Raw genomic sequence first — 137,337 nt, 5'->3', positions numbered from 1 at the left:
AGCCCGCCCCGCTGCCCCACGCGGGACGGAGGGAGACGGGACCGGACAGCCGAGCCCGCCCCGCTGCCCCACGCGGGACGGAGGGAGACGGGACCGGACAGCCGAGCCCGCCCCGCTGCCCCACGCGGGACGGAGGGAGACGGGGACACACAGCCGAGCCCGCCCCGCTGCCCCACGCGGGACGGAGGGAGACGGGGACACACAGCCGAGCCCGCCCCACTGCCCCACGCGGGACGGAGGGAGACGGGACCGGACAGCCGTGCCCGCCCCGCTGCCCCACGCGGGACGGAGGGAGACGGGACCGGACAGCCGAGCCCGCCCCGCTGCCCCACGCGGGACGGAGGGAGACGGGACCGGACAGCCGAGCCCGCCCCGCTGCCCCACGCGGGACGGAGGGAGACGGGGACACACAGCCGAGCCCGCCCCGCTGCCCCACGCGGGACGGAGGGAGACGGGACCGGACAGCCGAGCCCGCCCCGCTGCCCCACGCGGGACGGAGGGAGACGGGACCGGACAGCCGAGCCCGCCCCGCTGCCCCACGCGGGACGGAGGGAGACGGGACCGGACAGCCGAGCCCGCCCCACTGCCCCACGCGGGACAGAAGGAGACGGGACCGGACAGCCGTGCCCGCCCCGCCGCCCCACGCGGGACGGAAGAAGACGGGACCGGACAGCCGTGCCCGCCCCGCCGCCCCACGCGGGACGGAGGGAGACGGGACCGGACAGCCGAGCCCGCCCCGCCGCCCCACGCGGGACGGAGGGAGACGGGACCGGACAGCCGAGCCCGCCCCACTGCCCCACGCGGGACGGAGGGAGACGGGACCGGACAGCCGAGCCCGCCCCACTGCCCCACGCGGGACGGAGGGAGACGGGACCGGACAGCCGAGCCCGCCCCGCTGCCCCACGCGGGACGGAGGGAGACGGGACCGGACAGCCGAGCCCGCCCCGCCGCCCCACGCGGGACGGAGGGAGACGGGACCGGACAGCCGTGCCCGCCCCGCCGCCCCACGCGGGACGGAGGGAGACGGGACCGGACAGCCGAGCCCGCCCCACTGCCCCACGCGGGACGGAGGGAGACGGGGACACACAGCCTGCTAACCAAAAGGTCAGCAGTTCACACCCGCCAGCTGCTCCTTGAAAACCCTGTGGGGCAGTTCTGTTCTGTCCTGTAGGGTCACCCTTAGTCGGAATGGACTGGACGGCAGTGGGTTTGGGTAACTGCGCGGAGGGCGACTGTGCTTGGACTAGAGCGTTGGCAGTGCAGAGGGGGAGCGCTGAAGAAACTCAATATATGTTACGGAGAGAGAATCTACAGAACTTGGTGTTCAAACTGGGGAGTGAGAGTGAAGAGCTGGGTTCCAAGCTAGAGCGAAAGACTCGACAGTGTGCTGTGTGCTTTTGTTCTGTTTTGTTTTGTTTACTGGAATGGGGCAGCTGCATGAGGAACCAGTTTGTGGGGGGAAATCCAGGTTTCATTTTCTGCTCCTATGATACAGGCAAGAGATGGGAAGTGTTACATAGTGATTGGACTCAGAAGAGGTGAGGGCAAGCGTCATCATTGCAGGAGGTACCAGTAAGAGATGGTGTTCATCTCTCTTAGAGACTTTAAAGAATGGATGTTAACAGAGAAGAGAGCCCAGGACCGAGACCTAAGGAACTCCAACGCGTGCAGAGACTGAAAGGTGGTGAAGAAACCGAGGGAGGTGTAGCCAGTGAGGTAGAGAGAAACGAGGGAGGGAGAGGAGGTGAAGGAGGGAACCGTCCGCTTAACAGAATGCTGCCGAGAAGGTGAGTGAGTGCAGAGTAGGAGGACAAAAGGCTCCGTGTAACTTGGCAGCGGGTGGTTCCTGGTTTCCTGATGAGCAGTGTGGTGAGTGGTGGGATGGAGGCTGCAGTGGAGTGGACTGAGGAGTCAATAGCAGCTTTTCCCCTTGAACTAGATGAGCCGATTGTAGAGTTCAAACGGAAAATGAACAAGCAGAAAGAGACACGAAAACTGCAAAACAAGAGGGATGGGAGCAGGCCAGCCCTCCCGGAGATGGGAACCTGCTGTAATGCCTCATGCAGTCCAGCTGTGTAGATGGCTGCAGGGGAGTGTGGACAGGGCGGTGGAAGGAAATGGTACACAAGCAGAGCTCCACACCTCCAGGGCTTAGTCTAGGAGAAGGAATCCCTCAGGTCAGGGAGGTAAAGACGGGTGTTTTAATAAGTGGTCTTCAGGCAACTGGTCAGCCACGTGAACACAGATCTGTACCTTGACCACATATCAGTTCAAACCAAAAGGGTCAAAGATAAAAAAAATTAAAATGCAAGGGAAAAAGCCATGGGTGAATTCCTTAACATTGGAGCAGAGAAGACCTTTCTAATTATGACTTGAAACTTACAACTATTTTTTCCTTAACCGGCAAATATGGGTACATAAATGTAATAAGTTCTGCAAGGCAAAATACAAAATGCTCAAGTTCAAAAGACAAAAAATGGGGAATATACGTGCGCCTCATGCCACAAATGATTGCCTGATACCTTAAATATATTCGTAGTTTCTAGAAATCAAGAAAAAAAGACCAACCCAATAGGAAAATGGGCAAAGAACATGAACAAAGAGTCGAGCCAAATAAAATGCAAATAACCACAGACAGGAAAGTGTACTTAACCTTATTGATAATAAGAGAAATGTAAGTTAAAATGATGCTGGGATACTAGTTTTTACCTGTCAGATTTTCAAAAATGCATAAGTTCGATAACATACTGTAGTAGAGAAGATTATGGGAAAATAGGTGCCAGGGGAGTGAGGATTGGTGCAAACACCATGCGGGCAGTTTGGCACTCTAGCGGAATTACAAGTCTGTTTATCCACTGAGCTGGCAACCTCACGTCTGGGAATTTATACCAGGGGACCTGCCAGTGTACCAAATGGTGCACGCTCATTGTTTGTATCGGGAAAAGATGAGACACAACCCAGATACCACTCTCTAGGAGACTAGTTAAATATATGATGGTACGACCACACTGAAACACTAGGCAGCTGTTTAAAAATAAAAGGTGGTTAATGGACTACAACTACCACGGCCTCCACAAGACTGAATCCAGCACAACTAGAAGGTGCCCGGCTACCACCAATGACTGCTCTGACAGGGATCACAACAGAGGGTCCCGGACAGAGCTAGAGAAAAATGTGGAACAAAATTCTAACTCACAAAAAAAGACCAGACTTACTGGCCCGACAGAGACTGGAGAAACCCCGAGAGTATGGCCCCCGGACACCCTTTCAGCTCAGTAATGAAGTCACTCCTGAGGTTGACCCTTCAGCCAAAGGTTAGACAGGCCCGTAAAACAAGACGAAAGGGGCACACCAGCCCAAGGCCAGAGACTAGAAGGCAGGAGGGACAGGAAAGCTGGTAATAGGGAACCCAGGTTCCAGAAGGGAGAGTGTTGACATGTCGTGAGTGGGTAACCAATGTCGCAAAACAATATGTGTACTAATTGTTTAATGAGAAGCTAGTTCTGTAAACCTTCATCTAAACTACAGTAAAAATAAAAGGTGATGAACGTGTTCTAAAATCGATTGTGATGAAGGCTGAGCATATATCTGTGAATATACTAAACAAACCCTGGAATTACACACTTTACATGAGTGAATCGTGTGGTATGTGAATTATATCTTGATAAAGGTGTTAAAAAATAAGAGTCGAGACAGTTTTTGTGTATCGACACGGGAAGATCTTTGTTGTTAGGTGCTGTCGAGTCGCTCCTGACTCAAAGAAACCATACGTACCACAGAATGAAAACACGGCCCAGTCCGGTGCCATGCTCACAGTCATTGCTATGCTTCAACCCATTTTTGCAGCCACTGTGTCAATCCATCTTGTTGAGGGTCTTTCTCTTTTCTGCTGACCCCATACTTTACCAAGAATGATGTCCTTCTCCAGGAACTGATCCCTCCTGACAACATGCCCAAAGTATGGACGCAGTCTCGCCATCCTTGCTTCTAAGGAGCATTCTGGTTGTACTTCTTCTAAGATAGATTTGTTCATTCTTTTGGCAGTCCATGGTATATTCAGTATTCTTCGCCAGAACCACAATTCAAAGGCATCAATTCCTCGGTCTTCCTTATTCATTGTCCAGCTTTCACATGCATATGATGCAATTGAAAATTCCACTGCTTGGGTCAGGTGCACCTTAGTCTTCAAGGTGACATCTTTGCTTTTCAACACTTTAAAGAAGTTGAAAGGTACAATGTGCCTTTTGATTTCTTGACTGCTACTTCAATGGGTGTTGACTGTGGATCCAAGTAAAATAGAATCCTTGAAAACTTCAATCTTTTCTCCGCTTATCATGATGTTGCTCATTGGTCCAGTTGTGAGGATTTTGGTTTTCTTTATGTTGAGGTGCAATCCATACTGAAGGCTGTGGTCTTTGATCTTCATTAGTAAGTGCTTCGAGTCCTCTTCACTTTCAGCAAGCAAGGTTGTGTCATCTGGATAACGCAGGTTGTTAATGAATCTTCCTCCAATCCTGATGCCCCGTTCTTCTTCATATAGTCCAGCTTCTCGGATTATTTCTTCAGCATACAGATTAAATAGGTATGGTGAAAGAATACAACCCTGATGCACACCCTTCCTGACTTTAAACCACTCAGTATCCCCTTGTTCTGTCCGAACAACTGCCTCTTGATCTATGTAAAGGTTCCTCATGAGCACAATTAAGTGTTCTGGAATTCCCATCCTTCGCAATGTTATCCATAATTTGTTATGATCCACACAGTCGAATGTCTTTGCATAGTCAATAAGACACAGGTAAACATCCTTCTGGTATTCTCTGCTTTCAGCCAGGATCCATCTGACATCAGCATTGATATCCCTGGTTCCACATCCTCTTCTGAAACCATCCTGAATTTCTGGCAGTTCCCTGTCGATATACTGCTGCAGCCATTTTTGAACGATCTTCAGCAAAATTTTGCTTGCATGTGATGTTAATGATATTGTTCGATAATTTCCGCTTTCTGGTGGATCACCCTTCTTGGGAATAGGCATAAATATGGATCTCTTCCAGTTGGTTGGCTGGGTAGCTGTCTTCCAAATTTCTTGGCATAGACGCGTGAGCACTTCCAGGGCTGCATCTGTTTGTTGAAACCTCTCAATTCATATCCATCGATTCCTGGAGCCTTGTTTTTCCCCAGTGCCTTCAGAGCAGCTTGGTCTTCCTTCACCACCATTGGTTCCTGATCATATGCCACCTGTTGAAATGGTTGAATGTCAACCAGTTCTTTTTGTTGTAATGACTCTGTGTACTCCTTCCATCTTCTTTTGATGCTTCCTGCGTCATTTAATATTTTCCCCATGGAATCCTTCACTATTGCAACTCGAGGCTTGAATTTTTTCTTCAGTTCTTTCAGCTTGAGAAATGCCAAGCGTGTCCTTCCCATTTGGTTTTCTATCTCCAGCTCTTTGCACATGTCATTATAATATGTTACTTTGTGTTCCTGGGCCCTCATTTGAAATCTAACATTCAGTTCTTTTACTTCCTAATTTCTTCCTTTTGCTTTAGCTGCTCAGTGTTCAAGAGCAAGTTTCAGAGTCTCTTCTGACATCCATTTTGGTCTTTTCTTTCTTTCCAGTCTTTTTAATGACCTCTTGCTTTCTTCATGTATGATGTCCTTGACGTCATTACACAATTCGTCTGGCCTTTGGTCGTTAGTGCTCAACATGTCAAATCTATTCTTCAGATGGTCTCTAAATCCAGGTGAGATACGCTTAAGGTCATACTTTGGCTCTGGTGGGCTTGTTCTAATTTTCTTCAGTTTCAACTTGAACTTGCAGGGGAGCAATTGATGATGTGTTCCACAGTTGGCCCCTGGCCTTGTTCTGACCGATGATATTGAGCTTTTCCATTGTCTCTTTCCACAGATGTAGTCAATTTGATTCCTGTGTATTCCATATGGTGAGGTCCATGTTTATAGTCACCGTTTATGTTGGTGAAAAAAGGTATTTGCAATGAAGAAGTCGTTGGTCTTGCAAAATTCTATAAGCCATCTCCAGTATCATTTCTATCACCAAGGCTGTATTTCAACTCCCGATCCTTTTTTCCAACTTTTTCATTCCAATCACCAGTAATTATCAATGCATCCTGATTGCATGTTCGATCAATTTCGGACTGCAGAAGCTGGTAAAAGTCTTCAGTTTCTTCATCTTTGGCCTTAGTGGTTGGTGCTTAAATTTGAATAATAGTCATATTAACTAGTCTTTCTTGTAGGCATATGGATATTACCCTATCACTGACAGTGTTGTACTTCAGGGTAGATCTTGAAATGTTCTTTTTGACATTGAATGCAAGCCATTCCTTTTCAAGTTTTCGTTCCCGTCATAGTAGACCATATGATTTTTTGATTCAGAATGGTCAATACCAGTTCATTTCAGCTCTCTGATGCCCAGGATATCGATGTTTACGCATTCCATTTCATTTTTGATGATTTCCGGTTTTCCTAGATTCGTACTTCGTACATTCCAATTATTAATGGATGTTTGCAGCTATTATTCTCATTTTGTGTCGTGCTACATCAGTGAATGAAGGTCCTGAAAGCTTTACTCCATCGACGTCATTAAGGTCGACTCTATTTTGAGGAGGCAGCTCTTCCCCAATCATCTCTTGAGTGCCTTCCAACCTGGGGGGCTCATCTTCCAGCAATATATCAGACGATGTTCTGCTGCTATTCATAAGGTTTTCACTGGCTAATGCTTTTCAGAAGTAGACTGCTGGTTCCTTCTTCCCAGTCTGTCTTAGTCTGGAAGCTCAGCTGAAACCTGTCCTCCATGGGTGATCCTGCTGGTATCTGAACACCGGTGGCATAGCTTCCAGCATCACAGCAACACACAAGCCCCCACAGTACGACAAACTGATAGGCACATGGGGAAGAAGTTAGTGATACTTTTTTTTTTTTTAATAATATTGTGTTTTTAGTGAAAAGTTACACAACAAATTAGGTTCTCATTTGACAAGTCCCACACAAATTTTTCGGTGACATTAGTTACATCTTTCACAATGTGTCCACATTCCCTTTAATTGCATTCTGGTTGTTCTGTTTCCAGTGCTCTGGTCTCCCTGACCCCTCACCTTCTCACCTTTGCTTTAGAGTAAATGCTGACCTTTGGTCTCAGTGACACATTTTTAAGTGAAAAAAGCAAGATGTGGAACAGCACATGTGGATGCCAGCTTTTGGGGTGATGATGGGGGAGGATACGAGCCCGTATCTGCAAAGAGAAGCACTGGAAGATGCCCGAGAAACTAAAAACAGGGGTTTTCTGAAGGCAGGGACCAGTAGGGGAGGGGACAGAGCAGCGGGAACGGGAGCAGGAGGGAGAATTTTCAGTGCGAGTCTTGATGACAAAGAAGAAACAAGAGAACTAAATTCTTAGGGGAAAAGGAAAGAAGTACAGAGTTAGAAGCATATAAGAGGTCTTGCTGGAAGGAGAGCAGAACAGTGGAGCTGTGAGGAACGAAGAGCGTTTTAACATTATTCTGAAATGACCATCACATAATTAAAAATTGAAAAAGAATATACAGTGAAAAGTTCACCTTGCTTCCCATCCTCCAGGCATCTAGTTCCCTCCCCACAAACCACTGAATCGATTCTCAACCATAGCGACCCTGTAGGACAGAGTAGAACTGTCCCATGGGGTTTCCAAGGTTGTAAATGCCTGAGAAGCAGACTGCCACGTCTTTCTCCCAAGGAGCGGCTGGTGGGTTTGAACAGCCAACCTTGTGTTTAGCAGCTAAGCTCTTAACCACTGCACTACCAGGGCTCCATTCCCTCCCCATACCCGTTGCCGTGGAGTCAATCGAGACTCATAATGACCCTATAGGACAGAGTAGAACTGTCCCATAAAGTTTCCAAGGAGTGTCTGGTGGATTCGAACTGTCGATCTTTTGGTTAGCAGCCATAGCACTCACCACTATGTCACCAGGGCTTCCTCCCTCTGCCTAGGTGCCCAAAATGCCAAACTTATGTATTTCTTTTATATCCTTCCAGAAATGTTTTATACGTATCCAGACGTATAGTTATATGTAAATAACTCTCCCTTTTATCACACAAAAAGCACCATACTACCATACTTTTCCATATTTACAATTTTCACTGAATTTATTTTGGAGCTCATTCCATGCCAACACGTACACGCTGGCTTCACATACACGCTGGCTTCCTGTGTATGCTGCAACATCACGCCGAGTGAAATAAGTCAGAAAAGGGCAAATGTTGTACAATCCCACTTATGTGAAATATCTAGGATACACAAGTGTTTAGAGACCAAAGTCTACTAGGAGTTACCAGGGGCGAGTGGGAGGGGGTGGGAATTGGGGCTTATTGCCTCGGGGGTGCTGAGTTTCTGTAAGGATGATGGACAGGTTTGAAAGTGAATCATGGTGAAGGCTGGCCAACATGATGAACATACCGTAATTAATGACACTGAAGTGTGAATTTGTTTTTATGACTACAGTGTCCCATTTGGTGGACATAATGTGGTTTGTGTAGCCAGCTTCCTGCTGGTGAGCATGCAAGCCTTGTCCAGTGTTGTGCTGCATTGAACAAGCCCTAAAAACACCCCCCGTGTAGGTCATTGTGCACATGTGTGAGTTGGCCTGTAGGACAGATTCCTAGAACTGCTGGGTCACAGAATTTGTGAAGTTGTAATATGGACGGCAGTTATCAAATTTCCCTCCAAACAGATACATATCAGTTTACACCCACTCAGTAACATCTCAGGGTGCTGTTGCCCCACAGCCTCACCAGCAGAGTATGTCACCTCAGGTTCTATCTATGGCTGATACAAAATGGTCTCTCTGTGTATTTTTCCCCCTAAACATTTTATTATGGAGAATTTCCAAAACATACAAAATATTTTAAAATTGTTACAACCGACTCGCTGTATCCACAACCAGTTTCAACCATTCTCCCCAGTCTGCTTTTCCTGTTGCATCGAGCTTCACCCACTCCTTGCTCTCCCACAACTAGATGATTTTTATATAGTTTTCCTTGTAAAATGTGAATACATTGAAAAGCACTAATATTAACTGAAAATTTTGACAAATGGTTTTTTCCATGAGACACACACCCCTGTCAAATCTAGAACATGTCTGTCACCCCAAAAATTTCCTCATGGATGTGGAGAGACGGGAACACTTATACACTGCTGGTGGGAATGTCAAATGGTACAACCACTTTGGAAATCAACTTGGCGCTTCCTTAGAAAGCTAGAAATAGAACTACCATATGATCCAGCAATCTCACTCCTTGGAATACATCCTAGAGAAATAAGAGCCTTTAAATGAACAGATATATGCACACCCATGTTTATTGCAGCACTGTTCACAATAGCAAAAAGTTGGAAGCAACCGAGGTGCTCATCAATGGATGAATGGATAAATAAATTATGGTATATTCACACAATGGAATACTACACATCAATAAAGAACAATGATGAATCCGAGAAACATTTCACAACATGCAGGAATCTGGAAGGCATTATGCTGAGTGAAATTAGTCAGTTGCAAAAGGACAAATATTGTATGAGGCCACTATTATAAGAACTCAAGAAATAGTTTTAACAGAGAAGAAAATATTCTTTGATGGTTACGAGAGTGGGGAGGGAGGGAGGGAGAGGGGTATTCACCAATTAGTTAGTAGACAAGAACTATTTTAGATGAAGGGAAAGACAACACACAATACAGGAGAGGTCAGCACAACCAAAATAACCAAAATCAAAGAAGTTTCCTGAACAAACTGAATGCTTTGAAGGCCAGCACAGCAGGGGCAGGGGTTTGGGGGCCATGGTTTCACGGGACATCTAGGTCAATTTGCATAATAAAATCTATCAAGAAAACATTCTGCATCCCACTTTGAAGAGTGGCGTCTGGGGTCTTAAACGCTAGCAAGTGGCCATCTGAGATGCATCAATTGGTCTCAACCCACCTGGAGCAAAGGAGAATGAAGAACACCAAAGACACAAGGTAATTATGAGCCCAAGAGACAGAAAGGGCCACATAAACCAGAGACTACATCATCCTGAGACCAGAAGAACTGGATGGTGCCTGGCTACAACTGATGGCTGCCCTGACAGGGAACACAACAGAGAACCACTGAGGGAGCAGGAGAGCAGTGGGATGCAGACCTCAAATTCTCGTAAAAAAAAACAGACTTAATGGTCTGACTGAGACTGGAAGGACCCTGGATGTCATGGTCCCCAGACCTTCTGTTAGCCCAAGACAGGGACCATTCCCAAAGCCAACTCTTCAGACAGGGATTGGACTGGACTATGGGATAGAATGGAAACTCTGGTGGCGTAGTGGTTAAGTGCTACATCTGCTAACCAAAAGGTCAGCAGTTCAAATCCGTCAGGCGCTCCTTGGAAGCTCTATGGGGCAGTTCTACTCTGTCCTATAGGGTTGCTATGAGTCGGAATCAACTCAACGGCAGTGGTTTTTTTCTTTTTTTGGTATGGGATAGAAAATGATACTGGTGAGGAGTGAGCTTCTTGGATCAAGTAGACACGTGAGACTATGTGGGCAGCTCCTGTCTGGAGGGGAGGTGAAGGGGTAGAAGGGGTCAGAAGCTGGTCGAATGGACACGAAAATAGAGAGTGGAAGGAAGGAGTGTGCTGTCTCATTATGGGGAGAGCAACCAGGTGTATATAGCAAAAAAAATTTTTTTAAGGTGTATATAAATTTTTGTGTGAGAGACTGACTTGATTTGTAAACTTTCACTTAAAGCACAAGAATTAAAAAAAATTTCTTTCCTCGTATCCTTCCCAGCTAATTGTCACCTTCCACCCAGAGGCAAACTGCTGTTCTGTTTTTTTTTTCACCATAGATTAGTTTGGCCTGTTCTGTTAACTTCATATACATGAAATCGTATAGTATGCACTCTCTGGGTGAGATTCACCCATGTTGTTGTATGTATCGCTAGCTCGGTCCTTTTCATTGTTGTGTGATACTCGATTGGATGAATATTCTGCAATTAATTTGTCCATTCTCTGGTTGACGGGCATTGATTTGGGTTGCTTCTAGTTTTTTGCCCCCACGTGTCTGTCAGTTTGTTGTACTGTGGGGGCTTGTGTGTTGCTGTGATGCTGGAAGCTATGCCGTTGGTATTCAGATACCAGCAGGGTCACCCATGGAGGACAGGTTTCAGCTGAGTTTCTAGACTAAGACAGACTAGGAAGAAGGACCTGCCAGTTTACTTCTGAAAAGCATTAGCCAGTGAAAACCTTATGAATAGCAGCAGGACATTGTCTGTTATAGTGCTGGAAGATGAGTCCCCAGGGTGCAAGGCACTCAAAAGATGATTGGGGAAGAGATGCCTCCTCAAAGTAGAGTCGACCTTAATGACGTGGTTGGAGTAAAGCTTTTGGGACTTTCATTTGCTAATGTGGCACGACTCAAAATGAGAAGAAACAGCTGCAAACATCCATTAATAATAGGAACCTGGAATGTATGAAGTGTGGATCTAGGAAAATTGGAAATTGTCAAAAACGAAATGGAACGGATAAACATCGATATCCTAGGCATTAGTGAGCTGAAATGGACTGGTATTGGCCATTCTGAATTGGACAATCATAGAATCTACTATGCGGGGGATGACAACTTGAAGAGGAATGGTGTTGCATTCCTTGTCAAAAAGAACATTTCAAGATCTATACTGAAGTACAACGCTGTCAGTGATAGGATAATATCCATACACCTACAAGGAAGACCAGTTAATACGACTATTATTCAAATATATGCACCAACCACTAGGGCCAAAGATGAAGAAATAGAAGATTTTTATCAGCTGTTGCGGTCTGAAATTGATCGAACATGCAATCAAGATGCATTGATAATTACTGGTGATTTTAATGCAAAAGTTGGAAACAAAGAAGAAGGATTGGTAGTTGGAAAATACGGCCTTGGTGAAACTGTGTCTTACATACTTTGGACATGTTGTCAGGAGGGATCAGTCTCTGGAGAAGCATATCATGCTTGGCAAAGTACAGGGTCAGCAGAAAAGAGGAAGACCCTGAAGGCGGTGGATTGACACAGTGGCTGCAACAATGGGCTCAAGCATCGCAACGATTGTAAGGACGGCGCAGGACCGGGCGGTGTTTCGTTCTGTTGTGCACGGGGTGGCTGTGAGTCGGAACTGACTCGACGGCACCTAACAACAGCAACAACTAGTTTTTTGGTAATATGGATAAAGCTACAGTAACCTTTGGGTGTAAATCCTTTTGTGGACACGTGCTTTTAATTCTCCTAGATAAATACCTACAAGTGGAATTGTTGGGTCAAAGAATAGGTGCATATTTAACTTCATAAGAAACTGTCAGTCTCTTTTAAATTCCCACTAGTAGGAAACTTGAATCATTTGCTTATGAAGATCAAAGACTACAGCCTTCAGTATTGATTGCACCTCAACATAAAGGTAACATGTATTCTCACAACTGGACCAATAAGTAACATCATGATAAAGGGAGAACTTATAGCAGTTGTGAAGGATTTCGTTTTACTTGGATCCGCAATTAATGCCCATGGAAGCAGCAGTCAAGACATCAAACAATGTATTGCCTTGGGCGAATCTGCTGCAAAAGGCCTCTTTAAAGATGTCACTTTGAGGACTAGGGTATGTGTCTTAATTATCTGCAGCTGCTATAACAGAAATGTCACAAGTAGATGGCTTTAACAAACAGCAACTTATTCTCTCACAGCTTAGGAGGAAGCTAGCAGTCCAAATTCAGGGTGCCAGCTCCAGGGGCAGCCTTTCTCTCTCTGTTGGCTTTGGGGGAGGTCCTTGTCATCAATCTTCCCGGAGTCTAACAGCTTCTCAGCGCAGGGACCCCAAGTGCAAAGGACATGCTCCACCCCTGGCTCTTCTTTCTTGGTGGTAGGAGGCCCCTCTCCTCTCTGCTCTCTTCTCTCTTTTATATCTCAAAAGAGATTGACTCAAGATACAACCTAATCCTATAGATTGCGTCCTGCCTTATTAACATAACTACCTTTTATCCTGCCTCATTAACATCCTAGAGGTTAGGATTTACAACACATAGGATAATTAGATCGCAAAATGGAGGACTAGCACACAATATTGGGAATCATGGCCTAGCCACATTGACACACATTTTTGAGGGACACAATTCAATCCATAATGTTGCATCTGACCCAAGCCTTGGTGTTTTCAAAGGACTCATATTCATGCGAAAGCTGGGCAATGAATAAGAAGAACCGATGCCTTTTAATTATGGTGTTGATGAAGAATATTGAATATGCCATGGACTGCCAGAAGAACGAACAAATCTATCTTGAGAGAAGTACAGACAGAAGGCTTCTTAGAAGCAAGGATGGCGAGACTTCATCTCACTTAACTTTGGACATGTCATCAGAGTGACCAGTCCTTGCAGAAGGACATCATGTATGGTAGAGGGTCATTGGAAAAAGAGGAAGACCCTCAACGAGATGGATTGACACAGTGGCTGCAACAATGAGCTCAGATATAGCAATGATTGTGAGGATGGCGCAGGACCAGGCAGTATTTTGTTCTGTTGTGCACGGGGTCGCTATGAGTGGGCACCAACTCTATGGTACCTACCAACAACAACAATGGATGTATGGAGCCCCAGTGGTGCAGTAGTTAAGAGCCTGGCTGCTCACCAAGAGGTTGGCAGTTCAAATCCACCAGCCACTCCTTGGAAGCCCTATGGGGCAGTCTGACTCTGTCCTATAGGCTCACTGTGAGTTGGAATCAACTCTACAGCAAGGGGTTTGGGTTTCTTGGAATGAACGTGTGGTGGTATCTTATTGTGGTTTTAACTTGCATTTCCCTGGCGACTACTGGATTTGAGAACTTTTCCATAAACTTTTTGGCCACGTATAACTTCCTTTGTGAGTGTCTATCTAATCTGTTGTCACAAACTCACAAATCTCATCAGGTGGAGTTTCTATTTTTCAAAGGTAAACTTCCCAGTTTCTGCTTGCTTTGACTTGCTCTCCTATGCCTTCAAATAGTTCTTGTTTGTTCGTTTGTTTTTTAATATACATTTTGTCCAGAATTCATCATTATTACCCATGGCGGGTTTAGTCTGACCAAGTTACTCCAGTTTAGCAGACTCTCCATTCAGTTGTGTTTTACATATATTTTATTACGAGTGAGGTTGAGCACATTTTTGTGTGTCTTGGAGACGATGCCCTTCCTTTCCTGTAAGCTGTCTGCACGCACAGTGTGTCCAGGGTTTTCGTTTTCCCAAGTAATTTGACAGAGAAAAAAGAAGGCAAAAGATTCAAGGCTTAGGAAAGAGGTCATTGTAGTGATAGCCTGGGGCAGCTGAGCTGAGTAAAAAGGGAAGGAAGGAAGGAGATGGGGAGATAGATGGCAAATAAATAAATAAATAAATAAATAAATAAATAAATAAATAATAATAAAATAAAGGTGAGGTCAATGGATTTAAAGTCAGAACGAGGCCAAGGAATGATTATAGAGAAGCTACTTGATCAGGTAAACAAGGAAAATAGGAGCTTGTGCTGTGAGTAGGGGCGTCAGAGGCTCAGAGTGCAGAAGTGGGATGTCACTGGTGATGTCCATGGGAGCAGGTGGCCCAGGTGGACTGGCAGAAAAGCCCACTGAGGAGGAGGTGGAGGAGTGGGGGGGTCAGCTGCTGCACACATTTCCTCCAGACAGTTACTGCGGAAGCCATGGGAACCAGCTGATGTTGGGCAGAAGAAGACCAGCTTGGAGCTAGAGCCTCAGCGAGTTCAGGAAGACATAGGAGCTGGAGAGCCCAGTCCTGAGGGGGAAGAGAAGGCTGGCAAATCAAGAGGAGTGAATTTAAGAGAGCTGAGACTTTGCGAAAGGGAGAAGCAACCGCCTGAGAGGCAATGAGGGGCAGCGATGTCCTCCATCTCCCTTCCTGACCCTGGCATGTGGGGCAAAGAGATGGGAAAACCTGAATATCTGTGAGGCCCTGCAGGGGAGCAGTGTCAGAGGGCCGGCGGGCGGGCAGGGGTGAAGAGGAGCAGTGGTGCCTGGGGGAGTGGGTCTGCCATCCACCAGAGGAGTATGTCTGCCATACACCAGGGGGCTGTGCCCGCCATACACAAGGGGAGTGTGTCTGCCATACACCAGGGAAATGTGTCCGCCATACACCCAGGGAAGTGTATCTGCCATCCACCAGGGGGAGTGTGTCTGCCATACACAAGGGGAGTGTGCCTGCCATACACAAGGGGAGTGTGTCTGCCATACACCAGGGGAGTATGTCTGCCATACACCCGGGGACTGTGTCCGCCATACACCAGGGGTCTGTGTCCACCATACACTCGGGGAGTGTGTCTGCCATACACCAGGGGGCTGTGCCCGCCATACACCAGGGGGACTGTGCCTGCCATACACCAGGGAAATGTGTCTGCCATACACCCGGGGACTGTGTCTGCCATACACCAGGGGACTGTGTCTGCCATACACCAGGGGGACTGTGCCTGCCATACACCAGGGAACTGTGTCTGCCATATACCCAGGGACTGTGTCTGCCACACACCAGGGGGAGTGCATCCACGGTACACCATGGGAGTGTGTCCGCCATACACCCAGGAAGCATACCCTGGACTTCATTCCTAGAATTAAGGCAAAGGACTCTGGAGGGCGTGGGCTTCTGGGAGGCCCTGAGCTAAAAGGGGGTGTGTGGGGGCCAAATGGGATCTTTTGAGGGGGGTAGTCACCCCATGGTGGGGGCTCTGGGCAGCCTGGCCATGTTCTGGAGCTGTACCATGAGTGCCCACGGGTGTGTTGGCCCATAGTGGGGCTGGACACAAGGAGGCCACTGCACCATCCCTGGTAGAAAACTGCAGCCCAAGAGCTACAGGGCCCAGGCCTGGGCAGAGCCAGGTCAGCAGCCAGCATCCAGCTCCAAGGCCAGGATCCACCCCTTTCTGGCCCCCCCCCGCTACTCCTCTGAAGTACTCAGCTATCTGCTGTATGTGTGGGTCTCCCATACACAGACTCCAGTTCAAATTAGTGAACACCAAACTCCAGGTAGTATGCCCCTGCTCCCCAAGTTTCCCTGATCCTCCAAGTCCACTGACCTCCCTGAGGTGCTGCATGTTACCAGAGCTGAGGCGGGGGTTGGGGGGTGGGGGGCAACACTGGCCTGCTTGCAGTCCCTGGTCTGGAAGTGCCTGCAGCCCTCCCGCCAGCTGTTCCTGACTTCCCTGCTGCTGCTGCAGTGCACACCCACCCTTGGTAACCCCTGGTGGGGGCTCTCGGCCAGAACAGCTGCAGGCCTGGGGCAGCGGGAACAGGGCCTCACATGCATCACTCTGCCCTGCATCCAGGCTCAGTGCTCCGCTCCGTAAGGACTGTTATCAGAGCTTCTCGCCAGGCCCCTTTGGATCTGCTGGTGGTCCCGGAGACAAGATGGGCAGGGCAGGCATTACACGCAGGGGAGGCAATATAGCTGCGCTGAGTCCCCTAGGGCTGCTGAAACACCACCAAGTGAGGTCTTTAATAACGGACCTTTATTCTTTCACAGCTCTGGAGGCTAGAAGCTTGAGTTCAGGGTGTCAGCAGGGCCATGCTCCCCTGAAGATCCTAGGGGAAGATTCTCTAGGCCTCCCTTGGCATGTAGATTCGTCTTCACATGGCATCCTTCCTCTGTCTCTGTGTCTGTTCTCGTCTCTTATAAGACACCACTTAGATGGTGTCAGGACCTGCCACTCCAGTGTGACCTCATGTGAACCCAACTGATAAAATCTTTCAAGACCTTACTTCCAAACAAGGTCATATCCACAGGTGCAGGGGTTAGGACTTCAGCATATCTTTTGAGGGGACACAATTCAACCCACAATGGCTGCCAACCCTTACGTGCTCATCGCTGGGCATCACCCCACTCAATCCTGCACCAGTTGTCTGTGATTATTCCTGTTTTATAACTGAGAACACTGAGGTGTTGAGAGAGAAAGTGACCTGGTTACACTGACGGAACTGATGCACGATGGGACAGGGACCAGGTGGTCCTGCAGGGCGTGGAAGTGACTAGGACTTGCAGAGAGGACTTGTTTCTGTAGGTGTGTGTTGGGGAGGTACAGTGGGCATAGGTGGGAAAAGTCATAGACCTCCTATCACGTAGATGTGGACTTCACTTCTGTGTGGGCAGGGGGTGGAGGTCGGTGGAAGGAAGTGCAGTGGGACTGAGAATGCAGGGGAAAGAAACATCGATACTGAAGTTCTACTAGGTGAAGAGGGTGGACGTCACCCATTTTCTTACCACTGCTCAGTTGAAAGGAGCCCTGGTGGTGTAATGGTTAAGCACTCAGCTGCTAACATAAAGGCCAGCAGTTGAAACCCACCAGCAACGCCACAGGAAAAAAGACGGAACAATCTGCTCCCGTAAAGATTATAGCCTAGAAAACCCTATGGGGCAGTTCTACCCTGTCACATAGGGTCACTACGAGTCAAAAATCAACTCGACGGCACCCAAAAACAACAACAGCTCAGCCTGACGATAATCAAGACGAGTTCCTCAACTTGGAAGCTGGTCAGTCTCTGTGGGCTCTTCCACAAAGACGGTGCAGATAGTGAAGATGGGGGTGATGCTAGTGGGGGTGGTGGTTATGATGGTTGTTGATGGTGGTAGTTATGGTGAGGATGGTGATAGTGGAGACAGGGAGGAGGTGGGATGGTGGTTATAGCTGATGGTAGTGGTGGTGAGGATGATGGTGATGGTGGAGGTGGCGGTTATGACAGTGGATGTGACGATGGCGGGGGTCCCAGCCCTGTGTCTAGGTCCTGGCTAGCTTGGCTGCCTCAGCCCCTCCAGGCAGCTCCTTGGTCCTCCAGCTTGGATCAAAGGCCCTTTACTTTGGGCCTATGCTCTCCCTAAGAAGCAGCTTGGTACCCGGGTGTAGAGAGCTGTGTGAAGGTGAGACCTGCTGGAGACCTCTCCTTTTAGCTCTCAGACAGTTTCAGCCCCTCCCCGGGTCATTTGCCCCGAGTTGGGGGGGCTTGGGCCCCTGTCTTCCCATCCTCCATGTGTCACTGCCCTAGTGAGGACCACTGCTCTCTTTCCCCGGGACGACCGTACCTGCTTTTCTAGGTTCGCTCCCCACCGCCACCTACCAGCAATCGTAGTGGACATCCTCAGCCAGAACTGACCAGGCTACTCCCTGCTTCAAGTGCTCCAGGGCTTCCCCAAGCCTGCATCTAACCCATCTGACCATGTCAGGTCACAGGCAGCATCCTGACATCTCGCCCCAGGGCTTCACCCAGAGCTGGCCCTCCACAGGGCTCTGCATTGTCCACCCCGCCTGGGGAACCTCCAGGGTCCCTCGTGTTCCAGAGTCTGACCTCCACACTCCCACCAGCCTTTCTGTTACTGCCCTGGAAGCCACTGTCCCAGCAGAGGCCCTGGCCCTCTTGGCAGGGGCCACAGTGCCCAGCCCTGACAGGCCTACTGTGAAGCCCCTGACTGTTGTGGAAGGAAGCAGCCCCAAATTTGCCACCATGTGACTCTGGGACTGCAGGCCAGTGCCAGGCCCTTCTGTGTGCCTCAATTTCCCACCCAGCCAAGGGGGTCAGGCTGGATGGCCTCCAGGGAGGGTGCCAGGAGGACCACTCTGCCCAGGAGCAGAGCTGACAGCTGCAGTGATGGTGCCAGTCATGAACTGGGTGTGAGCACAGCTGGGCAGGCAGCATGGCCCAGGACCCCCCTCCCTGGATGCCCTCTCCCCCAAGGGACCTCCAGACCACCTGCATGGTTGGCATGGCAACAGCCTCCCCCGGGGTTTGAGATGGCCGAGTCACAGGCCCAACCAGCTGTATGGCGGCATCTCCCTGTGGGGTGGTGCTCTGCTCCCACCAACACTCAACGGGAGGCAGGGGACCAGGGTCACCACCTCCTAGAGCAAAGACTTGTATTTGGGGCCAGGATTGGGAAGGACACCAAAGTTGGCCTGAGAACGGGCAGGCCCTTCTGGCACCACCTTGGCTTCACAAGACCCTGTGGCCAGCACGGCCCTGCCCCACCCTCAGCTTGGACCTTTCCAGGCCAGGCTGAGAGGGCGCTTCAGCCAGGACAGTGCTCAGGGCACCACAGAGGCTTTTCTGCCTCACCTGTTCATGGCCTTGCACGGAAGCAAAGCCCACGGGAGGGTCAGGGAGACACCCCCTAACGCCCCCTTGCAAGGGGGAGGGGGAGCTGGAACTGCCCACCCTGCTCCGTCAGCCCAGGGCTCAGCTGGCCTGCCTGGGGGATGTGGACAGCTCTGGACCCCACCCCACCTGGGGTGGTTGAGCAGGCAGGGTCCCCAGGGGCTGACAGAAAGGAGACACAATAACATCCAAGCCTGGCCCACTTCTTGCACAGGGGCCTCAAGCCTGAGCCTATGGGCTATCCCACTCTGAGAGGTGCGTGTAAATGGGGTACAGAGGTGGGAGCTAGGCTCCCCCCCACAACCAAGGGTGTGCATGCTGCGGCTGGGCAGCCAGAGGAGGGAGAGGCAGGGGGATTGGGGTTGTCTTTGGAAGGAGGTGGTGGGGGGGAGATGGGGTAGGAGGAGGATGCTCCCTCTGCGGCCACCAGGACCCCAGAACCAGGAGGCCCCAGACCCAAGACTCCGCTGAAGGCCAGGATCCCTCTGTGGGCCATCCTCCTGCCCCTGGGCAAGAAGCCACTGGGGCCTCCCTGTTCCACCCCAGCCTGCATCCAGCAGGGACAGGGACCCTTTCCTGACACAAACCTGCCTCCCTGGGGCTCCGCTTGGCTCACTCAGGGTTGCATGGGCACCAAGCCTGGGGAAAGATGATGCGCCACCTGTCCTCAGCCCTCCGCTGCCCAGCCCCACACACAGCACTGCCCACCTGGGCCCTCCACCCCTGGCCTGACTTCTTCTGCCCCCATGAGCTGGACCAGCAGGGCCCCCGCCCTAGCCCAGGAATAATCAAGCCACGTCCACCTGGGGTGGGCTTTATTACCATTGGCAGCATTAGTGAGGGCGTGAGATAAGACCTACCCCTTCCCAGGACGGTCACAAAACCTCCTGCCCAATGCCGGTGAGGGCAACTGTCCTCCAGGGTCACCCGTGGACCAGCACTAGCAGCAGTGGGACTGCCTGTAGGAGGCTGCCTGGCCCCAGAGGACTGGCACAGCAGACCCACCAGAAACAGGTCTGCACACACCTCCAGCACACGCTCCCCCACAGCACACGCCCCCCCCCACAACTGGTGCACCAAATACATACAGTTCCTCTGAACCGTCAGTTAGAGAAGGAAAACCGACCACTTCTCTCACGTTAACTTCACAGTGACTGTGCGCAGAAGACGGTGAATCCAGTGTTGTAACTGGGGGCGGTTTCCCCACCCCCGGAAAGTAAATTGCTTTCCCCACAGAAACAGCTGGGGCAAAGCCAGAGCCCAGCCCAGTCTCCCCGCTCGGAGGGTGGTGTGTCCCCCTGTCTGCAGGGCTGCCCTCGGACCCTGCCGTTTGCTGGATAAACATGCACATCCACGCACACGCATTCACACTCACACACATTCACACTCACACACACACACACACGCTTGGGAAGCCAGGTCCCGGAGCACATCACACCAGTGCAAAGCCCCGCAGACCCTTCCCAGGGGTGGGGGCTGGGGACCAGGACAGTCACAGCAGGCCCCTCCACCCAGCTGTCTGGTAGAGAGGAGGTGCTGCGCTCCCAGGCTGGCCGCCACAGCAGGAGAGCCGGGCTCACAGCAAGAGGAACCACCCATCTGTCCATCCCTGTGACGACCGAGATAATTTCCCTCCAGAACGGGCCGACTAATAAACACCTCAAGTATCGTCAGGAGAAGAGAAAAATAACTTAGCAGGACTTTGTCCTCAGTGCCATGTCCAATCAAGACAAAAATATCCTAGGCGGTCTATGGAAAACCATGAGCCCAGGAGGCTCAGCTGTGAGCAGGACCCCGGAGCTGGGGTCTCTCCTCGTCCCCTGCCACAACCACACAGGTCACAGCAGGCAGAGGTGTTCGTGAGTGGGCAGGAGAGGCAGGCCATCCAGATCAAATGCAAACACCAGCCATTCTCATCCAGGCTGCGGGGGAGGGGGGACTTGTGTCCCTTTGGAAGCATAGGGTTCTTCCACCTGAGTCCTCCATGGAGAAGGGAGCCCCATGCAAAGGGCACGCCTCATAAGGTGAATAGCCCTTGGCTCCCTCGCCCAGGGCTTTGTAAATAATCAGACCCAGAAGGTGAGTGAGCCGGGAGAGTGACAGTCAGGGTCAGGCCCACCCTCAGCTGTTCCCAGCCATGGCCCTACCCCTGAGGTGCTCGAGGCGTCCAGCAGGGAGGTGGCATGGCCCACTGCCCACCACAAACATCTGGCAACCTCAGGAGGTGCATTCTGGCACTAAAAAGAATCAATCCCCAAACCCCTGCTCTCTGCCCGGTCACTGTGTGGTCAGGGTGGCACGTTCGAGGACAGGGAGGCGCTTACCCCACCCTCTGCTTCCCTCGCCTAGGGTCCTCACCAAAATGAGCCCTAGAGCCACTCAGCTGCTAGACAACTCTGCTCTTGACAGCCTAGAGACCCTGCTGGGCCTGGGCCCCTTGCAACACCAGCTGTGCCGGAAGCCCCTGCTGGCATGTGCTGTGCCCCGGGCTGCCCCAGCAGGGGCTCCTGCTGTCATGGCCCCAGGAGTGGCCTGCTTCTTCCCTAGGGGCCGGCAGGCAACTCACTCCAACAACTTCTCTGACACACACATCCTTCACCTAGTGTGGTGCTCGGCTCCCAAGAGTAAACCTTGGTGTGCCAGCCAGGCGCTCCCTCAGAAAGACACATGCCACCTCTCACCGAGGCAGCTGGAGCTCAGTGCCCAGTGGACACACTCGGAGCAGCAGGAGAGGATGAAGAGAGGAAGACGGTGCCAGGGGCACTTCGCAGGAAGAACCAGCACCCAGTGGGTGCCATCTCCGCATGTGGGCTCAGGAGTGCGTGCGGGAGTGTGGGGTGGGGGAAGCACGGTGTGGAGGAAGGGTGCCCGAGTGCCCCCCAGCCCTGCATCCGAGTCCACGTTCCCGGAGGCAACATGAGGGAAGCTGTCCAGGTTTGGGGCTTCCACCCGGCCTGAGCCTCCGTCCCACAGGGGGACCCAGTTTGGGGGACCGGTCCCTTCCCTTCCACCCACGCCGGGGGGGCTCAGGGACCGTCACAGCAGCAGGGACTTGACGAGGCCGCAGTGGAACTTGCGCACGTGGCGGTAGAGGTCCCCGGACTGCGTGAAGCGGCGCTCGCACCAGCGGCAGCCGTGAGGCTTCTCGCGCGTGTGCACCACGGCGTGGCGGCTCAGGTTGTGCGAGTACTGGAAGCTCTTGCCGCACTGAACGCAGGTGTAGGGCTTTTCGCCCGAGTGCGTGCGCTCGTGCCGCTTCAGCGTGTACATGCAGGAGAAGGCCTTCCCGCACAGCGGGCACGTGGGCGCCGCGCCGTCGGGGGACAGCCGGACCCGGGCGCCGTCGCGCTCGCGGAAGTGGGCGCTGAGGTGCAGCTGCAGCACATGGGCGCTCGGGAAGAGCTTGCTGCACAGCGGGCAGACGCGGTGGGGCCCGCCCGGCACCCGCTCCGTGCCCCGCGCCCCGCTGACCCGCAGAGGCTCCAGGTCCGCCGCCAGGCGCTCGGTGGCAGACGCACAGGGGGGCGGCAGGGGGCTACCGGGGCTCTCGGGGCCGCTGCCCTCCTCCTGTCCCGACAGCGAGTCCTGCTCGGCCTTGACCAGTGGCTGGGACCCTCGCTGCGGGCGGCTGCAGGGGTCTGGTTGCGGGACGCGGGGTGGGCGCACCGGATCCGGCCTCGGCTTCAGCGACAGGTCCAGGGCCCGGTCGGCCTCTCCTGGGGCCTGCCAGGGAGGTGGCCGGGCTGCTCGTGGGGGGAGGGCGGCCTTGGCTTCCACCGCGGGGACCCTGGCCTTCCGGGCGGCTGGGCAGAGGTCAGGGGTCCAAGCGGGCTGGGGGCACGACGGCTCGGCGCCTGGGGCCTCCGCGCCCCGCTCCTGATCCCGGAGGCGGCCCTTGCACACCTTGACAATGTCGTACATGTGCAGGTAGCTGGCGGCGGCCAGGACGTCCTCGACCGGCAGCCCGCGCAGATCCAGGCGGCCTTCGTACATGAAGTCCAGCAGGCGCGCGAAGGCGGGCACCGTGACGATGTCGCCGTTAAGCCGCACCGCGTCGCGGCCGCCCCCCGGCCGGTCGCGGTAGAAGAGGTGGAAGTAGACGCTGCAGGCGGCCAGCACGGCGCGGTGGGCCGGGAAGCGCGCGTCGCCCACCAGCACGGTGCAGTCGCACAGGAAGCCCAGCTCGCGCTGCTGCCTCAGGCGGCCCAGGAGCCGCCCGCCGTGCCCGGGGAACTCCATGCCGTCGCCGCCGCCCGCATCCCCCGGCGCAAGGGCCGGCGGGGAGGACGCGCAGCCGCCGGGAGCGCCCTGGCACCTGCCCCCGAGCAGGAAAAACTCGGCCGAAAGTAAACAGAAGCCGCCGCGCGGCTGGGCGGTCCGGGGCGGGGCGCCCAGAACTCCGCTCCCGGCCGGGCCGCGCGAGGGGAGCGCGAGGCGCCGAGGCTCCGCCGAGCGCCGCGCCGCCTCCAGCTGGCCGCCCGGTCCGCCAGCTGCGCCGCCGCCCCATTTAAGGCAGCGCGGCCGGGAGCGGGCCGGCGGCGGGCGGAGCCGGCACCCGCCTCCCTCGCCCTCCCGCGGGGTCCCGCGGCGCCGAAGCCCGAGCCGAGCAGGGCGGGCGGGCGCGGGGCGCGGGGCGCGGGGCGCGGGGCGCGGGACGGGGGGCGCGGGGGGCGGGGCGGGGGTCGCGGGGCCCGGGGTGCAGGGCGCGTCCCCCCAGCCGCTCGCCCCGCCCCGGAGGGAGAGGACTCGAGGCCGGGGCTAGAGGGGGCGGACCCAGGCGACTTCCCGGAGCGGCGGAACCGCTGAGGTCACCTCGCCGCCCCTTCCCTGCCCGCCCCCCTGCCGCCCCGCCCGGATGGGGCCCGCGGGGCGGGGGCGGGGCGCGGCGGGGAGGGGACCCTCTCGCGATACTTGCCGCCTCGGCCTCGTGTCGCCCTGAGGTCCTGGCCGCGCCCGGCCGCAAAGGGTCCCCCTCCGAGGGCCATCCCCTCCCCCAGTCCGCTCTGGGACAGTCACCCGAGGGCGCAGCCCGGACCGCAGCCTCCTGGCAGCACGCGGGGAGCCAGGGCTGGGATCGGGGAGGGGGCGCGTGGGGGGCAGGGCTGTAAACTGAAACGACTTCATCCCTTCGTGGGAAGTCTTCTTGTGAATTTATGTCATCTCAGGTGGGACACTCGTCCGCACACTCACGTGGGATCTCGACCTTGGCGGCCCAGAGCATGGACACCCACCCCGCAGCAGGTCCTAGCGAGCCTCTACTGCTGCCAAGGCGGCATGGGGTACAGGACACGTCCCAGCAAAACGGGGTGGGGTGGAATCGGAGGGAGGCCCTAGCGCCTTGGAAGCCCAGGGCAGGCAGGAAAGTCTGGGGGGTGGGGAGTGGCAGCCGCGGGAGGGAGTCGGCACCCAGGGGGCTGGGCGTTCCAGGTGGGAGGAGCCGGCGTGAAGGTGTGAGAGACACCCGGGTCTGTGGGAGATGGAAACCCCCACAGAAAAGGGTGGGGGTTGAAGAGGTTGGGGTCCCACTGGGAGGTGCTGCTGGTCAAGGACCTGACCAGGAGTGCCCTCGACCGGACCCATTTGGAGGCACCGGCTAAGCTGTCTGTCCCCACCACTCATGTCATTCTCGAGATCACTCAATCCTGTGCTCGTCCAACTCCGGTTTTGGTGGGAGGTTAGGTGAGGGGCCCAGGGCCACACAGTGGAGGGGAAGCCCCAAACCATGGTTCTAATCTGGGCAGCCTGGTTCTGAGTCCCACTCTGCACTTCATGGAGCCCAGGAGGTGAAGAGGGTGGTGTGGTTATCCAGACCCGGGTAGGGGCTGCGCTGGAGGAGGGACCAGGTTAGAAGGATGGACCCCCGCCCAGTGGATCTGGGGAGAGGAAGTAGTGGGAGAAGTCAGGAGCCTGGGGGGATGAGGTGAACAGCTGTGATTTGTGGACCCGCCAGGAGGGACCAGAGCAAGGGGAGGGGTCTGGTTGGAAGCCAGTGGTTTGGGGGCCTGAGGGGCTCTGGGACTCAGCAATGTGATAGACCTGAGTGCGGTTTTTATCTCCTGTGTGTGGAAAGAAAGCACAAACTTGTACTAAAACTCTGAACTTAAAATCCGTCCCAGTGGCCTGTGTTTTTATGTGCTAAATCTGGCAGCTGTAGCTTCCAACCCTGGAGTCACTTGCCCGAAAGAGCAGAGGGGCAGCAGTGCCCTGGCCCCATCGCCCTCCAGTCTGGGGACACCTCCCTCAGTCCGTTGAAATAGCCCTGCCCCCTGCCTCAGCCTTCAGCAGGAAGAGCTGAATTCAAAGTCAAGTTCAGAGTGGGACAAGCCTACCTCTGCGCCACCGGGCCTGGGATAAGACCCTTGGAAGCTCTTTGAATCTGCCAAATGGGAATGAGTGCCCCTCAGGGGGTCTTTGTGCAGATTAAATGCCTTGCGAGGCAGGTAGCAGGCTCTTCCAGAAGGTTGTTCCCCAGTTAGTCCTTCCTGGCTCTTCAGTGGTCTGTATTCCCATGTCATCTCCTGCTGGTTGAGATCAACCTCCCCAGCGCCGGTCTGCACTGCCCATCCCTCTGCCTTGGTCTTCTTTGGGGACTTCATGTCATGGATCTGTACATCTGTGGTCTCCTGTTCCCCTGCCCGCTGAAAGGTACCATTTTGTTCACTGTCAAATCTCTCCCTGGTGTGGAGATTGTGGCTCCTGGCCACCTTGCCTGTGCTGCTTCCTTTGGCCCTCGCCCCTGTGCCCAAGGGGGAGGAGGGAGGCCCCTCTACGGGGCTCTGACAGCCCCTCTTCAGGCCTGGGAGTGAGGCCCTGGGGTGGGGTGGGGGCGAGCTGAGCAGGACAAGGAGCTCCTTTGGGACCTGACGGGTTGTGGGGTGCGGGGCGGGGAGGTCAAGGCAGGTGGGGACCTGCCTGCAGGAACCCTGGGCTGGGTTGGAGGAGGCAAGGACTTTACTGATTAGGGGAGAGTGGGAGAGAAGCCCGGCATGCTGAAAGTCTGAGTTCAAAGCCCCCGTAGTGGGGGAGGGACTGTCCAAGAAGTCCAGGTGTCAAGGCTACCACCATGTGCCCCATGGGCATCAGGTACCCGCTGGCCTTGGACCTCGGATCCTTTCCCAGGTGGGTGAGGTCCGGGCATGACAGGAGGCCGAGAACCCCAGTCAGTGGTCAGTGGGCGGCCCAGGCAGAGCCTCCTGAGACGCAACGCGCAGGCTGGGCCACCATCTGGCCTGGGGACTGCCCAGAGGCCCCGCCCTGCAGCTGCCACCAAGACTAGCAGCAGCCTGGCTGCCTGCCCCGCGAGGTGCCCCCTGACGGCCAGCAGCTGCAGGGGTGACAGGGCAGGAGGCCTGCTCTGGGAGGGGCAGGTGGAGTGTCCTCCAGAGGGGAGGGTGTGAGGCAGTTCTTGATGGAAACATCTGGCCAAGGAGCCCTAGGTGGCCTGGCAGTGGCCAGTGGAGTTAGACGGAGCTTTGCTCTCTTGTTGTAATTGGGGAGGGGGCCGTCCTTCCCTCGAGGAGGCCAGAGGAGGTGGGACTGGCCTGCCTGCTGGAGTGCCAAGTCATGGGGGAGACAGGCCCAGGCAGAGGTGCACATGAGCTGGGGCAGTGCTCAGGGCTGGAACAGGCGGGAGGCCTCTTGGGGCCCCACCAGCCGCTGGGATATTGTGGATCCCTGTGATGAAGCCATTTCCCAAATGGCCAGTGGATGAGTGGCCTGAGGAATCACACCTCTTCCGCGACAGGGCACCCTCCTGCCCTGGCAGTGCTTACCTGGCCTGCCCAGGCTCAGCGGGTTCCCCTCCTCCACCTCTGCTGAGCCCCGAGGGGGTGAGGGGACAGGTAGGACGTTCCTCCTGAGATGGGGAGCAGTGTCCAGGTGGGACAGAGGAACCTAGGGGACCACATGAGTGTTTGTTGGGTGAATGGTGAGTGATGGACAGACGTGGGACCCGCCGGCTCTGGGGGATCCTTGGTCAGCATCCAGCCCAGGCAACAGAGACCTATGACTTGGGCCCCTGGATGCAGGGCCCTGCCCGGAGTCTACATGGTCTGAGCTGGGACAGCTGTACTGGGGGGAAGGGGGAAGAGGGAGGGTCGGAGGTGCTAAGGGGAGAGGCTGGGAGCTGGGAGCCCCCTGCCCTTCTCTGAGGGGCGTCCTACCCTTGTCCAGCCCCGAGGGGCAGGGGTGGATCCATATCTCTGCTGTGGACAGAGCCTCGTCCCGGGCACACGGCTGGCTACACCTGGCTGCAGGTGAGCCTCTGGCCAGAGTGAGTGTCCACACCTCCCTCCAGCCCGGGCTGAACTCTGACCCTGGATGAAAAACAAAAATGACCCCCCCCCACCCAAATACTTACCACCCCTGATGGTGGCTCCTAAGAGTCTTCCTTTCACAAAAGGGTTGTTATCGACTGGAGGCCTCGGGGTGGGGAGTCAGTTGGAGAAACTGGCCCAGAGAACAAGTGTCTGCAGGTGAGTCATCCAGGTGTTCCCAGTCTGCGGGGAGGGGGCTTGGGCCCCAAGGCATAGGACACTACACGGGGCCCCCCTCTGGGCTGTGAGCCATCCCAACCATCACAGCCCTTCTCTTGAGTCTGTACCCCCTTCACCACAAGAGCCCCAGTTCCTCTGGGTGTCTGCCTCCAGCTCAGGACCGGGTGGCCAGACAGGTATGAGGAATGAAGCCCATGAGCTGGGAGGTGCTGGTTGGATGTCCTCTATCTGGGCCCTGAGACCCCTTTTCTCCCCTGTCACCACGCAGAACCCCCTCCTTCATTCCCTTTTGGAACTACCCGCTTCAGTCTCTTCCTCCTAGGGGGGCTGCTGGAAGCCCCTTGTAGGCACTGAGGGCCTGGCTCCGGTTAATGGAGGCCCAGATCATGGCCAGGGGCACGGTGGGCCTTCAACACACAGGAATGTCAGCCTCCCCCCAAAGCCTGTCCAAACTCCAGCCCGCATTCAAGGCCCGCCTCAAACAGGACTTCCTGGGGCCCCCATCCCGCTGGACAGGGCTGCTGGAACGGGGCCTCTCTGGACATTCTTGTCCCCCCTTCAGGGTGGGGCTGGGCCCGAGGGCACCGCTGACAGTCAAACCGACGCCCCCCACGGAGGCAGATCCCCAGGATTCGTCCCTGACCTTCCTCCCCCGCCCGTCCTAACAGGGTCATGGCAGTTCCGGGCCGGGAAGTGCGGGCGCACTTTGCAAACAGGGAAACTGAGGTCGGAAGGACGGTGCCGGAGAGGCTGGCCCCGCAGCGGGCGCCGGAGGGCTGCTTCCTCGGCCGGGCGCGCTGGGGCGGCCGGCGGGGGCGGCGGAGGCGGATGTGGGCGGGCGGCTCCGGGAGGCGCGGGGCGGGGAGAGGGCGGGTCGCGGCGCGGGCGGCGGTAGGACCGAGCGCGGCGGGCGGCCCGGCCCAGCGCACAGCCCGGAGCACCGAGCGGCCGGAGCACCGAGCCCGCGGCGGCTCCGCGAGGCCGCCAGCACAGCGCCGCCCGCCCGCGGCCGCGGCCCCAGCCCGGACCTGCCCCGCGCCGGGCCGCGGCGGGCGGGGATGCGGAGCGGCGGGCGCCGGAGGCCGCGGCCCGGCTAGGCCCCGCTCGCTGGCGCCCGACGCGCGGCCCGGTGAGTCCCGCCGCGGCCCGGATGCGCCCCGCGCGGGGCTTTGTTCGCGCCGGCGGGCGGGCGGGCGGGCCGGAACGGCGCGGAGCAGGAAGTGGCCGGGAGCGCGCGGCCTGGCGCGGAGGGCGCGGGGCGGCCGGGAGGGAGGCGCCCACGCCGGCCCGGGGCGCGGGCCGGGTCCCCGCATGACCTTGGGGCCGGGCCGGGCCGGGAGAGGGGGCCCGCCTGCGCGGCCGGGGGTCGGGGCGCGGGGCTCTGGGCGCGCGGCCAGCAGGCGCGACGCGCAGCGGGGGCGCAGGCGGCCTGGGGGAAGGTTCGGCCCGCCGCCGCGTCCGCGTCTGTGGGTGGGCCGCGGGAAGAAGGGCTCGTTTTCCCAGAGACAAAGTTGCCCGTGGTGGCCGGGTGCCCAGGCCAGCCCACAAAGGCTCCTAACCTCTCCCGGGCCCGACCTTCCCTCCAGGCCCCGGACCGGCTTCCTGTCCCGAGTGGGTGCGGGGGCACTGCCCACCCATCCCAGGGCCGGGCCTGGAGGGCAACTGGGGCTTGTCGCCTCACATTGGGGCTCCCTGAGGGAGCTGGGCATCTTCCTCCTGGCTCTGAGTGCTGCCCTCCTGGGCAGGGCGGGGGCTGTGCTCCGTGGCCTCAGGGCCCCCACATTTACTCCGCGCGGGGGGCCCCAGCCTTGCTCCAAGTGGCCGCTGTTGACTGATCTGAGCCCCTGGTCCACGTGTAGGGCGGGTGCTGCAGTGGGGGCTTGGTTCCCCGCCCCCCAGCTGAACACACAGTTCAAAACCTAGCATTCTCTGGCGGGGCAGGGGGAGCCTCTTCCTAGCCCAGGTTGTTTTTTTTTTAAAGTGTGACTTAAACAATAACAACAGCAGTAGCAATAACACGGCTTCCCTGAGACAGTCGCGGCAGCACATGTATGGTGGATCCCTCCGCCCGCTGGCCTGGCTCAGAGCTGTCCGGTGGCTGGTTTGGGGCGCACATTCTCAGTGTCGACACACCACCCTGTGAGTGCACAGATGTATTTTTACACACTGGAGCCCCGAGCTCTCAGCAGCTGTCTGACTTTGTCAGCACAGGCCCTGGGGCCGGCTCCCTTCGGGGCTCAGGCGCAAGGCGGGCACGGAGAGGTCTTTGAGTCCAGCCCCTGCCTCCAGGCCATGCCCCCTCCGGTCCGAGATCCCTAGCCGTGGGTTTCATAGAGCCGTTTGTGCCCCTCCTCTTTCCTGGTCATATCTTTATCAGCCTCTCTTCTGAGCACCGCAGGTGGACCTGCTGAGTCCCAGCAGCTACTGCTCAGATGGATGGAGGGCGGGGGGGTGGGGGTGGGGGTGGGGGTGGCTTCTCTGCCCTGATATCACATGGCATGAGGTTTTTTTTTGCTGTTTTCAATTTAGCTTAAGACAATCAGTGCAAAGCTACCAGGCCCTGCCGTGGGGTGAGCTGGTGCCCAAGTGGGGATCAGTTCCATAGAGGTCCTCTGCCCAGCCTGGTGGTCCCTGAGGAGTCTCCCAGGCCCACTTTGGGAGTGCCCATCTGGAAGGGTAGCAGAGGACTGCTCACAGGACGATCGTGTCAAGTGCCCTTTCCTGGGATGCCCAGAGTGGGTGACGTGGGAGCTGGGTTTTGAGGGATGCCTAGGAGTTCGTCCAACAGGGGTGAGGGGGGAGGGGGGAGAGCATGCAGGATCAATGGCTGAAGTGTCTACTCCAGTGAGGTCTGGCTGGTGGGCTGCTGTGGATGGGCGCCAGTGCCACTGCTGTTTGTGCAGTCCCCCCACCCCCCTATTTGTTGCCTCCTGAATGCTATAATTATGGGTCTGTAACCACCCTGGACTGGGTGCTCCTTGCCGACAGGGTCTGTCTGAACCTCTCTTTGTCCCAAGCCCCAGCACTGGGCCTGGCAAAACCAGAGATGCCTGGTACCTGGCGACAGGATGAATGAGCCAGATTCAGACGGACAGGAGCGTTGTGGTTTAGGAGGGGCCTGGGGGTTTTCAGGGGAGGTTTTCCATGTCTCCTGGGGCAGCTCTGGGCTCTCATTTTCACAAGTTGCCTGCACTCCTGGCCCTGCCTTTGTTACGTTTGACCTTTTCTCCTTTCCAGGTCTCAGGGACAGGGAGGAGGGGCCCTGTGCCCTGCCCCAGGGACCCCAGCCTGTGGGCAGAAACCCCATGGGCCAGGAGAACAGACAGGGTACCCGTGATCAGGGGCTTGGGGAGGCATGGGCTGAAGCAGTCCGAAGGGCTGCCTGGAGGAGGCGACCTCTCAGCTGGGTTGGCAGGTTAGGGAAGCTGGATAAGCCAGAGGGCCTTTGGGAGATGGGAGTGATTTGTACAAGGGCCAGGGGAGGTGGGGGCAACAGAGGGGACGGTGGTGGGGGGATGGCAGTGGGGTCTGATCTTCAAGAAGGGTGGGTCAGGCTGGCGGGCAAGAGATGAGCCAGCTGCTGAGATCACGGGGACAGAGGAGCCGGCCTCACGCAGGTCCCTTGTCTTGCAGTGGCTGTGGGCACCGCCAGGGCTTGGAGACCTGCCTAGGAGGAGCAGCTGAGTGTCGTGGGGTCCCCACCGGAGCCCAGCACCATGAACGACGTGGCCATTGTGAAGGAGGGGTGGCTGCACAAGAGAGGTCAGTACACCCCCTGTGGGGCTGGGGGCTATGCGTGCCCTGGGGGCTGGGGTTGGAAGGCACCATGGGTGGCACGTGATGCCTGGGGATTGAGGGGCTCCTCCCCAGGGATTGTCCTGGGCCCAGCTTAGCGTGTCGGCATGGAGGGCCCAGCCGGAGATGAGGGGCAGTGAGGCCCCACTTAGCGTGTAGCCGGAGAGGGCGGCCTCTGAGTGGCGTCCTGGCTGGGGCATGGGGTGGGAGAGCTGCTGCCAGCTTGCCTCCTGGCATTCCTGGAAGGCAGTGAGGACACTGGGGTGTTCCAAGGCCGGGCAGGCAGCCGTCCGGGGCACTGCCCGAGGGCTGCTGAGGGCAGAGCAGGGCAGGGCTGCTTGTCTTGGCCCAGCACTTGCCCCAGGACTAGGGTGGGGGGCGGTGGGCTCTGCAGCACCCAGGAGCCGGCACGGGGTGAGTGTATGCTGGAGCTGTCTGCTGGCTGAGCCTGGTGCCCATGCCCCCACCCCCGCCTTTTCTCTCCTCTCCTCTCCCATGTGAACCTGAGGCACAGGCTAGGGCTTAGCAGGGAGCTGGAGAGTGGGAGATGACCCCTGGACCCTCCCCTCCCAGCCTTGCTTACCAGCCCACCCGCCCCCTTCTGCTGCTCTCAGGTAGGGGTGCTGGCAGGATGGACTGGCTCATCTGACCCTCAGGGTTGGGGCCTAGTATCCAGGTGCCCTGGGTGAGTCGCTCACCCCCCATCTCCACTGTGCAGGGACTGCCACGCCCCATTCCTGACTTCCTTTTCCTCCAGACCTGCTCCCTCCTGGTGTGACCAAACACCAGGATGTCACCAAGTCTCTCACACTCTTAAGGAGACTCCCCCAAGGGTCCCATAAGTCTGGGAGCCTTAGACACAGATGGAGAAGTGGGTGTCATGAGACTCGGGGTTTGGCAGGACGCACAGCAGCTCCCCAGTAAAGCCAACCTGAGAAGCTGTAGGAGCTGAGGTAGCAGGCAAAGAAGTGGCCAAGATGAGACTTGAGGGGGGCTGCAGATGGCTTGAGCAGGGGATTAAGGATGTGGTCAGTCATGTTTAGAGCTCGCTTTGGCCACCACAGGGAGGACGGCTTATCAGGCTTTGAGACAGAGGTGAGGAGGCTGCAGGGCTGTGGTCTGGGGACGCCTCTGTGCCTGGCTTCCCCCAAGACCTCCTGCACCTGCCTGCCTTCTCGACCCCTTCCCCAGTGCTCAGTACCTCCTTGCTGCCCAGGAGCCCTCCCTCCTGTGCGTGGAGCCCCTCTGCTTCACCTCCCAGCCGCCTTTGGTGTGGAGGAGTCCCTGCCCACCCCTGCCCCTGTTGTTCTTCTCTGGAATAGTCTGCTGCCTGGGGCCTGCACCTCTTGAACCTTGGCAAATGTTTGTTGATTGACTGTTAGATCTAGGGCTGACCCAGGAGAAGCTGGGCCTCCGGGCTATCCAGGGCTCAGGCTGCAGCACGAGGACATCCAGCCGGTTCAGCAGGAGTGTCCGCTTTGGAGCTGGGTGACTTTCCACTGGGGCTTGCCCTGTGTGCAATGTCCAGAGATTTGAGTTTGAGCCCTAGTTCTGCAGCTCCATCTCTGGGTTCCTCTCCAGGGGCAGGTTGGTTGAACTCCTTGGGCCTCAGATTCCCTGGGAGAACAGCCTCGTGGAGTGGAGATATGGTTTGTGGGGGCCCTGAGTCAGCATGCACTGGGCTCAGCAGCCTCAGGTCAGGGGGTGAGTCCTGAGCCGGCCCCTCTGCCGCGCTGGTCCTTGGGAAGAGGGCAGCACTGAGCAAGGCCCAGGTGGGGTGTGGTGCCAGAGTGGGCCATGGCACTGACCACTTCAGCAGGGACACGCCTTGTGTCCTGCTGTGCTGCCCCTGCCTGCTGGACGAAGGCCCCTTATCCTCGAGGTGCCCCTCATGCCCGGTGCCTGTCACTGGTGAACCTGGGACCCTCTGGTGCCAGCCCGTTCGTCCGGTGGTCTGCTCTCCCCTCACATGCCTGCCACCGTGGTTCTTCACTGTTCTCGCATGTCTGTCTGTCCATCTGCTTGTTCTTCTGGCCCACAAATGCTCTTCTGAGTGCTAACTCTGGGGTGCCTGGTGGGGTGACAAGTATAGGCCCCCAAATGAATCAGAACACAGAGCTGTCCTGGCTGGGGGCATAGTGGGCAGGCAGCAAGCACTGCCTGTTTGGGGCTGGGGCAGCAGCTGGCCGGGGAGGGCCCGTGATGGCTGCGGTGGCCACTGTGGGCTGCCAGGTGAAAGGGCAACAGCAATGCTGGGAGGGGTGGGGGATGGGCAGGCTTGGATTAGACGCTGGGGGGGCGGGGATGAAGGGCGCCCCCTGATTTGGGGTAGAGGTACATGGTGGGGACATTTCCTGAGATGGGGGCCCGGGAAGGACCCTTGTTTTCTTCTGGGGGTGGGTGGAGGGAGCATCTGGGTTCTGTTGTGGCTTTGTTGAGAGGCCTGGCATCGGGTGCGTGGAGGGGTCCAGGCAGCAGGTCACTGTGCACCTGAGTGCACCTGTGCATACCTGAGATGGGTCTGAGCCACACCTGGGAGTCAGGACATGTCAACGGTGTTTACAGCCCTTCCTTGTTGTTGCTCCCGGCTTTTGTGCCTGGCAGCCGTGGTATGTAGGGCTGGGCTGAGTGGGGCAGCCTTGCTATGCCTTCCCCTGTCCCGTGCGGAAGGTTCTGCTTCAGTACCACCTCCTCCAAAAAGCCTCCCCTAAGGCCCTCCTGAAGCCTGGCCAAGCTCCACCCCAGCGGACCCTTTGGGGAAAGCAGAGGGAGTATGCAGGGAGCCCGTGGGGCGAGGCCTGGGGCTGGCAAGAGGTGGTCCTCAGACTTTGGATGACGGATGGATGGGTGGATGGCTGGGGCTGGAGGGACAGTGAGGTCTCCTGGGGGGAGGCTTCTGGGTGCAGAGGGGACCCACGGGCCTGGGCAGAGTGTGTTTGCCAGTCCCAGGCCCCAGTGGCCCGAGGCTCCAGCCCCCTCGCCTGTCCCGGCAGTGGGGGTAGGGAAGCAGGGACTTTGTGCAGGCCCAGCCCCACCCCTGGAGAGCCCTGAGGGTCCCGTATCACCACTCTTTCTTGCTGCTGTACGTTAAGATGTGGCTGGGGGAGGGGCTGGGCTGGCATCAAGATGATGTGGTGAGGGGCAGGGGCGGTGATCTGCAGGGCACAGGCCAGGCTTGAGTTGAAGGACGTGGTTACTGCGTGGTCTTCCCCACCTGTGTGCGTGGGCTGTTGGTCTGTGCCTCCATCTGACTTAACTGCAAGGTCCTGTCCTCAGTCCCCTCATGGTCCAGTGTCTGGCACAGCGAGACCCCCTCCCCTAGTTCTAGGCTCTGGGAGCCCCTCACACACCCCCCACTCCATGCAGAGTAGGCTCCTGGGCAATGATTCCCCCCTACCCTCTCCCTCCATCCAGAGGGCTCCCAACGTCCTGGATTCTCACTGCCTTCTGTCTCTGCCTGTTCAGACAGGGAGGTGGCATGCGTGCTGTGCCTGTACATGGTGGGGCACCATCCCCATGCTGCTTGGCTCTCCACCAGCCTCTGCTGTCTGGCGGGACCTGGGGTCCCCGTGTGGGATGGAAGGTGCAGCTGCCCCTCATAGTCCCCCTGACCTGGAGGAGGCGGTGGTCTGGCTGATAACACACAGGCAGGGCAAAGGAGCCTTGTCCAGCTTAATGAGAGAGCAAATGCTGGGGGCCTGCAGGACTGTGTGGAGGAGGGGGCAGCAGGACCTCCCCTCTTGGGCCTTAGTTTCTCTGGCTGGCAGATGAGGGAGGCCCCTAGGTCCAGGGGCTCTTGCGACTGTGGCTTCGGGCTCTTCTGTCCATAGGGGCTCCTGGGGAGTCTGTGCAGAGTTGCACCCGCGGGCAAGCTCGAGGGGGAAGAGGTGCTGGGAGGCTGCGGGGACCAGTGGGAGTCCTTCTGGGGGGAATAAGGTATGTAGGGGCCGCCTGCCTGGGAGGTGAGGGGGTGGGAAGGGGGCAGCGGGGCGTGGGCTGGGCCCGTCATTTCCTGTTTGGTGATGGTCTGAACTCTCCCTTCAAAAACAAACAACAAAAGAGGAACCTCCCGGCGCCCTGACCTGGGGGCTGGGGGTCACACTCGCTGTCCCGCGCTCCCCTACTCCAGGGGGGCCCAGCCCTTCGGCCCCCCTCCTTCCTGGCTGGGCTTCCCTGGGGCGAGGTGCCCTGTGGAGGGCTGGGCTCTGATGGGGGGTCAGGAGGAGGGTAGAGCTGGATGGCCTCAGGACACCCGACTTGCCATGGGGTGGCCCAGCACTCACTGTGCAGATAGGAAACTGAGTCCTGGGGAGAGACGGTGGGGTGTCAGGCACCAGACCCCCCCAGCTCTGAGAAGGGCCCACTGGTTGCATCAGACCAGTTCCTAGAAGGGCTGCAGGGGGTGGGGCAGACCCTGGCTTGGCTGTGGCTGGCATCCCTCTGGCTGGCATGCCCTGACCAGGCTGAGGGCCAGGCCTCCCCGTGGCCTCCCCTCACTGAGCCGGGCATCTGATGTTCTGTGCCCACTCCTGCCCCTAGGCATGCCTGCTCCGTGCCATCCCTGGTGGCCCCTGAGGGCTTGCCTGGCACTGGCATGGGCCCCAGGTGGTGGGGGCAGGGGAGGCACTGTGGCTCCAGCTTTGGATGGTGATGTTCAGCTGGGCTCTTGTGCCCCCTTTGGCTTTGCTCTCCAGCTGTGGGCACCCCTTCCAGCAGCTCTTTGGTGGCAGCTTCGTTGAGATAGAAATCAAGTAACAAACGACTCACCGTTCAGTGTGTGATTCTGCGGTTTTAGTGTGTTCACAGGCTGGTGCAGCCACCTCGGCAGTCTCTCCTGGGGCGTTTTCGTCCCTTGAAGAGAGACCGGACCCTCTAGCTATGGGCCGGTTCTGCCATCCCCGAGCCTCAGGCACCCACCTGTCCCCTTCCCTCTTGCAGTAGTGCCTATACTGGGCTCACAAATGGAGATTGAGCGATCCCAGACCCGTATTCCAGAAATCCTGGAATGGGGGTGGTCAGTGTTCACTGGTGAGTCTGCTGCCACCCCTGGGGCCTCTGGGGCAGGACCTTGGGGGCCCTGGGTCCAGGTTCTGCAGGCCCTTAGCAGCCCTAGGAGTCTACCCCCCGCCCCTCAGCCCAGAGACCTCTGCCAGCCATCCAGGTCAGGGCTGGGGGTTTCTGAGCATGTGAGGACCCTTCTGTGGGTTGGGGCTGGGGGCGAGAGACCCATGCTGTGTGGCTTCTTGGAGGAGGCAGCGCCTCCTTGGGCCTGACATGGTCAGAGGAGCCCCGAGCTGGTTGGGGACAGGTTGGTCTCCCACCCTGGGCTGGGGGTGTAGCAGGACCTGGGTGTGAGCTCCATGGACAGCTGAGTTCGGGGACCTGTGGGGGGCATGGGGAGGTGAGGGCATGGCCAGGGTGAGTCTGGATGTGGACGCGAGTGACAGAAGGGAATGGACTCACAGAGGGACCACGTCCCCAGTCAGGCAACTGCAGCCCTCACCAGCCCCCTCCCCCTGTGGGGTTCCCTGCAAGTTGTGGCAAAAATTAATCAGCAGTGGGGTGGGCTGTGAGGTTGATAGCCACTTTCTGGGGCTGGCTGCTTCCCACGGGCAGGCGTGGGGCATGGGATAGAGTCTCTCCCTGCTCCCGCCCATCCCAGCGCGGGGGGCTTCTCCTGGGGCTGCAGGCAGCCCTCAGAGCCCTTCATTGCACCAGGAAGGCTGGGCTCGGGGTGGAGTGAGCTGGGAGTCCGCATACCTGCCACAGGGTCTTGCTTAAGCCCCCTAGGGTTTGCAGGAGGGCAGAGGGGTGGGTCTCCTGTCGCCTCCTGGGCGTGCTCTGCCTTCCTGTCCTGGTGCTGCAGGGCCCCGATCGTGGCGGAGACCCCAGAAAGGCACTGTGGCTTTCTCCTCTCCTTTCCACACTCTCTGGGACCCTCACGTGACCTGCTAGTGCTGCAGGCCCTGCTTCCCCTCAGGAGCTCCCTGGACCACCTCCCAGCCAAGGCCATTCCCAGGGTCCCTTCGTTGGCCTGGAAGCTCCCTCCTCCTCTTGGCTTGGTTGTGTCTCCCTGTGGTGTTGGCTGAGGGTTTAGGTCAAGACGTATACCCCTAGAAATGTTCTGGAAACTCCCACCGGAGAGCCTGGGAGGATGGTAGTGGAGCTCTTTCCTCCTAGTGGGCCCGTCATGGGTTGGGGGAGCTGGTGACCGACAAGCTGGGGCCTCTTCCCATGCCCAGCACCCAACAGGGGCCTGCGGGCAAACACAGGCCCCCGAGCAACCCCTCCTCATGGTAGGGTGCAGCTGTAGCTGCCACCACCTGGTCTCTGGTTCCCAGACCCAGCTCCACAGAGCCCACCCACCTGCTGTCACCCTGCTCTAATAGGCCAGCTAAGTGAATGGCCCAGACACATGCCAGGTGGGGAGAACAGATGAGGCAGGTGTGAGGAGGCTGTCCTCCTTGAGGAAGTGACTGTGGGGACAGCGTCTACACAGGCCCCAGGATCCTGCTTCAGTGAGAGCAGGTGGTCAAGAGCTTAGCAGAGGCAGAGCCAGCTGTACACAAGCAGTGAGGGTAGCGGAGGTTGTGGCCTTATCTGAAGGGGGTCGCTGAGTCAGTGGGGAGGGGGGGCGGTGACATGGTTGAAGGTCCCCGGTCATTTCTGGAGAGATCCAAGGGGGACATGGAACAGAGCAATGATGGGTCAGGTGTATGGCCAAGTGGGGGTAAAGGGTGGTTAGAGTTGGTGGTGTTGGGGGGTTGGGGAGATGGTGTGGGCTGTCTTAGTTACCTACCCGTTGCCGTCGAGTCGATTCCGATTCGTAATGATCCTATAGGGCAGAGTAGAATCGCCCCATAGGATTTCCAAGGAGTGCCCGGTGGATTCAAACTGCCGGCCTTTTGGTTAGCAGTGGTAGCTCTTAACCACGGCACCACCAACGGTTTCCGTTAGTTATCTAGTGCTGCTTCTATAGCAGAAATACTGCAATCGGATGGCCTTAACGGAAATTAATCCTCTCATGGTTTAGGAGGCTAGAAGTCTGAATTCAAGGCTCCAGCTCCAGGGGAAAGCTGTCTCTTGGCTCTGGGGGAAGACCCATGTCATCAGTCTTCCCCTGGGTCTAGGAGTTTCTCAGTGCAAGGGACTCCGTGTCCAAAGGACGCCCCCTTCTCTGGGCTCTTCATGGTAGTATGAGGTCCCCACGTCTGTCTACTTGTTTCTTTCTTTCCTATTTTAAGAGATTAATTTAAGATATAGTCTAATCCTGTAAACTGTGTCCTACCTCATTAACATCGTGGCAGTTAGGACTTACAACGCTTAGGAAAACCACTTCAGATCACAAAAGGGTGGGCGTCCACGCGCTACTGGCAATCATAGCCTAGCCAAGTTGACGCACATTTTTGGGGGACACAATTCAATCCATAACAGCGGCATTGGAGTGAGCTGGGGGGGACAGCAGCAGGCAGCTGAGGACCTGATGTGGCCCCGGTAAATGGAGAGGGAGGAACAGGACATAGGTATGCATGCAGAGTTTGTGGCCTCAGGGCAGTGGGCACTTGGTGACCGAAGCAGAGACAGTACAAAGCCTGTCTAGGCAGTGGTCCTGGCTCTCTGGTCACCATCTGCCTGTGTAACTTTGAGTGTCCCCTTACCTGAGCCTCAGTTTCCCCAGAGAGCTAGAGGGCATACTGGTCCCTGCCCTCCATGCCTGCCAGGGAGGCCTTCTGGGAGGGGGGGCTAGGGTCTACAAACCTCCTATGCTGGGGGCCCAGTCAACTACTCATGACTCTGCCCGGTGAAGACCCAAGTGACGGTGCAGCCCTAGAGAGACCCACCCCGCCAAGGAGCAGATTGGGTCATCTGCCCAACAGAGACCTGGGAGCTGAGGGAGCAGCCTTGGGCAGGGCAGCCTGCTCCTTGCCCATCACCCACCCCCGTCTCAGCCCTTGTTCACAGGATTCGAGGGCTTCCTCGGGGCTGTGGTACAGGAAGATGGGTCTCGGCTGTCCTGGAGGTGACCACGGCCAGCGCATCCTGGCAGTGATGAGGGTGGCAGTCAGCAGGGCTGTTTGCTCAATGTGCCGGGGAAGGTAAATGCGGCCTGGCAGCTGTCGGCACGATGGATGTGCGGGCGGCGGGGGACTGTGCGGTGGCCGCTGTCAGCTGGCGCCTGCGCCCCGGGCCTGCTGGGGCTCACTTTGCTGTGGAGAAACAGCTCGGCGCTGCCTGGCACCCTGCCAGCCGCTGCTGCCACTACTGCGGCGAAGTGTTTATCCAGCCCTTTCCTCGAAAACCAGGACTTTTAGAGAACGTTCACGGAGCTTGGGACGAGAGGGCTGGGCAGTGGGGGCTGGACAGGGCATGGAGCCCCCGCACGGCATGCCCACCAGCCTGCCATGGGACATGCTGGGCCCCACGTCTTTGGTGACGCCCGGGGTAGGCTGGCTGCACGCGTCCTCTGGAATCCCAGCATCTACCTGGGAGGCAGCCTGGAGGAGGTCCCCTTCCTGGGCTGAGCTGGTGGGAGGTTCCACAGAGGGGCCCTGGGGGTGGTAGGGCAGGAGGAGATGGTGGAGGGGTCCCGAGTAACCTTGCTCATCCCACCCTCACCCAGGCAGGCCACTGCCCCTCGTGCCTGGGGCTTCAGTTGGGCACAGGTCCTGTCCACCGTCTTGGAGGTGCACATTGGGCCCCCTAGCCTCCCACTCCTTTGCTATTCTGCCCACCCGCCCCTGCTGCCCCAGCTATGGGCCAGCTGTGGGGCAGGAGGTTAGGAACTGCCCCCTGGGGCGGGGGGGTAGGCACCAAGCCCCAGCACCGCTGCAGAGCCCTGCCCCCTGTTGGCCACTGCACTGCCCCCTGGCAGCAGGCGGGGGACCTGCTGGGCCAGAGGTAGCTAGCGCGTGTTCACAGAACCCAGGTTAAATGACCACATGTAGGCTCCTGGTCCCTGGCCAGAGCAGGTGCACTGGGTGGGGTGGGTGCCTGGCTCTGTGGGCCTCTGGCCTGGGGGAGTGGCATACTGAGTACAGACGCTGGTTGCTCCTTTGCCCCCTGCCAGGGTTGTGCCCGAGCCCAGGCCGGGCAGGGGTTGCTGGGGCAGGGGCACCCCTGTGTCTGGTGATGGCTGCTGTACAGTGGGGAAGGCACTGCTGCCGCCCCCACACCCCCTTCCCTGTAGCCAGACTCTGTTCCTGTCCTTGTGCGGAGGGTCAGGGGACTAGAATGGGGTGGGGGTCCAGGATGAGAGCCCAGCACCTCTGGGGACACAGGATGGTCCCTCTGGTTTGGGCTGAGTGTGGGGTTTTCAGAGGGAGGCGGGTCAGGGGGGCCTGGGGCCGGCTGTGGACTTGCTCCCACTGCCCGTGGCCCAGAATTGGCAGCTGTGCGTGCCTGGTCCCCAGCTGGGGGCAGGGCTGGGGGGTTGCCATCCTGTTGCCTCAGCCACGTTCCCCCCTTGTGCCTGACTCCCGAGCGCCCTGCCCTCAGCTCGTCTGGTGGGATGCAGTGGGGTCGGTGTGGACCTGGCCTGCCCTCCTTTCTGTGTTTTGGGTGTGCAGAGCCCCGGGGCAGTTGGGAGAGGAGACCCTGTCCTTGGGACACCCCCAACCCACCCTGCTCCTAGCTCCAGAGCCTTCCCCGCCCCTGGGGGCTGAGCAGGGCCCCGGCACCCTGAGCTTGTAGGACCACGGCTGGTGGGGGTGGGCACTGGGCACGTGAGGGGGTCAGGGCCTGCCTGGGTGCTTGTCCCCAGCACCCCATCTGGGGATTATAGGCCCACTTTGGGTAGAGACACTGAGGCCATGGTGGTCCGCTCCCCAGCCACGTATGGCATACCGGGTGGGGCTGCGTGCCTGGTGCGTGAGGTGGCCCGTCGGGCTCCATGGGGCCCCAGCAGTTGGCAAATCAAGATGGATCTCGTGGGCGGCGTGGCGGCTCATCGCTCTCGAGTGCAGTTAGCGTCCTGGGGAGCAGCAGCTGGCGGCAGGGGGGGCACTCCATCAGGGCCGACAGCTCCAGACTGGTGCCAGGCGGGTGGGAGTGTGGGGCGCTGGGTGGCAGCGGGTGGGCACGCACCCCCAGGAGTGCTCTGCTCACTCCCACCCAGAACCGCGGCTGTGGGGTGGGGGGTGTGGGATCAAGTGGGAGGCCCAAGCCAGGAGCCAGTGTCTGAAGGTGGGGCCCATACCCACTAGCTGGCCAGAGGGGCTCTGAGGATCCAGCAGGGCCGGCTGGAGCTCCTGCATGGTAGGTTCTTCTCGACGTTGGTACAGCGTGTGATTGGTGACAAGTGAGAAGGGGATGGAAGCCCCCTGCTGCCTCATCTCTCCCCTGCAGGTCCACCCTGGGTTTAGGTCAACATTGCCGAAGGTGGGCACCCTCCGTTTCCGGCCTAGGTCCCTAATGTTGCCTGGCCATGCCCTGCACCTGTGGACCTGGTGGGGTCTTGGCCTGGCCAGTGGCCCCTGCCTGGGCTGGGGATAGCACTGAGGGTGGTCTGTGCCACTCCCCGCCAACCCCCCGCCCAGGGCCAACCTCCTAGGGCAGGGTGGGCTCCCTGAAGCAGGGGCAGGATGGCTCTACCAGCACCCCCAACTGCCGTGGGGCATGTGGAGCAAGGCTTGTGGGGCTATGCCCTCAAGTGCTCTGATAGAGGTCTGGGCAGTGGGGGCCGGTGGGGGATGAATGTCCCCAGACCAAGAGGCTTTAGTCATTTGTTGGGCTTGGTGATAGGCTACCTGCCTGTATCCTTGGGCCCCTGCCCCCTCATCTTGGCCCCTGAGGTTGGTGAGGTGGTGGAGCTGTGACGGGGAGGGAGGGATCAGACCTGTATCACTCCCAGCCCAGGTAGGGTATGGCTACGGAGGTCCTGAGGATGGAAAGGGCACAGGGTCTGCTGTCCTGGCCCTCGTGGCCCTTTGTTTTGGGGGAATGGGTTGGGGGGATGCCTTGCCCTAGGGTCAGGGGTCCCTAGGAAGTGAGTGGCCAGGCCATGCCAGGACCCTGTGAACCCAGCACGCTCTAAGCAGGTGGAGGTGCCTGCTGCCCCCCTTCACTGCCCCCCACTGTGACTTCTGTCTGCATTAAGGAGGGCTGGGGGGTGCCGGGGCTGCTGCTGCTCACTCCCGGCCCCATCCCCACATACTGGCTCCCCCACCCTCCACCCAGTGGCCTCTCTGATGAAGCTGCCCCCTAATTAGAAGTTCCATTGTTCAAACTCCTTGCTCGGCAAAATGTAAATGAAACATTTTTTTCTGGGTGTCAGTATGAAAAATGACAGTCGCTGGAACATCGCAGAGGACATCTGCTCCAATCCCTGGGTGTGAGCGCCTATTTACGGCTGATGTTGCACAACTTCGGGGAAAACTATCCTTTGTACCTGGGGGCCCTGGGTGGGGTGCTGTGTGGCCCCCAGGCCGGCCCTAGCGGGTGACTGTTTGCCCTTGGTGCCTCAGTGCTTCCGGGTATCTGGCGGGGTTCCTGCCCCCCTGAGGCCTGGCTTCCCAGGCATGGCCAGAACCAGGGCTCGGGGACTCTGGACAGGAGGTACTGCCACCTGAGAGGGGCTGCTGCCCTAAGCACCCGGCACAGTCAAGCTGCGGACGTGTCCTGTGTCTGACCCCAACTCTCACTGCAGTGTGGTACAGACCTACTGACAGTGGGTGCCTGGCTACCCCCCTTTTCGTCCCAGCCAGGAGCTGGCTGTGGGGGTTGTGGGAGTGTTCTTGGTCCCCCAGGGCTGGGTGGTAGCCAGCCCGTGCTAAGCTGCTGGCAGTGTTGCTGGGCACCAGCCACCCAGTGCTGCCTCTTCCAGGAAGCCGTCCAGATTGACCCAGCTCCTTCTTCTCGCCTCCCCCAGTCTTTACCCATTCCATGGGGACTCTGATGGTTCTGCAGGTCACTTGTGCCCAGGTGCCTACCTGACCCTTTCAGACATGGGGAGGGGGAGGGCTTGTCAGCAGAAGTAGGTGAAGCTCACTGTCCTGCTGGCCCCGTGCAGTGTCTTACTGGCCTTGGAGAGCACAACCCAGCCCTGCCACCGTTGGGGTTGTACTTGGGTACTGGGGTGCATCTGCCCACGGCCTGAGCTGGTGTGACTGGCTGCCGAATGCCACGTCCCACAGGTGAGTACATCAAGACCTGGCGGCCACGCTACTTCTTGCTCAAGAATGACGGCACCTTCATTGGCTACAAAGAGCGGCCTCAGGACGTGGACCAGCGCGAGTCCCCCCTCAACAACTTCTCTGTGGCACGTGAGTGGCCCTCGGTGCCCTGGGTCAGGACGGGGTGGTGGGCCTGGGTGGGCGCTAGGTGGGATTGGGATGGCTGGGTCCTCTGCACCAGCCAGTCCCCACACTGAGGCCCCTAAGCCTCCATATCCTGGTGGGCAGTGGCCATTCAGGCCACTCTGCCATGGGCAGGGTCTCCGTGCCAGGCCCAGGCTGGCTGCCCCAGTGCCAGTTGGTTCCTGGGCTCTTTGACAAGAGACTGGGGGTCTGGCTGGTGGTGGCGGAGCCTGGCCCTGGAGCTGATGGGCTGAACCAGGGGACCTTTCTCCAGGGATGCAGATGGAGCTGGCAGCCCCTCATCGGGAGACCCCCAGGGGGAGCAGGCGAGAAAGAAGGCGTGTAGGAAGGAGGGGGTGCCGCCCCTAGAAGGAGCCTGGGGGCCTCCCTCACAGCCCATGAGAGGCCACCCAGAGCTGTGGGTGGGGCAGGAGTGTGGTCCCTCGGGATGGTGAACCTGTGGCCCCCACAGAGCTGACCACACGGGCACTGTCTCTGTGTAGCCCCTTTTGTACCGGGGAGGGGTGGTGTGTGTGAGTCTGCCCTTGAGGCCGGGGTGGGAGGGTGGGGGGTGGGAGAGATGATGTGTGTGAGTCTGCCCTCACAGCTGGGGGCATGAGGGGTGGGCTTGCGGATGCAGCATAGGGTGTGGGGAGGCGGGCTTGGTGACATGGCCTGGGGGGTGGGGGGTAGCTTGGTGACCTGGTCTGGGGGGTGGGGCAGCCTCCTGATCCCCAGTCGCCAGCATCATCGCCTGGTGGCAGGCTTCATGTAGGCCGAGCACCAAGGTGGGACTAAGTGGCCAGTAGAGGCGTGTTGGCTGAGACCCCCCCATCCTGGACAGCTTGGGTGGGCTTGTCGGTGGGAGGACCTTGGCCCATCCCGCTGCCATCTGGGATGTAAGTGCTGTGCTCCCCACAGGGAGGTCCTGGGCTCCCCCTCACTCCTTGGCCCAGTCCTTCAGCCCCCTTGCCCTCCCTGCTGCCATGTGGCCTGGGGCCTGAGTCCTCCAGTCCCTCCCTCGTAGGCATCCCAGCTCTGGCCTCAGGCCAAGATCTCTGGAAGAGGCTCAGCAGATGGCTGGACCCCAGCTAGGGGAAGGACTTCCAGCCGTGGTGCCGTGCGTGGGTTCTGGCACCTTCAACCAGAAACACACTGTGCTTCCCCCTTTCCCCCTTGCCCCGCCCAGTGAGCCCGGCCCTGCTGGGGGGAGGCTGGCAGGAGGCAGAGCTTGTCAAGGCAAGGCGGCTGTGTGAGGCCCTGTGGAGGGGCTTTTCCAGGGGTGGGAGGTGGCTGGAGAACAGGGCCCCTGGGCACATACTCCTGGGGCAAGGGGGGGGAGCTGGGCCCTGTGGGCACCTCAGTCGTGGGCCTCGTGTGGCCCCATCCGAGCATGTGGACTGTGAGGCTTGTGTGGGAACCTCAGAGAACTGGTCTGCTGGGAGTCCCCTCCCTGGTGTTGACACAGGCCCCTCAGCCCTGGCAGGGGCTGGCTGGCCCCTTGGTGTTGCCAGGGCAGTATGCTGGAATGTGGGACAGACCCTGAGCCCCCCAGGTGCCCCGCCCCTCCCCCAGAACCCCACCGCCACGCAAACCACACTCAGCCCCACCCATGATCCTTCCTGCAAATGTGTATCCCCACACCTGTATGTGCCCTGAGTTCCTGGCCGGCACCACCCCAGGAGCCTCCAGGGGGAGGGTCACCATGCTCTCAAGCTGCCGGCCAGGGCCCTCTTCACTGCCCTTCACCTGGGACTGCCATGCACCCAAGAGGAACAGTAGTTAGTGCCTAGCCCCTGAGGGGCTGTGCGGCTTGGGAAGAAAGGCTGGGATGAACCGCTGCCCTGGAAACCCCCACCAGCCCTTCCATGGGATTCTATTTGCCCACCTTCAGCCTCTGACGTGGTGGGAGCTAGCTCAGAGAGAGCCTGCAGGCAGGAAAGGGGCGTGGGTGTGGGGTTGACCCAAGCCAACCCCAGACACGCCCATGGGGCCTCTTGGCTTCAGAGCAGTGTCTGAACTGGAATGGGGGTCCAGGCCCCATTTTACAAGGAGGGAAACTGAGGTTGTGAGAGGGGATGGAATGGGGCTTCTCAAGATGGGTTAAGTGGAGCCCAGGTGGGAAGGGGTGTGGCCAGGGTCCTGGGCATTTAGGCAGCCTCGAGAAGGGGCAGGTGGGTCCCAAGCCCCGGCCATGTGTGGGGTGAGCAGTCTCGCAGCATGACACAGGGACAGGTACTCAGGTGTGTGACACCCCCCCCTCAGAATGCCAGCTGATGAAGACGGAGCGGCCCAGGCCCAACACCTTCATCATTCGCTGCCTTCAGTGGACCACGGTCATCGAGCGCACCTTCCACGTAGAGACACCCGAGGAGCGGTAGGGGTGCCATGGGGGCCAGCTGTGAAGAGAGAAGTCTGTGAGGAGGGGGAGGAGGGGAGGAGGCTGTGAGGAGGATGAGGAGGCTGTGAGGAAGAGAAGGAGGCTGTGAGGAGGAGGAAGAGGGGGAGGCCGTGAGGAGGAAGAGGTGGTGAAGAGGGGAGGCTGTGAGAAGGAGGAGGAGGCTGTGAGGAAGAGGAGGAGGCTGTGGGGAAGAGGAGGAGGCTGCGGGGAAGAGGAGGAGGCTGCGGGGAAGAGGAAGAGGCTGTGAAGAGGGGAGGCTGTGAGGAGGAGGAGGAGGAGGAGGAGGCTGTGAGAAAGAGGAGGAGGCTGTGAGGAAAAGGAGGAGGCTGTGAAGAGGGGAAACTGAAGAGGGGAGGCTATGAGAAAGGGGAGGCTGTGAGGAAGAGGAGGAGGCTGTGAGAAGGAAGGGGAGGTTGTGAGGAAGAGGAGGCTGTGATGGGGAGGCTGTGAGGAGGGGAAACTGTGAGGAGGGGGCTGTGGTTGCCCCATGCCTAGGGCCAGCCAGCCAAGCAGGAGGGTGGGTGAGGGTCCAGGGGAGCTCCCTCTGCTGGACGCACCATCCTGGGGGGCTCACCTGGAGGCACCCGCAGGGAGGAGTGGACCACAGCTATCCAGACGGTGGCGGATGGGCTCAAGAAGCAGGAGGAGGAGATGATGGATTTCCGGTCAGGCTCACCCAGCGACAACTCTGGGGCTGAGGAGATGGAGGTGTCCCTGGCCAAGCCCAAGCACCGTGTGGTGAGCCCCCACCCTGACCTCTGCCCAGGCCAGACTATGGATCAGGGATCCCTGCGGCTAGCCCCAGGATCCCCTCAGGACTGCTGTGTGGGGCTTTGGTTTCCCTGAAGTCCCCTTTCCCATGGACGCACGGTCTGGTCATCCATGACCTAGAGCCCATTTCAGAAGTGAAGTGGGGATGCCTGTGTTCTGGAAGGCAGGGGGTGTCCGTCCCACCATTGTCCCAAAGCCCGAGGCCCGAGTTCTCCCACAAACCCTGGAGGCCTGATCTCACCTGCATCAGAACCTGCGTGGGGCCCTGGGGATGCCCTGTGTCACCCATACTTGGCTGTGAGCCAGAGGCTGTGGCTCTGAGTGGGGCCTGTTGGCTGTTGTATACACGCCTGGGGCAGGCAGGTGGGTGGGTGCTGGGCCTACCTCCTGACCCTGGGCACCTGCCCACTGTCCTGTAGACCATGAATGAGTTTGAGTACCTGAAGCTACTGGGCAAAGGCACCTTTGGGAAGGTGATCCTGGTGAAGGAGAAGGCCACGGGCCGCTACTACGCCATGAAGATCCTGAAGAAGGAAGTCATCGTGGCCAAGGTGGGAGGCGGGTGCTGTGGGGGTCTGTAGGGCAGTGGAGGGGCTGGGACATGCAGGAAGTCTGGGGGGCAAGGGGATTGCCGGGGAGGGGAGACTGGGGGGCAGGGGCGGGGGGAGGGCTGTGGGGCCAGGCCACTCTCACCGTCTGGCCTGTCTTGCAGGATGAGGTGGCACACACACTCACCGAGAACCGTGTCCTCCAGAATTCCAGGCACCCTTTCCTGACAGTAAGTGTCCCCTGAGTTCCTGGGCCCCCTTCTGGGCAGGGAGCGAGGGGCTGGGCCGGGGATCACGCACTCAGGCCATCCTCAGGGCTCCATGTGGGGCAGAGCTCGGGCCTGGGGGATCAGAGTGGGCAGGGTGGGATGGGGGGCCGCTGCCCCCTGTGTTCGGGAGTCAGATGGGTGGGCCTGGGTCTTCCTCCCCCATCTGAGGCCTGGGTGGCCCCACCCCTAGCCCCTGTAGGCCAGCCTCTGGGGCTGCGTCCTCCGTCGAGGCTAATGCTGGAGTCCCATCCCTGGTAGGCATCCACAGAAAACTCTTAGCATCTGGAAACAAAGGGACAATTGCCCCAAGTTCAGTCCTTCTGGAAGCTTGGTGAGCTGAGGGGCTGGGCCAGCGTGGCTGGTCCCCAACTTGCTGCCGCAACCCCCAGCTGTCTAGCATTTCATCGGTGGCTCCTTTCCTCTGGAGCCCGGTTCCTGGTGGTAGACTGCAGAGGCGGCCCCTGCTCGGTCCTGTCCAAGCAGGGCTGCCAGCCAGGGTCTCAGAGCCCACCCTGCTCTGGAGCCCCCCTACCCCGCTCCTGAGGCTCCCTTGCCTGGAGCCTGAACCCAGCCCCTGGCGGCTCCTTGTCTCCTGGGGCCTCTGTCTCGCATCCCTGAGCCAAGACTGCTGGGCTTTGCATGCCACGTGGGGCCTGGCCCACCCCCCCGAGTCTGCCTGGGCCTCGGTCCTAGCCCTGTTCCCCTTCCAGGCCCTGAAGTACTCCTTCCAGACCCACGACCGCCTCTGCTTCGTCATGGAGTATGCCAACGGGGGCGAGGTAGGGCTGCTGTGGCCACCAGAGGGGCTTGTCCCGCCTTGAGCTCAGACTCCCTTTCCCCCAGGTGTGTGTGGCACCCACAATTGGTGCCAGTGATGCTGGGGGGGTCCCTCCCCCTGGACTCTCACAGCTCTGCCCAGCTGGGCAGCCTCCCAGACAGACTCTGGTGGCCCTTGGGCACTGGCTGACCACGTCCACGTGACCCGGGGAGGTCCTACCCTGCCCATCCCTCTGCCCCCTGACCGTGAGCCAGAAGCCCCAGCCTTGCGGCCCCAGTGCTTAACCCCACCTGCCCCTGCAGCCGATGGGCTGCGCCTCAGCACCCCGTCCCTGCAGCTCTTCTTCCACCTGTCCCGGGAGCGCGTGTTCTCCGAGGAGCGGGCCCGTTTCTATGGCGCTGAGATCGTGTCGGCCCTGGACTACCTGCACTCGGAGAAGAACGTGGTCTACAGAGATCTCAAGGTCAGCGGGGGTGCGGCGGTGCTTGGACCCCGGGTTGCAGGGCTTGGCTGTGTACTCACCCACGGCCGCTCCCGCAGCTGGAGAACCTCATGCTGGACAAGGATGGTCACATCAAGATCACAGACTTCGGGCTATGCAAGGAGGGCATCAAGGATGGCGCTACCATGAAGACCTTTTGCGGCACGCCCGAGTACCTGGCCCCTGAGGTGTGTAGTGGGAGGGAGATGCCTGAGTTCCTAGCCTCTGAGGTACGTCTGTAGCAGGGGTGCACCTGGTGCCCTGTGACGCTCCCCTCCTCACCTGTCGGTGGGGGCACCCTGTGACACCTTGTCTCCCTCAGGTGCTGGAGGACAACGACTACGGGCGGGCCGTGGACTGGTGGGGGCTGGGCGTGGTTATGTACGAGATGATGTGTGGCCGCCTGCCCTTCTACAACCAGGACCACGAGAAGCTCTTTGAGCTCATCCTCATGGAAGAGATCCGGTTCCCACGCACGCTCAGCCCTGAGGCCAAGTCGCTGCTCTCCGGGCTGCTCAAGAAGGACCCCAAGCAGAGGTGGGTGCCATCCCCCCGCCTGCCCCCACTGCCTCTGCACTGGACTGTGTCTGGGCTGCCTGCCAGGCCATGCCAGTGGTCAGCACACGATGTCCTGGCCACCTCTTAGGCTGCTGGACAGGGGTGCTAGGGCTGGACAGGCCCGTCCCAGACCCTGCAGTTCCCCCACACCTGCCCAGAAGCCCAGACCCCATCTGCAGCTCCTGCCCACCCAGTGGCTCAGAGCAGCTGCACGGCTGTCTCCACTGCCCCTGGGACCCAGGATCCCGCAGCAGGGCGGGGGCGGCGCATGGGGCAGCAGCACCTGGCAGGCCACTGTCCCCATGACCTCGTTTCCCCCCAGGCTCGGCGGGGGTGCTGAGGATGCCAAGGAGATCATGCAGCACCGCTTCTTCGCCAGCATCGTGTGGCAGGATGTGTACGAGAAGAAGGTGCGTGCCACGTGGCTGCCACACCACCTGGCTGCCACACCACACCGCCACACCACACGGCCGCCACACCACACTATACCACACCACGTGGCCACCACACCACACCGCACCACACCATGCGACTGCCACACCCATGCGGCTGCCACACCACACTGCCACACCACACCACCACACCACACTGTACCACACCACACCGCATGGCCGCCACGCCACACCATACCACACCACATGGCCGCCACACCGCACCACGTGGCCGCCACACCACACGGCCGCCACACCACACCGTACCACACCATGTGGCCGCCACACCACGCGGCCGCCACACCACGCGTCCGCCACACCACGCAGCTGCCACACCACACCGCCACACCACATGGCTGCCACACCACACACCACGCCGCCGCCACACCACTCCGCCGCCACACCACGCCGCCGCCACATAACGCGGCCGCCACACCACACCGCACCACACTGTGCGGCCGCCACACCACACTGCACCACACCACGCGGCCGCTACACCATACTGCACACCACGCGGCCGCCACACCACAGTGCCACGCCACGCGGCCGCCATACCACACCACACACCGCTGCCACACCACGCAGCCACCACACCACGCCACCGCCACATACTGCGTCTGTCACACCACACCCCACCACACATTGCCTCTGTGCGCACAGCCAGCACCATCACTCGCCCTCACAACTAAACTCACTGCACTCCCGCTCATACACACAGCTATACACATTTGGACGCTCACTTGCACACACACCAGCACACAGAAAAACTCAGCCACGCACTAGCACAGGTGCATACTCGCACACAGACAGAACTCCATCTCAGGTGCCAGCAGCAGCCCCAAGTACAGAGGTTCCTCATCTGGAGGCCTTGCTCCTGAAAAGCAATCTGTCCTTTCTCTTTCCCTTCTCCTGGGGTTGTGGTACAGGGACAGACTGTCCCTGCCTCATGGCCTTCAGATGCCAGCGCCAAGTTCCCCCTCCACTGATGGCTGCTGGTGAAGGCTGGATGTGGAGCAGGGGTGCTAAGCCTTGCTTTCCACCAGTTCCTCCAGTTGTCTGAGCTCAATCTCTCCTGCTGCAAGGAGAGCCCAGCTCTGCTCTCTGGGTGTGAATGGGATGGGGACAGCCACCTGCTCTTCTAGCACATGTGGGTGCCTTTCAGTAGGGGGGCAGCTGCTTCCTATCTGTGGGACTGTCACACTGCCCTTCGCTTTGGGGACCCTGGTCCAGGCTGACGGGGTCTGGCCCCTGGGCTCAGGAGGGCTGTGACTGGTAAACTGAGCTTCCTTCACTGGGCACACGTCTACCCCAGTGCCAACCGCCCTCCCCAGAAGCCCCGTCTTGGCCACACACCACTGGCTAGGCTGGGCAGCACCAAGGCTGGCTGGACCTCTGTTCTCCGGTCCCATCGGGCCCTAACCCCGCCCTGCTGTAGTCCAGAGGGGCCTGCTTTGGAGGTGCTGCCTGCGGGGCCTGGGAGGCTGTCTTTGGGGGCTCCTTGCATGTACACAGCACTTCACAGTGAGCCTCACGTCCAAGGCCATGGCAAGTCCTCTCTACAGCCGTACCCAGATAGGTCACACCGTCAATAGGGCAGGACTGGGACAGACTCAGTCTCAGTTCCCTCCTCCACCCTCAGATAGGAGCCCTGGAGGCAGAGGCCCAGTGCCCCGGGGCTGAAGGGCTCTGGAGAGACAGTGGAGGGACAGTGGCTGGGGCATAGACTGGGGCTTGCAGCTGGCGGGTAGGGGACTTGTAGAGAGGAAGGGGCCTGGTTCCTGAACCTCCATTTCCTGGGTCAGCAGTTAAGCAGGGAAGGGTCCTCAGAGCCCCCTTTGTAGGTTTCCGGGTACCTCCAGGCTGAGCTTGAACAGAACAATCCCCTGGTATCCTGGCTGGGTTGGGGCCTGGGGAGCTGGTTGGGCTGAAGACACCATCGACACCACTGTGGCTGGGGCCATGCCAAGAGACCGGCTGCGTCTGGGTTCCCTCCATGGGCTGTGGCACCCCTGCCCTCATCCTGCCCCCCTGTTCTGGCATATACCTGGGCTCCCCACCTTGGGAGAGGTGTGGTCTCCCCTCGGTCCACTCACTGGCCTGTGTGGGTAGAGGGACGTGGAGACACGACTCTGCGCCTCCCTCCTGAATTGTTCCCCGTGGCCAGGCAGAGGCTCTGGTAGGAAGGGTGGGGGTGTTGGGAGCCCACCCTGTAGCACAGGTCTCCCTCCTGGTTCATAGGAGAGACAGGGGTCCATGCACTGGCTGGCCCCTTCTGGGGTGAGTGAGCAGGGTCTTGCAGAGCTGGGATATACTACTTCCTGCCACCTGCACGGGCTGCTGTGACCCAGCTCTGCCCTGCCCTGCCCTTGGCCGACAGGAATTAGCAGTGTCCAGACAGGCTCCGACCAGCCGCTGCCCACAGATGCGGCCGCAACCTCCCAGGGCCAGATCACGCCTACGCATCCCCTCCCACCTCCTTTCCAGAGCTCTGCCCTGCAGTGCTTAACGGCTTCCCTTTCCTTGGATGTCAGTAACATCGGTGCAGCCTGGACATCAGCACTGCCCAGTGGGGACACACGGCCTCTGATGCCCTGTCCTCCAGCTGAGGGTTCAGCTCTCTGGGTGGGGGGGGCACACTGCCTTTTGGAGCGTGACCTCAGCCATGCCCTCCTTCCTCCTACCTCCTGCAGCTCAGCCCGCCCTTCAAGCCCCAGGTCACGTCGGAGACGGACACCCGGTATTTTGATGAGGAGTTCACGGCCCAGATGATCACCATCACGCCACCTGACCAAGGTGAGTGGGGGTTGGGCCCAGAGTGGGCCCCTCTGCTGACGAGGGCTGCCTGGCAGGGAGGCTGGCTTCAGATGTTTGCAAATCCAAATTAAAAAAAAAAAAAAAAAGACTCCTTTTGGAGGGTGGTGGGATTAGCCAGAGGGTTACCCCTGGCTGTCCTACCCATAGTGTTCCAGGGCATCACTGCATCCAGGGGTAGAGTTTGGGAGTGGCACTCCTGCAGGCCCTAGGTGGGGGTGCAGAGCGCTTGGGAGAGCTGTGTGGGTCTGACGTGTGTCTGTCATCTGTTGCCCGCAGATGACAACATGGAGTGTGCGGACAGCGAGCGCAGGCCCCACTTCCCTCAGTTCTCCTACTCGGCCAGTGGCACAGCCTGAGTGAGGCTCCGGCAGACGTCCTGGGCAGCAGTGGAGGGCCTGGACGGTAGGCTCATAGGGGCCTTGCCGAGCACCATATTTAATTTTATTTCTCGGCGCATCTTCCTTTGAGCCGGTCAGGAAGACGTGGTCCTGCGGGTTTTCTTAATTTATTTCATCCAGGTTGTCCTCCAGATGCAGCGTTGGCACTCAGAACAGTTAGGTGAACCTAGGAAAACGTTCAGGATGTCTACAGCCACGGGCGGTGGGCTGTGGGTGGGTGGGCCTGCCTCCAACCTCACCCGGCCCCTCACTGGCCCTGGCTGTCCTGCCCCAGGGTCCATCGCCTCGGCCCAGCGGGCACCACAAGCTCGTCGCTCTGGGTCCCCTGGAGCCCTCTCCTGGCCCCTGCACTTAGGCCATGCCCCCTCGTGGCAGTGACCTCGAGGAGGCGGGGCTCCCCACCCCCATGACAGAGGAACAAGGTTTAAATTTGTCCCCGTGTATTATGCTGTTAAATGCATTTGGGGGCTGTTTTTAATCTTAGTAACAGGAAGGGCCCCAGCTCCCCCACCCCATGTTCCGTCTGATCGTCTGTCTCCCTCCTTGCCTAGCCCCCCACATAGCACTTGTCCTTCTTAGAGGCTTCCGTTTCCGCTGTTTGCCCCCAGGCCCCGCTGGGCACAGCACCCGCCGTGACCCCCGGCCTGACCCCCTTCTGAAGGGGCGGCCCCTGACCTTCCCGCACCCTCAGCTGGCCGCCGCGCTGCTCCCATGGCATTTTTTTTACAACATTCAACTTTAGTATTTTTATTATAATATGAAGCTCTCCCTCCAAATTCTTCAATAAAAACTGCTTTTCAAGTTTGGGTTGTCTGGTTGTGCCACGTGGGGTTACGGCGCATGCGCCCTGGGGGAGCTGGCCAGCTCCCGTCAGCACTGCCACCTGGCTGGATGGTTGGTGCTGTGTAGCGAGCGGTGCGGGCCGTCCAGCGGGCCTGTGCCTAGGGTTGGTCCTGTGTCCCGCAGCCCCTGGCCCTGCAGGGCTCCATGAAGGAGGGTGAGGCACCCTGGGCTGCCCCCACTGGCCCTTCCTAGGCATCTGGTCTCGGGAGGGGCCTGGGTTAGTGCAGCCCCTCCCCCATTCATCCTCACCCACCTCAGCAGTGAGGGGGGAGTGTGTGGGTGTGCCTCCCCATGGCCAGTTTTAGGGGCATTGGGCAGAGGAGCCCATCACAAGAGCCAAGCCCCCTGGAGTCTTGGGGGTTTGGGGAGGTGGCCAGGAAGAATGGTGCTCTAGACCCCCAGCCCTGATGGCCCAGGCCCCACTGGGATCTCAGGGTGCTATAGCCAGGTCACACGGGGAACCCTGTGGTCAGCACGGCCCCACCACCCTGTCCTGTTCCCACCTGCCCAATGGTCAAAGCCTAGCCCCAGGGTCACAGCAGCATCTGGAGCATCCACCTGCCTCACAGGGGAGCCGAGCCCACCAGGAACCCGATGCCCAAGGCCACCAGTTCCTGAGGAGGGGCGTGCAGGGCACAGGGACATGGGCTGGCCTTTTAGGGGGCTAACCTGAAGCCCGGCCTGGTCTCGGACACCTTCTAGGAGGTCTGTGTCCTGAGGGAGGAGTCTGGTTTGCGTGGTGCCTGAGTGCTGTGGTTGCCATAACAAAGTACCACACGCCGTGAGGCTCACAGCTACAGAGCTCTGTCGTGCTTCTGGGGGCCGCAGGCGCACTGGTCCAGGCCACTCTCCCAGCTTCTGGTGGTTTCTCGGCTTGGAGACGCATCATGCCACCAAAGGCCAGCCCTGTGCCTCGTAAGGACACCACTCAGGTGGTGTGAGGACCCACCCTACTCCTCTATGGCCTCGTGTTAACGGACCCTATTTCCACACAGGTCACATTCACAGGTACATCTGAGGGACACGACTCAGCCCACTGCACACAGCCATTGCTGATTCTCCAGCCCCAGCAGCAGCCCACTGGGCTGAGCTGGGAACGAGACCCCCGACCACCAGGAAGGACTGGAACCACACTGGGCTCAGAGGTGGGGCCAAGGTCACAATCCTGTCCACGGCCAGACCCTAAACCCCAGACTGGCAAAGCGCAGACCCTGGGAGGGTGGCCTGCTCAAGGTATACAGCAGGAGTGGGACACGGGACCAGAGGGGCCGCCCCCCTTCTGTGGCATCACCAGTCCCAGTCCTGCTGGGAACCAGCTCTGAACAGAGCGTGCTCCTGACGCCACCTGGTGGAAGCCCCTCAGCACTGCACCCCTGTGCACGCCCCATAGGGTCCCCCACTGCTGTCAGCTGGTCCTGCACAGAGAGCAGGAGGGCCACAGCCGAGCCCCCTCATCTCTCAGATGGGGCCCAACCCGCTGCAAGGAGGGTCGGAGGGCGATTGTCCTGCAGGGATGGGCTCAGCCACCATGCAGGAAGGGGTGTTGGTCCCTGGCCTGGAAACTGCTGGAGGTAGGAGCAGGCCTCTGGCCAGTGAGCCTGGACTCCAGGACATTCCCGGTGGTGAGAGGAGGGGCTGCCGGGTGAGGGACGCCAGCGTGGAGTGGGGGCATCCCTGGCTGTGGAGCCGTGAGCGACAGTCACACCAGTGATGACAGACTTCCTGGGAAAACACAAAGACACAGGTTTCATCGTAAACGGTGCCTTGGAGGCAGGATGCATCCGGAGTCCAGCCGTGGGAAGCCCGAAGACACAGTGCTGCACTCTTCCGTGCACAGCCACATGGCCTCTGGGGCTGCTGCTGAGGTGTGGGCCCTTAGGCCGCCTGCGTGTAAGCCCTTCCTGAGGGACCCCCGTGGGTGAGGGTGGGGTCCGGAGGGGCACTCCACAGTCCAGAGGCTCTGCCTTGTGGGCACTAACGCAAACATGACATGCTTTGTCCCACTTGGTGGGTGAGGTCATGAGGAAAGAACGACAGGAGACCCTCTTAGAACTTACTCCAGATGGGACCACTGCTGAAGCTTCAAGGGCAGAGAGCGCAGTGGGGCTGGGTGCACAGGGAGGCTGGCATCTGGAGTGGCAACTCCCAGCAAGGGCGGGTTCTGGCTTTGAGATTGTAAAGCCATAGAGGCCAGAGCGGGCCCGGGGGGGTGAGGGGGAGCCAGGTCCTCCAGCCAGGCAAGCCATGGGCAGGGCATCGAGGGCCAGGCCAGGGAGACTCTATGCGTTTGTGGTTTTCATCAAATTTGGAAAAATTTCAGCCATTTCTTCAAAACACTGTGTCCTCCCCCTCCCCATGGACTCCCGAATCACAATTGGCTGTTTGGTGTCTCCTCGCCCTGCTGTCACCTGGAGTCTCTGCTGCACCGTCTGGAATTCACTGGCCTTTCCCCCCCCCTCTGTAATCCCACCCTGGGTATTTCCCATCTCACTGTATTTTCATCTCTACAAGTTCAGTTTGGGTGTTCACGCCTTCCATCTCTCTCCTGAACGTGCCTGTCTCTGCTTTTCTGAACATGGGGTGTGTTTACAATAGCTATTTCAGTGCCTCTGCCTACTAACTTCACCATCTGTCATTTCTGCGTCCCTTTCTACGGGCTGATTTTTCTCCTTGTGGGCTGTATTTTCATGCTTCTTTGCACGTCTGGTATATATGTGTATTCTAATGGTAGACTCATCTTTTTCAATTGTAAAAATGTATGTAACGCCCATAAAAATCCACCGCCACTGAGTTGACCCCAACTCATAGGGACCCTGTAGGACAGAGCAGAACAGCCCCACAGGGCCTCCAAGGCTGTGATCGTTACGGGGGCAGGTCTTTCTCCCTCAGGAGGGGCTGGCGGGTTTGAACCACCAACCTTCTGGCTAGTAGCTGAGTGCTTAGATACTACACCACCATGGCTCGTTACATACATTTGCTAGTTCAGCGTTCATGTGTGCAATTAATCACGTTGTGCAACCATCAGCCATAATTTTTCACCACCATAAACTGAACTCACTGCTCCTTAAATGCCTCTTCTCCAGCCCTGGTAACCACTAATAAACTGTGGTCCCCGTACGTTTGCCTATTATTACCACACTCAGCGTGTTTCCAAAGCTCATCCATGTTGTAGCATGTGTCAGGCTTCGTTTCTCTTTATGGCCGAGCGATAGTCCGTTGCATGTACGTACCACGTTCTACCCGCTCATCTGGCGCTGGACACTTAGGTTGTTTCTACATTTTGGCTGTGACGACTAACGCTGCAGTGAACGTGGGTGTACGTGTCTGTCTGCATCACTACTTTCAAGTCCCCTGGGTACATACCTAGGAGTGGAATTGCTGGGTCATATGCTCGCAGCCCTGGTGGTGCAGTGGTTAAGTGCTCAGCTGCTAACCGAAAGGTCGGCAGTTCAAACCCACCAGCTGCTCTGCGGTAGAAATCTGTGGCAGTCTGCTTCCGTGAAGATTTATAGCCTTGGAAACCCTACGGGGCAGTTCTACTCTGTCCCACAGGGAGGCTATGAGTTGGCATCGGCTCGACGGCAGTGGGTCTGGTTTGGGTTTTGGATGATACTTCCATGTTTTAACTTTCTGAGAAACCGCCGGACTCTTTTTTGACAGCGTCTCACCATTTTGCATTCCCACCAGTAGTGGATGAAGGTTTCAAGCTCTCCACACCCTCACCAACATGTTCTCCATTGTTTTAATCTTAGTCATCCTTACGGGTGTGAAACGTGGTTCACTGTGACTTTGATTTATATTTCCCTGAATGGCTAATGGGAGTCCTGATGGCACAGTGGTGAAAAGCTCAGCTGCTAAACAAGAGGCCAGCAGTTCGAATCCACTAGCGAGCAGCTTCTTGGAAACCCTATGAGCAGCTCTACTCTGTCCTACAGGGTCGCTAGGAGTTGAAATCCACTCGATGGCAATGGGTTTAATGGCTAATGAGGTTGAGCATCTTTTCATGTGCTTGTTGGCCACTTGTATTATCTTCTTTAGTAAAACGTCTACCCAAGTCCTCTACCCATTTTCTTTTTTCAGTAATTAAAAAAAAAACAAATATTGTGCTTTAGGATAAAGTCTACAGCTCAATTTGTCATTCAAAAATTTATACACATATTGTTTTGTGACATTGGCTGCAATCCCCGCATGTGACAGCATGCTCCCCCTTTCCACCCCGGGTTCCCTGTGTCCATTCATCCAGCTTCTGCCTTCCTGCCTTCTCGTCTTGCTTTTCCGCAGGACCTGCCCATTTGGTCTCGTCTATTTGACTGAAGTAAGAAGCACCTTCCTCACATGTGTAGTTTGTTTTATGTCTATCTAATCTTTGTCTGAAAAGTGGGCTTCGGGAGTGGTTTTAGTTCTCAGTTAACGGAGCATCTGGGGGCCGTGGTCTCAGGGGTTCCTCCAGTCTGTCAGACCAGTAAGTCCGGTCTTTTTTAGCGAATTTGAATTGCCTACATTTTTTCTCCTGTTCTGATCAGGACTGTTGTGATCCCTGTCAGAGTGGTTGTTGGTGGTAGCCAGCCACCATCTAGTTCCGGGCTCAGGCCGGAGTCTCTGGTTCATAGGGTCCTTTAGGCTAGTATTTTGTATCTTTGGTTTTGTTCATTCTCCTTTGTTCCAAGTGGGATGGGACCAACAGATGTATCTTAGATGGCTACTTGCAAACTTTTAAGACCCTGGACGCTACACACCAAAGTGGGACACAGAAAACTTTCTTTATGAACTGTTAATGCCAATTGACCTAGATGTCCCCTGAGACTGTGGTCTCCAGCCCCAGCCACTCGGTCCCTCAAAGTGTCTGGATGTGTCTAGGAAACTTCCATGCATTTGCTTTGGTCCAGCTGTGCTGACTCCCCTATACTGTGTGCAGTCTTTCCCTTCAGCAAAGTTGACACTTGTCTACTATCTAGTTACTCCCCCTTTGTAACCATCAAAGAATTTTTTTTTCTGAGTCTAAACCTTTTCTTGAGTTTTTATACTACTACCCACTTCCTGATTGAGTTTTCTTATGTTTGGTAATTTTTTATTGGATGCAGGCACTGTAAATTTTCTCTTTAGCAGGTGCACTTCTTTTTTTTTTTATTCCATTAATTCTTTGTGAGCTTTGTTCTGGGATTCTATTAAAGTACTTGAAACGGCTTGTCTCTTTAAGGCTGGCTTCAAGTTGTTAGAAAGGAATGAGCTGTCTTCATCCAGGGTCTGTGTGACCTCACCACTCAATCAGCATGCTTGGTGCCCTGCCCTGTATGTTGGAGGTTTCTCCACTCTGGTTCTTGGGTATAGGGCTTGTTGCGGTTCCTTTCCGACGGGTCTCCCCACCTTGGGTAGTCCCCCCACATGCACGCGTGAGGCTGTGAGGACCCTTTGTCTCAATCTCCTCTCCAGTGTCTACTGTCCAAGTTCCAGCTGCCACAGCCTTCTCTGCTCAGCAAGCCCACGGAGCTCACCGTGGCCACACCCCGTGCCACAGCCTGCAAACCTGCTCTAGCCAGTGAGCAGGGGCACTGATGGAGGTGCATCTCATCCATTCCTTCTCCACGGACCACCGCCCGGCACTGCCTGCTGTCCAACTTCTTAACGTTTTGTGTGGTTCTCAGATGCTGATGGCGGAGGGCAAGCCCAGCCTGTTACTCCACCACGGCCAGAGGCCCGACAGGTATTTTTTACCAATGAACATGTCAGACATGGGTCGAGGTGAGACCCCAGCCCTTGTGGTGCCTAACTCATGGTAAGAAGAACAGGTAAGCAGACATGTCAGACGGTGACAATCAGGTGTGGCAGGAGGAAGAGGGTGGAGGAGCACTGTGTATCAGGGAACCCCGGGAACACTTCTCTAAGCAGATCCAGGGAGAAGTGAGGGAGTGGGCCCTCCTCCCCATCCACTAGCCAGGTCACTCCAGGCAAGGAGCACACTTCGGGCTTCTATCCTCTCAGCTGAGAAGTGGGGGTAAGAACAGCCCCACATGACACCCACGAGAGCTACACAACTTGATCATGCAAAGTGCTCTTAGCACGCCACCATCCACGTCAGCTCTCCTGGGTCTGTGGGGTCTTCCCGAGCTGGTGTGCCATCCACGTAAACCCTTCCGGGTCTGTGGGGTCTTCCCGAGCCAGCGCACCACCCATGTCAGCTCTCCTGGGTCTGTGGGGTCTTCCCGAGCTGGTGTGCCATCCACGTAAACCCTTCCGGGTCTGTGGGGTCTTCCTGAGCCAGCGCACCATCCATGTCAGCTCTCCTGGGTCTGTGGGGTCTTCCCAAGCTGGTGTGCCATCCACGTAAACTCTTCCGGGTCTGTGGGGTCTTCCCGAGCCGATGCACCACCCACGTCAGCTCTCCTGGGTCTGTGGGGTCTTCCCGAGCCGGTGCACCACCCACGTCAGCTCTCCTGGGTCTGTGGGGTCTTCCCAAGCTGGTGTGCCATCCATGTCCACTCTTCTGGGTCTATGGGGTCTTCCTGAGCTGGTGCACCACCCACGTCAGCTCTCCTGGGTCTGTGGGGTCTTCCCAAGCTGGTGTGCCATCCATGTCCACTCTTCCGGGTCTATGGGGTCTTCGTGAGCCGGCGCACCACCCACGTCTGCTCTCCTGGGTCTGTGGGGTCTTCCCAAGCTGGTGTGCCATCCATGTCCACTCTTCCGGGTCTATGGGGTCTTCGTGAGCCGGCGCACCACCCACGTCTGCTCTCCTGGGTCTGTGGGGTCTTCCCAAGCTGGTGTGCCATCCATGTCCACTCTTCCGGGTCTATGGGGTCTTCCTGAGCTGGTGCACCACCCACGTCAGCTCTCCTGGGTCTGTGGGGTCTTCCCAAGCTGGTGTGCCATCCATGTCCACTCTTCCGGGTCTATGGGGTCTTCGTGAGCCGGCGCACCACCCACGTCTGCTCTCCTGGGTCTGTGGGGTCTTCCCAAGCTGGTGTGCCATCCATGTCCACTCTTCCGGGTCTATGGGGTCTTCCTGAGCCGGCGCACCACCCACGTCAGCTCTCCTGGGTCTGTGGGGTCTTCCCAAGCTGGTGTGCCACCCACGTCCACTCTTCCGGGTCTGTGGGGTCTTCCTAGCACTCAGCAGATATGGCAACATCCTCAACACAACTCACGCAGACAAGAGCCCTCTTGTCCAAATATAAAGGGTTTATTCACTTGTGTTGTTTAGAGTACAAAATATAAAATATAAACCTCCCCACCCCCACAATTCTTTAGTCTTGGCACATGGGCTGGTCACCACAGAGCCAGCCACTCTGGAGCGGCCTCACGCTTCAAACATGGCGCAGCTGGTGCAGAGTGCCTTCTCATGAACGTCACCGTAGCTGCCAACAGTACCAGGGAGAAAGAGAAGCCGATAAGCCAATCTGCATCCACCCCAGAGTCCCCCTAGAAGTCCCATCAGATCCCACCATACCAGGATGGTTGGCACAAGTGTATCAGACGTGGCACCCTTCCGAGGTTTCAAGGCTCTAAGAGCAAAGGCTAGGAGAGCCATAAACGATGGGGAGAAAATCCCCAGGAGGCTAAGAGGACACGAAACTGGTAACGTGCTAAACACCCCAAGTGAGGGTTGTTCAGACTAGGCTACGGCAGCCCAGGAGTCAAAACCTCCAGCCCTTCCGGGTCAGGACGTTCACAGGGCCTGTGGGTTGAGCCACCCCTGCCAGCTGAGGCAACCTTGCTTCCTACACTCCAGGGTGCTCCTTCCTGCAGTCCGGAAGCTGAGGGGGAGAGGGCAGAAGAATGTGGGCAGCAAAGGCAGGCCCGGCCCCCACACCCGTGTGATCCAGAGCCAATCACCTGTGTGGAAAAGGGCAGCGGGATGCCCTTCCGGCTGTAACCATAGCTGGTGGGTGTGTGGGGCACCTCCCCCAACCTTTCTGAATGCTGTGAGATGGTGGGTGTGTGGCATGTGTGCCCCCGGCCTGTCAGTGTTAACACCATGAGACGGTGGGTGTGTGGGGCATGTGCCCCCAGGTCTCTCAGTGTGAGCTCCGTGAGACGGGGGTGTGTGGGGTGTATGCCCCCCAGCCTCTCAATGTGAGCGCCGTGAGATGGGGGCGTATGTGGGGTATGTGTCCCCTGGCCTCTCAGCGTGAGTGCTGTGAGATGGTGAGTGTGTGGGGTGTGTGCCCCCCAGCCTCTTAGTGTGAGCACTGTGAGATGGTGGGTGTGCAGGGTTTGTGCCCCCCGGCTTCTCAGCATGAGTGCCATGAGATGGGGGGCATGCGGGGTGTGTGCCCCCCGGCCTCTCAATGTAAGCGCCGTGAGATGGTGGGTGTATGGGGTGTGTACCCCTGGCCTCTCAGTGTGAGCGCCGTGAGATGGTGGGTGTGTGGGGTGCATACCCCCTGGCCTCTCAGTGTGAGCGCCGTGAGATGGGGGGTGTGTGGGGTGTGTACCCCCTGGCTTCTCAGTGTGAGTGCTGTGTCCTGGAAACGGGGAAGCAGTGAGAAAGCAGAACAGAGGGGATACCAGCAGCAGGAAGTCCTGCAAGGACTCAGTGCTCCACCCAGGGTGCCCAGCGCTGCAGGATGGGGGAGCGTGGGGTGACCCCAACATCTATGCTTCTGCCCAGTGCCAAATTCACCCTGGAGGGGAAGGCAACCAGGAGCTGGAGAAGTAGGAAAGAGCCCTCCGTGTTCAGTTTACACATAAACAAAAGGATAAGGAGAGCAGCCCTTTAAACGGTCTTGTCCATTAGCCCAGGCCAGCCTTGCCCTGCCCCACCCAACTACGAGCTGCCCGGGGAACAGACTTGACCTCCACCAGCATCTCTGCTTTTCAATCTTACACATTTGGTTTTAAAAAGACTGCTGCAACAAGGCTGGGTTAGGTCCCTAAAACCAGCCCCTTTTCTGTTTTGGTGAAACCCTTCTTTCTCACACTACAAAGCCCCCACCCACCACAGGAGATCTGTTGCTGAATGGGAGTGGCCTCAGCCTCTGAAGGTCCAATCAGCTACAGTGACCACACACACACACAATCCAGCTGGGTGATCTGACCCAGGAGGAGCTGTCTCCAGGTAAACATGCATCTGGTAGTAAAATCTGCAGCTCCACCTGCTACAGAGTAATGAGCACCTCACACAGGAGACAAAACGGTCCTCAGAGAAGTCTGCAACAACCCAACACGAGCTGCAAGAGGAACTGCAGCCAGAGAGTCTGCAATTTCCCTTAGGAGGGATCACAAAGTTTTCAGAAAAAAATAAACAGATGAAGTTGGGTAGATAACTGAAGCTGACACCATCCCTGGGCCCGCCAGGCAATGCCAATGGCAGAGGCCACACTGTGGTGCCCAGGGCCCAGCTGGGGTCCTGCCCCCATCCTCCCTGCACGATGTGCTCCTGAGGACGAGCTGTGGGGACACGGAGGTGAAGCACTTACTCAACGGCAGAGCACAGGGCACAGGCCACGGTGCCGCAGCCCCAGCAGGTGCGCAGACACCGACCACACAGGGGGCGCTCACACTGGCTGCAGACCGCCTTTCCGTCCACACTGCGAACGCACGAGGAGCAGGCCCTGGACACTGCCTCCAATGGGTCTGCAAGGAAAAAATACCATAACTCGTCGGCCATGAGGATGGCACCACCTCCACCCACAACTGGCCATGGACTCTCCGTGGGAGCCTTTCATGCTGCATCACCTCCCATGGTCAGAGACACATGGTGTGACCACCTGAAGCTGTGTCCTGTGGGGCATCCACTCCAAGCCTACCCTCACATCTCCACTGGACCCCCCATTGACACTCCTGGAGCTAATAAGCATGGCATCTCACAAGTAAGAACCACACCCGAGGTCCCAGCCAGCTGTACAGAGCAGGACAAAGTTTACGTGGCCCACAATCAGTGTTCTCTACCTCTGGGATGACGGAGCCAGGGAGAGCCAGAGTGGACAGCGGAGGGGCGCTCAGGGGTGTCTCTGCTCCTTCTGGCCCGACAGTTAGAAACTGTGTGACAACTTCCAAATCTGGGGATCTACTGAGAACTTATGGTAACAAGTATCCCCAGCACCGCCCAACCTGCAAGATCCTTGCTCATCTGGGCAGGAGAGACGCTGGTGGAGAGCCCTGGACACAGCATCATGGCTGGAGAAGAGCTCTGTCCTGCCGTGGCTGCACTCACCGGCCCCTGAGGCCTGGACATGGCTCCTCAGCAGGCGGCCACCCGGTCCGATCAGCATCTGCCCACTGGTGACCCCTGGGACACCTGTGGGGCTGGGCTTCGGGGACTCAGGCAGGTGGACAAGGGTGCAGCTCTCTGGCGAACCTTCATCCCACACATGGTCCATGTAGGCCTGGGCTCCACGGAACAGGAGCTGCCTGGTCCTTTCTGCAGAAGACACGAAATTTCCATGCTGACACCATCGGTCTACAAAGCCCGCAACAGCCACACTGTCCTTTGAGCCCCACAAGGGTCCCTCCAGTAGGCAGGGTGAGGCCCTTTGTGCCCTGTGTCATCTGTAACCCTGGCCTCCGCCATGCTTTGGTGAGCTGGGTCCTCCCCTCCCTTCGGTGCCTGGCCTTGGCCGCCATCTCCTGCAGGAAGGCTCCAGACGCTGCACCCGCACCCTCCCATCACTGCTCGTTTCCCACAGCGGCTCTCGGCACAGGGTCTCCCAGCTGGCCTCACCTATGGGGGCCTCACCTACGGCTGTGTGCCCCTGCCCCCTCCTTGCTCAAACAGCTCAGCATCTGGCACAGAGCACCCCCGCTGCGGAGAACAGGCCATGAGAACAAGTTCCCCACCAATAAGCAGCCCTCAGACTCTGGCCTGGGCCAACCCCCAGCCAGCCGCCCTGCACCTGCAGTAGAGTGGGGCCCAGGCACCCCAACAATGGGTCCCAACAAAAGCTGCCCACCCCCTTCTGCCCTTTGTGGGACCTAGAACCTACCTCCCTACATGGCCACAGAGTCCCCAGGGGAGCAGTCGCAGACCCAGTGCGGCTCTGGTTTCTCACCCTGCCCTAACAGCCGGGCGGGGGCCCGGTTACCGAGGAGCTGATGGACCAGAGGGAATGGGAGTAGCTCAAGTGCAGTGGCGATGACAACCCAGCCACCCAGTGCCCACCGTTTATAAAATAAACTGCCACGGTGGGAAAGAGTCTCGGGGTGAGGCCAATCCTGTCTTCAGGGGCTTGTGGCAAAGAGGTTGGGGTGAAGGCTCAGGCTCAGAGCTGGGTACATGTGAGCTCAAACCTTCGTCTTGTACTTAGTTATAAGCGCCCAGGGACAAGTCCCTGACAAGCCTCGATTCTCTGGAATCCTGTCTCTGCCTGCAGTCTGAAGTGTTTGAACATCTTTATATCTAAGGCACGTACATGTGGTTGTCTAGCGGCTCAGAGCCTTAGAACCCATTTGACTTTGCAACCTAGTGTACAAGGGGAGAAAAGGCAGAGCAGCTGCTGGTGCTGCGGAAGGACCAGCAAGAGAAGAGAACCAGCTGCTGGAGCCTCAAGGAGGGGGGCCTCTCCTAAGGCCAGGCGCCCTCCCAGATCCCTGAAACACACGCGGCCCCTCAATTACAAACACCCCGTGCCCCAGCCAAAAGGGTAAGTTCCACTTTGTACCTGCCCCATGGTATCAATCACCGCGAGTGGGAAGCGATGATCAGCACGGAGCACGCCCCAAATCCTGAGCGCTGACCGTCCCTACGACCCACCCTGACTGGGATGGTGCGGCCAGGGGGAGCCGTGGCTACCAGACACTGTTCGGCTCTCCTCTGCCCGGCCTCTGCCCTTCTCTCTGCCCTGACCTCTCCGTCTCTGCCAGGCTCTCTCCTGCTCGCCCTGCCGGACCCGGCTCCCTCTGCACCCCAGGAGCCCCTCTCCAGCGTCACCGAGGTCCTCAGCTGGCGGGCCCGCTCTGGTCCCTCCGGACAGTCCTCCCGCGTGCGCGCCCGCCGGGCCGCTGGCGGGGGCGGCGACCCACGAACACCGCCCGGGTAGGAGAGACGCTCCTGCCGCTCAGCCCGTCGGCCCCTCCGCACCGCCCAGAGCCGCAAGCAGGAGGCCCCGCTCGCTGCGCGGGTGGCCGGCTGCTACGACGAGAGCGGCCCGTTCCCCTGCCGGTGCTCACGGACCCCACGCCCGGAGACCGGCGGCCCCGGGGCAGCACTCGCCCGCGGGCTCCGGGTCCTGGGCCTCCGGGGGCCTCCCGCGCCGCGGCCGCCCAGCCCGGCCCTTCGCCCCAGCTCACCGAAGACCTCCCGGGAGTGGCGCTCGCCGCACACGCCGCGGCTCAGCTCCTTCGGGCCCACGCGGACCTTGAGCTGCAGCGGGGCGACGTCCCCGAAGGGGCAGCCCCGCTTGGGCATGGCCGCGGCCGGGGGTCGCTGCTCGGCCGGCGCGCGCCTCGTCGCTGACCCTTGATGTCACAGCCGCGCGCCAATCCCCGGCCGGGGCGGGGGCGGGGCTCGGGCACGCAGTGGCGCGGCGCGGGGTAGGATAGGCCGGAGCAAGGGCAGGGGGCGGGACTCGTCCGGCGGTGGGCGGGAAGCGGCGACGCGGGAAAGGCCGGGGCGAGGTCCAGGGTCGGGGCTAGTTAGCTGCGGGGCGGGATAGGCCGTAGTGAGGTCGGGAGGCGGGACTAGTGCGCGGCGCGGCGCGGGAGAGGCCGGGGGCCAGGTCAAGGGGCGGGTAGAATGCGTCGGGGGCGGGACTTGAGCAAACGCAGCGCGGGATAGGCCTGGGCCAGGTCGGCGACTGGACTGATTCACGGCGTGGCGAGGGACAGGCCGAGGGCGGGAGGGGGCGGGACTTGTGCACCTCGAGGCGCAGGATAGGCCGGGGGAGAGGTCAGGGGGCGGGACTCGGAAGCGCTGGAGAGGCCAGGCGTTCCAGCTTTTTTTTTTTTTTTAACACCTTGAATACGGGTTTTATTTCCGTGTTTAAATTATCGCAGTTTGAAGAGAATTCATCCTTTTCTAATTTTAGTTTTGAAAACCTCCAAGCACTCAGAAAAGTAGAGTCATGTAGGACCAGCGCCGCAGGGACTGGGTCCACGTGGCCGGCACCCCTTCCCCTCCTTTCCCGGCACTGACGTGGCGGAGGGCACGTGCCCCGAGGACGTCCACGCCTGGGTGTCGGCTGTGTCCTCCGTTATGGGGGAGACCCGGTCGGGCGCGGGGTCCTCCGTTATGGGGGAGACCCGGTTAGCTTCAGGGTCAGCGTTGGATGCTGATGGAAAGGTTGGAGGTGTGAGTCCACCCATACAGCCTCGGAAGAAAGGATTGGCGATCCACTTCCAAAAACCAGCCGCTTAAGACCCCGTGGAGCACAGTTGCGCTCTGACACGTTGGGTCACCATGAGTTGGAGTCAAGTCCACAGTAACTGGTTTTACTGTTTTTTTTTTTTTTTTAATAATATTGTGTTTAAGGTGAAAGTTTACACAGCAAATTAGGTGCCCTGGCATAGTGGTTAAGTGCTACAGCTGCTAACCAAAGGGTCAGCAGTTCGAATCTGCCAGGTGCTCCTCGGAAACTCTATGGGGCAGTTCTACTCTGACCTATAGAGTCGCTATGAGTAGGAATCGACTCGACGGCACTGGGGTTTGGTTTTTTAGGGTTTTTAACAATTTTCGTACGGGTTATTCTGTGTCCTTGGTTATAATTTTTACAATGCATCAGCATTCTCATTTCTATTCTGTTCTGTTTCCATTGATCTAGCTTCCTTGCCCCTCTGGGCTTCTCACCTTTGCTTTTGGGTAACTCTTCACTGTTTGGTCTCATACGGTTAATTGTTTAAGGGAGCACATTACTCAAAGGTGATAGTGTTAATTTTAAAAGCTAATCTATTATTTGGGTAAGTGTGACGTTGAGCATATCCCACCCGAATTTAGAGACCATCTCAAGAATAGATTTGACACATTGAACTCTAATAACCAAAGACCAAATTGTGGAATGATATCAAGGACATCATACATGAAGAAAGCAAGAGGTCATTAAAAAGACTGGAAAGAAAGAAAAGACCCAAATGGTTGTCAGAAGAGACTCTGAAACTTGTTTTTGAATGTTGAGTAGATAAGCAAATAGAAGAAATGATGAAGTAAAAGAGCTGAGCAGAAGATTTTAAAGGGCGGCTCGAGAAGACAAAGTAAAATATAATGACATGGCAAAGACCTGGAGATGGAAAACCAAAAGGGAGGAACACACTTAGTATTTCTTAGGCTGAAAGAACTGAAGAAAAACTTCAAGCCTCAAGTTGCAATATTGAAGGATTCTACAGGGAAAATATTAAACAATGCAGGAAGCATCAGAAGAAGATGGAAGGAATACAGAGTCACTGTACCAAAAAGAATCGGTCGACATTCAGCCATTTCAGGAGGTAGTATATGATCAGGAACCGATGGTACTGAAGGAAGAAGTCCAAGTTGCACTGAAGGCATTGGCGAAAAACAAGGCTCCAGGAACTGACAGAATACAAACTGAGGTGTTTCAACAAACAGATGCAGCCCTGGAAGTGCTCACTCGTCTATGCCAGGAAATTTGGAAGAAGGCTACCTAGTCAGTCAACTGGAAGAGATCCATATTTATGCCTATTCTAAAGAAAGGTCATCCAATTGCATGTGGAAATTATTGAACAATATCATTAATATAACGCACAAGTAAAATTTTGCTGAAGATCATTCAAAAGCAGCTGCAGCAGTATATCGACGGGGAACTGTCAGAAATTCAAAGTGGATTCAAAAGAGGACCTGGAAACAGGGATATCGTTGCTGATGTCAGATGGATCCTGGCTGAAAGCAGAGAATACCAGAAGGATGTTTACCTGGGTTTTATTGACTATGCAAAGGCATTCGACTGTGTGGAGCATAACAAATTATGGATAACATTGTGAAGAATGGGAATTTCAGAACACTTAATTGTGCTCACGAGGAACCTGTACATAGACCAAGAGGCAATCGTTGGAACTGAACAAGGAGATACCACGTGGTTTAAAGTCAGGAATGGTGTGCATCAGGGTTGTATCCTTTCACCATACCTATTCAATCTGCATGCTGAGCAAATAATCTGAGAAGCTGGACTATATGAAGAATATGGCATCAGGATTGGAGGAAGACTTATTAACAACCTGTGATATGCAGATGATACAGCCTTGCTTGCTGAAAGTGAAGAGGATTTGAAGCACTTACTGATGAAGATCAAAGACCAAAGCCTTCAGTATGGATTACACCTCAACATAAAACAAAAATCCTCACAACTGGACCAATAAGCAACATCATGATAAACGGAGAGAACACTGAAGTTGTCAAGGATTTCATTTTAGTCGAATCCATAATCAACACCCAGGGAAGTAGCAGTCAAGAAATCGAACAGTGCATTGCATTGGGCAAATCTGATGCAAAAGACGTCTTTAAAGTGTTAAAAAGCAGGATTCTGATTTATTTTAAAAGTGAATTAAAGCTAATTCATGGCTTTTCCAATAATAATGGCTGCTGCGCTCACTTGGGCTCTAAAATGCTCTTTTGAACGGGAGGATGGGGATGTAGTCAGAGCCAGCTCCCTGAACTGCACGCAGCCCACAGCCCACCTTCTGTTCCTGTAGCCCCAACCCAAGGAAGGTGTGGGAGAGGAGGGGGCTAGGACAGCTGCTCTCTGGTTTGCAGTTCTGTGTATTCACTAAAGCTTCAGCTTGTTTTCTATTTTTTTGGCTCATCTTACCTAATTACCTTCCCTGTTCATTTTGTAAAGCATTAAAAAAATACATTTTAAGCCGATGCACCTTGAAAAGCAGTGGTATATAAATAAATTAGTAATTTTGCTGTTTAAAATGGCCCCCAGGGCATCTCAGTCAATTGGCATAATAAAATCTATTAAGAAAACATTCTGCCTCCCACTTTGGAGAGTGGCATCTGGGGTCTTAAATGCTAGCAAGTGGCCATCTAAGATGCATCAATTGGTTTCAACCCACCAGGAGTAAAGGAGAATGAAGAACACCAGAGACAGAAGGTAATTATGAGCCCAAGAGACAGAAAGGACCATGTAAACCAGAGACTCCATCAGCCTGAGCACAGAAGAAATAGATGGTGCCTGGCTACAACCGATGACTGCCCTGACAGGGAACACGACAGAGAATCCCTGCAGGAGCAGGAGAGCAGTGGGATGCAGACCCCAAATTCTTGTAAAAAGACTTAATGGTCTGACTGAGACTAGAAGGACCCCAGTGATCGTGGTCCCCAGACCTTCTGTCAGCCCAAGACGGGGACCATTCCCACAGCCAACTCTTCAGACAGGGATTGGACTGGACAATGGGATAGAAAGTGATACTGATGAAGAATGAGCTTCTTGGATCAAGTAGACACATGAGACTTATGTTGGCAGCTCCTGTCTGGAGCGGAGATGAGAGGGCAGAGGGGGTCAGAAGCTGGCCGAATGGACATGAAAAGAGAGAGTGGAGGGAAGGTGAGTGCTATCCCATTAGGGGGAGAGCAATTAGGAGTATATAGCAAGGCATTTATAAGTTTTTGTGTGGGAGTCCAACTTGATTTGTAAACTTAAAGCACAATAAAATTTTGTTTTTAAAAATGGCCCCCAGGCGTTGTGCTGAAGTGCTGTTGAGTGTTCCTAAGCACAGGAAGGCTGTGATGTGTCTCGTGAAGAAAACACACGTGTTAGATAAAGCCTCGTGAAGAAAACACACGTGTTAGATAAAGCCTCATGAAGAAAACACACGTGTTAGATAAAGCTTCATTCAGGTGTGAGTTACAGTGCTGCTGGCCCTGAGTTCAGTGTTAATGAGTCAACAATATATATTAAATAGGATGTCTTTAAATAGAAACGTACATAAAATAAGGTTATGTATTGATGAAAATGTGACCAGAGGCTCACAGGAACCTAACCCTGTATTTCCCCTGGAGCAGTGGTCTAGATAGATGGGTAGCTGCCAGCAAGTCGGCTCCCAGCTCATGGTGGCCACAGGAACAACAGAAGAAAATGCTGCCTGGTCCTGCATGTTCGAGTCCATCATTGCAGCTATCACGCCCATCCCTCTCACTGAGGGTCTCCCTCGCCCTCACTGACCCTCTACGTCACCAAACATGATGTCCTCCTCCAGTGACTGATCCTTCCTGATGACGTGTCCAAAGCAAGAGAGTCGGACAGTGTTCTTTTGTGACCCATAGGGTTTTCATTGGCTGATTTTCAGAAGCAGACTGCCAGGTCTTTCTTCCTAGTCTTAGTCTGGAAGCTCTGCTGAAACCTGTCCATCGTGGAGATCCTATTGGTGTTTGAAATACTGGTGTCATAGCCTCCAGCACCATAACACACGCACCAGGAGGCGATGAGGATCACTAAGGGGGTGGTGGTGGGAGGGTGGAGGCCCTCTTCTCCGCGGCTCACCCCTGCCTTGGGGCTGATCAAGACGGCCTTCACATCCTCCTGAGCTGGACTGCACTTTGGACAGTCTCGTTCATGACCCAGGCTCCTGGCCGTCCTCTCGCTCCCAGCCCTAACCTTATCCAGGTGCCTAACCACAGAATCCCTTAAACCTCTGTCTCCTTAGCCCTTACAGGCCAGGTGGCCTAATCACATGCTGGGGGTTAAGGGGGTCCCCCCAAAATATGTCTTGGAACCCTAACCCCTAAACCTGTGGATGTAATCCTGTTTGGAAATAGTGTTTTCTTTGTTTTACTAATTATTCCTGAGTAGGGTGAGTTCTAAGGAGCCCTGGTGGCACAGCGATTAAGCACTTGGCTGCTAACCAAAAGGTCGGCAGTTTGAACCCACCCAGGAGCTCTGTGGAAGAAAGACCTTGCAATCTGCCACCATGAAGATTACAGCCAATAAAATCCTTGGGGGCAGCCCTACTCTGTCACATGGTGTCGCTGTGAGTCGGGATCAACTCAAAAGCACAGACAAGGTGGGTTCTAAACCTAAATGCTTCTGAGTTATCAAAAGAGCAGATAGACTCACCCACACAGGGGAAGGCAGAGGCCGCTGAGGGTCGTCTTCAATCCAGGAGCCAAGGAACGCCCAGGGCTCCCGACAAGGAAGTAATCGACAGGGCCAGTCACTGAGGCAGACTGCCAGGGCAACCGCTCTAGAGTGTAATTTGTTTGGGAGTTTAGTTTCTAAAAATATTTTTTATGCACTTGGTCTCTCCTGCACTCGTTTGTTCCACTTTGGCTTTACCCAACCAGACGTGTGGTGTGGTCAGCCTGGGCACCTGTATCACCCAGACTGCTACCACGGGGAAGCGCCGCCTTTTAATGTCGCAAAGCAGCAAAGACAAACTCAAAACAAAGCACGGATGGCCGCCACGTTTCTGTGACTGTTGGATGTGTTTATTAGTAACTTGTCCCAACGGGACATAAAATTGCCCGACAACGAATGTGTCATAAGAGGCCTCCGTGTGAGCGCTCGGGCTCATTTCAGTGTTTTTTAAAAATTCACACAACGTGGGCTTTCAGATGTTCAAAATCATCGCAGAAAAAGATACGCTGAGCCGAGGGTTTCAACAGAAATACAGAAGTTCAGAAAATGTTTGCGTTATCTATCTGTTTACTGCTTTGGTTTCGGTGGCCCATAACCCGGTGGAGCTGGTCTTCGTGGGGACAGGGCTGCGGCCTCTTGGGATGGGCTCGGTCTTTGTCTAAAACAGCTGGATCATTGACTCTCTCGATTTGCCGACACCAACCCACTTCACTGCGAAGACAGACAAACGTTAGGACGCACGGGACAGAACGTCCAGTGACTAACTTCTTATTAAATTCTACGATTATTAACAGAAGTATGAAAAGTCACATTTTAAAAGACTATTTTTAGAAAAGTTTTAAGTGTACAAAAAATTGTGTAGGAAGTATAGAGTTCCCATGTCCTGCCCTCCCCCGCCCACAGTCTCCTATTATCAGCATCGGCAATGGTGAGGAGTCTGGGTAGTGCAAATGGTTAACACACTTGGCTGCTAACTGGAAGGTTAGAGGTTCAAGTTCACCCAGTGGCACTTGAGAAGAAAGATCTGGCAATCTACTTCTAAAGAATCAGCCACTGAAAACCCTTTGGAGCCCAGTTCTACTCTGACCTACATGGGGTGACCACGAGTCGGAGTCAACTCAGCAGAAAATAGGCTACTGGTTTTAAAGCACCTGGGCTATTTCTTCTTCTTTTTATGATTGTACTTTAGATGAAGGTTTACAGAACAAACTAGCTTCTCATTAAACAATTAGTACACATATTGTTTTGTGACATTGGTTACCAGCCCCACAACATGTCGACACTCTCCCTTCTCAACCAGCTCTCCTGTCCCTCCTGCCTTCTAGTCTTTGCCCCCGGACTGGTGTACCCATTTAGTCTCGTTTTGTTTTATGGGCCTGTCTAATCTTTGGCTGAAGAGTAAACCTCAGGAGTGACTTTATTACTGGGCTAAAAGGGTGCCCGAAGGCCATACTCTTGGGGTTTCTCCAGTCTCTGTCAGGCCAATAAGCCTGTTCTTTTTTCGTGAGTTAGAATTTTGTTCTACATTTTTCTCCAGCTCTGTCCGGACCCTCTGTTGTGATCCCTGTCAGAGCAGTTAGAGGTGGTAGCCGGGCACCATCTAGCTGTGCTGGACTCAACTTTAGTGGAGGCTTTTTTATGGTAGTTGTGGTCCATTAGTCGTTTGGATTAATCTTTCCCTTGTGTCTCTGGTTTTCTTCATTCTGCCTTGTTCCCTGGGCTATTTTCTTATTATTTGGCCAAGGCTGGCACCCAATGGGACCACTGGCCGCAGTGCCGGGAGGGCGACACCCACCTGCCACCCCGACATGGTTCTCCACAAACCGGATGTAGTTCTGGGCCTGCGCTGGGAGGTCCTCCCACTTCCTGGCTGCTGTGGTATCTGCCTTCCACCCGGGCAGGGTTTCGTATTCCACCTCCACCTTCTGAAGGATCTCCTGGTTGGCTGGGAGGGAACGCACACAGGGTGGGGTGAGGGGGCCCCGAACGACCTCTCACGGAGAACTCAGAGCCAGAGCCAGGCTGCCCAGCACTCACATGGAGGAGCATGCACTCTTCTGGGTCTTCTCAGTGCTGGGTCGAGTGGGCAGGGATGGCAGGTCCCTTTGGGGCTGTCCCTCTTCCAGACTTGGAGGGACACGACCACCCTGACACCTACCTGGTAAACACTCTGCTGGAGCTTCCACTGGTGACACCAGCCAAGGACCCAAGGGCCCCACTCAGAAATCCTAAAGTCTCAATCCAGACGCAAGGGTCTAGGGGTCCCAGCCCCTCAACCCGTCCTGAGAGCACTGGCTCCCCAACACAGGGACACCACCTGTGCAGCGACTCCACGGCTCATAGCAAGGTCACCAGCAGATGATGCTGGAGCAGCTGGCTGCGAGGTCCACGCGGGCCTCAGGGCCGCCCTCCACCTTTGCAGACTCCCCCGAGGGCCCTGAACAGGGCTTTGGGCTCTTCAGAGCCCCGGTGAGCAGTGGTTAAGAGCTCGGCTCTTAACCAAAAGGTTGGCAGTTTGAATCCACCAGCCGCTCCTTGGAAGCTCTATGGGGGCAGTTCTGCTCTGTCCTACAAGGTCGCTCCTTGGAAGCTCTGTGGGGCAGTTCTGCTCTGTCCTACAGGGTCGCTCCTTGGAAGCTCTGTGGGGCAGTTCTGCTCTGTCCTAGAGGGTCGCTCCTTGGAAGCTCTGTGGGGCAGTTCTGCTCTGTCCTAGAGGGTCGCTCCTTGGAAGCTCTGTGGGGCAGTTCTGCTCTGTCCTAGAGGGTCGCTCCTTGGAAGCTCTGTGGGGCAGTTCTGCTCTGTCCTAGAGGGTCGCTCCTTGGAAGCTCTGTGGGGCAGTTCTGCTCTGTCCTAGAGGGTCGCTCCTGGGAAGCTCTGTGGGGCAGTTCTGCTCTGTCCTAGAGGGTCGCTCCTGGGAAGCTCTGTGGGGCAGTTCTGCTCTGTCCTAGAGGGTCGCTCCTTGGAAGCTCTGTGGGGCAGTTCTGCTCTGTCCTATAGGGTCGCTGTGAGTCAGGATCGACTCAACTGCAATGGATTTGGTTTTGGTTTTATTAGGCTGTTCAGGAGTCCCACGTGGTGCAAGTGGTGAAAATCAGCTGTTGAAAACCCTGTGGAACACAGTTCTACTCTGACCCACGGGCACAAGTATTTTTTTTTGGCTTTCCAAAGCCATTCCATGTCTGCTAACTCAGGTGAGCTTGCCGGACTCTCAGGAGGCGGCCTTCTACCCGAGGAGGCCGAGCATCCCCCAGGGTCCCGGGCCGGTGGCTCAGGATGACCCCTCTGAGCCTGTCCCACCCAACGGTCAGTGCGTGCAGCCACCCTGACCCCCAGCCAGGCCCTGTCCAATGCCTGTGGTCCACAGCAGACCTGGTGTGGCCCCTGATGGACAAAAGCACTGACAGGGGCAGGACTTTTAATCAGCTCAGTTCGCACGCTGCCTGTTTAACACACAAGGCTTCCCCCTGGTCTCTGAGAAGCCACACTTCCTCCGATGTCCAGCAAGACTGCCCAGCTGACTGACAACAGCCTGGTGCTGCATACCTGGGAAGTACGGGATCCGTTTCCCATTCAGCTTGTAGGAGACGCCAACCTTGATCTCGTCCAGTGTGTCCAGGATGTCCAGCTTGGTCAGCGCCAGCCTGTCCAGCAACCAGAGACTGATAAGAGACCAGCAACGATAGGCTCCCTCTGTGCGACTCCCACCCTCCTGTGTCCTCTCCTGCTTGCTGGGAGTGAGACGCAGGGCAGGAAGGGGAACCAGCAACAGTCCCAGCTGTCACCCCGGCCCCACCCTGCGTACAAATGCCCGTCTGCCCAGGACGCCTGATCGGGGACCCCCTGCTCCTGGTCCGCCGACCTTGCTATGCGGGAGCCAGTCTGGTGTGGACACCGGCCAGCACCGGCCCTGGCCTTGTCGGTGCCGTGGTATGCTTACGCAGTGAAGCCATTGATCATGTGGGCGTATCTAAGGATCGTCAGGTCCAGCCAGCCGCAGCGCCGCTTCCTGCCTGTGGTCACACCCCACTCGTGGCCACGGTTCTGCAGCAGGTCTCCGATCTCCTGCGTGGAGGTCAGGGCAGCGGTCAGTGTGGGAGGTGAAAGGCTGCGTGGCCAGCCTGCTGCCCCTCCTCCCCAGGCACAGCCTCGCCCCATGGAGCCACCCTCACCCGCGGCTTCTTCAGGCTCCTGTGTCCACCAGCGCCAGGTCGCTCCACACAAGCCCTGTCTGACCGGCTGTGGGGACTGTGATTCATGGGGCGGGGGGCACAGGGCAGAATCCCCCAGGCCCCAAATGCTCACGCCCCGGTGGGGCAGAATCAGCACACGGGGTGCGGGTTGGTGTTCTCTGCAGGCCATTGCACCTGTTCCTGCCTCCCCGCTTAGAGCCGGCTGCAGACATCTCCGGATGTCACGTCCTCCCTTTCCCACTCTGCCCCTGTGCACGCCTTCACAGGGACAAGAGCCTCCGCCACCCGTCACAGGGTTACAGGTGAGGGTGGGAAGGAAGGCTGGCTGCCTGAGGGCTGGAGAGCGTCCTTGCCAGCAGGTGGGATTACCTGACTTTAGTCCTGACTTTAGCTCGGTGGTTAGGGAAACCCGGGCTGAGGAGACACCCCAAAGGACAGGGAGGGCCTGTCTCTGAGGCTCCCGAGTCCTTTCTGACCTCCAGGGGCTTCATGAGTTGCACTAAGTGGGGAGCACTGGGCTCTGTGAGGCTGCACTCAGTTCCTAGCCATGGAGTCAAATGAGCATGTGTGTATACATACACGTATACACCACACACAAGCATACACTTGCACAATGGACATGAGCGCACACACACTGCATGCACACATTGTCAACACACGTGTTTGAGCATACACATGTACAGGTGTGCACACATCACTCACACGTGCACACACACTCATCACACACGTGTGCACACTCATCACACACACGTGCACACACACTCATCACACACACGTGCACACACACTCACATGGTGTTACTACTGTTGAAACATGTCAGCCTTCTCTCCCCTCTGTGCCCCAGGAAGAGCCCTTTGAGAGACGGAAATGGCCTCCCAGATGGTGAAGTTATGGCCACAAGTCCGGTTCACAGTCAATTTTGTCACTGTGTGCCCCTGACTGCACCCTGCCCCCCCCAGAGACGGACACTCACATTGATCTGCTCGGTGGGGAAGGCGCCGATGCCCACGCGTGTGGTGTATGCCTTCACCACGCCATAGACCTCGCCAATGTTCTGGGGGGGCACCCCCAGGCCTGTGCACACGCCCCCCACGGTGCAGTTGGAAGATGTCACAAACGGGTAGGTCCCTGCAAGACAGCCCGGCCGCAGGAGCCCCCTCAGCAAAGGGCCGTGGCCAGCCACATCTCCACTCCCTGCGTGTCTCTGCGGCAGGGGGTTCCTGCAGTCTGTACTGGGAGAGTGCCCCTCATGGGGCACTGTGGGCCAGGCCGCTGCAGCTTACATAGGAGTCTGGGATGGCGGGGAAGTAGAAGGCTGCGCCCATCTGGATGGTGGGTACCTGCCCTGCCAGCTCCCAGAGTCCTTGGTGATGGCAGGAGGGGTAAGCAGGCACACCTATAGGGTCGGTGCCTGGGACACACAGAAATCCTGCCTGGTACATCTGAGACCTGTTTGAACCACCGTGGTCTTCTCCCAGACCCCTTGTGGCCCTCACCCATCCCCTTCTCTTTTTCCATCATGCCCCCTTTCCCCATCCCCTTCTCCCCCCCATACTCCCACCCCTCACCCATCCCCTTCTCTCTCCCCATCCTGCCCCCTTTCCCCCATCCCCTTCTCCCCCTCATACTCCCACCCCTCACCCATCCCCTTCTCTCTCTCCATCCTGCCCCCTTTCCCCATCCCCTTCTCCCCCCATACTCCCACCCCTCACCCATCCCCTTCTCTCTCCCCATCCTGCCCCCTTTCCCCCATCCCCTTCTCCCCCCCATACTCCCACCCCTCACCCATCTCCTTCTCTCTCCCCATCCTGCACCCTTTCCCCCATCCCCTTCTCCCCCCCATACTCCCACCCCTCACCCATCCCCTTCTCCCTCCCCTCCTGTGGAGTCAAAACAACGAGGGACACTCATTTTTGTAGCCACAACTGCACCATGAGCTGGGACACCAGCCCCGCCACCTCCCCACGTAACCTGGTCCTGGCTCTCGGTGACCAGCCTGCCTTCCCTGGCAGATAACGGGGTCAGACCCCTGGAAGAAACGGTCCCAGACGCACCAAAGTCAATGTCCAGGAGGGCTGCATTGGCGCCTTCCACCAGGATCTTCTTCTGGGGTCCATGGAGCGCCTCATACATGAAATATACCCCGTCGCGCACCATGGGCCGGATCCGCTCAGCATAGCCCTGGGGAAGAGGTGGAGTGTGAGGCCTCAGTGACAGCCCCACCCAGCCAGCCTTCCAGAACCTTCCTTCCATTGTCTTCTGCCCAGACACAGGCACCTGCGACCTTGGGCGAACTGCTACCCTCCCTGGGTCTTCCTGAGTAGCGCTGACCTCTTGGGGTGCTGATCTGATTGAACGGGGGTGATGGAATGTTCTGGAAACATTCACATGATAGTCACTTTCTGCGTGTCTTTGCTGTTGGGTCTGGGATAGATGCCTAAGGAGGTCCTCATGTCCTCTTGCAGCAGAGGCCCCATGGGCACCGGGTCCAAACCCTGCTTTTTGGGGACGGGGACATTTGCGTGTTTTGGATGTGTTTCACACACGGCTCGCCTCGCCCCGCCCAGCAGGTGTGTCCTGCTTCTGTGGGTAGGCTAGGTCCATCCTACTATCAGGGATGTAGACCCAGAGGAGGGGGAACTCCAAGCCTCTGTACTTTCCGGAGGTCTTCGCACCGTCATCACCCTGTCGCGCACGCCACGGGGCTCCCCTGAAAGTCAGCATTGACACCTGCACTTCCCGTCACAGGTAGGAAAGGTGGGCCGCTGGGGCAATTGTCCCCGGTGAGGGAGTAAAGGGGCACACAGCGGATCCAGTAAGTGAGCCCACCTGTCTCCCGGCCTCCTGAGAAGACCGCCCTGCCCACTGCTGCCTCTCAAGGTAGGCCTTGTCCCCAAGAAAGCTAAAAAAGACCCAACCATGCCCAGTGGCCCCTGAGTTGATTCCAACTCCTGGAGACGCCATGTGCACCACCGTAGAACCGGGCTCCACAGAGTCTTCAATGGCCGAATTTTCGGAAGTAGATCACAGGCCTTTCTTCTGAGATGTCCCTGGGTGGATTTGAACTGCCAGCCTTTAGGTTAGCAGCCAGATGCAAGAACTGTTTGCACCACCCAGAGGCTCCCCAAGAAGGCCGGCCACCCCATAATAGTGACTTTTACAATGGGCATCCAGTGTTCCACGGTTCTCTGATACCACCACGCCATCTCACCTTGAGCTTTTTGAGCTGACCCTCGATGTCTACTTCCAGTGTGGGGAACATGGACTGGTGCTGGTGGGCCAGGTTCTTGAATCTGTGGACACAGTGGTCATTGTCTTCCCTGTGGTCCGTGTCAGAACCCCGTCCCCACCGGTCCCTGAGGGTCTCCCTCCCTGGGTCCCCGAGTGTCTCCCCCCCGGGCCCCCTACAGTCCCACTCCCTGGGTCCCCGAGGGTCTCCCTCCTGGGGTCCCCCAGAGTCCCACTCCCTGGGTCCCCGAGGGTCTCCCCCCGGGCCCCCTAGAGTCCCACTCCCCGGGCCCCCTAGAGTCCCACTCCCTGGGTCCCCCAGAGTCCCACTCCCTGGGTCCCCCAGAGTCCCACTCCCTGGGTCCCCCAGAGTCCTACTCCCTGGGTCCCCGAGCATCTCCCCCCCTGGGTCCCCTAGAGTCCCACTCCCTGGGTCCCTGAGGGTCTCCCTCCCTGGGTCCCCCAGAGTCCCACTCCCTGAGTCCCCAAGCATCTCCACCCCGGGCCCCCTAGAGTCCCACTCCCTGGGTCCCCAAGGGTCTTCCCTCCCTGGGTCCCCGAGTGTCTCCCCCCCGGGTCCCCCAGAGTCCCACTCCCTGGGTCCCCCAGAGTCCCACTCCCTGGGTCCCCCAGAGTCGCACTCCCTGGGTCCCCGAGGGTCTCCCTCCCTGGGTCCCCCAGAGTCCCACTCCCTGGGTCCCCAAGCATCTCCCCCTCTGGGTCCCCTAGAGTCCCACTCCCTGGGTCCCCGAGTGTCTCCCCCCCTGGGTCCCCCAGAGTCCCACTCCCTGGGTCCCCGAGGGTCTCCCTCCCTGGGTCCCCCAGAGTCCCACTCCCTGGGTCCCCCAGAGTCCCACTCCCTGGGTCCCCCAGAGTCCCACTCCCTGGGTCCCCCAGAGTCGCACTCCCTGGGTCCCCGAGGGTCTCCCTCCCTGGGTCCCCCAGAGTCCCACTCCCTGGGTCCTCAAGCATCCCCCTCCCTGGCCTCCTCCCGCTTCCCCCCTCCCCCTGGCACCTGGCAGAGAACTCATCGAAATCCGAGAGGAGGTCGCAGATGCGCAGGCCGGTCCGGGCGGCTTTGGAGGAGTAGGTTGGCCCGATCCCCTTCTTGGTGGTGCCGATGCTGAAACCACGGCGTGGGGCCAGTGAGGACCAAGGGCACCTCCCACCCACCCGACTGCTCAGTGTCATGAGATGGCACGGAGACCTGGCCCGGGCTCCTTTCCCCTCAGGCCTCGGTTTCCACACCCACAAATCAGGCTTCTTCTCAGCAGTGTGTCCAGGGCTCAGGAAGACCCAGGCCTCCAACAACAAACGGGACTCCACGAAGAGGCCCACTTTGAGCTGAGTGAGTCTCAGCCATCCAGGGCTGGTGCTGGGGTGGGCTGTTCCGAGACCAAGCCTGACCCTTCCCCTCAACCCCCAGCCTGAGGCCCTGCGCCCGGTGCCCTCTGTCTCCTACAGGCCAGTCTGTGCTCCTGCCTTGGCCTCCCTCTGAAGGCACTGCTCTCCCTGTCCACCCTGGGAGTGCTGCCAGGCCACCTCTGTGCCCACTGTCCCCACAAGGCCTGTCCCCGAGAGCATGGAACTGAGATGCCCCCCAGGGCCACCAGCCTGTGGCTAAGCTGTGAGTGTGTGCATTTGTGTGTGAGTGTCTGCATGTGAGTGTTGGTGTGCATACTGAGTATGTACCTGGCACGTGCGTGCCTGCCTGAGTGTTGCGGCATGTGTGTGTGTGTGTGTGTATGAGCGTGTGTGTGCTGGTTCACGTGTGCATGTGTGTGATGGTTCGGTGGGGGGTGGGGCGGGCGCAGGCCAGGCCTGGGCATCTCCAGGTAAACTGCCCAGTGCTGCCTCCCCCGATCCCGTTCCAGTGGGGGCCCTGGTCGGCAGGGCTGCTCTGTGGCCTACTGGGGTCCCCGGGGCCCACCCACCATGCCTCCAAGAGGTGGGGCTCAGGGGCTGCGGGCGGGAGTTTTCAGGGCATCTTGTCTCTTTCTGGTCCTAAAAGGATGGTGTGCCGTGTGCTGCTGTGGCGTGTCACCTTCAGTAACACCCTCTTGGCCACCCGGTATGGAGTGCTCCCCGGACATGCCCCCATTCCTGACCCACCCCGTCTGTGGTCTGCCCCTTCCTGCCTGTGTGCTCCTCGGGACAGGATGCTGCTGGTTTCCTGCCTGCCAAATTCTGGCTCAAGGACAGCAGCCCGGCACAGCAGGGGTCTAGCCAGTAAGTTTTGAGTGACTGAACGAATGTGGCGGCAGGGGCAGGATTAGGGCGCCGTGTGGGGAGCTGTGGGCAGAGGCAGCTGTGCCACATCTGTGCTTCTAGAATTTTCCTTACAGCCTATGCGTGTGCATACGTGTGTGTGTAGGAGGGACCCAGGTTTGCCTGGAGTTCTGGCAGTGTGGCTGGTGCAGGTGCAGCCAGGAGGCAGTGTGAGGCCCAGCAAGGCTGAAAAGGCACCGCTGCCCACACACACACAGCCTTGCAGGGCCGGATTGGGCAGTGCCCCCCACGCCCAGGACCAGACCCACGCCCTCGGTGCCCCACATGCAGGCCTTGGAAATTGCTGGGGAAGAGGGTGTCACGTGTGATTACTTCTTTCCCTCCTGTGCCTGGCGCTGCACCTCCTGAAGTCCATCAACCGCCTGGTGGAAGTCAAACACTGTTGGTCCAGGTGAGCGCCGCGGGCAGGGCCAGGAGAGAAACGGGACAGCAGTTCACGGGGGGCCGCGCTCAGGCTTCCGGGGGTTGGGGAGGTGGGTAGCCGGGAGGGCAGACTGGGCTCTGGCTCCACTTAGCACCGTCATGTGTGCTGGGAGACCCTGGGCCTCAGTTTCCCCATCTGGCCTCTTTGGAAAGGGCAAGGGACAAGATAAAAGAGCTTGTGATACAGCCTGTGCTGTCGCTCAAGGGAAGGTGTGGATCACAGGAGCCGGCATGTGAGTGTGTCGGGGGAGGCACGTGGGCGTCCCCTCTCCCAGCCCCTCTGAGCAGACCTACCCAGGTGGGCTCGGTCCGAGATGATGAGCCTCTTCTCCCAGTCCTTCAGACCTGCGGGAACACAGGCGAGGGACCTCAACTGTCCCCACCTCACTCAGGCCAGGTGGACAGTGGAGCCAAGAAAGGCTCCTTCACCTGCAGCACGCAGTCGTCTTCTTGTTGCCCTGTCCCCCTGTGGAGGAGGCCACTGGGCCCGCCTGGCCAGGCTGGGATGGTCCCTCCCATGTCCCAGCTGAGCTCCCGCCCCCGAAGGCTGGCCTCTGCTGTAGGCCCTGGAGCTGGAGCTGGTCTGAGGCCTGGCCGTTGTTTCACCTTCAGCCGCTCTGAAGGTGACCTATCTCCTCCACAGGGCCCCAGTCTGGTCCCTCCCGATGCTCACTGTCCTCAGGATCAAATGGTGACCTGCCCTTCTTCCAGTGACCTGAGTCCTGCCTGCTCTGGCCCTCCCAGGTCCCCTGCACTTCCAGCATCCTAGGTCTGCCTCGTCCACACCTACACCCAGACAGCTGGGTGATAGCATCACGCACCCCAGCACCCCCCACCCTCTGTGTGCCTGGCCAGCCGTCACTCCTCCCTACCCAGACATGCTCCCAGTGGGCCCTGGGACCCCAAACCAGGCTGGCATACAGGTTTGTGGAGTTTCATCTAAATTCTGGCCCCTGAGCCCCTTCCTGAATTGAACCCCCGGGATCTGTAGCAGTGACCGGTCTAGGACCTCTGCCCACCCACCTCACTGCGTCCCGAGCTTGGCACTGAGCTTTTTGCACCAGCAGAAGGAGGCAGGTGATGGCCGGAGGCCCTGCTGAGGGAGGGGACTGGCACCCGCGGAGCAATGACAAGGGGCCCACAGCTCCTCAGGCCCTCAGCGAACACGGGCCAGGGGACCATGTTGGGGCAGCACCAGTCTGCAGCGCTAGACTCACCTTTCTTCTCATTTTTTTCTGCTTCTTCAAACAAGCCAGGTAAGTGGATGACAACCCCATTGCCTGCAACACACGGGCACAAGAGACGGGAATGTCACGAGGCACATTTGAAAACATCAGCCGAGGTGGGAGTGGTGGATCAGAACACACTGGGCATTTTTAGGGCAGTGAAACTATTCTGCATGAGGGTGTAATGACATTAAGCATTTGCCAAAACCCATAGAACTTTACAGCACAAAGAGTGAACCCCAACGTGACAAGTAGCACAGTAAGAGCACTGCAGTAGCAGCGCCACGGTAACAGTACTACGGTAACAGCACCGCAGTAACAGTACCACGGTAACAGCACTGCAGTAACAGCACCGCAGTAACAGCACCGCAGTAACAGCGCTACAACAACAGTACCACGGTAACAGCACTGCAGTAACAGTACCACGGTAACAGTACTATGGTAACAGTACCACAGTAACAGCACCGCAGTAACAGTACCACGGTAACAGCACCGCAGTAACAGCGCTACAGCAACAGTACCAATGGCCGCGGAGTTGACCCCGACTCACGGCAGCCCCACGTGTGTCAGAGCAGAGCTGTGCTCCACAGGGTTTTCAATGGCTGATTTTTCAGAAGCAGATTGCCAGGCCTTTCTTCTGAGGTACCTCTGGGTGGGCTCCAACTTCCAACCTTTCAGTTAGTAGCCAAGCACCTCAACCATTGGCACCAACGTAAACTACGGACATGGGAGCTCCCCAGTACTTTTTTGCACAATTTTTCTGTAAACCTAAAACTGGCCTAAAAAAATAAAGTCTATTTAAATACAAGGAAACAAAAATGCAGAGACAGAGAGCAGTCAGGGTGGCTGGGTTGGAGGAGGGGTGGGGATAAATGGCAAACTGGCACGAGGGAGTTCTACGGCAATGAGAATGTTCTAGAACTGCATTGTGGTGACAGTGCCACAACGGGTGGATTGTGTGGTATGTTAGTGATTCCGCAACGAAGCTGTTCCATTGTATTGAAGCAGTTCCTCGTGGTGCAAACAGTTAACCTGCTCAGCCACTAAATGAAAGGTTGGAGTCCACTCAGAGGTGCCTTAGAAGAAAGGCCTGGCAATCTACTTCCAGAATATCAGTCACTGAAAACCCTATGGAGCACAGTTCTCTAACACATGCGGGGTCCCTGTGAGTCGGAGTCGACTTGACAGCAGCTGTTTATTTGTATTGCACTTGCCTGACAATGGAAAGGAGGCACGGAGCAATACCATTCACACCATTCCCCCTGCCTGCACGAGCCCTGCTTCCTTCTCTGCCCTGTCCGCAAACGACTGAAGCAGGCCCCATGTAGACATCCTGCGAGAAGGGAGACCGAGACCAGAGCGGGTTGCTCGCCCAAAGCCCACAGCCAGTGGGTCTAGGGGCTCACAACAGGTGAGCCTGGCATGTGTGGTGCTGAGGGACACAGGGCATCACTAGAGGTGAGGTGACTCAGAGACTGTGCAAACCATGATGAGCACAAAAGGTCACTAAATGCCACGAGTCCTGAAATAACTGGTGTGGCTCGGGGAGGTTTCGTAAGCCTGGGGCAGCTGCGTGGGCTCGAGTACATTGCCTCCTGCCAAATGAGCTGTTTCGGGGGTGCCTCTGGCTTTGATGACTACTGGGCCAACCCTCTGCCCGTGTTCCCTGGTGACCGCCCTGGCCTGTCCCCCAGCTCCTCAGATACTGGCAAAGCATCCTCCGGCCAGGCTGGGCGGCTGGAGGAGGCAGGAGGCCACAGTCAAGGCCACGCGGCACCTGCCTGCGTAGCAGCCCGAGGGCCAGGGACAGCGGCTCAGGGCACAACTCCATCTGTAATGCTGCCTGCACCCCGCTGCTGGGCTGGCGGGGATGCAGCCAGAGTCTGTGCTGAGGTGGGAGGGACCTCTGCCTGTGGACCCACCTTAGCTCGTCCCTCCCTGCGTTTGCTCATGTTTAAGGGGCCAGTGCCGTCAGCGGGGTGCAAACCAGGGGCAGGCAAGCCAGACGGCGCTGGCAGCCTCCGCTTCTCGGCCAGTGGGGAGGCTTTGCTGTAGGTGTGGAAGGAGCCAAAGGGCAGTCCAGGCGGTCTTTGGGTTACGAACTAAAAATTCGAGGTACACACACAATGGTTCATAGTAACAAACGGGTGCTAGTTCACAACGTGTGTGAAAACGTTGTTGTTACCGTATTATCACGTCAGAGGTGTCTCAGTGTTACCTGGAAGTGTTTTTTTAAACCTTTCCATGCATAGAAAGGTACACTATATACTATATATGTAGGGTTCCCAATTACATACAAATTCAACTTAAAGACAGGTTTAAGAAGGAAGCTCGTTTGTAACCTGGGTAACCGACTATACCAGGAGCTCCCAGAGTGTCTGGGGGCTGGGAAAAGTGTCTCTGAGCATCTCTGAGCAAGGAGGTCTGGGCTAAGCACGCAGCCCTGGATGGGAAGGGGAGCCAAGGCCGAGGCTGGAGGGTGTTGGGTCCTGGGGTGCTGGAATGGGGCTAGAGACGAGAGGCCTGCTGGGAAGCTGGCAGGTGACCGAGGTGAGTGGGATGATGGAGTGGCCTGGCAGGGGCCAGAGGGTACAGCCTTCCTCCACAGAGGTTCCGCCTCCACACTGCAGGAGAGAGGCCTGCTGTGCCCCTCACACACCCTGACACGCACACACTTGCACGTATGAACACACGCCCCACACTCACACACACCCGCACATGTACATATGCATACCCACTCACACACATGCATTCACATAGGCACTAGGCACGTGTGCACATATTCACACATGCTCACTCACACACGTGCATACCTACATGCACGCACAACCACACACGCACACATCTACACTCATACGCTTGCATATGTGCACTCACCCCAACATGCCTGCTCACACACACATATGCCTGCCTTCATGCACACACACTCACCCACATACATGCCTGCAAGTACATGCAGACTCACACTGCACACATGCCTCATCTCCTGACGTCCGTCCCTCTGGTCTGTTCCCCAGCGCAGGGCAGACATGAGATGGTGCAGGTAATTCCGTACAGCTCCTGGTGGGGCACAGTGCTGCATTCCACCCGGCTCCTCAAGGAGCCTGCATCTGCGGTCAGTGGTGCCCCTACACCCAGCATACTGGTCTCCTGGGTCTGCTGGAGTTTTGGGCCTTTCCTGCCGCTATGGGGGACTCACCAATGAAGGACACAGCCTTGCTGTTTATGATGCCACTGGGAAGCAGGTGGAAGTCATACTCCTTGCCGTCCACCACCACGGTGTGGCCCGCGTTGTTGCCACCCTAAGGAGAGAGACCACTGAGACCTGGGATGTGGTGCTACCCCCAGAGGGCCACCCAGGGCCCAGATGCCCCCGAGAGCCACTCCAAATGCAGAGGCTGAGGAGCCTGGAGCAGGGCCTTTCCCCACAGGAGGGCGAGATTCTACCGGCACATGGTCTGGCTGTCTGACATCTGGGTTAGGTGACGGGGTTGGAGAGGGTGTGGCCCAGGCTGGCCCCTATCCCTCTGCTGGGGAGGATGGTGAGAGTGGGGCTGGCTCAGCACAAGGCATCCTGCAGCTGGGTACCCAACTCAGAACTTGTCTGCCTGCGGCGGCTGCCTTCTCTGATGCAGAAAGGGGGCCCAGCTCCTCCAAGCAGCCCATCTCTGCTCGGCTCCACCAACAGCCCAGTGCTCTGCATGGCGGCCAGAGCCCAGTCATGGGTAAAGGCAGCCCTGCCCTTCTCCAGGGCATGGGGTGCCCAGCAGGACCAGTGCCCCCACCCCCTTTGGCAGGGACCCCTCCCACTGGACCTGCACCATCCATCTCAGAACAGCAGTTCCAAAGCAGCCCTGCTCTGGGGTCACCTGCCTTTTCTTTACTCACACTGACCACAGCTGACCTCTGGGCTGGGGTGGGCTAGAGCCACTGGGCCCATTAAACCCAGTGCTGCTGCTCAGGGTGGGCGGGAGCCCGAGGGCAGGAGGGGCAGGTTCCAGCCCTTGTTCTGCCAATGACCAGCACATGCGTGACCCACATCCGCTCCCCCACCCTGGACTCTGCTTCCTCAGGTATCACCGGGGGTCATAACACAGCCCCGTCCTGGCAGCAGGTCCTAGGGTGAAGCAGCAGGGAGGCCCATCTGCCCTTGTCACACCACCAGAAGTCCACTCAGCAGGGGCTCATGGGTGCGCTCCCTGCCGCCCTCTGCTCTTGGTGCAGGCAGGCAGGGGGCGGAAGCTCATGAAAAAGTGCCAGATGGGGCCACGATCGTGAACACCTGATCGTCCAGTGGGCAGCAGCAGAAAGGTGAGAAAAGTGTCTGTCCTCCCCATCGCTGGCTGCTGCCCCCGAGGCTGGTCTGGCTGCAGTGGGAGCCCAGATGGAAGAGGCAAACACACGGGGTCTTCAGGGTGGCCAGGTGTGGGACACCAGGAAGGTCCAGGCTGCAGGGGGGTGATCCAGTCGCCATCCCACTGCCCATCACCAGATGGTGCAGTGGGCTACCAGGGGTCCAGAGCCACAGACCACCCCCCACAGCCTCCCTGTCCTGTCCAGCGAGGGTGATGGGGCCACCCTGCCTGAGGCCGAGAGAGGGACACGCCCACACCCGCGTTGTGGACTTAGCACGCCTGCTGCATCCCCAGGGTCCTTGGATATAAGAGCCTGGAGCCCAGCTCTAGCCAGCCTCCACCCTGACCTCCTGCCCTAATCTCCACGCCCAGATGTAGAGGTGGGCCCTGCCCCAAGGCCCTGGCTTCTAATCAGGGGGCCTCCTCCCAGTCCAACCTGATGTTCTAAGAAGCCCAGCTGTGGCTGCAGGGCCGTGGACTGATGGCTTTCGGGCCAGCCTTCTGACCTCTCCTGGACCTGCCTGGCAGGCCCTAGGCCTCACATCTCCCCTCCCTGCCCCTCAGCCTTGGCAGGTCCCGAGAGACCCATTGACCAACCCCTCCCCCGCAGCAGGAGCACCTGTCCCTCTTGCTGCATCTAGGCAAGATTTACAGTCTCTTGGCTCCTCCACCGAAATAGACCAGTGGGTGGAGGGGGGCATGGGGTGGGGAAAGGAGGGGAGCAGATGCTGGGGGAACCTGGCAAGGGCACCCCCTCCCTGGACCCACCTCACACATCAGTGAAATAAGAAGTGTGTGTTCAGACCCCCCGCCCCACTCCTCCTATGCACCCCTTTGGCCCTAGCTTGGCCTCTGCTGCTTTCCCCAGTGGCTGAGGGGGCCTTGGGGGAAACGCACTGCACAGCATGCTCGTGGCACCTGGGAGCTGCACCTTTAAAATGCAGTTTGAGGGTCTGTTCTGGGGTGCTACTGAGGCCTCTGAGCACGATGGTGGGACTCCCAGGCAGCCAGTCAAAGCTGCAAAAGGATGAGATTGTAACAGGACCCCCCCCCCTTCTGTTTCAGACCAACCCCGACCCAGCAGGTCCACCTGTGTCTGGCACAGACTCCTGGGAGCCATGGAGATCCAGGTGCAGACCCAGAGCAGCTCAGCTGGCAAGTCTGTGCCCGCCCCCCCCGCCCAGGACTGGGTTTCCACACTCACAGGTAAAGGTCCAGCTGGGTGACCACTAAGTCACCTTCCCCCGGTGTGTTCAGGGCTGGGTGACACCCGGGCCACTGGACAGCCAGCAGGACACAGTGAGATGCTGTCCCAAGGGTGGCCCCACCTCCCCTGGGCTGGGAGGTGAACTGTGGGCTGCGGAGGGGGAGCTGGAGAAACGACCCCAGAGGGGGCTGCCACAGGAGGGAGGAGATAAGGGGGCCTGTCTGGGCTGTTGGGACAAGGCAGGAGGGCAGTTTGCCAGGCACGGGGAAGGGTTATGAGTGGGGGCGAACTGTGGCAACAGCAGGGCTGCAGCCTGAGACATGGGGCTCAGGCTCCTATTGGAATGGCTGAGGGCTTCTAGCAGGTTCCACTGGGGCCTGGGTTGGGCGTCTGGGACTCCAGGGCACTGCCATGCATGGCTCTGCTGGGACCAAGTTCTGAGGGTCACTCGGGCGCCATGGACCCGCTGTCCTTGCTGACCCTCTGCGTGGCGCCCGCCCAGTGATGACCTGGAGGTCACATCCCCTCACTCTTGGTTCATGTAGCATATCCAGGCCCTAAGTCCCCCTTGCTTCTCAGGCCCCTGGGGGCGGGGAGACACCTGGGGCTCATGGTCTCCATTTACAGATGGGAAAACTGCAGTCCCGAGAGCAGTGGAATTTGCTGCAGAGCCGGGACTAGAACTTGGGTCGTCTGCCTCCAAGGGTCTCCCTCACAGCTGCTCAGTCTCAGACTTAAGACCTCCAGGGGCCCCTCATGCCACAGTTCTCCCACCTGGGACCATGGGCCTCCAGGGCTGAGAGAGTGTTGAGTCTTGCCTGCAGCAGCTAGGGGCCAGACAGAGCAGGGACGCAGCCCAGACTCCAGATGAAGTCCAGATGGAGCCCAGACGGAGCCTAGACAGAGCCAAAACATGCCCAGATGGATCCCAGAGCCCAGACAGACTCCAGAGGAAGTCCACACAGAGCCCAGACAGAGCCCCGATGACCCCATCAGGGCCCAGTGCCTCCTTTCCTCCAAGGACTGGTGCCCAGAGGACACAGAGCCAAACTGGCGGCAAAACACAGAGCCCAACACACCGCCTTTGTTGGGGTAAATACCAGCTCCTAGGAACAGGCGGAGGCTGGAGTGGCCGCGGGGTCTGGTGACTCAATGCTAGCACTGGTGGCAGCCCCAGGAGTCTGGCCAGGGCCACTCCCAGCCAGGCACACACCCAGCCCAAACGCTGAACCCAGGCCCTGCCTCAAGGGGCTGCCCATCCTGCCATCCACCCTGCAGAGGTCGACTGATGTCCTGGGGAGATCTGGCCACGGGGGTCAACGAGGAGGTCAGGGGCAAAAGAATGCCCCATTTCTTAGGCTTCCCATGGGCGAGGCCCACCTGCTGACCTCTGAGCCCACAGAGGGAGCTGGACAAGGAGGCTATCTCAGTCAGCAGATGGTAGTCCCTGACCCAGAGAGGGGGTGCTATCTGCTCGGGCTGTGGCCTGGTTTGGAGATGGGAGCCCGGGAGCAATCCAGGAGTCAGAAGCCCCCCCGCAGGAGTTGGCCAGGCTCTAACACCCAGGACGCTTTGCCCTCTCTGGCCTCCACCCTATAGCCAGAGAGCCTGTCACCTGCCTGCTGGGCTGACCTCCACCCCAGCTGCCCATGGTCTGGCCGCCCTATCTGTATCCCAAGGGCCGTATGGCACTGACTGGCACCCTGAAGTCCAGGACATTTCCTTCCTGTGGCTGCCCCTGCCGCTGGACTGTCTAAATGGGACTTCCTGTCTGCCGGCCTCTGTCCTTGGCTGTCTGCTGGCCCTCAGCACCCCTGAGTTCAGCCAGACCCTGAGTTACAGCAGAGACTCCTGAGAACCTCTGGGCCCAGCCTGTGATGCTGCCCCTCAGGACAGACCCCGGCTCCCAGGAGCCGAGCCCGGATGGGCCCCAGAGCCCAGGGACCATGCCCCCACATCCATTGCCTCACAAACCAGGCTCCTTCTCACCTTTCTGGTGCTGGCCTTCTCCCAAGCCCTGCCAGCCTGCCCTGTCCTGCACACGGACCCTCTGGCAGCCTGCCCACCCCCGTGCTGCCCGCAGCCCACTCCTCATTCTTCCCACTACCTCTGCTCTGCTCCCCAGGCCTTAAGGACCCTGCTGTCCACCTGGGCAGGCAGGTGTGGCCTTCTGCCTCTGAGCCAGCGAGTCCTCTAGGCTGTCCCCCTCCGTGCGCAGGCAGGGTGGTACCACAGGTACTGGGAGTGGTGATGAGTGAGCTGGGCGAGCTCAAAGTGGCCACTCAGGGGCCAGGGTCTCTGTCTCCTTGGAGCAGCCAGGGCAGGCTGTGTGTTTGTGTGCACATGTGTATATGTATACGTGTGCATGTGTGTATATACATGTGTGCATGTATCTGGGCACAGGTGTATGTCTGTGCGTGTGTGTGCATGCATGCGTGTACGCTGGTGTGATGCTAAGGGGTGGGGGCTGTCACTTTGGGCTGGGCCCCTCCTTGGTTCTGGGCAATGGCCTCCTACCAGCCCCTCTGGCCTCTGTCTCCTCCACCCCCACCTGCATGCTGCCATTGACCACAGGGTTGTCTTCATCACAGGCAGTATCCCAGGCCCACCACACCGCCACGTCCAAATCGTTGCTCACCTCATGGGCTCGTCCTACCTGCAGACACTGAGCTTTGTCACCACGTCTGTCCCCTCCTGGTCACTGAGCCCTTGGCACATGGCCCCCTGCCCTGGACACCTTCCCTTAACCTCCCTACCTGCCAGAGTCGCTCCCTCATGACTCCGTTCAGCCCCCCTCCTCTTGTGACTCCTTCTCAGACCCTCACCCCAAGGGGTGCCCACACTGTTCTAGACAGCTCCCTGGCCAGAGTGCCCACGTGCTCCCTGGGGAGCCTATGTAGTCCCACTCCGGGACCAACACTATCGACTACGTCAGGAGGTCCCCAGCCAACCGGAGCATGCAGTGAAGGGTGTCCCACACTCGCCTTGCAGAGGGGCCCCCCAGGCAAGACACGTCCCCTCAGTACACAGCCTGACCCGGCCTCTGTGTTCTCACCTACATCAGCCGAGGTTCTGGCCGCAGCCCCAGGCAGGTGTCGCTGCCCACAGGGGCACCCAGCAGATGGGGATGGCACTGGAGCTCACGGCAGGAGGCCCGACAAGGCCAGCCAAAGCACCCCCATCACCGAGCACTCTCGTGGCCCCCTGTCTGCACTGCCCTTGGAGGAAGCTGTCTCCACCCTCTCCGGGCCAGAGCCCAAAACAGCAAATGACAGTGGACTCTGACGTGGGAGGAGGGGCAGGGAGGAAGAGACAGGCTACCGTCGGGGGGGCTCCGGGGTCTCCAGATACCACAGCGTCCTGGGTGGTACAAACCGCGAACATGCTCCCTGCTAACCGAAAAGTTGGAGGTTCAAGTCCACCCAGAGCTACCTCAGAAGGCCCAGTGATCTACTTCCGAAGACTCAGCCACTGAAAACCCTGTGGACCAAGCTCTCCTCTGACACCCACGGGATTGCCGTGAATCGGGGTCGACTTGACGACAGCTGGTTGTTAGATGTGACAGCAGAGGGGTGACTTGGACCCGGAACAGACCACAATGGGCCAGTGGAGTGAGCTCTTCCACACCTGTTTGAGGGGCTGGGGCCGGTCCGCAGACAAGGCAGGGAAGGGCAAGCCGGCCACAGAAGAGGACCCCCGGGAGAAGGTGCTGGACTCCAAGGAGGTGGGGCGGGATAGCACATGGCCTGATGTCTTTGTGACTGTGGGCAGCAGAGAGGATGAGCCCTGGGGACCCGGGGCTTCCGCGATGGGGGGGAAGGGCAGGTGGACACACTTGGCTCAGCAGAGGCCACAGCAGACCTGAAAGAGGACAGGTGATGCTGGCCAGGCCATGGCCACAATGTCGGATCTGTGAGGAGAGGGGAGGCTGGCCCCAGGACACTGACCCTGGAGGACAAGAAAGGTGCAGGCCCAGAGCTCTGGCAGGCCAGGGAGGCCTGGGCCCTTGGGTGCATTCTGACCGAAACAATCAGGTGGGGAAGAGATAAGGCAGCTGTGTAGGGACAAAGATTTCCTCTGGGCAGGGCCCGGCCCCAGACGCCTCTGGGCAGGAGCTGAGAGCCAGAGTCCAGGGCATGACAAAGGTCACCAAAGGGCTGTACAAAGGGCTGAACCAAAGAGAGCCAGGAGGGGACAGGCCAGCTGGGGGCAGAGAGTTAGGGGTGCAGAGCAGAGGTGGCTGCCTATATTCCTCTCCGTCCCAGGAGGCAGAGCAGCCACAGTGGGGGACGGGGACACACTCAGGATGGCTCCAAGCTCAGGAGGCCCTCTGGGGCCGAGGGAACTGGCAGGTGGGGTCCCTGAGACCTGCCTGGATGCAGCCCCAACAGCCCCAACCACCGGTGCCCCAAGTCCCCTGCACGCCTGCTCCACCCCCTGCATTCTCCCCCATGCCCCCCTCCATTCACCCTTGGTCCGCAATCCACAGCCCAGGCTTGGCCTCTGTGCAACCAGAACCGGTACTGGCTTGTTCTTCTGGCTCCAGGTGCACACAGCCTTACTAAGAAACCTCTGCCAGGCCCCGACCGTGGGGGGTGGTCAGGCAGTGGAGGGGCACCAGAAAAAGGCAGCGCCAGGTGGTCAGTGGTGGGCAAAGTCCCCAGCTAAGGGGAGACATATGGGGGTGGAGTGGGGTCATTGCCGGGTACGGGGGACACTAGAGAGGAAGGCTCAAGTCTGCACCCTTGTTGGGGGGGGCTGGAATTGGGGCTACTGTGATGGGTGCATGTCAGTTATCCTCATGCCTCAGCTCTCTGAGCCTCAGTTTTCTCTCCTGAACAGGGGCTGGATGGACCACCCCACATCCTCTTTCAGGAGTTGGAGAGGAGAGTCTGGTGATGGGGCTCCACCCAGCTCTGCACTGCCTGGTGGTGGGGGAGTGAGGGGGGCTGGCAGCGGGGTAAGCTCATGGCTAGCAGGACCTTTTCTGGAACCAACTCCTGGTGTTTCAAGATGGAAACTGAAGTCCCCAGGCCACCTGGAGGAAGGCCCTGTGGGAGGGTGTGAGGGCTGACCAGACAGCAGTGTCCTGATGAAGGGGCTGGGGGTACTCCTGGGGCAGACGCCTGCAGAAGGCGGTGATGGGTGATGTGCAGAGCTCTCTCCTGAGGCAGGGCGCCTGGATGGAGGGGGACGGCAGCCAACTGAACCCTGGCTTGGACGCCCTGTGGAGGGGCAGGGATCCCCGAGGCTCTCAGAGAAGAGGGGGGCGTGTTTGGCGTGACAGAGCAGACGGGGGAGGTCCCCTGGACCTCTGGAAGCAACCCACAGGAATTCTCACCAGGTGGCATGGCCACCTCACATCAAGCTCTTTCCTGAGTGAGTCTCTTCTTGGGTGGGGGGCTTGCTCTGAGCCCTGGACCTCCCCCCGGGGAGTACGGCGTTGAGGCCAAGAACCAGGGAGAAGAGCCAAGCACCCGCCACCTGCCTGCCACCTGGTACCCATTCTTGGCAACAGCCTCCAATGTGGCTCCAACCCAGCCGTGCCCACGCGTGCACCCCGTAGCCAGCCCCTCATGCCCTGAGTTGTAACTCAGCCCACAGGCAGCAGGGTTTGGGGCCACCAGGCATGGGGATGGGGCTCACAGTGGCCCTGGGGACTGGGCCAGAGATGCTGGAGAGGAGCCAGCCTTGTGCCCTCAGGGGACAAAGCTGTGCCGGGCTCCTGGCTGGCACTACCCGCAGCAGGTCACCCTGCCAGGAACTGTGGTTCCTCCTCCCCCACATCCCCCGCCCCCACCTCCGACTGGCCTTCCTGAGCACCAGGGTCCCTGCCTTGCCCTCCTTCAGGTCCCTGCCCAGGCGGCTGGCTAGCCTGGAGCCCCACCCACCGCAGCCTGGCCTGCTACCCTCTTGCCTTGCTCTGCTCCTTCCCCTCCCCTAGGCCCACCCTGAGGTGCCCTCCTGCCAAGCCAGACCTCTGATCTCCTCGAAGCACCCTGAGCCCTGGGCCTTGTCAAGGGTCCCAGACCCATGCTGGTCGCAGGGGTCCTTGCAGAATGAGGGGTGGTGGTGGCCTTCAGCCAGGCAGTGGCTAGGAGGCCCTGTGTCTCACCCCATGACACTCCCCACCCCGGATCGAGTATCCCCGCCTCAGCGACTTGTATTTATAGCTCAACCCTTGGCCCACTGCCCTGGGGGGGGCGAATTCCTGGGAGTAGGGAGTGGGGGAGGGGCGGGGCGGCAGTGTGGGGGTGGGGGGCTCAGAGGAGGGGAGGAGCCTCTCTCTGGAACTTAGAGAGCCGGGCCTCAGGTGGTGGGAGGCTGTGTGTGTAAGTGGTATGTGTGTGTGGGGTGTGTATGTGTGGGTGTGGGTGGGTGGGGGGTGGCCACTCCGAGAGGTGTCCCCAGGAGGGAAGGAACCCAGGGGGTGTGTCCTTAGGGCCCGGGAAGGAGGGAGTTCTGCCCAGTGGGAGGGGAGGGGAAGGGGCCTTGCTGGCAGGGTGGGGAGCCCGGCACCCGGCCCCACCTGGCAGCGGCTGATGATGTCGGCGTCCGTGGCCAGCAGGTCCACCACCTTGCCTTTCCCCTCGTCCCCCCACTGCGCGCCGAGCACCACGGTCACGCGGGAGCCGGTCGCCGCCACCTCCTGCTGCAGCCGCCCCCGCTTGACGCCGCCCGTGCCGGGGGGCCGGTCATTGGAGGCGCGCGTCCCCGACATGCTCGCTTGCTCTGCGCCGGGCCGCCCCGAGAGCCCGCCGCGCCCGTGGCCACCCGCGCCATTAAATGCAGCCGGCTGGGCGGGGGGCGGGCCGGGGGCGGGCCCGTGACGCCCGCCCCGGTGACCTCGCCGCCGCCGAGGTCCCGCCCCTCTCGCCACCAGCCGAGCGCGCGGGCCGACAGACGGCGGGGCAGGGAGCGGCCCACGGGCGGCCTGGCCCCGGCTCGGGGGCGCCCACAGTGCCACCGGGGCCCACACGCGCTCGCTCGCTGGGAAGCAGGGCGGTTTGCACCACAGCCCCCGCAGGTGGCCCGGGCCGTGCCCCGATTTCGGGGTCCGGAGGCTGTAGGAGTGGGGCCTCCCCTAGGGCAAGGAGCTGCGTCTTCCCGCCCACCGGCCAAGCTTGCACGCTCCTGGTGCACACCTGCAGCAGGTGAATCCAGGTACCACGATGGGCGTGGGGGCGCCCCCTGGTGGCCACAGAGAACACTCGCCGCGCGCCCTCGCGGAGGACAGCGTGACCCCATCGTGCGCGCAGGGTCCGGCGTCCAGGCTGGGCGCGCCGTGGGCAGCACGTGGCTGTGCGATTGGGCTGCCCTCAGGCCCGCAGCGCAGGGAGTCTAGGGAAAGGGGGCCTGGGGAAAGGGGGTAGGGGGTGTGGGGAAAAGGGGCCAGTGCCATCAGGTCAGGGCCAGAGTCTCCTAGAACTTCCACGTCAGACCTCGTTCCTGCCCCAGCCTGTGGACGGATTGGGTGCCCAATAACGCAGGTGAGACCGCTGGGCTCTAGTGCACTGCCCTCCCTCCCCCAAAGGAGACGCATGTTTGCCACTCCTCGGGCTGCAACACGAGGTCCTGATGGCCCCTAGGGGCAGGAATACCATATCAGGCCCTTGCCCCAGGACTGGGAGGCAGTGCCCCTCGGTCTGTCCTGGGTGGGGGGGAGGTCACAGTCCAGAGATGCTTGGAGTCTCCATCTGACCTCTGGACAGAGCTCCTAGGGCTCCCGGGCAACAAGAGACCAGGGAGCTTCAACACCCACTGGGAGCACAGGTAGATGACCCTGGACTTGTTACAGCAGGGTCACTGTGGGGGTTAATGATTCACCCCCCAGGGAAGGACCCACCTGCCCCCTCCTCCTGGGTCTCCCTCCTCCTGAGTCCCCCTCCTTCTGGGTCACCCTCCTCCTGGGGCCTCCTCCTCCTGGGGCCCCCTCCTCCTAGGGCCCCTTCCTCCTGGGTTCCCTCTCCTGGGTCCCCCTCCTCCTGTGACCCCCTGTCTCCCCTCCCACCTCTTTCTCCCTCTCCTGGCCTTCTCCTTCCTCCCCCCCATCCACCCCCCCAGGGTTCCTGGTGCTGCCTCCACCCTGCCAGTTCTCCTGGTTCACCCCTGCACCCTCTGGTGTGTTGGCTCAGAGTGGCCTTCCACGCTGTGTCCTGGTTCTGACCTGGGCAGGTTACATAGTCTGTCTCTACCCCAGCCCCCTCTGTCACTTGGGGATCCCAGCAGTCCCCTGCTCAGCATCTTGATGGAGTAGTGACATGTGCAGTGACAAGCCTCAGGGCAGGCCAGGTACACAGCACCTGCGTGGCCAGCGGTCCTGCAGCTGGTCACCATCCCAGGAGATGCACGGGCTTGCCTGTGCACTGAACGGTGTATGGTGGGCAGACTGGCCCACCGCCCTGAGCAGCCCAACACAGAGGACTGAGGGGGCCGGCTCCGGGCAGGGGCTCCGAGTGCACCTTGGGCGGGAGGCTGTGACGAGGGGGGATGGGCTCAGGGAATCGGGAAGGAACGTGGGTGCAGCAGCTGGCCATGCAGGTGCTGTGTACCTGGTTTGTGGTAGAGAGACCATGATGGTTGTGGGAAGCTTGTGGGGTTTTCCCCCCAGATGGAGGATTTGAGCATTTCTAAAAAACCAGGAGCCAGCAGGGAGGACGAAGCTGATGTTACATCAGACATCCACCTGGGGCCCTGCTGAAGGCCAGAGAGGGAGACCCTTGCCCCACCTGCCATGGGGGTTGAGGCTGGCACTGCACTGCCACCCCACCCCCACTATAAACAGTGGGTACCAGTGGGGAGTCGGGAGCTTTGCTAAAAACAGCCTTGCCCAGACCCAGCAGCTGCGCCTGGCTGGTCACACGGTCCAGCCCGAATTAGAATGCCCCACCCCGGCTGGTGGGCAGCACAGGAGGTGCCAAGCTCACCGTCTCTGCTCTGGAGCTGCCAAGTGTGACCCAGGGCAAGTGGCCACGACAAAGCTGTGCAGACCTGACAGCCCCTGGGGACCATCTGGCTGGGCCACGGCGGTTCTCACTCTGGGGCCACACTTCGCTGTGGGATGTTGTCTCAGTCGCCCGGACGCCCAGACGCACAATGGAACTATGAATGGAAACAAGCTTGCCAGACTGTGCTCGCCCTCCCTGGGCAGACCCTCTGCTCATTTCCGTTCCTCTCCAGTAACTCCCACCAGGCGGGCAGCAGAACAAGGCCATACAGAAAGCACCTTATCCCACAGGCCTTCCCATGGCCTCCTCTGAAGCAGACAGGGTGATGGCCTGCCTGCTGCCTGGTCTCCAGGGACCTGGCCAAACTCTAGCCTTCACCGTGGTCAGGATGGCCCCTGGGGAGGCTTGCCGATCTCAATGAACGGGCAAGGGGCAGAACTGGGTCAGCTGGTCTGAGAGGGCGGGTGCCTGGCTGCTTTGAGGGCATCTTGGGCGAGATGGCTCAGCTGGGGACAAGTGTGGCACTGGGTGTGCTTGGGGGTTGGACCCTGGCCTCTGGTGCAGGAAATAGTCTTCTGTTTGAGGTCCCCACCTTCTAAGGGACCACCCACTGTGGGAATTCCCTCCACATCCTTCTGAGGCCACAGGCAGCCAGCTAGGTGAGCCCTCCCCAAAATCACTCTCCTCCCTTCCCCGGGAGGCAGCTCCAGGAGTCTGCATGCTCACGGCCACTCCCTTCCCCACCTGTCACCTGGCTTCTGGCCATGAGGTCACAGGCTGGGGAAGGGAGGCTGAAGGAGGCCAGTAGGCCCGTCTCTAGGGCCCCAACCATCTGTCTGACGGGGGTGTGCAAGGCGGAGGTGGCTGCTGACTGCAGGGTCCAGGGAAGTCAAGCCTAAATATGGGGAGCCCCTCCTCCTGTTCCCCCTGCTCCCACCTCATCACAGCTGCTGCAGGGGCGGACGAGGGGCCAGAACCCTCGAGGCATGCCCCCCGTGTTCACAATGACCAGCCCACATTCCCTCCACAGCTGCAGAACACAACTTGGACAGACGGAAAGCTAGACATCTTCTTTATTGGGGAAAGTGCCTGCGGGACCCCAGTCCTGGCAGTGCTGAGGCAGCACACACCCCTGAACGGGGCAGCGGACAGGGCTTGGGCAGGCACCCCTCACTGGGGGCAGGGGGCAGAGAGAATGAGTGCCACCCACAGACCCTCCGGCTGGGCCCTTCCTGTCCCCAGGTCAGCAGGCCAGGCCAGGCCCTGAGAGGGACCGGCTCTCTGTGATGAGGGCGGTCCTGGCTATGGCAGGAAAGATGGACCTCCATGGGGCTGGGTGTACTGGAATGGGGTCCCCCAGCCTGCCCACGCCACTGCCAGCCAGCCATCAGGCCCTGGGGTCCCCACCAACCCGCCTACCCCCACTCAGCTACTTTGGGCAGCAAGACTCAAAACGAGCCATGGTTTAGTGAGATCTCCTGTGCTCCAGCCCAACTGAGTCGAAGGAGGTGGGCTGTTGGGGGCTGGGGTCCTTAAGGAGTGCAGTGGGGGTCTGTTCTCCATGGCTCCCAGGGCTGCGGGGGCCCTGTGCCTGAAAGCTCAGTGCCTAAGAGCCCAGTTGCAAAAGCAGAGTGCTGAGCCTCGGGGGCCGTGGGGAAGCATGGCCAGGGTGGGGTACCCAGGTGAGAGGCCCCACAGCTGGGGACAGTGTACATGCAGGGTGCGGACGGGTTCCAGGGGCCCGGGGAGGGTGTGGTGCTGGCCAGCCCCTGGCTGTGATGCTCCCAGAAGGCTGTGGCAGGCGTTGCTGGGTAAGGCACTGAGTTCTGGTGCCCAGTGGCCCCCAGGCAGCAAGTCCTGTCCTCGGCTGGTTGAAGCGGCCCCCCCGGGCCTCTCACTTGGCTTTGGGCTTGGGAGGGGCTCTCTGCCTGGGGCCTGTAGGGGGAAAGGACACTGTCAAGAACAGTGGCCTGCCCCATTGTCCTGCCGCGGGTTCCCGGGGCCACTTGGGCAGGGCTGGCAGCATTTGGCTGGGGGAGGGTGCCCGACGACCCTGGCAGGCCGTTCCTGTTCAGGCTGACCTTGTAGGACCTGGCAAGGAATGCCTGTTGCTCCCTCGGGGAGGGGGACGCCCATGGCTCCCCTCCCTCTGTCTCGGGCCTGCTCAGTCTCTAAGCTCATAGCCCCCACGTCACCCTCACTCTGGTGTTTGCCAGGGCTCTGCTCTACCCGGCTCCTGTGGATTTGGGGAGGGGTCTGTTGCCCCCACTGCCCCCTTGGGTTCTTCCTACGCCTCAGCACTGAGTGTCCCCACAGCTGTCCAGATGGCCCCAGACCCTCCCCACAGGCCCTGCAGCCCTGGCTGGCCTGCTGTCCACCCCTCTGCCCACTTAGCCCCCTGTGCTCTGGCCTAGGCGCCCTTGCTCGGCCAGTCCCCTGGAAATGCCCCACCTTCATGCCACCCCAGTGTGTCCCAGGCAGATGGACAAAAAAGCACAATGACCCAAAATCACTCAGAAGTGGGACTTAAACACCATCCCCATGAAGTGGCGGGATGGGGGGTATAAGTAGCAAGTTCCTGGTGAGCTGGGAACAACAGGCCCTGCTGTGTCAAGGAAGGGATGTGCTCAAAGGATGGCGCAGACAGGAAGCCAGCCCAGAGGGTGCCCTGCTGGTCCTGCCTGGGACCATGTGAGCCTGCGATAAGTATCGATGGATTACATACACTGCCAGGATCGGATAACCCAACAAGCAAGGTAGACACGGGCTAACTTGTGCTTACTGACAAAATTGTAGTGAAAAATTTCACGTGGGTTTCACCACATCAAAAATGTGAAATTGGTCCCTACAGATTAGTCAGTAAGCACAAATGAGGCTGTGCTTACCTTGCTAACTGGGTCATCAGCTCCTGTTAAAGAAGTAATTAGGAACTGTAAATTTGAAAAGTGACTTTGATTCTGTAGGAAGGAGCTGTGGGGTTGGGAGAGAGACAGATCCCAGCCATACCTAGAAGCAGAACCTTTGATTTGGTGAAAAAATTGTTCACTACAGACGACCGGTAAGCAGCGTGCTTACCTTGCCTATCGGGCAATCCGCCCCGCACACTGGAAGTGAATACAGAACTGCTGCTAAGAACAGCTGAGGGGGGAGCAGGGGACACCTGCAGAGGGAGGAGGGCGCGGAAGACCACCGTTCCGAACCCACCTTGCTGGCGGGCGGGAGCACCCACCCACCACTTCTGAACCGTGAAGCGGGAAAAATGCTGGCTCAGAGAGGATCCTACAAACACCCCCAACCCTGTGACTGCCAACTACAAAGGCACCCAGGCCCCTGCGTGGGCTCGAGGGGGACACGTCATCCCCACACACAACTCCTGCCCAGATACTCAACCCGGACCCTGTCCGGAGGAAGCAACCAGGTAACCCAAATGAAGGTGTTTTCAAAGTGTCCACGTCTGCCTTGAACATTGTGCTGTTTTAAAGAACTATCTGTGTGTGATCAAATCGACAACAGCAACTTGAAGAGTGAGGTGAGAAGCCAGGTGCAGTTTGTGTGGATAAAAACAGAGAGGATGGGTGTGATTGGTGCCACTGAGTGGACATGTTCACCCGGTGTCTGTGCTACCCTGCATGTTTTCACCAAAAATTAAAAAAAAAAAAGATCTCTCCAGAAAAAAAAGTCCATGCCGTAAAGACAAAAAAACGCTGGGCACTATTCTAGAACAGGGGAGACCAACGACCCTCGACGGACGACTGCCGTGTGTGATCCTGGGCTTGGGAGTGTCCTTTCCCCCCACAGGCCCCAGGCTTATTAAAGACAGGACTGGGGCAGCGGGGCTGTAAGCAAGGGACCTGGACTGGAAGGTGTGTTATCAGCGCAGAATTTCCTGGGTCTGCTCACTGCACCGCCTAAGGTTAACAGGACAATGGCCTGGATCCCAGGAGATAAAACCAAGCCAGCTGTCCTGGGGTCAGTTTAGATCACGGTGACCCCATCGGTGCCAGAGTAGATCTGCGCTCCACAGGGTTTGCAACGGCTGCTTTTTGGAAGCCGGTTGCCAGGCCTTTCTGACCTCCAACCTTTTGGTTAGCAGCCGAGCACGTTAATCGTTTGCACCACCCAGTGGCGTGTGTTCTTAGGAAATACCTGCTGACAGATTTAGGGGTAACACGTGGCGTTGTCTAAGCCAAATGTTTCAGTGAGCGGGAGGGAGGGGGAGAGACGGATGGACAGACGGGGTGAAAAGTTAACAACTGGTGAGTCAGGGTGGGGGGTAGGTGGGGGTCATTGTGATCCTGCAAATTCCCAGTTGGTTTGAAATGTTTCCAAATAAAAAGTGATGGAAAAGTGGGGGCTAGGATTCCTTCCTCCTGCCCTCAGCCACCTGGGATGGTGCGGCAGAAAGAGGGGTGGGAGGAGAGGGGCGGGGGCAGAGGGCTGAGGCCAAGCTGGCCACCCTGGGAGCAGAGCACAGGACAGCACTGGGCAGGTCTATCTCCCCACAGCAATGACCGATGTGGCCCCAGCCCCCCTACCCCCAGACTGCAGGCCCACCCTGATGAGCCTCAGGGGAGCAGGGCTGCAAGGTCAAACCAAGCCCCTAAAGAAAATGCTGGCACTTTCTACAAAGCAGTGGTGGAGTTTCATAACACAGAGCCCGGCTCTAAACAAATCTAGAAGCAAGCCTGCAGCTAGGGTGAGGCTGGACTGCACAGTGGGCATGGAACCACCCACAGACGCTCACTCGCGCCACTTACACATGGCTCATGGTGGGGGGGCCTCTGGTACTGGGGGGCAGCAGACAACCCTCCCACACAGGCCAGGCAGGTGCCGGGTTCATCTGAGCTTCTCTAGCCCATGTCAATGACCCCCCACTGCCCTGCCCATAAGCAGGGGTCCCAGCTGCCTGGCGCTGTCCCCAGGAGCCTTACCTAAACAGACCCCTCCATCCCAGGCCCTGCCTTGCGGATGAGAAGGCTAGTCCCAGCCCTCAAAGGGGCTTCGACCTGCTTGTGCCTAGTAGTGTCTGCCCTTGGGACCTCCCTCACAGGGCCCTGGGGACAGCATGACCAGCATCAGGGCGAAGAAGGGTGGGGTGGAACTCTGGAAGTGTCCACCCCTGGAAGCAGAGATCAGTAAAGCTGAAGAGTTAGCCAGACCACAGTTAGGGCTGCGGAAGCCACACACAACAGGAGCAACCTCAGCCTGTCCCACCAGCCCGAAGGCAAGTTGCCCCGAAGCCCCCCACCCCACCGTGCCCCTGGAACACCTGTAGCCTGGTGCCCAGGGAGCCCCAGCCCCAACCCTGCCAACCCTCTCCCAGGTCCATCAGCCTGGCCCACCAGCTCTGAGGTTGCATCTTGCCACAATGGAGGAGACACTGGGTAAGGGAGGCTGGACTACCCAGGACTATCTGGAAATGGAGAGGGATGAGGCAGGTCCCACCACCAGCCACTGCGGGAGAGGCAGGGATGTCTGTGGACTCCCCCAGGCAGGCCGGACAGAAGCTGAGGTTAGTGTCCAGGAAGGGCTGGCTGCCACTGCTCTGTCGCCGTTAGCACACCCAGAGCCCAGGCTGCATACGCACCTTATTGCAGCACACAGAATCTTTCTGTTTTATCATCGTCAGAATCAGGGGCAATCTCTGCTTTCAAACGAGAGAAACACACTCAATGGCTGGCCGCACACAAGCAGCCCTGGACTTGGAAGGGAGTGGGCTGGCCGTGGCGGGGGCCACGGGGCATGCTGAGCAGAAACGCAGCTGTGTGGCCTGAGGACCTGGTGCCCAGAGGCCCACTTGCCGCTCCCTGGCGTGAGGGCAGGAATTAGGGGGTTAAGGACCAGCAGGTCAACTGGTGCCCTCCCCCGCCCCAGGCTGCCTTCTCTCCTGCAGGACAAGGGGATGCACCCGAGTCACCCATCACTTGCCTGGTGCCAGTCAGGTCTGCAGTGCCCATTGTTGGGGGGCAGGAGCTGACAGTTGGCGCAGGGAGGCAGGCGCCCTGGTGGCCCATGCCCCCAGCCCTCGTGACATGCCCACATAGCGCCTTCTGTTCTGGGAGGGAAAAGTGGGGGAAGAAGCCCCATTACCTTCCTGATTCCTTGAGGGGCGCTTCTTCCTTCTCCTGCCTGTTCCCTTGGCACTCCGGGCCTTCGGTAAGCTGCCGGACCCCGAGGAGTCAGTCACTGCCTCCTCGGAGAAGGACCTGTCCAGCGATGTGTCCAGCGCAGACTCTGGGGCCACGTCCTCCTCGTCCCCTCCCCCAATGGAGCCTGCAGGCAGGAGGCTGGTGCTGGGTGTGAAGGCGTTGGCGTCAGCCTGGCACGCACCCTGCAGGGTTGTGGGCTCTCTGGTCCCTTGGCCTGAATCTGCGGTGCTGAGGAGCTTGTCACTGGAGAACTTGAGGGGCTTCGGGGCCTGAGCATCTCCCAGTGCCACCGGCCAGGGCCCCGCTGAGGGCTGGGGGTTCTGGGGGTCCTCAGTGGCCAGGGAATCGCTGGCATCCATGTACCAGGAAGAACGCCGCTCCAGGGGCCCAGGACTGCCTGTCTCTGCACTGGGCTGTGGGTGGGGTAGGGTGGCATCCATGAGGTCCCAGGCCCGGGGCTCGCTGGCCACTGCAGAGGCAAGGTCCAGTTCTGAGGCGGGGTGGGTGGGGCCTTCTCTGGGGCTGCTGGTGGCTGCTGTGGATGGAGGGACAAGTCAGTGGAGGGCAAGGTCCCAGGGCCCCACCCCTCGGAGCCATTCTTGGCTGGGGATGTCCCAGAGTCAGAAAGGAGACTCTCTGGCTTCTGCCTGATTCCACCAGCCCCGCAGAGCCCCTCCTCCCTCTGAGAGCCCTCCTGCTGGCTCAGCCTGGTCTGACTGCTTGGAGTTCCCTGCCTGGCCTGACTTCTCTGAGATCCCTGTCTCAGGCCCTCATGGCCTTGAGCGTGCGTTCCCAAAGGGCAGGATGGGCCCTCAGTCAGGGTCTGCACACAGCATAGGACAGCAGGAGGCGCTGAAGCTGAGGACGGGGCGGTGCCCACTCTACCCCAAGCCTGCAGCACCTCTGAGCTGCTGCATGGACCTAAAACAGCCCCTCTCCCAGCCACCCCAGCGACTGGGTGACCATTCCTCCTCAGCACACCACCCTCTGTTAACACACACACACACACACACGTGGTAACGTGTTGCTCTCTGCTGGAGCCTGCATCTCAGGGCCAAGGGTAGTAGATGGTGTGATCAGGGAGGACTCCCTGGAGGAAGGGGAGGTGCTAGGCCAGCAAGGATGGCGGTAACAGAGGGTCTCACCAGGCTTCCGGTCCCTTGCGGAGTCTGCCACAGCCTTGCTGCCCCCTTCCATGTCTGCCCGGCTGCGAGCCGTCTTCCGTAGCTGGAAACCTTTCCTGATGTCGGCCAGCAGGGCATCGATAACACACACCTCCTCCTGCTGCCCGGCGCCCCTCCTGACTGAGAAGGCCCAAGATTCTCAGGGACACTCCTCACGTGGTCCCCAGAGCCTGCCTGATCACCCCAAGAAGAAGGACCCCTTGACAGGACACAGCTGACCCGGGGGTGGAACCAGGAGACAGGCCAGCGGGGGTGGTATGAGACCTGTAGAAAGGGACTGACCGGGAAGACAGCAGGGCAGCCTGTCCGTGGGCCTGTTTCTGTCACTCCCACCCCATGTTTGCCTCTGCCCCGCAAGGTGTGCCGTACTCACCGGGCTTCCCATCCTCGCCCCGTGGCCTCTGAGCCTCCTCCTCTGCAAGCTGCTTCTTCCTCCTTTCAGCCTTGGCCGCCTGCTCCTTCCGGTCTTTGTTCTCCTGCGAGGAGTGGGGGAAGTAGGCGGTCGAGGCAGACAGGGAGCTTGCAGCCACCCAGCCTGGTGCCCTCAGTGCTGCAGCTGGGGGCATGCTGGGCAGGAGGGTGGGGGCCGAGGGACTGCCTCTCCTGGCCCTGGGTACCAAGGGCGACTTCCGACTTCCACCTGAGCACGGGTACGGGCCCTAGGACCTGCCCCGGCCTCTGCAGCCCAGGCCTCTGCAGCCCTGCCCCCCGGCCTGGCGTGCCCACCTTCAGGGCGCGGAGGAAGAGGTCCCGGAAGGTCTTCATGGTGCAGAAGGTGTCCTCCAGGGACAGCTGCTGCGTGTCCTCACACAGGTAGCTGGCCAGCTCTAGCTTCTTCTGCTCAATGGCTGCAAATACCTCATCGAGCAGCCGGCAAGCCTCGATGCTAGTCTGGGGGCACGGGACAGTCACAGCCCTGCATGGACCCTGCAGCGGGCACCCCCAGCTACCCAGGAGACACCAAGGCTGGATCCCCGGGGTGAGGCTCACACAGCCCTTCCCTGGCTTGCAGGAGCAAGAGCCATAGGCGTTGGCTCTGTGCCCCATCTTGCACCCCTGGGGCGCCACAGCCCCCTAGAATCAGGCAGAAGCCCTGAGCCACAGGAATCACCTTCAGGGGTCCCCCTGAGCGCTCTGTCATTCGCCCTGGCTCTGGCTAACTTGGGCTGAGGAAAGACTGAACACTGGAGGGCTCTTCCCTGGCTCCCCGCTTCCCCACACCAGGCCCTGCCCCTCTGCTTGCCTGCAGGCGCTCAGCGTACTGCTCCTGAACCTCAGGAATGGAGGCCAACACCTTCCGCTCCGTCTCCAGAAGCTTCTTCAGGTTGGCACTGGCCTCTGAGCGGATGACCTCAAGGTTGATCCTGAAAGGCAGCAGCCGGCAGATGGGATCAGGCAGCAGGAGCATCCAGGGTTGCAGTGCCGGCCAGGGACCCCTTGCTTCTCACACCCATGGAAGGCCTGGGGACCCTCGGAGCACATGACCACAGGCTTCCAGAAAGTACATCAGAGACCCGGTGGTGCGAATGGGCTTTAAGTGCCTCAGAAAGGGTGCTGTCAATCAGTGATAGGATGGTGACCCCAAAGGCCTACACTCAATCCTGCTTGGTCCTCCTGAGGCTCTGTAGCCCCTCCCTACCCCCCATGCATGGCGCCCGAGCAGTGCTTGTGCTGGGGTTCAGATGGGCCTGGGCCCCCCTGGAGCTGCCCCTTCAGAGCCATGGGACCCTAGGAACATGACCCCCTTCTTCTGGCCCTGAGTTTCCTGTCTATAAAATGAGTGGCCTGGCTTCCTCACAGGGTTGCGGTGAGGACTGATGTTTGTCAAGAGGGTGGTCAGCCTGGCTCCCATTGTGCCCACCTGCCTCCCCATGTGCTAGGTCTCCCCTCAGTCAATCCCACAGGGAAGGTGTGCATGTCACTGGGGAGGGGCTCCATGGGCCTGGGCTGAGCTGCAGCCCTGAGACCCAGCCTGACCGCCCCTCACTGGCCTGGGGGGGTGAGGAAGCAGGGCTGTAGGGGCTGGTCCAGCACCTACCCCGCCGCCTGGGAGGCCTGCTCTAGGTCCTGGGGCAGCTGCAGGAGGTCCGGGTGGTTCTGCTCCACCTCCTAGAACAACATTTCCAGTGAGGCTACACCAGCCCTGGGGTGCCCGAGCGACCTCCACCTAGTCTCAAAGTCCTTCCCTGGGGCCTGGCCGTGCCGTCGTGACTTTTCTTAGTCACTGCCCCCACCCGCCTGGAGCTGAGGGCAGGATCAGCAGGACCAAGTGTCCTGGGAGAGCCGGCAGAGCGGGACGGGGTGCTGCGGAAGGACGACAGAAGCAAGGGGGGCAGATTCCTGGGGGAGAGACGGGGTGGGGCCGGGGTGGAGGGAGCCCACGAAGGGAGGTAGGCACAAGCACAAGAGGGCTTATCAGGAAGGACTCGGAGCACCGGAGGGTCCTTCAGGGGTGCACTCCATGGTGGAGTCCTGCGGCGCGGGCCTCCCAGCCCCGCCCACGGCGCCCGGCCCCACCCACGGCGCCCGGCCCCCTCCCACCTCCAGCTCTGGATGCAGAACCCCTCCCAGCCCCGCCCACCGAGCCCGGCCCCGCCCACCTCCTGCTCTGAATGCAGAACCCTCCCAGCCCCGCCCACCTCCAGCTCTGGGTGCAGCAGCCTACCCCTGCCCCGCCCACCCAGCACGTGGTGCAGCAGCCTACCCCGGCCCCGCCCACGGCGCCCGGCCCCGCCCACCTCCAGCTCTGGGCGCAGAACTCTCCCAGCCCCGCCCACCGCACCCGGCCCCACCCACCCCCTGCTCTGAATGCAGAACCCTCCCAGCCCCGCCCACCTCCAGCTCTGGGTGCAGCAGCCTACCCCGGCCCCGCCCACCGCCCCGGCCCCGCCCACCTCCAGCACGTGGTGCAGCAGCGTCACGCGGCTCTGATTGGCCTTGGTCTCCGTCAGCTTCAGCAGCGTGTTAATCTTGAAGCCGTCGGCGTCCCCCGTGTGGCTGCCCTGAGGACGGGCGAGAGTCAGCCCTGCGCCCCGGCTGGCCAGAGGGGTGGCGGGGGCAGGCGGCGCAGCCCCGACTCACGTAATTGAGGAAGTTCCCAATCTTGAGGATCAGCCGGCAGAAGATGGGCAGCTGGCGGCTGGTGAGCAGGCCTGGGGGAGGAGGGTCAGGGCTGGGGGGCCTCCAGCCCGGATGCCCCGGGACCCTAGAGGCCCGGGGGGGCTGGTCCTGTTACCAGCGTGGGGGCCTCCAGCCCGGATGCCCCTGGACCCTAGAGGTCCTCAGGGGGCTGGTCCTGTTACCAGCGTCCCTCCATCCCTGCTCCCCAGGCTTGGCTTGTGCTGGGCAGGGACCCTGAGCAGGGGCTCAGGTAGTGGAAGCCCCCCACCCCGAGTAAGAGGTCTCCCTGACTCCTCACCACAACCCCGGAGGGCACGGTGACCACTGCCCCATCCTGTGGATGAGGATGCTGAGGCACTGAGAAGGTTCTGGAACCTGTGGTATCCCTTGGTGCTCAGCTGTGGCCAAGACGGGAGTGCCCAGAAGCAGTGAGCTGTGTCCCTGGAGGGACCCGCTCACACCCCTGCCCTTCTTGTCTTGTGGCAAGTTCCTGCCCGAATCGCCATTCAGAAAGGTGGGCCTCAGAGGCCAGCATCTCCCCACAGGGCCCAGGCCTGTCCCCCACAGGGCCCCCCTCCACCTGTCCCCTCTCCCCCAACCACTCACTCTCGCAGGCGGCCAGCATTAGCTGGGCCTTGGGCCGCACCATGTCCAGCACAATGGCCGTCTCTTCGCAGAGCAGCATGCAGTCGAGACGCAGCCGGTAGCTGAGGGGGTGAGCAGGTGTCAGGGGCTCCTCCATGCCTGGGGTCCCTGCCCAATACCTGCCCTGGCCTGCACGTGGGGGCCCAGGTCCATGCAGGACAAGCTCTGCATTCAGTGAGCATGTGCAGTCCTGAGCCCTGTCCCAGAGCTGCTGACTTGGTAGGCCCAGTGAGAGCACAGGGAGGGGCACCTCAGACAAGCACTCAGAAGAGGCAGACAGGGGTGGTCACAGCTGTGGGACTCCCTTTTCTCTTAGAAACAGGTGGGAGTTGGGCCAGGGGACTGTGCCTTCTCCAGGGCCACCAGCAGGGCCTCCTGCAAAGCCCCTCTCCTTCTCTGTGGAGGGGGTCTGGGCTGCCGGGCTTACCAGGGAATCTCCAGCAGCAGCAGGTAGAACTGGTCGGCACTGGCCAGCTTGGCGCGATCCTCCTTGAAGGTCTGCAGGTTTTCAACCTTCGGGATATGAGGCCACGTGCTGGGATTTCACCCGTACCCTGGGCCTGGCTCCTCCAGGCCCCCTCCCTCAGGAAGCCTTCCCAGACTGCACCAGTGGCCCCGCCCACTCACTCCAGCTCCGATGGGCTGGGCTTTCCAGATGGCTGTGGAGCAAAGCTTAGGGTCCTCCCCTTTACCACCATCCACCTGGGGGCCAGGGGAGTGGTGGGGTGGGCCAAACTGCACTGGGGAAGGTCCCACTCACTTCATGCTTCTCAGGAAGCAGTTTGAGGAGCTGTTTGAGAATCTCCACGTCGAACTTGGTGGTGTCCCCAGCACGGATCATGGCGGCGAGCTCCTCATTGGAGCTGAGGGAAGGGAGAGGACGGGGAGGGGCCACAGGTTTTCCCACTGGGGGCCAGTAGTGGAGTCAGCCCTAAGCCCACAACACTTCAGCCCCTGTGAGGTTGCCAGGCCAGGGCTGGTGAGGACACAGGCACAGGGAAGGTGTGTGGCCTGCCTGGGGTCACACAGTAAGTGGGGCTTGGGATGAGTAACAAGGCGCCCCTGCCCCGGCCTCTCCTCCAGGGCTGCTCAGGACTCCCAGAGCTTGCTGGAGAGGCTGGTGCCCAGGACCCGAAGCAGGGAGGGGCATGGGGCCCACTTTTGGCTTGGCAGGGGGTCCCAGCTGCTCTCTAGGCCTCAGTGCCCCCTGGGGCCCTGGGACAGGGCATCTGCCACCCTGGGATGGAATGTGCACTTCCCAAGGGTGGACTCTAGGGGGCACTGCCCCACCCAAGAGGGAGGCTTCTGTGGTGGTGGGACGGGACAGGGGGGCCCCAGGACACTGCTCCTCAGCCTCCTCCACACACCACTTGAACTGCTTCAGGAAGATGTTGAGGTTCAGGCTCTTCTTGGAGTCCAGAAAAGTGATCTGGAAAACACCCCGAGGAAGGGCCTGTCACGTGCTGGGGGGGCAGGTGGCCCCAGGTGACCCATTCCCACCCTGGCCTGGGTGCCCACCTCCTTGGGCTCCTTCCTGGCTGGGGCAGCCACTGTTGTTCCCTTAGGTTGGGCCACTGGGAAGGAGAAGAGCTGCTCGATGCTAGAGAAGTCGGGCTCCACCTCCTCCGGGCCCAGGCTGCCCAGCGACGCCCACATGGAGTGGTGCTCTGTGGATGGGGGAGGCCACTGTCAGGTCACGCTCGACACGTGGTAGGGGTTGTCGGATGGTCTGCCTGGAGCCCCGCCCAGGAGACTATACAGCAGGCACTCAGTAAGTGCCTGCAAATGGGAGCCCCCAGTTGCTGCCAAGCTGTGTGTGTGCACATAGTGTGTATGGGAGTGTTGAGACTGGCAGTGGACCGAGCCTCTCCCTCAGCCACTGAAGCACCTGGGGTGGCAGCATCCCGGCCTCCTCAGCTCCATGTGGGCATGTAGACCCACGGCATCGGTGATGTGGAGCATGGGTGCAGAGGTGCCTCAGAGGTGGCCCCGACCACAGTGGAGCTGAGCCCAGGGCTGGGCTGGCCACCCTGGCACATGGACCGGTGGGCACACACAGCCTGTGCAGCACCACCCGCCACTCCCCCAGCGCAGCCCAGAGCCCTGTGCGGAGAGGAGCTCCTGCGGGACCTGGGGTCTCAGCAGCTCACCCTGGGCCACGTTGGACGGCAGCTTCTGCCAGTTGAGCTTCTTCATACGCAGTGTGGGCGGGTTCACCTGCCGGTGCCTAGGCACCCAGGCCGAGCCCAGGCCGTGGTCCACCTGGACCACAATGACCTCCTCCACGCCATCTGCTGCCGGTGGGATGGCGGTCATGGGAAAGCCTGGCAGGGGTGGGGGTGGAGGGGGGCCCCCCATGCCCTGGAGTGGTAGGGGTGGTGGAGGGGGAGGTCCAGAGAGGCCAGGTAGTGGGGGTGCTGGAGGGGGTAGGGGAAACGATGTCGCCAGGCCTGGCAGGGGTGGCGGGGGTGGTAGAGAGAGAGATGTGGCCCCCAGGCCTGGCGGGGGTGGCAGTGGCGGAGGCGGCGGAGGTGGAGGTGGCGGAGGGGGAGGCGTGGCCCCCAGGCTTGGTAGGGGGGGTGGCAGAGGCGGCGGTGGTGGTGGGGTGGGTGGCCGCGGCTCCAGAGCTGTCTGCTGCAGAGCTGCACCCCCACTTGTGCTCAAGGCCTTAGTGTCCTGCAGGTAGGTGGGGGCTGCTGCTGCTGGCCACTGGCCCTCCGGGTCCACCTTTGGGGCACTTGAGTTCTGGGGGCAGCTGCCCATCTGATGCAGGCCCAGGTCAGCCTGGACGCTCTTGTGGGCCCAGTCCAGGGGGCGAGGCCGGGGTCGCCCCTTGGTAGACAGGAGCCTCTCCATCACCTCCTCCAGGGTGCATTCCTGGGCTGTGGACAGGCAGACGGGGTCAGGGCAGAGGGCACTGGGGGCAATGGAGGACAGGATCCCCATGGTCTGAGATCCCTCCCACGGTCTGAGACCCCAGAGCCTGCCCCCACCCTGCTCACCATCACTGGCCAGGAGTACGGCCCGGTTGACCAGGCTTTCCAGTGCCTCCCAGAGCAGCTGGCTGGAGCGGCAGGTGGGCTCCAGGTGCAGGAGGCCCTGAAGTACCGACAGCAGCTGGGCAGACACTGGTGAGCAGCTCACCTGAGCAGGCCGAGGGGGACACAGGTCAGGGGCTGTCCCCTCCCCTGGGGGAGGACTGACACTGTGGCCTGTCCACCAGGGACATCCACGCACTCTGTGCCTCAAGAGAGCCCTGGTGACAAAGTGGAGGCTCAGAGAGGTAGAACCAGGGCTTCTGGATACACAGGGTCTGTATCATTCTGTGTGTGTTTAGCAGCATCCCTGGTTTCCACCCACTCAACGCCAGTAGCAGCCCTGCCCAGCTGTGATGACCTAAAACGCCTCCAGATGCTGTCACGCGACCCCTGGCGGGCAGAACGGCTCCTGAGTGAGAGCCACTGGGCTCTGTGAAGCAAGGGCTTGAGCTGGACTTGAACTTGGCCTCTGGTTTCTCACTCAGTCTTGAGATCCCTAGTGCTGACTGGCCCTCTGACCAGTGTGGCTGCCTCTGGCCACTGGAACACTGTTCTCCAGTCCTGGGGACACCCCAGCCCCCCGACAGCTCTGGGCTGCACTCAGTCCAGTCCCCCATCCCTTGCTGCTCCAGGGACTGTGCCATAAAACTGGCACTGCTGCCCTGGTTGTGGTGGAGGTCTGCTGGGCAGAGGAGGGGCTGTTCCTGAGCCCTAGACTTGAGGCCACAGCCCCCCAGGCCCACCTTGTGGAATAGGGAGGCGAAGACCTCCTGGTGGCTGCTCATGTCGACCCCACCGCCTGCCCGGAGCAGCTCCTCCTCATCCTCAGCCTTGGACTCCTCGAAGGCCTCCAGCTGGATCAGCAGGTCAGCATCCTCTGTGTCCCTGAGAAGGAGGGCCGGGTGGGCTAAGCCGGGTGGGCTAAGCCTGCTGTCCCCGCCTCACCCGCCCACGAGGCAGGTGCATAGCAGGGCAGCGAGGCCATGGCGGGGTGTTGGCTCCTATTGGACAAGGTAAGAACCCCGAGAGGGTCTTCTGGCTGGGCCCAGGGCTGACATGACTGAGTTCTGTGGTCAGGCCCTGTGGGCCAACATGTAGCTGAGCCCTGTAGATGGGTCCTGTGGCTGACAAATGGCTGAGCTCTGTGGCTGGTCCCTGTGGCCGGGCTCCACGGCCAACACATGGCTGAGCTCTGTGGCCAACATGTGCATGGCTGAGCCCTGTAGCTGGGTCCTGTGGCTGACAGATGGCTGAGCTCTGTGGCCGACACGTGGTGGAGCCCTGTGGCTGACAGATGGCTGAGCTCTCTGGTGAGGCCCTGTGGCTGGGCCCTCTGGCTGACAGATGGCTGAGCTCTGTGGCTGGTCCCTGTGGCTGGGCTGCATGGCCAACACATGGCTGAGTTCTGTGGCCAACGTGTGGCTGAGCCCTGTAGCTGGGTCCTGTGGCTGACAAATGGCTGAGCTCTGTGGCTGGTCCCTATGGCTGGGCTCCATGGCAAACACATGGCTGAGCTCTGTGGCCAACGTGTGTGGCTGAGCCCTGTAGCTGGGTCCTGTGGCTGACAGATGGCTGAGCTCTGTGGCTGACACGTGGCGGAGCCCTGTGGCTGACAGATGGTCGAGGTCTCTGGTGAGGCCCTGTGGCTGGGCCCTCTGGCTGACATATGGTTGAGCCCTGTGGCTGGGCCCTGTGGCCGGGCTTCACGGCCAACACATGGCTGAGCTCTGTGGCTGGACCCAGGGCTGACGTGACTGAGCTCTGTGGTGAGGCCCTGTGTTTAGGCTCCATGGCTGACACATGGCTGAACTCTGTGGTCAGGCCCTGTGGCCGGGCCCCATGGCCAACACTTGGCCGCTGTAACCAGGGAGCAACCATGGTTTATCTGAGTGAGCCTCTCTGGCCTGAGAAGGTGGCAGACTCACAGGCTTGAGCCTCACACCCTGGCAGCCTGCCCACGGGCCGCCTGGCAGCTCCCCTAGCCCTTGGGATGGGGCAGAGCAAGTATTCACATTGAGGCCAGCATGGAGGGCAGGGATGGACAGCAGAGCTGCTGCCCAGGGGAGGAAAGGCCCTTTTCTGGGAGTTGGAAGAGGGCACAAAGACCACGCTCAAGGTAGTTCCCCTGTGGCCACAGAGTGGGGCGAAGCTGCTGGCCTAAGGAGGCAGGGCTTGAGGGATCACTGGGCGTGGGACCTTCCCATCACCTCAGCCTGACAAATGAGCCGAGCCCTGAGCCAACTCAGTGCCAAGCAGGCAGTCAGTGACCCTTCTCAGCCCCTGACTGGGCTCTGGCCCTCAGCAGACTTCTCTGAGGCCAGTTCACCACCCGACACACCAGCTGGGGCTCCTCCTCCCAGCTAACCTCCTTGGAGTGGGGCTGGGAAGGGGCCCCCTGGACTGTGTTCTCCTTGAGGCCCAGGATACATTCTCAGCTGTGCGGGTTTCTGATGGGGGAGGGCAGTTAGCAAATAAAAATAGAGAATATCAAAATAAATGCAAATTTCAGATAAACAATGAATAATTTTTAAGTTTAAGTACGATTTATGTAATAGGGTCGCTATGAGTTGGAATTGATTTGATGGTAATGGGTTTATTTATTATTTTTTTAAGCAATAATTGGCAGATAGACCAGACCAGACCCGGTGCCGTCGAGTTGATTCTGACTCATAGTGACCCTATAGGACAGAGTAGAACTGCCCCATAAAGTTTCCAAGGAGTGCCTGGCGGATTCGAACTGCCAAGCCTTTGGTTAGCAGCTGTAGCACTTAACCACTACGCCACCTGGGTTTCCAATTGGCAGATAGTTATAGTAAAAAAAAAAAAAAAAAAATTCACCGTATCTGAAATCTGCCTTTGATGGGGCTTCCTGTCTGTATCTGGTGGCCTCTGCAACCCACCAAGTGGGTGGCCAGCATCTGGGCCTGTGGCTACTGTGGGAAGCTCCATCCCTGCTCCTCAGGAGCTGCTGCTAGGAGCAGGCACTGGCCCCAAGGCAAAGGTGGGTGGGCTTTGGGGGCAGCAGGTGGGCGTGGGCAGGGTGAAACGGAAACTCACCGCAGCCTGGTCAGGACGTCCAGCAGCTTCAGCCCTGGGGAGGATGGTGGTCAGTGGGCGGGAGGTGGCCCCTGGACAGCATCTCCCCTTGACCTCCCACCCCCTCCATCTCACCGAGCCTGGGGTGGGGCATGTGCAGGGATACCTGGCCCAGGTCCCCACCTCGAAGAGGGACACAGGGGTCTCACTCAGTGGCACTCAGAACCAGCAGTGCTGGGATCGGGTCAGACCCCTGCCCCTCACTGCCTGGCCAGCTTGTCAGCTGAGGGCCCTCCACGGCTCACGTCCCGAGTCTAAGGCCCCGTGGCCACCAGGAGGAGTAGGTGGGGCGCAGGGTGGGGTGGAAGGGTTTGCTGTGCTCCCCCGTCCCGGCAGGATGTGGTGAGAGGGGCTGGCGCAGACCCTCAGCCTGGCCTTTGCAGGCACTTGGGAAGGGCTTGGCGGGTGGACACCGGCTGGTGGGCAGTTACCGACAAACTCGTTCCGAAGCTGGCTGCGGGTTCGGAGGTCCTCAGGGCCGAGGATGAGAGCGTTGATAACGCTAAGCAGGGTGACCACGTAGGGGACATTGTCACTGTTAGCGAGCTCACTCATGATGACACTGAAGCGGTACTGCTGGCTGTGCACTGCCTGGGGGGACCTCCGGGTCAGCCTGTGTCCCCAGCTGGCCCCCGCATCCCTCCCCTGCTGTGCTCACCTTGTAGTGGTCCAGGGCGTCCAGGGTGAGGGTGTGACCCTCGGGCGAGTAGATGCACAGGGCAGCCAGCAGCTCAAACACCTGCTTCTTGACCATCACGTTGGATGTGTCCAGAGCTGGGAGGAGCAGAAGCCTCTGCTGGCCATGTGCTGCGACCAGCCCCACTGTCCCTACACTGCTGGCTCCCGCAGCCACCTGCCTCCTGGTCTGAATGCCCCACCCATCAGCCTGGCAGGCAGACGCCAGGGGGTGCTCTGCACCCTGCACTCTTCACACCAGGGCAGGGCCTCCAGACCACAGAGCAAACACCTGCAGGGAAGGTGCGGAGGCAGGGGCTGCCCCAGCCACCCCAGTGTCCGCTGGCTCAGCACCTCCCCTCCACTGGCTTGGGCCATGTCCCACATGAGCACACACCCTGGGTTTAAGCCCACGCCTCTCCTCTAACCCGAGCAGCACTGCCACTGTGACAGTCCCAGCCTGAATACCTTGTCCTACAAGCCCCGTGTTCCATCTGCTCCCTGAGCTGGGGCAGTTTGGGGGTGTCTCCTGGCTGGTGCTTCTGAGAACAAGACTCAAAGGGCTCTGCCGAAGGCCACAGCCTTGCCTGAGCTATGGGGCATGCATCCGACCCTGGGACTGAGAAATGAGGCAGCCTCTGGCTCACTCTCTTGCCCCCATCCATCATTGCTCATCCCCCCTGGGGGCCTCACAGCCCAGTGGAGAGGGGACACACAGGGACCACTGCCCACCATGGGCCCTCTTGGGGTCTCTCCCAAGGGCTCGGGATGCAGAGGGTGCCAGGGACTCTGAGCACGGCCTGGGGGAGGCTTCTTGGAGGAGGTGGCAGTGAGTGGCACTTAAAGGATGAGCAGGACTTTGTCAGACACATGAAGGCATAGAGCAGCTGGGCAAGAGGTGGGCAAGGGCCAAAGTGGGCGGCAGGCAGGAGGGGGTGCTGGGGAAGGTGCCCGGAAGCTCGAGGACAATACTGTCCACTGATGTGGGCTGGCTCTAGAGGGTGGGGTGACCCAGGTAAAGTTGTGATTTTGACCCAAGGTGACTCTAGTCACCATGGCATGGACAAGGGACTGGGGGTCAAGACTGCAGGGACCAGGGAGGAGGTGGGGTCCATGGGGCGGGAAGGCCAGGCAGTCACAGGTCAGGGGGAGAATGAGGTGCAGCTGGAGGGAGGAGCAGAGGGTTCAAGGGTACGTGAGGTCTCAGGCTGGAAGACAGATGAGTGGTGGTACTCGGGGAAGAGGGTGCCTCCTCCAGGCAGTCTTCCCTGTCTGCCCTGGGCTGAGCTCACTCCTCCTCTGCCCTGCGGCCCCCTTGTCGCCTGTCCCACCTGCAGTTGACCCCCGTGGTACTGAGGTCAGTCTGCAGGCTGCCTGCTTACCCTGGGAGAGCTGGCGCACGTAGCCCTGGTTGCTGAGGATGTACTCTATGCCCTGGCGCGAGTTCATGACGGCACGCACGCAGCTGATGCAGGTGAGCTGCAGCAGTGCGTCCGCGATGCGCGCCACACCGCGGCCCGACAGCCGCGCCAGGGCCTCCAGCAGCAGGTCCAGGCCGCTCTGCTCCAGGAACTGCACCATCCAGCCGCCGTCACTGCTCTCCAGGCGCTTGCGCAGGCCCGAGTAGTTGACGACCGAGGGCATCTGGAGCAGCCGGATACACAGCTCGGGGTCTGCATTCTCCAGGTTGGCCTCGGTGGGGTCCGAGTCCTGCGGCCCCAGCTTCTCCTTGAGTGTTGTCCACCTGCGCTGGGCGCCTTCCTTCACCGACATCTTGCCCAACTGCAGGGCCAGAGGAGACAGAGCAATCAGCCCGGAGGGCAGCGCGCAGGCCCAACGCCTCCAGGCAGCAAGTGAAGCTTGGTTCACTTGGTTTCCCCTGCCTCAGTTTCCCCAACTGCAAAGCAGGGTTTAAAAATGCTTCCGGCTCACGCCAAGGCCATTTTCCACGGGGTTGTCCTGTCCCTGAGTGGTACAAACGGTGAACATGCTTGGCTGCTAACCAAAAGGTTGGAGGTTGAAATCCACCCAGAGGCACCTCAGAAGGAAGGCCTGGCAATCTACTTCTGAAAATCCAGTTCCTGAAAACGCTGTGGAGCACTCGAGCGACTGGTTTCCCCCCGCGCGGGGCTCTTTACACCCACTCTCAACTCGTTCACCACGGCAACCCCAGGAGGCAGGCAGGGGCATCCCCACTGCCCACGAGCCCCTGAGGCCCAGTGCCAGCCCTCTGCTGGAGGACTTGGAGCCCCGAGAGGAGGACCAGGTCAGAAGGAAGGCCAGGCTCCCAGTGCCGAGCTGGAGCTCCTACGTCCCCGAAGACAGGACGTGGCGCTGCCTGCAGAGCCTGGGGCCTCGGACAGTTACACTGCACACGGACACCACAGGCCTGAGGTGACGCTGCAGGAAGCAGGGTGTTCTCTGAGACCTCAGGCCACCCCTCCTGCCCCCGTGAGCCCAGTTGGAGGGGTTAGCGCTGGGCCTTTCCTGGGGCTGCCCACAGCCTCAAGAATGCTGGCCCACTCCCAGATGGAAGGCTGAGGCGGGGTGAGTCACGGGGTGAGACCAGGGCCTGTCGGGGGGATCCCTGCAGGCCCAGCCTTCTCTGGACCTTGGTTTGTCCACCTCGGGGTGGGTGGTGGACTGATGTCCCCAGCCCCTCCCTGCTCGGAGTACTACCCAAGTCATCACAGCCCCTCCAAGAGAACAGCCCCAGAGGGCGGGGGCCTGGCCCAGAGCATCCCAACAAACGCCTTTGCGGGGTGGGACATCCAGCTGCAGGGAGGAGGGGTGTGGTGGTGCATGGAGGGCACAGGGTGTGTGACCAAGGCGGGGGGGGGGAGGGTGCTGACTGCGCAGCCAGGGCTGCCTTCAGCCTGGGATGGAGGCTTCGCTTCTGTTGTTGTCTAGGCCCCTCTCCCGGGGCCCTGGCTTGAAGCAAGGTCGACTGTACTGGCTACATCCAGGGCCCCTGCAGGCCAGGACACTGTCCCCAACCGCAGCCCCTGGGGATGGCCTCAAAGGTCAGGGGCTCCCAGGCTCTCCTGTGACCATGTATGGCTTGGGTCTTATATTTAGCGTCTGGGAACACTGCGTGGGGCCCTGGGGGAGGCCTGGCAAGGACATGGCTTCCTTTTGTGTGGTGCACAGGCCAGGTCCCAGTGCTCCCCGCCAAATCCTCACCACTAGAGCCACCCTGCAAGGCAGGCGCCTCACACCCCCACTTGACAGGCGGGGAAACAGAGGCAGAACCCGGAAAGCCAGGTCACCTGTCCAAGGTCACACAACCACAGGGCCATGACTGGAACCCTCGTGGTGGCTCCAGAGTAGGGGGTCTAGGGCCAGAGGCACCATCTGAGGTCACAAAGGAGACAGTGGCTGAGAACCCAGGCGCCTGCCCACCGCCTGTCTCCCGGCCCCCAGTACCCTTGTTCTTGCCCTTGGAGGCCCCGCCTGCTCTTTGCCCTGGGTGAGGGCCTTGGGACATCCTTCCTGACATTCCTGGCCCCCTCCCCAGGCTGCCCAACTGAGAATAAGTCACAGGGCATCTTGGTGGCATCTTCTGTATCTGCAGTGGGTCCACGCCAGGGAGCCCAGCCCTGCCTTATGTCCAGTGCCCTGAGCGGCCAGCAGGGTCCTTCCAGGGAGGGGGCCTGACGGGTGGAAAGACAGGGCTCTGATCTAGGTTTAGACCTTGCTCTGGCCAGGTCACTGGGCTCGTCATCCCTGTTTCCTCATTTCCTCCTCCTGAATCAGGCTGCTGCTCAGAGCATCCTAAAGGCCCCGTGGTCAGTGAGGGGGATGTCTGAGCATATAAGCAGCCCTCCCCAGGGGGCCCAAGGAGCCCTGGTGACACAGTAGTTAAAGTGCTTAGCTGCTAACTGAAAGGTCTGTGGTTCGAACCCACCAGCTGCTCTGCTTCTGTGAAGATCACAGCCATGGGACCCTATGGGGCAGGTCTACTCTGTCCTATAGGGTCACTATGAGTCAGAATCCACTGAGCAGCAACAGGTCTAGGGGGTCCGGCACCCTGGGTCCCCCTGCTGGGCCCTGTTGGGCCGAGAGCCTGGAGCCCTCCCCTCCACCCTCCTGACCGTAAGTGACCTTCCCGGAGCCTGGACCTCTGGGCCAGCCCTCACTCACCCAGATTCGCAAGACCTTCCGGCCACCTCTGTGCACCCACTCCAGGCTCTGCCTCACGCTGCTTCCAGCACTCTCCTGGTTCCTCATCCTTGCTGCCCGCTGAGTGCCCAGATGCCAGCTGAGGTCCTGGCCCCTCCTAGGCAGCCTCAGGCCCCCAAAGCCCTCTCACCACCATGAAGAGGAGGCAGATGGAGCTGTGCACACACTCCCGCCCACCTGGGTGCTGCTGCTTAAAGAGGCACTGGGACTGACCCACCCTTCCTCAAGCCCTGCCTTTTCTGGCCCGAGTGCTGCCCCCTTGGCACAGGCTGAGTGGCCAGAGCGAGAGCTCTCCCAGGCCAGACATCTGCATCCAAAGTGTCCTCTCCAGCCAAGCACCCCAGAGCCCCTCGGTGCCGGAAAGCAACCTTCCTTTCAAAGGCGATTGATATCCCCGGGCTTCCGTTCCGCAGTTCCCAGGAGAGCCCACCACACAGCGAGGCCTGCTGATCCACACGGCTGGTCCCCTTCTGGCGCTGCCCACCCCCACGGCCCAGGCCAAGGGCTTGCTCCCCTGGAAGACCCCAATCTCCAGGGGCATCGTTGCTCAGTAGGCCCTGGGCACCAAGCTCCCGGTCCTGGGGCTGGCTGCACAGGTCAGTCAGGCCCTCCACGCACTGTCTGGGGTCCTGCTGGGGGCTGTGGATCCAGGCAGGGAGGCTCTAGCCGGGAAGGGGAGCTGGGCTGGTGGCAGAGCAGCTGAAGCAGGGTGCCCAGCTTTTCTCCCCTGATGCTCAGGCCCTGGAGCAGGGACATCTTTGCGGAAATGCTCCACCGCTCTGCCGGGGCACAGCAGGGAACCAGCATTTACTGACAGGCTAGCCACGGCTCTGGGGAAAGCACTTCCTGGTCCCCGTACAGCTCAGCGCCCTGTGAGCCTGTGCTCAGGGCAGGCTCCTGTCTGTCCTCGTCTGCGGTGACAGCACACAGTGGCGGAGGCAGTGGCACAGAACGGAACCCAACCAGCACCGGGTGGTACAAGCGGGCCTTCAGGAAACTGGCTGTTTTCAACACCGCCCCCTCAGGCTCCACCAGCCGTCCCCGACCTCCCCCACAGGCGCCCGGAGCTGGCGGGACTGGCGGGGCTCGGCCTCAAGTGGGCGGCCCGACCTGGGCGTGGCGCCCGACCTGGGCGTGGCGCCCGTGGGCGCGGGGCCGGGAACGCAAGAATTCGCCTCTGAGTTTCCTTGCAGCCCGCGCCTGCAGCAGAGCGGACCCTCTGAAGCTCCGCAGGGACCCAGTCTGTCGAGAAGACGTGTCCTATCAGCCCCCAGCAGTCTGCCCTGCCTGTACCGATGGAGCCATGCGGGCAGAGACATTTTACCGAGGAGATTCCAGGGCTGCATCCCACCACCAACGCCTCCCTTTAGCACGCTTTCTTCTACTGGTTACCTGGGATCCGCTGGGCAGGGCCCTGCCTCCCCTCCAACGTGCTCCTGCTTGGGGGTCTGCCCTGGGAGCTGGGAAGGAGGGCCTGGGCCACCTCCCGGGGGCTCCTTGGCCCCCCGCCCGCACCTGGGCGGCCTGGCCCGGGAAGCTGGCAGCACCATCTGGGCGCCCACATGCCCAGGCAGCTGCGCTGACTCAAGGGAAGCCACCGCCCCCAGCCTGGCGGACGTCCGTTGAGCTGAGTGTGTGTGGTGTGTGGTGCTGGGGGGAAAAACTGAGTCTCCTACACTGCAGAATCCATCAGCACCGACCCCTGCTGTGCAGAGAAACTGGGCCAGAAAGAGCACCCAGAGCTGAGACTGCTGCCCGGAGGCCCCGTGCTGGGCGTGGGGGCAGATGAAGAGTCACACTGTGGGGGTCATCTAACCTCTCTGGGCCTCAGTGTCTGCATCCATTAAATGGGCATGACCAGTCACCACCTCGTGGGAGTCCAGGTGTGGGGCCCGGGTCCCAGCTTCTCAGCCAGTTCCACTGTGCCCGAGGATCCTATAGACACATTTGGGGACCTTTTCTGGTACAGGCCCCACTGTTAGGAGAGTCCATGTTGGGAGGGTAGGGGGCCCACCTGAAGGCCCGGGCCCTCCACGGTGGGAGGGAGCTGAGCCTTGAGCCTGGCATGCTGGGGGTGCTGCTTTCTGTACCCTGACCCCTACAAGGGATGCCAGGGGCCAAGGGGTTCTGGAGACCCCCAGGCACAGGCAGGGCCTGGGCAGACACAGGGTGGGCTCAGGGGTACCTGTGAGGGGACCGGCTACTGGGGTGGGAGGCAGCTTGGAGGTGGCCCTGCCAGCCTCAGACTGGGGTGCTCCTGGGCCTAGTACCAGCAAGGGTGGGGTGCAAAGGCGTGAGCTTGTGTTCCACGGGGTGGGTGGATAAAATGGCAGAAGCAGGATTCCGGAACCAGGAGGCAGGGGCTGCCACAATGTATTTTTAGCTTCTCTGTAAACCCAGATTTTTCCACTGCCTGGCAACCCTTGGATTTCCAGGACCGCCGTCCTGGCAGCTGCAGAGTCCTGGGGAGCCCAGGCCCTGTGTGTGGGAGGGACTGGAACTGAGCCTGCCCTCCTGTGGCCCCTCTATTGCCCGCCTCCAAGAATCTTCTCTTGGGCCACCAGTATGTCTACCATCTTCCCCACCAGGCCCTGGAGAGGGGAACGACAGGAGCCCGAGTCACAGCCCCATCAGGAGCGCTGTGTGTCCAGTAATGGCAGGGTGGGCTGCCGTGGCCAGCACACAAGTCGCCTTCCGGGAGGCTGGTGACACCCAAGATGCTCACAGCAGATCGGTGGGACAGGACACCAAGTCACACCACTGTGATCTCAACCCCAGAAAGCATGACGGGCCTGGCCTGTAACAGCAGCTGCATCTGGAAGGTGGGATGAATACCGTCATTTTCATAATTAGAAAAAAAGAAAGCATAAAATGACTAAGACCAACCCCATCTGATGCAGGGAGCTGTGGCTCCGAGGGGTCCCGCCACCTGCTTAGGGAACCAGGGAGCAGAGGGTGAAGCTGGGAGCCCTCCTGCCAATGGACAGAGGCTGGCGGCTGGGTTGCCAAGGCCCTGGGGTCTGCAGGCACCCTTAGCACTGGCTCAGCTGGGGGGCAGGGGACTGCTGGTCATTGGGGTCAGGCCAGGGCTTGGCTCACTGTGTCCCCCGGGGCATTCGTGCTCGCTGGATCCCTTACAGACCTGCCCTCCAGGGAGATGAAGAGGTTACCTCAGGAAGCCACAAAGGAGTGCAGGGTGGACTCAGGCAGACAAGAAATGCTTGTTGGAGCAGTGTGGGGGTTGGGGTGTGCTGTGTGTATGCCTGGGTTTCCGTGAATCAGTGGGGGTGGTCTCCAAGTCCCTCCCCAAGTGGATCAGCTCACTCGGATGCTCAGAGTAGGGGCCGGCAGGAAGAAAGGAGGTGCTCTTGCCAGTAAGCCGGGGCTTTCCCTTCCACTTGTGCTGGCCCTGCCCTGCCACCTGAGGGCCCTCCCTGCACAAAGAGCAAGGGCCTGGCCACCTCTGACATTCTCGGGTTCTGGTCTGGGGTCTGGATCTCCGTCCCCTGCCCCACCTGCCCTGCGGTGCTGCGGTGCTGGCCCCTTGTCTCACGTGGCTGAACTCAGGCAATCAGACAGCAACGTGTAGTGGGGCCCAGGTTTGGAGACGCCGTGATGTTGGTGTTGGGGCGACGGAGGGAAGGGGACTTGCTGGGCCCCACAGGGAGCAGGCAGACAGCAGCACTGGGACCAGGGTGGGTCACCGCAGGCCAGCCCCCCGCTGCAGTGTCCCCCGGGGTTTTGCTGGGCAGTAGAGGGCAGGGAGGCAGCTGCACAGGACCTCAGGTGCACCACAGTCCCCTCTGCCTGGGTTCTCTCCCCCTCCAGGAGGCCCCCTCCCCATGCTGTTTCCAGAAGAGGCCTCTCCCAGCAGTGGGGCCCTCAGCACAGGCTCATGCTAGTCCTGGAGGTGGGACCCGAAGCCCCAGGATCCCCTCAGCAGCCCCTCCTGGGGCTGGGACACCCAGGTCCGTCTTGGGGCTGCATAGGCCCCTCAAATTTGGACAGGTCCAGACAGTGGGTGGGGAGGCCACCCCACTCGGGGGCTGGCTGGGGCAGGCTGTCCAGCTGGGACACCGGGGTCAGTTCCAGGTTGCCATGTGTCCTCTGGGCCTTGGTGTCACCCCCCTGCCTGGGACACAAGGGCTGCCGATGGCTGCCCCAAGTCAGGCCCCAGTGGTCCCTGCCCCCACTGGGTCCCACTCTGAGGATGCTTCCCAGGAGAGGGAGAACAAAGGCAGATTGAAGGCAGGGGGAGGCCACTGCCTGTTTGTCCTGGCAGTGCCAGGGGCTGCAGCCAGTTCCTGGGGGGGCGGGTACTTGGCCTTCAGCCCTGGCTGAGACCCCTGAGAGGGTTGGAGTCAGTTCTGACCCAGAGACCTCAATGAGCCTGGTTCCGCCGCTGACCAGCCATGTGCCCGTGGGCAACCACAGAACCCCGGGCCCTGGTTCTGGGTACAAGTGGGGACAGCAGCTCAGTGCCAACCCCACAGCCGGCTGAGCACCACCTGGCCCCATGACCACGTGTAAAGTGCTGTGCCTGTCACCACCCCAGCCCCCGCACCCTCAGCTCCAGGCTGCCAGTGCCAGGAAGCCCGTCAGGCCCGACTGGGCCAGCCAGATCAGCAGTGTCGGCACAAACTGCTGTGTGGCATTCCTCGCTGGGATGCCAAGGGCACTGGGCCTGTGGATTCCCTGCCCGCGCCCCCCCCCCCCCCAGGTGGCCCCTGGGAAAGCCAGGCCCTGTTGTGGACGCTGAAATGCACAGAGTGCTCTGGCTCTGGGCTGGCTGACCTACCTGGCCCTGCACCTCTGCCAGCCCCCCCCCAGCTCCCACTCCCTCACCTCCCCCGAAGGATGTGCCTCCCATCTGGCCTCTGCTCTGCTATCCTGCCCACCACCCTGTCTGTCACTCCTGCAGCTGGCCACCCTGCCTGCCAAGCCTGCTCTCCTCTCCCCTGGCAGCCTCAGCAAGGCGGAGTGGGGGGCCCTGGGCATGGAAGCACTAGCCAGGGGACGGGGGTACCCAGATGGGCAGGTGGAGCCCACAGCAGGCAGGTCAGATCAGGCTTCCAAGGAGCTACCATTCTTGGGCCGCTCACATCTGTGGGTGTGTGCATGTATGTGCATATATGTGGGCACCTGTGTGCACCTACATGTGTGTGCATGTTCATGTGCATGTTCGTGTATGTGCGTGTGTGTGCTTGGGTGCGTGCTCCTGCTGCCCCAGGAGGATTGGGAGGAGGCAGAGATGGGGGCATAGACAGGTTGGGGAGGCAGCCCCTGTGCCCTGCATCTCAGGTGAAGAGCAGATGTCTGTCCCCCTGTTGTGCGCAGGTGACAGTGCTGAGCAGTGCTTGCAGTGGGAACAGGACACAGGGACAGAATGGGGTGGCTGCACACCAAGGCCACATCCTGGGATCTGCACGGAGAGACTGAGGCCACACCCCAGGGACCCCGCACAGACGGGGAGACTGAGGCCACGTCCTGGCGACCCCGCACAGATGGGGAGACCGAGGCCATGTCCAGGGACCCTACACAGATGGGGAGACCGAGGCCACGTCCCGGGGACCCCGCACAGATGGGGAGACTGAGGCCACGTCCCGGGGACCCCGCACAGATGAGGAGACTGAGGCCATGTCCCGGGGACCCCGCACAGATGTGGAGACCAAGGCCACGTCCTGGCGACCCCACACAGATGGGGAGACCGAGGACATGTCCAGGGACCCTACACAGATGGGGAGACCGAGGCCATGTCCTGGGGACCCTGCACAGATGGGGAGACCAAGGCCACGTCCCGGGGACCCGCTGTCCCCATGACAAGCGGCAGAGCTGCAGCCCTGGCACGGCACCACATTTGTCCCCTCCCACCTGTCCAGGGCTCCCCCATCTGGCTGTGTCCATGCTGGGGGAAGGTGTTACAGTGAGGGGCTGGGCTCAGCCCACCGCAGCTGAGTGGGGGCTCAGAGGCAAAGCAGGAACCTTCTTGGCCAGCAGCCAGGGGCCAGACCACCCACACTGTGTCCAGCTAGAGCCGGGTGCCTGGCACCCTTCCCTCCCCTGACCCACTGTGTCCTGGGTTAGGCCTCAATGCTCCCAGACCAATAGCCCCATCTACAAAATGGGAGGCAAAGAGCTGGACCCAAGTTTGTGTCCTGGCTGTCCTCCCAGCCATTGAGGCCTGTACCCCTATTTGTCTGTGGGATCCGTGCCCCCCTTGCCCCCGTGTCCCCTCACCATTCTGCATGGACAGGAAGGTGGGGTGGGGAATTCTTTCTGAGAGAGAGGGGCTGGGGCTGAGAGCTCAAAGGCTGGGCAAAGCCCACTTGTCTCTCTCTGGATCCCTCACTTCTCCAAGAGGGGTGCAGCTGGGAAAGCTGTAGGAGTGAGGGAGGGGCTGGCGGGAGAGTGGTGCACGGGGGAAGTGGCCGTGGCCCTCACTGAGCACATGGCTTTTCTGTCCTAGATGGTGCTGAGAAGGGGCCTTCACTTCAGTGACCCCTCCCAGGCTGAGGTGCCCCCTACCAATCCAGGGCCCAGGACAGGAGGCCTGCGGGCAGCCATGTGTGTGCTGAGGGTGGCTGGGCGCATGGCCCTCCCTACTCTGAGCCCCAGCTCCAGCTGCCTGACAGGGACAGAGCCGTCCTGTTCTGGGCCCGGTGCCTGCTTCCCCAGTTCCTGCACCACGAGGCTGGCCTGGCAGAGATGCCCACCTACCTGCCTGCTGCACCCACAGCTATGTGCTAACGATGGCTCTAATCCTGAGCCCCAAGTCCAGAGCCTTCTGTTTGCCCAGCGTGGGCTGGGTGTGGCCCACACACTCAGTGACCAACCAGCTGTCACCAAGCTGCCCCCTGGGCCCCCCGCGCGTGCCAGGGTACGACTGTGCTCCACAGGGTTTTCAGTGGCTGAGTTTTGGGAAGTAGGTCACGGGGGCTTTCTTCCAAGGTACCTCCGGGTAGACTCAAACATCCACCCTTTTAGTTAGCAGCCGAGCATGGTAACTGTTTGCACCACCACGGAGTCCCCAACACACAGTATGAACTTTATAGACGCCACCCACAAGAATGAGCAATGCTGGTTCTATGACCAAACGGTTTTGTGCCTCAGTTTCCTCATCTGTACAATGGATGCTAACTGCAGGGTCCACACTGCACAGGGTAGGGGCTCATGGGCATGTGCTGGCTGGTTCCCGCATTCATTCCTTCACTCATTCACTCATCCAATACACAGACCGTTCAGGGCGCTGTGGTCGAGGCAGGCTCGGGTGCCGCTCTCGGGAGCTGACCCTTCCCCAGCTGAGCGGAGACCTGAGCGACACTCCCCAGTCTCAGTTCCCTGTGCAATCACACCCCTTTTAAGAGCTGTAAAAGGAAGACAAGCCTCCGGCCTGCCTGCCTGGAGAGGAGATTACCACTGAAGAACCTTCCAGACCACCACGTGGCCACCCAGCTGCGGGGCTGACCCACACTGTCTCAGGACTCCGCTGTGGGATGTTCAGCGTGGGCAGCACCCTCCTCGCAACGGTTGGGGAGGTGGGGGCTCCCTAACAGGAAGCTCTGTGGCTGGACCCTGTTCTCACAACTGCAGTAATGGGGAGCCCCCCCATACACCACCTCCTTAGCACCAGGTTGAGACCTGCCTCCTTGTCCTTGTCCTTGGCACCCCCAGGCCTGGCTCCTGCCTCCCAAGCCCCCAAGCCTCCCAGCCGTCCTGCCTTGTCTTCCCCAGACACGCTACCCTCTGCTCTCCTGCAACAGGCAGGAGGCCTTTCCTGGATGGCCCTGCCCACTGGGCCATAAGCCATGCACACATTAGGCACCTGCTGTGTGCAAGACCCCAGTGCGGGAGGAGTCAGGCCCCACCCCTCAGACTATGGGGGGCGCTTCACTTCCCACTTCCTCCTCTGGGCACTCCAAAGGGCCTGGCGTTAGTGCTTACCTCAGGAGCCCCAGCATCCCTGCGCAGAGCCCAAGTTGAGGGCTTGCACCAGGCCAAGGGCCTGCACCAGGCCAGGTGCACGGTGCCTGGCACTCCCAGGCAGTACCCACTTTGGGCTCGCCCCCACCCCATCACTCCCTAGCTACCATCCACCCCTCCCACAGCCCCGACCCCACTAACTGCAGCCCTGGAAGACAAATCACTTTGACGGAAGGAGACAGGAATCTATTTAAAGCAGGACTCCCAGGTCCCGGAATGCGGGGTGCTCACAATTAGCTCCGACAGCCTGTCAGCACCTCCACAAAGAGGGGGCCCTCACCTGACGTTAATCCCTGCTGCTCAGGGGACCCTCCTGGGAAGGAGCCAAGCCCTCAGCCCGAGGACACCTGGTCACCTCACCCCATTCTCTGCTGTGACGTCCTTGGTCCAGTCTCGGGGGTGGGGGGGCAGGGCCTGGGCACTGGTTGGCACCCACCTGGCCCCAGGAGGGGCTTCTGTGCCAACATGGCTTTTTAAGCAGATGTCGCTGTGGACCTGGTGGGGCTGGGGTGGTGTGACACTCCAGACTCGGGACTAGAACCAAATGCTGAGTTTTGCTCTGCTAGCCGCTGCAACATCTGCCCCCTGAGGGCCCCTGCCTCAGGTGCCGCCCCCCACATCTCAGGTGTCCCCCCGAGGGGTTTAGGGCACCTGCTCTAGGTCCCCGCCCTGGTAGGGCGATAGGGAGGTGGGAAACAGCCACTGCTGCATCCAGTCCTGAGCCACTGTCCCCACCCCTCAGCACAGATGGGGAAACTGAGGCCAGGAGCGCAGGATCCTGCCCAGGCCGCACTGTGGAGGGAGCCCGGCAGGGCTGGTGGAAGGGGGTCAGCTCTTCCTGGGTGGGCCTGACCTATGGCCAGTTGTGGTTTCTGCCCCAGGCGGGGTCACAGCTATCTTTGACACTCTGACTCCTGGCCTATCTGGCAGGGGTGGGGCCCAAACACTGGTTTCAGTGGAGGCCTAGGACCGTCAGTCTGGGGCCCTGGGCCAATCGGCTGCAGAAGGCCAGGCAGACAGGCAGCTGGGGGGCTGAGAGGACGCACAGCTTCACACCCCAAGACCCCTATCTGGGGTCCTGATCACTCCTTGGGTCACCCCAGGAAGGGGGTCCACAGGTGGAGTTGGTGCCGGCGTTCCCCTGCCCCTGGCCTGCCAGCCCCACACAGAAGAAACAGAGCAAGGTGGGGGGCTCGGTCCCCAGGCCTCGCCAGGCTCTTTCCAACCAGCAAACCCTGTGCGCCCACCTGCGCGCGGGCAGCTCGAGACCCAGCGTCCTGGGCAGGGCGCCACCGGGCCACGGACCCGAAGCCGAAGTTTATTTTCCCAACTGCGGCTGATTCATGCCCAGGATGCCGCAGCCGCGAGGCGGGAGCACGGGAGCTCTTCCGGCCAGGCCGCCCCTCTGCTCAACACCCGCGGGCGGGGCGCGCAGCCGGCGGGGCGCAGGGCGGCCTGGGATCCCTGCCTGGGAACCGGGGTCCCCGCCCGCAGCCACCCCGCGCCCCCCGCCCCAGCCCCGTCCGCGCTCACCCGCCCGGACTCAGTTTCCCCCGGGGCTCCTGGTCGGCCCAGAGGCGGACTTACCGGGCAGGGGCGGCGGCCGGAGAGCGGGGGCGCGGCGGCGCTGTGCGCGGGGCGGGGGCTGCGGTACCCGGCGCTCCGCACGGCTCGGGCTGGGGCTCCGGCTGGGGCTCTGGCTCGGTCCCGGGCTTGGGGCTCTGGCTGGGGCTCGGTCCCGGGCTGGGGCTCTGGCTCGGGGCTGGGACTGGGGCTCGAGCTTCAGCTCCCGGCGGCAGCGGGCGGGGCGGGGCGCGGTGCCACCTCCTCTCCCTTCAGCTCCGCCCTCCCCGCCGGGAGGCCCACGTGGGGCCGGGCGCGCCCGGGGGTGGCCCCGCCCGCTTTGGCCGGAGGCTGGGAAATGTTAAGGGGTTTCCCACGTTCCTAAACCACCCAGCGTGGACAGGGCACTGGAGCGGGGTGTGGGAAACGTCTGGAAGCCATCCCCCCACCCCAGATCTCACCGTGCTTCCTCCTCTCCCTGCGCTCTACCTGCCCCCCCCCCACTGTCCCGACACCTACTCCAGGTCCCCCCACTGGCAGCGAGCCAGCCTCGGACAGGATCACCTTTTTGGGGCCCCGAAGTCCGGCAGGTGTGACGGGCCTCCCTGTGCCCTGTACCCTTCACGAGACACGCTGTCCCAGGCTGCCAGATCCGGTTCCCACCTCTCGGGGTCCCTCATGGCGGCTGATCTTTCGGTCTGTCTTCTGGGTGGACAGGGTCCCCACCAACCAAGCCAGTCTGTGTCAGCTCCTCCCAGCAGCGTCCGGGACCCGGATGGGGTCTCAGTGGGCTCTGGGAAGCCTGGGCTTTGGGCTGCGCTGCCCCTCCCCAGCAGACAGAGGGTGGTGGGGGCCCTCTGCTGCCCCTTCTTCCTGTCCTGCCCCATCTCTGCTGCCAGTCTGGGAAACCCTCCTGCTCGCGTCCCCACATTGTCCCGCACATTGCCCAGTGTAAGCTCAGGAAACCTGGCTGCTTGGATGGAGGGAACCAGGCCCCAGTGTGTGGAGGTCCCTCCTGACAGCCAACTCTCAGTCAGCGCCTCAGGAAGCAGATTGAACCTGCCTGGGTGGGGGTGAGGGTGGCATGGTGGCTTGGGGAGCAGGGTGGAGGCAGGCAGGCCTCTGTTGAGCCCCATTCTGATTGGGGGAGACACAGCTCCCTTCCCCAGGACCTCAGTTTGGACGTTACCCTGCCTCAGTTTCCACAACTGTAAAATGGAACAGAAAGTGCCTTAAAGGTTGTCCTAAGGGTCAGATGAAGAAACATGAATAGAAGCTGTCCACTCTGGTTCTGTCTTCTGACAAAGCTCTGTTGACAGCCTGCCACAGGGGAGTTTGGGGAGACATGGTGGGTGGGTTGGTGGATTCATGGGGAGGGGCTGGGGCCCGGGAAAGGGCGCTCTGACCCTTCACACCGGGTCCAGGTGGCATCTTGGCCTTGGGCCAGCCTTCAGTCTGGTGCCAGTGCGTGTTTCTCGAGCCTCAGTGTGCCTGTGGTGTGTGGGGGAGTCTGCGATGGCCACCCTGTGCACTCCTGCCAGGAACTCGCCTGAGGCTCACCGGGAGCCTGCCCAGGCCAGGAGTCTCCTCGGACCGGCCCCAGTCCAGGAGTGGCCCCTGAGTGCAGCTGAGCCTGGAGCCAGCCACGGCAGCATGACTCACCGCCCTTGGACACCCCAGCCCTCAGAAGTGTGAACGTAGGGCTGCCCTGGACAGCAGGCTGGCCATTCTTGGAATGCACCAAGTGGCCACTCCCCACCACTCCTTGCCCCTCCCCAACCTCAGAGCAGATGGGGCCCTATCCTGGGCTTCAGCCTCTCCCAGGTCCCAACTAGCGTCCTGCCAGCCATCTGAAGGTGGGCTTAGGCAGGGCTGATTCACCTCTGCCTATATGGGCACCAGCTGTGGTCAGTGGGTGTGTTTTGTTGACCCATCAGGTGGAGGAATGCGAGAGAAAGGTGGAGTGTGACCTTCCAGCCTTCTGTCCTTAGAGCTGTGTTCAGGACGCCCCCACCAGCCCTCACACCTGGGCCAAGCATTGGTTCGGTGAAGGCTGATGTGTGCCCCAGGACCTGTATTTTAGCCCGCTTTCCAGGCTCTTCTGTGGCAGAGTCAGGCGTGAAGATGAATGACAGGAGGCAGGGAGGAGGCCAGGCCAAACACCCCAGGGCCAGCACCTGTCCAGGCCTTCTCACTTGTTTTCTTGCTACGGCCAGGTGGCCCAGGGACAGAGGGCCACAGTCCAAGCTGATGGAGGAGGCACCCAAGCTGGACCCTGAGGGCTGGGTCAGCCACCTCAGGCCAGCAGAGTGTCCCTGGTGGGTGTACTTGGGTCAGTAGGGCAGAGGCTGGAGAAGTTCTTGGGGCCCGAGGAGTCTGTGTGTGCATGTGTGTCTGTGTGCATGTGTGAGTCTGTGCATAGGTGACTGTGGTCTGTATATGTGTCTGTGTGTGTGCGTGAGTGTGTGAGTGTGTGCGAAAGTGTGTGCGTGTGTCAGGGTATGCATGAGTGTGTGCGTATGCATGAGTGTGAATATGTATGTGTGAGTGTGTGTGTGGTGGACAGCTGGGGTCAGAGGTCTGGCAGGGTGTGGATATGGTACGGGTCTCAGGGGCCTTCCCCCCAGGCAGTGGCAGGGCTGGGGCCCACCCTGTACTGGACCGTGAGTCTCAGCCTTGTCTGGCCCACACGCCTCACCTGCTGATTTTCTGAGACATGCAGGGGCCCTCCTCCCTGGCTGCCAGACTCCACCCTTCCACCCTGCCCCACTTGGAGCTTGTTTTTTCCTGTCCCTGCTGTTGCCGGGAGGACTGACCCAGCCTCAGAAACTTGCCTCCTGCAGCCACTGCCCGGCACAGATGGCCTGTCTGACTTCGGGAAGCCCTTCTGGAAGCCAGGGCCCACCGGGGAGCTCCTGTCCTGCGGCCTGTCCTGAGAGCTGGGGTGCACACAAGGACACACAAGGACGCACACACCCAAACACAAGGACATGCAAGCACACACTGGTACACCAACACGTGACTGCCCCCAGGTCCCAATACACACAGTGGGGCACGTCCACCCGCGACAACACAGCACCCCGCCCTGCACACCCTTTGGGCCTGCAGAGAGCTCACCAGGAGCTCTGCTGGGAAGTGGGAACAAGAAGTAGAACGAGAGAGGCTTTGGCTGCCAGATGGAGCTCTGCTGGGGGGAGGCAGGAGGCGTGGGTGCTTCCAGGAGAGAAGGCTCCCCAGCGCCATGTGTAACTCGTGGTGCAGGGCCAGGACACCCCTGAGTGCAGTAGCAGGAGTCCACTGTGGGCCCACCCAGCGACCCCAAGCAACAACACGGCCCTGGGTTTCATTTCCTTTGCCAGGCTGAGCACCCAGAATGCTTTTAAATCCTTTTCCTTTTGAAACATGCATCCAGCTGGGTGCCCTGAGACAACCTCTGATGCAGCTGCAGAATAAAGTCAGTGCAAGCATGCCCAAGGAGGGGGCAAGGCCTACAGAATGCTGGGGGCCGCTGTCCACCTGGAACAGCATGATGGGTGCAGGGAAAGTCACTCCGCCCTCCCCCCTCCCCATGCCAATGATTCATCAGGTAACGTGAATGATATCCATCCATCCATCCATCCATCCATCCATCCATCCATCCATCCATCCATCCATCCATCCATCCATCCATCCATCCATCCATCCATCCATCCATCCATCCACCCATCCACCCATCCACCCATCCACCCATCCACCCATCCACCCATCCACCCATCCACCCATCCACCCATCCACCCATCCACCCACCCACCCACCCATCCATCTGTCGTTCATCAGACACCCCCTTTCCCATGGCAGTCTGCGAGTGGGGCATATTATATAGGCAGAAGCCAGCTCTGGTACCAGCTAACCGGAGGGCAGTCATGGTCACTGGCAGCTGCTCCGCAGTGTGACAAGTGTCACAGTTGAGTTCTGGCAGTTTGTAAGTGGAGCAGAGAAGAGAGGCAAGGTGGTCAGGGAGGGCTTTCCTGAAGAAGTAGGGTTGAAGCTGGGCATGGGAAAGGAGAATAGAGGCAGAATGGGGCATATGGCGTGCTGGCTGGGGGAGGGATGGAGTGTGAGTTGGGCTCAGAGTGGCCACTCTGCCTGGGGCAAGGAGGCTGTGCGAGGGCTCCCCCAGGGCAGCTGAATCAGGGGTGGGGGCAGCCAGCTGGGGTTTCATTTAACCAGGGAATACTGACCTGTGAGGGAAGGACCTCAGGCCAGGCAGCCCTCAGGCGTGCCAGTCACTGGGAGCTGCCCTGTCATTCCAACGTGGCAGTTACAAGGTGCTCAGGTGCTTCTCGGCCCCATGCCAGCCCTGGCACCAAGCTGCTTTCCACCCAGGCCTGCTTCTTCTGAGCTGCCCTGGACATCCCTGCTGTCCTTCCTTCAGCACATGGGGACTCCCTGCCTGCTGTCAACTGGACCCAAATCCCACTCCTCCTCTGTCTCCAGGGATGTGTGGCCTGAGGTTCCTACTTAGGCTTGCCCTACCTGGCGAGTAAGCACTGACTGTGTGCCCAGCCTCACTGCTGAGAAGCTAGCTCTGTCCTCGGGCAGTGGTTCTGCCTCCAGGACCTTGACCACTCCCTTACCTCCAGACAGGTGGGCTGCAGAAAGGAGGCTGCAGCAGGCTCTAGCCCCAGCCTGGGACATCAGTCCCCTGCCTCTCCTCTGCGTCTTTGCTCTGCAGCCCCTCAACTTTGGGTGACCCTGGTCTTGTCCATGTGGCCTCAATTGCCCCTTAGGGCAGCCTCTCAGCGTTCCTCAAATTTTGTTTCCTTTTCTCAGCTCAAGTTCCTGAGAGAGCCCTGAGTGCCAGCCCCTCTGCTGGGGCCAGGCCGCTTCTCTTAGAAGGGATAGCAGGAGGTCAGTCAGTCATGGGCTTGGGTCAGGCACTGACTTTTAACCTCTTCATTCTGACATCACGCATGTGCAAATCGCATTGATTAAGGGCAGGGCTACACAGCTAATTATTGTTCTGTCAGTAAGTTGTACACCTGTAAAAGGTTAAATTGGCAAAATTTGTGTGACAGATATATTTACAACAACGACAAAGAATGAGTGGCTACTGAGGAAAAACCAAACACCTCCTGGGATCTGGTGCCATGGTTTGGAGATTTAGGGTCGTGGTTTCATGGAACTTCCCACTTAATTGGCCTAATAACATGTTTAGTACTTCTGTTCTACCTCCTAGTTTGTTGGGTAGTGCCTGGGGTCTTAAAAGCTTGCAAGCAGCCTTTGAATTCACAACGATTGGTCTCTATTTGCCTGGAGCCACAGAGGAAGAAGGAGAGTCAGGAATAGAAGGAGGATATGGAACGCGTGGCTAACTGCCTCCATGAACAGCTGCCTCCTTTGCTGTGAGACCAGAAGAGCTGGATGGAGCCTGGCTACCATCGCTGGACGTTTTGGTCAAAGAATCTGTAGAAGAATCCTGATCAAAAGGGGGAAAATTCAGAACAGAACGTCAAATTCTCATGGACTCCAGACTTTCTGGAGCCATGGAGGCTGGATGAACTTCCGAAACTGTTGCTCTGAGATAATCTTTAAACCTTGAGCCAAAAATATCCCCCAAAGTCTTCTGAAAACCAAACAACGGTTTAGCTCAACTAGTAAAAAATATCTGCCTGGAGCGTCAGGCTCTGTTAAGAGCTATCTATGTGGGATCAGACTGACAACACCAACTCAAAGGATTAAACAGGAACCTTAGGGGGCAGTGGGTTTATGTTAACGGGGAGGAAAAACTCAGAAAAAGAGGGCGAGGATGTTGGGCAACTCGAACAATGTCACTGAATTGTACATGTAGGAACTGGGGAATCAGTATACGTTTTGCTGTGTACATTCTCAACAACAACAAAAGAAATTAAATTTTTAAAAAATCGCTCACACACACACATATACATACATATATGGAGGCCCTGAGTGGTGTAAACTGTTAAGGTGCTCGGCTGCTGACCGAAAGGTTGGAGGTTCCAGTCCACCCAGAGGTGCCTCAGACGAAAGGCCTGGCCTACTTCTGGAAAATCAGCCCCTGAAAACCCCCGGGAGCGGCGTTCCACGCAGACACACGTGTCTTAGTCATCTAGGGCCGCTGGGACAGGAACACCACACGTTCAGCCGTCACGGGGACGCAGCCACTGGGTACAGATGGCCCCCTGGACCCAGCCCTGCTTGTCCAGCTCCCTCCTGGGTCCCAGACCTGCTGGGATTGAAGACTCTCCACTTGGAGGGAGCAGGACAGGGCCCCGCAGCCCGACCCAGCCGCAGCCGGCCCGGCCCCCATGCTTGGCTCGGGGCTGTGAGACGTGGCCTTGCCCCGGAGTAACCTCCTCAGCTTCATGGCTTGGTTACGGGGTGACATCTGACCTGGCTGGGTGGCATCAGCTCCCGGCTCCCACTGGCTTCTAGATGGATTCTTTCCTCACCTGGCAGGGGGGCCACAGCTGTACAGCCCTCTCTGCATGGTAGGGTCTGCTCCACTCTCAGGCTGGGGGGAGCTCACTGCTGCAGCCCCAAGGCTGATGCCTGTGCACAAGCGGTGGGCTCTCCAGGTGCCCCCTCCCAGGCAGCACCCTCAGGCTCTTCTGGGGCCCCCTCCCAGGCAGCACCCTCAGGCTCTTCTGGGGCCCCCTCCCGTGCAGCACCCTCAGGCTCTTTTGGGGTCCCCTCCCAGGCAGCACCCTCAGGCTCTTTTGGGGTCCCCTCCCAGGCAGCACCCTCAGGCTCTTCTGGAGTCCCCTCCGTGGAGACTTCCCACCCTGGAAGCAGTGCTGCTGCCATCTTTCTTTCCCAAGGAGCCTTGACCTGGGCCCCCCTCCCCACTTGCACATTCAGGGTCTGTCTCCCTAACAGGCTGCACACTCCACGTGCAGCCAGGCCCGGTGGGGCTGGGGTCTGAGATATTGGGCGGCTCTGGGGACAAGGGGCTTCGCACACCAACTTCACTGGCCTGGCTCCATGGATGCTGCCTGGGAACAACACCCAGGCTGCCCTTTTCCCATCTGCCCTCCCATGCCTGGCACAGCGGCTCCCTGTCCTCCAGCCCACCAGCCCCTCCCCAGCATATTCCTTGGGGTCGCAGGTCCCTCCTCAGAGAGGCCCTTGTGGCCACAGAGGAGGTGTCACCTTTTTCTTTCATCTACCGTTTCCCTATTAACCAGTCACGCTTCAGTCGACTCACGGTGATCACATGCGTGACAGAGAGCTGCGCTCAACAGGGTTTTCAAAGTCTGGGCTTTTTTTTTCCCCAGAAGTAGATCGCTAGACCTTTCTTCCAAGGCACATCTGGGTGGATTCGAGCCTCCAACCTTTTGGTTAACAATTGAGGGTGTCAACCGTTTGCACCACCCAGGGACTTCAGCTCCTTATTATCTTGGCCATGTTTCTGAAATGCAACAGAAACACGGTTTAATTTCATCTGAAGTCAAGATTGGGTGGAAGGGAAAGTCCTCAGCACCGGTGCTGTCAGTCTGTAACTAGAACACGGGCACGGGCATGCCTCTCGGGAGGTTCCAGGTTGTTGCGTGAGCGCCCTTGATTAGAAGCCGAAGCCGGGAGGTACACGCTCTGGGCTTGGTGCTGAATGGAGCCGCTTATATAACCAACCCTCCCAGCACCTCCTCTGAGTCACGGCAGCCCAGCTGAGATGGAACCAGAGGGTCCTGAGGTGGGAACAGGCCCCACACCAACTTGGAGGAGCTTCTGGGGGACATCCCTCCTTCCTTTTTCACGCTGTGAAGGACGTGGATTTGTTTACCGAGCACATGGTGCATTGGTAAGATCCAAATGTCCGTGCGGGCTGTGGTGAGACACCCTCTTCCCGCTT

The 137,337-nt window shown here is 59.4% G+C and overlaps 5 protein-coding genes across 17 annotated transcripts; 1 reads left to right on the top strand and 4 right to left on the bottom strand.

The window, feature by feature from the left end:
* Positions 1–16,203: 16,203 nt before the first annotated feature.
* Positions 16,204–23,735, bottom strand: ZBTB42 (zinc finger and BTB domain containing 42). Its single transcript, XM_049898907.1, has one exon. It carries the CDS (start codon positions 23,392–23,394, stop codon positions 22,192–22,194), a length of 1,203 nt encoding a protein of 400 aa, XP_049754864.1. The 5' UTR covers positions 23,395–23,735; the 3' UTR covers positions 16,204–22,191.
* Positions 23,736–28,674: 4,939 nt separating this feature from the next.
* AKT1 (AKT serine/threonine kinase 1) lies at positions 28,675–53,991 on the top strand. 5 transcript variants are annotated; one of them, XM_049897434.1, is made up of 15 exons: positions 28,730–28,779; positions 30,888–31,065; positions 31,284–31,412; positions 43,577–43,705; positions 46,004–46,115; positions 46,730–46,877; positions 47,330–47,461; positions 47,623–47,688; positions 48,438–48,506; positions 48,843–48,968; positions 49,046–49,174; positions 49,309–49,523; positions 49,867–49,954; positions 52,666–52,768; positions 53,066–53,991. In XM_049897434.1, the coding sequence occupies exons 3-15, from the start codon at positions 31,367–31,369 to the stop codon at positions 53,143–53,145; spliced, it is 1,443 nt and encodes a 480-aa protein (XP_049753391.1). In that variant the 5' UTR covers positions 28,730–28,779; positions 30,888–31,065; positions 31,284–31,366; the 3' UTR covers positions 53,146–53,991. The 5 variants fall into 5 exon arrangements, with proteins under 5 accessions (XP_049753387.1, XP_049753391.1, XP_049753389.1 ...); XM_049897433.1 differs by lacking the exon at positions 28,730–28,779 and adding an exon at positions 30,180–30,385; XM_049897430.1 differs by lacking the exon at positions 30,888–31,065 and having other exon boundaries at positions 28,675–28,779.
* A 1,490-nt stretch (positions 53,992–55,481) lies between these two features.
* Positions 55,482–66,447, bottom strand: SIVA1 (SIVA1 apoptosis inducing factor). 2 transcript variants are annotated; one of them, XM_049897437.1, is made up of 4 exons: positions 66,256–66,447; positions 64,184–64,390; positions 63,447–63,603; positions 55,482–55,752 (listed from the first exon to the last, which is right to left on the bottom strand). In XM_049897437.1, exons 1-4 carry the CDS (start codon positions 66,371–66,373, stop codon positions 55,482–55,484), a joined length of 753 nt encoding a protein of 250 aa, XP_049753394.1. In that variant the 5' UTR covers positions 66,374–66,447. The 2 variants fall into 2 exon arrangements, with proteins under 2 accessions (XP_049753394.1, XP_049753395.1); XM_049897438.1 differs by lacking the exon at positions 55,482–55,752 and adding an exon at positions 61,187–61,382.
* Positions 66,448–72,318: 5,871 nt separating this feature from the next.
* ADSS1 (adenylosuccinate synthase 1) lies at positions 72,319–95,710 on the bottom strand. The gene is made up of 13 exons (XM_049897436.1): positions 95,438–95,710; positions 86,546–86,648; positions 83,338–83,400; positions 82,415–82,465; positions 82,010–82,076; positions 80,424–80,531; positions 79,392–79,473; positions 78,235–78,361; positions 77,154–77,308; positions 75,928–76,052; positions 75,534–75,631; positions 73,786–73,935; positions 72,319–72,701 (listed from the first exon to the last, which is right to left on the bottom strand). The coding sequence occupies exons 1-13, from the start codon at positions 95,627–95,629 to the stop codon at positions 72,649–72,651; spliced, it is 1,374 nt and encodes a 457-aa protein (XP_049753393.1). The 5' UTR covers positions 95,630–95,710; the 3' UTR covers positions 72,319–72,648.
* A 2,046-nt stretch (positions 95,711–97,756) lies between these two features.
* Positions 97,757–129,779, bottom strand: INF2 (inverted formin 2). Of its 8 annotated transcripts, none has more exons than XR_007518857.1 (23): positions 119,907–121,325; positions 117,146–117,545; positions 115,747–115,862; positions 115,520–115,679; positions 115,050–115,083; positions 112,736–112,877; positions 111,957–112,098; positions 111,105–111,836; positions 110,473–110,621; positions 110,322–110,383; positions 109,715–109,817; positions 109,382–109,467; positions 108,916–109,016; positions 108,271–108,341; positions 108,084–108,191; positions 107,228–107,298; positions 106,433–106,553; positions 105,916–106,080; positions 105,563–105,665; positions 105,151–105,309; positions 103,947–104,540; positions 100,932–103,500; positions 97,757–99,791 (listed from the first exon to the last, which is right to left on the bottom strand). XR_007518857.1 is itself a non-coding variant. In XM_049897422.1 (23 exons), the coding sequence occupies exons 1-22, from the start codon at positions 119,991–119,993 to the stop codon at positions 103,445–103,447; spliced, it is 3,762 nt and encodes a 1,253-aa protein (XP_049753379.1). In that variant the 5' UTR covers positions 119,994–121,325; the 3' UTR covers positions 97,763–99,791; position 103,444. The 8 variants fall into 8 exon arrangements, 7 of the variants coding, with proteins under 7 accessions (XP_049753379.1, XP_049753384.1, XP_049753380.1 ...); XM_049897422.1 differs by having other exon boundaries at positions 97,763–99,791; positions 103,444–103,500; XM_049897427.1 differs by lacking the exon at positions 100,932–103,500 and having other exon boundaries at positions 97,763–99,791.
* Positions 129,780–137,337: the final 7,558 nt, after the last annotated feature.

This window comes from Elephas maximus, chromosome 10, assembly GCF_024166365.1.
Source record: "Elephas maximus indicus isolate mEleMax1 chromosome 10, mEleMax1 primary haplotype, whole genome shotgun sequence".
Lineage (NCBI taxonomy): Eukaryota > Metazoa > Chordata > Mammalia > Proboscidea > Elephantidae > Elephas > Elephas maximus.
Note: the sequence above shows the minus strand (reverse complement) of the source record. Positions and strands in the feature narration are given on the sequence as shown.

Bases quoted from the DNA above. Each gene is read 5' to 3' on its own strand.
- ZBTB42 (XM_049898907.1), bottom strand. From the start codon at position 23,394: ATGGAGTTCCCCGGGCACGGCGGGCGGCTCCTGGGCCGCCTGAGGCAG.
- AKT1 (XM_049897430.1), top strand. From the start codon at position 31,367: ATGAACGACGTGGCCATTGTGAAGGAGGGGTGGCTGCACAAGAGAG. The intron at 43,706-46,003 runs GTGAGTGGCCCT...CCCCCCCCTCAG, and splicing joins CAACAACTTCTCTGTGGCAC to AATGCCAGCTGATGAAGACG. The intron at 49,175-49,308 runs GTGTGTAGTGGG...TGTCTCCCTCAG, and splicing joins CCGAGTACCTGGCCCCTGAG to GTGCTGGAGGACAACGACTA.
- SIVA1 (XM_049897437.1), bottom strand. From the start codon at position 66,373: ATGCCCAAGCGGGGCTGCCCCTTCGGGGACGTCGCCCCGCTGCAGCTC. The intron at 64,391-66,255 runs GTGAGCTGGGGC...TGTCTTCTGCAG, and splicing joins CCACTCCCGGGAGGTCTTCG to AAAGGACCAGGCAGCTCCTG. The intron at 55,753-63,446 runs GTAAGTGCTTCA...GTGTTTTCCCAG, and splicing joins GCCCTGTGCTCTGCCGTTGA to GAAGTCTGTCATCACTGGTG.
- ADSS1 (XM_049897436.1), bottom strand. From the start codon at position 95,629: ATGTCGGGGACGCGCGCCTCCAATGACCGGCCCCCCGGCACGGGCGGC. The intron at 86,649-95,437 runs GTGGGGCCGGGT...CTCTCTCCTTAG, and splicing joins ACATCATCAGCCGCTGCCAG to GGTGGCAACAACGCGGGCCA. The intron at 80,532-82,009 runs GTAATCACACGT...CCGTGGTTTCAG, and splicing joins CAGGCACAGGAGGGAAAGAA to CATCGGCACCACCAAGAAGG.
- INF2 (XM_049897421.1), bottom strand. From the start codon at position 119,993: ATGAGGAACCAGGAGAGTGCTGGAAGCAGCGTGAGGCAGAGCCTGGAG. The intron at 117,546-119,906 runs GTGAGTGAGGGC...CTGGCCCTGCAG, and splicing joins GGAAGGTCTTGCGAATCTGG to TTGGGCAAGATGTCGGTGAA. The intron at 112,099-112,735 runs GTGGGCCTGGGG...CGGCCTGCTCAG, and splicing joins TCGCCTCCCTATTCCACAAG to GTGAGCTGCTCACCAGTGTC.